Genomic DNA, 113,039 nt, shown 5'->3' with positions numbered 1-113,039 from the left:
CAAAATGTAAAATGCAAATTCAAATTTTGTGTCACTAATTTTTATTTCTACAGTAGTCCAATTCATTTTGATGTTATTGTTTGTACTTTTTTTTTGTTAACAATATATATTAATTGGTCTTACACAATTTTTTATATGTGGTTGGGGTTACTAGAGTTACTCGGTCAGGGATTACTTAATGGGCTTGGTCAGGGTTACTCACGGTCTATTCACATTTACGGAATTGAACTGATTGGAGATGAACTGAACTGAATAAAGCTAAAATGAATATTTTATGATAATAGGAAATTAGGAGTTGCACTGATTGGAGCTGAACTTAAATTAAGCTGAAGTGAACAGATCCTCAATTAGTGGTTATTTGAAGGGTTCGGTCAGAGAGTACTCAAGTGTAAGCTGACCATACAGTGTGTCCGGGGTTACTCGAGTTATTTGACCATATATTACTTGAGAGGTTCGATCAGGAGTTACTTGGTCTAGGGTTACTTGAGAGGTTTAATCAGGGGTTACTTGAGAGGTGCAATTACTCAATCAGAGGTTACTTGAAGGGTTCAGTCAAAGATTACTCGAGGGGTTATTTGAAGGGTCCAATCAGGGGTTACTCGGGCAGGGTTTACTTGAGAGATTACTCGGTCAAAGAATACTCGAGTGTTAGCTAGCCACACGATATGACCAGCCACATAGAAAAAGCTACACTGTTCTTAAACCAGAGAATTCTCAACCCTTCAATGTAATATAAAATTTCTTGTGTTAATAAAATGTCACTTAGGGCCTGTTCTTATACATTTTTTTTTCAATTCAACTCAGTTCAGTTCAGTTCAGCTGAGTTCAGTCCATGAACCCTTAATGTTTGACAATAAGAACATCACTGTTCATAAATATACAAATTATTCATCAATCTTTTCCTCATATCTCAATATCAACTACCTCATGTCATCTTTATGAACCATTTATTCATTTTTTTTTCCGCTTTAAACTTATAAGTTAACTATATGGAGTAAGAGAACATGTGATAATATAAGGAGTGAAACTTTAATCAAAGAATTGTAAGGAATACTACTCATAAACAATTACACTATTAGTTCTTGCTTGTATATTATTGTTTCGGATGAAAACAATCGAATCTCGGAAGATCCTTTTATCTTGAGGGAACTTGGTCTCGGTCCGAACAACGCAGGAGCCGAGGGTTTCCTGCACAACAAATACACGTAAACTAGCCTCGGGGGGGACGCCGAGGAAGGCCCCTCCGATGCTTAAGTCAGTATATTAGAGAGAGAAAGCTGTGCAAGAGTTTAGTTGCTTGAGGCTTTATTGTCTTACCAAGAATTGACCAAATTGTTGGCTTTTATACCTTGGCTAATGAAGGAGGCGGATTGGGCCCGGAAGTCAGTTGGGCTGGGCCAAGCTGATTGGGCCGTTGACTGACCTTGACATGGCTTTGAGGATGTTGATTTTTGACTTTAGCACATTTGGAGAGTTGAACCTTAGCCTTGGGCTTTTAATTGGATCATTCAGTGACCAGGCCCAATTGGACTAAATTGGACCCAAACAACTTGCCCCCCAGACCCGATTTGGAAGGATGACGGGTCGGGTTTGATTTAATCAGAAAAGGAGGGAAGTGAATGATTTGTTAATCCAAAAATGTGAATTTAAACCGTAATTAACCCATGATTAATGAGATAACAACAGTTAATGTGGATAATTGCGGAAGTTGGACGGGTAGTGGGCGATTTAACTGCAAGGTCGTGTGTTTAACGGTTACTTAGTGGGGTGCTTGAGAGAAATTGAAACGCAGACTCCTTGAATTCCCATTTCTGGAGATATAAATAGAGGCGCGTCTTCTCTCCCCACTCATTCATCAACACAAACCCAGAATTCTCAAGAACGCTCAAGAGCCCGCATCAAAACTTCGCAAATTCCCCGAGCATTAAGCTTAGAAGCTGAGACTTGTCACTACCAATTCGTAAATCGGCGGCTTTTGCTTCAGATCAAGGTAAATTCCTTTGATTTTATTTCATCTTTCTTCGACTTTGCACTCTTTCCCCTTTTTCGACTTTTTCCTTCGAAATTCGTCAATGGTGAGGGGAGTTAGAGGTGGAGCCCGTGCTCCAAGGAGAGCAAGGCTAATCCCCGATCCCAGGGACAGGATTGGGACCTGGAATGGACGAAGGACAGAGTCTGACCCTGCTGAAGGGGTTAGGGCGACTCCCATTTCTTCGGCTCCTCCTCAGAGAACGGATGAGCCGAGTGCTTCTGGACGGGACGATGAAATTCCCGCTGTCCTTTGGGATATCCTCCCTGGGTTTTCAGAGTGGGAGAATGCCGAAGTCGCTTCGGCCATGATAAAGAACCGCCCCTACTCATGGTGGGTAGAGAACGCCGATCAATATCGATTTGCCGAGCAAATTGAGTTGCACTACGGCATTTTTGAAGCTGATGGATATTGGTGCCGAATGCCCTCAGCATCCGATAGAATCCATCGTCCACCCCCGGGGTATGTGGGGGTGTACACGAGACAGCTTCAGTATGGGCTGAGGTTCCCTTTGGACGTTTTCGTCCGAGACTTGCTGATCCATTACAACATTTCCCTGTGCCAGCTGACCCCCACCAGCATCCGAAGGGTAATGACGTACTTATGGGTCTGCAAATTCTTCAGGTACGTGCCGAACCTGCATTGCTTCAAAAGGCTCCATCGGCTAGTGCCAAACATTCAAAGTGGGCACGGATGCCATGGCTCTGGGTGGTATCGGATTGAGTCTCGGCCCCCGTTCCTAACCATGTGGCCGAACGACTCTTCAGACAAGGACTGGAGAGGTCAATGGATTTGGGTTAGGGCACCCACGGAGCCGAGCCACCCTTACGTTTTCAGCGCTCCCCGGTATCTTGCCGAGCCGGATCCTGATATGGGAAGTTTAGGTCCTCCCGAAGATAGCGGGCCAGACCCGAACCTTAATCAGCAGAACATCTTCGGCAAGCTGCCGAATCGGGGAGGCAGCGGCCGAATGCAGCATATCCCGGAGACTTGGCTCCCCGATACGCACTATGTTTTCCAAGAGAATATGCTGGCAGCTGTCGGCCTCAGCCGAAAGTTTAGGGATGGTAATCTTCTTCGGCTGGGGCCGAGGCCTTTTAATTATCTCTTTTCTTCTTTCATTTTGCTTTCTTGTGATGTGCCGAACTAACTGAATTGACTTCTCCCCTTTTCTTTTTCAGAACGGGACGAGACCAACGTCGGCATTGATTACGCTCGCCTTGGCGTCAACCGAGAACGAGTCGTAACTGATCGGGCTCCCCCTATCACTGAACCAAGGCGCCGAGAGGTTCACCTAGACTCTTCCCACTTCCAAATTGAGGCTGTTGCTCTGTATCAGAGGCAGAAGCCTTGGTGGAAGAAGAGGGATCCCTTGTTTCAGCTGCTGGAAGAAGAAGCTGAAGCTGCCCGTACAGCCGAAGAGGTTGCACGGGTTATTGAAGCTTGTGAAGGTGGAGAAGGGTCCTCCAGAGTTGCTGAAGAAGCTGCGGCTAGGGCAGCTGAAGAAGACGAGGCTTTGCTGAAGACCTCGGTGAGCCTTTAGACTTAACTTTGTCTTTCTTCTTTTTTTTTTTTACTCACACTCTTCTTCCCCCCTGTCTGTTACAGTCTGAAGAGAGTAACAGACACAGAGAAGGCAAAGCTCCTGTTCGTCCCGAAGATCAAATACAAGAGTCTTCAGACTCAGATATGGACGAGCAGCCGCTTCAGAAGAGGCGCCGAAGAATGGCCATCATCGGCCCGCATGACTTTCAGCGGAGGCCGATGACCATCGGCGTTGAAATAAGGGAACCCGAGGAAGGCAATGGATCGCCGAGGGTTCCCCGGCCACCGCCTCAATCACCCCCAAGGGCCTCTCCGCCACCCCCCGAGATGGAGGTGGATCAGAGAACTCCCAAACCTAAGGGAGAGGTTCTGGAAGAAGCTCGAGAGAGTGCCGCCGAGGACAAGGATGGAGACGCCGTGATGCCCAGTGCTGAGGGTTTCACGGCGGACATTGCCAGAGAGGTTGGGGCCTTCGTCCTCACACCTGAAGAAGAAGAGGTCACAATAATTGACTCTTCTGAGAAGGAGGAGGACGTTGAGCCACCCAAAGCTAAAGAGGCTCCATCGTCATCCTTCCCTTCCTTCCAGACGCTGCAGTCTGGAGAAATGGGTTTCTCGGCCCCCCGAATTCCAGTCCCAGACCACATCTGGGACCTCATATGGGGTCAGAACCGAGAAGGTGCTGCAGCCTACTTCGGCGATTTTGCTGGCCTGTCCGAAGTAGATAGGGCAAGGATTTGGTCGCTGAAGGCCACTGCTGGGATGGGCGAATCCAGCAGATCAGTTCCTGACCCTGCCAGGTCCAACCAACTGCTGATGATGCAGGTAATTCTCCTTGCCTTGATTTCTTTCTGAACTCAACCTTTCAGCTATTATTTTTTACTTTTTTAACTTGTGCCCCTGTTTTCAGTTCGTGCACAATCAGACTCTCACTGTAGAGCTGATTGATACCCTACAAGATAGGGTAGACGCTGCTGTGCACGAAAGGAAGGTGGCTGAAGAGGAAGTTAAGCTTGCTAAGCTGAAGCAAGCAGCAGCTGAAGAGAAGCAGCAGGAGGTTGAGGAGTACGGTAAAAAAGCTGCCGAAGCTCTGAAAACCTTCTGTGATGCTATGGAGATGGAGGTTTTTCCCCCACTGATGGAAGGGGAAAAATTCCTCCAGGAGCATATGGGAGTGGACGTCTCCAAATTCAAGGCTGCTATTGAGAGCCGAATTCAAGAAGGAACTGCTGCACAAGCTGAAGTGCAGCAGCGTCTAGAGGCTCTTGAAGCCAGCCGAATGGCTGCTGAAGAGTTGCTCTTGGCCAAAGACGTCCAACTCTCAGAGGCTGCTGCTGCTGCTGAAGCTCAAAGGGCTAAATTCCAAGAGGCTGAGGATCAACTGCTGATCCAGAAAGTTGAAGTGGCCCAAGCTCAGACAAAGGCTTTCCAAATTCAGCAAGAGCTGAATGAGCTGAAGGGGTCCTCCTCCAAAGTCGCTGAACAGCTGAAGAAATCCAAGGAAGACTTGGAGGAGACCCAGAAGAAGCTGGCTGATGCTGAGGCTTTACTCAAAGTCCGTGTTTACACCCAAGAGGAATATGAGATGGGTTTCAGAAACGGATTCCGAGTATGCCGAAGACTCTGCCTTCATGCTGAGCCGAAGCTTGACTGGTCTAAATGTGCTGAGTGGGTCCAGAATCCCGAAGACCCTCACATGAAGTATGCAACTCCAGCTGAAGCTGAAATTCTTAAGGCTGAGGAAGCCGAAGAGGAAGCTGAAAGACTGGAGTTGGAAGCTGAGCAGAGGGAAAGGGAGGCTCGGCAAAGTGCAAAGCCCGCCTCTTCTGCTGCTGGGGCTGAGGCCACCAGGGGACTCAACGCTGATCAGTCTGATCCTCCGGCTGAAGCATAGGAACTCGGGCAGTCGTCTTCAGAATCTTGCGGTTCATCATGTGCTTAACTTTAGACTTGCCGCTTTCTGAGTTTTTGCCTTTTGTTTTTTTTTTGCTTCAGCTTGCCTTATCGTACAACAGCTTATTATATTTTTATTTTGCCTGTACGTATTTCGGCAGCTGTTACTTTCCGCTTGTGGGCGGCTGCCGACTATTTTTGTAATTCAACATTTTTATTTCAAAGAAGTTCACTTTCTCAGCTTTCTCGTGTATTTTTTTCTCTTCGCTTTACCAGTCTTCGCACTTTACTGCTTTCTTTGAATGATCTTTCAAATATTTGCTAAGTGCAGAACTTCGGCTAGCGAGAATCATTTCTGCTGAGACTTCTTTTTGCCGTTTGTACTCGGATGTTTTCAACTTGTGAAAAAACTGACATAAGTATCAAACTTCGGCTGAGCTGAAGGGTATTAGATCAGTTGTGCCATTTCTCTATTTCCCTCTGCCCCCCCAGAAATCTGAAGATGAGGTCTTCTGAATTCTGGAATGGCTGATAATCTTTCTCGGCTAAGCCGAGGATCTTTGAACACTTTGCTTTATTTTCTACATCTGTTTTTAAAGTACTGATTTCCCACCTGAGAGTTTTCACTCTAGAGATGGTACTCTTGTGACACTTTCTTCAATTCATCCAAGGGAACAACTATCCGAAACACCATGCCGGGGCAGCAGTTTATCTGAAGTACGAGGCATCATCATGCAATACTTCAGAGTTGCAACTACCACCCGGAACTGATTCATCCGAAGTACAAGGCATCACTATGCAATACTTCGGGGCTTTATCAGTTCCTATTTTTTAGGCTATGTTTCGGATAAGTCTATGGCCTTTTTGCCCAAAGGAACAGATTCTCCGAAGTACAAGGCATCACTATGCAATACTTCGGGCTTGTATCTTTTTTTGGCAGGTTTTACGGCTTGCCGAGGTACAAGGCATCATTATGCAATACCCCGGACAGCGCCGAATGAAACCTTGAATTTTTGAAAAACCGTAGAAAGCATAAAGACTTAAAGAATACACGCAATCTGAATGAATACTGGCCCGATGGCCTTTTTATAAACAAAATCAGTGTACTTACATAGATTGTACTATCCGAAGGATTTACACATAGTATTTTTTGAGCACATCGGCATTCCAATGGTTTTTCAGCTCGGTGCCATCCATTTGTTTGAGTCTGAAGGTACCGGGCTGAAGCTCTTGATAAATTTCATAAGGTCCCTCCCAAGATGCTGAGAGTTTGCCATGAATGCGACTTTTTTGAACAGCTGCAGCATTCCTCAAAACTAAATCCCCAACTCTGAGAGGTCGTTGATAGACTCTTCGGTTGTAGGACTTGCTCATTCTGAGCTTGTGTGCAGCCATCCTTTCTCGGGCTAGATCTCTAATCTCGTCAAGGAAGTCGAGGGACTCTTTCATGAGCTGCTCATTTTCCTCGGCTGAGAAGAGATTCACTCGTAGGCTTTCTGAGCCCACTTCCACTGGAAGCACTGCTTCGGATCCATACACCAGCTGAAAAGGTGAATGCCCCGTTGCCTCCTTCTCGGTTGTCCGGAGTGACCAGAGGGTTCCCGGAAGTTCCTCTACCCACTTGGACTTTTGATCCTCTACTCTTTTTCTGAGAGCGTTAAGGATCTGTTTATTCGCGGCTTCGGCTTGGCCATTACTCTGAGGGTGGCAAACCGCGGAGTAAGCCAATTTTATCCCGAATTGATCAGTGTATCGGCGCAAGGGCAGGTTGTCAAACTGTCTGCCGTGGTCGAACACAAAAACTTTTGGGATGCCGAACCGAGTTATTATGTTCTGCCAGATGAACTGTCTGACAGTTTGCTCAGATATGCTTGAAGCAGCTTCCGCTTCAATCCATTTGCTGAAATAGTCGATTCCGACTATCAGCCACTTTCTTTTGTATGGGGCCTCGGGAAAGGGTCCCAGAATATCCAACCCCCATTGTGCAAATGGAAGAGGATTAAGAATTGGCTGGAGGTCTAGGCATGGCCGATGGATTACCGGTGCAAATTTTTGGCATTTCTCGCATTTTCTGACCATGTTCTTTGCATCCGAGATCATTGTAGGCCAAAAATACCCTGCCCTGAGAGCTTTGTGGGCTAAGGTTCTCCCTCCTATGTGGTTTCCGCAGATGCCGAGGTGAATCTCTCGGAGAATATAGTCGGCATCCGTTGGACCCACGCATTTCAATAATGGAGCGGAGAAGGATTTTCTGAGGAGTTGGCCGCCGAAGACGAGGAATCGTGAACTGATCCGCTTTATCTTGGAGGCCGAATTCCTATCCTCGGGGAGCTCGTCCCTGAGTTTATAAGCCAGGATGTCATCCATCCAGCTCGGCTCGAGTGCAGCGCAGCAGATTGATATTGCTTCGGCTACACTCTTTTCTCGGCGCACCTCCACATAGACAGAACGGCTTAACTCAGTCAGAGTTGAGCTTGCAAGTTTGGAGAGTGCGTCCGCTTGAGCATTTTGACCCCTTGGGATCAGCTCTACTTCGAAAGATCTCAGCTTCGCAATTGTCGATTTGATCCTTGTGAGGTAAGCTGCCATTGAAGGCTCTTTAGCCTCATACTCCCCCCGGATCTGATTGGCGACCAGCTGAGAATCTGTCTTGAGGTAGACATGCTCGGCTTCCAACGATATGCACAGGTCCAAGCCAGCAATGGCTGCTTCATATTCGGCCTCGTTGTTAGAGGCTTTGAATGAAAATTTTAGTGCATACTCGAAGGTTTTGCCTTCGGGAGAGGTAATGACGACCCCTGCCCCCGAACCGTTCACGGTGGAGGACCCATCCGTGAAGACGGTCCAGATTTTCCTCCTTGCATCCAGAGTCTCCTGATAGGAGCACTCGGCCAAGAAGTCTGCCAAGGCTTGCGCCTTGATGGCTGTTCTCGGCTGATAACCGATACTGAACTCGGTGAGCTCGAAAGCCCACTTTGCTAGTCTACCGGATTTTTCAACCTTGCCGAGGACTTTCTCTAACGGCTGATCAGTTAGAACCGCTATTTGATGAGAATCAAAATAGGGTCGCAACTTCCGAGCAGCCACCACCACTGCATAAGCCACTTTTTCTAACAATGGGTAGCGCGTCTCGGCATCCGTCAGGGTGTGGCTGACGAAATAGATCGGCTGTTGAACTTTTTCTTCTTCCCTTAGCAGCACCGCGCTTACCGTGGCTGGACTGACCGCCACGTATAAGTATAGGATGTCTCCTACGACTGGCCTTGCCAGTGTTGGGAGTTGAGCCAGGTGTTCACGGAGCTGCTGAAAGGCTGACTTTTGTTCGTCTCCCCATTCAATGCCTTTTGAATTTTGGAGCTTCAGCGCCTTGAAGAAAGGGAGCCCTTTGTCTGAGGCTCGTGAGATGAACCTGGACAAGGCAGCCATTCTCCCGGCTAGACGCTGAATATCCCTTTTTGTCTTCGGCTCGGGGAGGTCTAAAGCAGCTTGTACTTTGGCGGGGTTTGCATCAATCCCCCTCTTGCTGACCATGAAGCCGAGGAACTTGCCTGACTTCACGCCGAAGACACATTTCTTCGGATTCAGCTTCATTTTGTATTTTCTGAGGGTGGCGAAGGTTTCGGCTAGGTCCGTGACATGATCTTTTTCTTTTATGCTTTTGACGATTGAGTCGTCAACATAAACCTCCATGTTTCGGCCTTTTTGCTCGGCGAAAACCTGATCAACCAACCTCTGATATGTTGCCCCCGCATTTTTCAATCCGAAGGGCATCATTCTGTAATTGTACAACCCGGAACTTGTTATGAACGCTGTTTTAGCTCGGTCCTCGGGGTGCATGAAGATCTGATGGTATCCCGAGAATGCGTCCATGAAACTGAGCAGAGCATGCCCGCTTGTCGAGTCGACCAGTTGGTCGATCCTCGGCAGCGGATAGGAGTCCTTGGGACATGCCCTATTCAGGTCCGTGAAGTCAACGCACATCCTCCAGTTACCATTTGCCTTCTGAACCATTACAACATTGGCCAGCCACTCCGGATACTGACAGGGTTCAATGAACCCAGCATCTAGGAGCTTATCGACCTCAGCTGCGATGTTCTGGTTCTTTTCGGCGGAGTAGTTCCGCTTTTTCTGCTTAATGGGTCGACTGGAGGGGTCGACATTAAGCCTATGGGAGACGAAGTCCGGATCAATCCCGGGCATTTCTGCGGCTGAGAAGGCGAACACGTCTCCACTGGCCCGTAGGAGTTGGACGAGTGCCGCACGGGTGTTTGGCTCCAGTGACGACCCGATGCTAACACATCTGTTCGGATCTCCTACGGTCAGTTCTATTGACTCGGTCAGGTCATCCGTCTCCATGCTCTTAGAGTTGGATTCCTCGAATTCCGGCCTGCTGTCAATATTAGCAGACTTTCCTGACCGCGGCTGGCCATCAGAGTCGTTCGGCTCTGAGGCGGAGTCAGCCTTTTGGCCCCCATCAGATTTCTCGTTGTCTGGGGCTTCATTAGCCGAAACGTCTGAGCCTCTCGGCTTTTTGGCGTTTCGGTCCCGGTGCTTTTCCTCCCCATCGCCACGGTCGCCTCGGCGAGACGTGGATGGCTTGAGGTGATTGCATCGGCGGGCTTCTTTTTGACTGCCCTTTATTTTCTCGGAGCGTCCCTCGTCTGAAACGTATATCATGATTTGATGATACGTGGAGACGACTCCTTGAATGCCGTGAATGAGGGGTCTCCCCATGATCACGTTGTATGCAGATGGAGCATCTACGACCAAAAATTCGGCCATGATATTCCTAGCTGCTCGGCCTTCGCCGATGGTGACAGGAAGTGTAATCTTCCCGTCAGGATACGATGAAGAGCCGTTGAATCCAGACACCGGGTAGGGTGCGGGGGCCAGGTGCTCGGCTCCCATCCTCAGCTGGTCGAACGCTCCTCGGAAGAGGATGTTCGCCCCGCTACCGCCGTCGACGAGGGTCCGCCAGACGTTGCGGTTGGCGATGCCCAGAATGATTACTAGTGGGTCATCGTGGGGGTATACCACCCCCTCACAGTCTTCGGCTGTGAACAGGATGTTCGGCGCCGGTGACTGGGACTGCCGAAGCTCAGCCTGATGAATCTGATGGGTTAGACCCCTCAGTTGGCGTTTGGCTGTGCCTCGCGAGATTCCCCCGGAAATAACTAGGATGTCGAGGGACTCCTTGCCCTGAGGTCCCTTATCCTTCTTCCGAGCGAAGTTGAGGTCCTGCCGAGAATCTTTTTCAGCTTTTTTCTCCTCGCGCCTGTCCGCGAGGTATTGGCTCAGGTACCCCTTGCGGACCAGATCCTCAATCTGGTCCTTCAGCTGGACGCAGTCCTCGGTGCGATGTCCGGGTGAGTCATGGAACTCGCACCACTGGTCCTTTCCCCTCGTCTGATGCCAGGGAGGCAACGGACGAGGTTTTTTGAATCTCCCCTCGTCCTTCGTCGTGCTGAAAATCTTAGCACGGGGAAGGGAGAGTGGAGTGTATGAATCGTACCTTCCCGTGTAGGGAAAGTGTCTTTCCTTCTTCGGCTCGGCAGCAGAGGACGGTTCTGAGGCCTTAGCCTTCCCTTTCCTCTGCGCCGAGACTTCGGGCTGCTGCCCTTTCGGCTTCTCAATTCTCGGACGAGACTGAGACCTGGATCTGTTCCACTCCTCGGCTCGGATGAACCTATCCGATGCTTCCAAGGCTTCCTCCAGGGTCTGCGGGGGATGCATGACCATGAAGTCCAGGAACTTTCCAGCTTGGAGGCCGTTCCGTAGCGCGAACACGGCCAGGCCTTGATCCAGGCTTGTGATTCCGGATGACTCGTTGCTGAAGCGAGTCAGATAGTCGCGGAGGCTCTCGTCCTCCGCCTGCTGCAGACTCATTAGCTCTGCAGTGGTCTTCTCTCGGCGGTTGGCCGTAGAGAATTTGCTCTTGAACTTGTTGGAGAGGTCGTTCCAACCGGTTATGGAGCCTTCCTTGAGCCCTTTGGTGATCCAGGATTGGGCAACACCTTTGAGGGTCGTAGGAAAGTATTTACACCAGGTAGCCTCAGACCTCGGGTTCAGATACATGTGCCCCTCGTAAGAGGCAATGTGATCCTTAGGATCTGAGGTACCATCGTAAGTAATATGTGCCGGGATTTTGACCGTTGGCACATGCTCTTCCAGAATCCACTTCTGGAAGGGCGAGTTCGATGGAACCATGACCGCCTTCCCCTTGTACCCAGCCTCAGGGACCTCGCTCCCTCCTCTCTCAGAGGTGGAAGTGGTTTTCGTCCCCGGCTGAGACAAGGTTGGGTGGGGTCCGGTATCCTCTGGGAAGGTGAGGCGGCTATGCACACTCACCTCCCTCGAACCCAAGCGTTCGTGAACGCTTTGGCGGGCGAATTCCGGGTCCTTGGAGGGCCCCATGGAATTCTGAGCTTCGGAGTGGTCAGAGGGTTGAGGGTTCCTCCTCCTCTCCTTACTGGAGTTTCGGGTGTCCCCTCGCCACCTCTGGCCGAGCTCTCTATGTGGTGGAACTTGTCCACCATCATCCTGACCGATCCTCCTTTTCAGGCTTCTCGGCTGGTGATCATCAGGCATCTGGATTGGAGCCCCTTGAGCTTTAAGGAACTCCATGCAGATGGCCACTGCTCTGGCCACTTCCTCGGTGGAGGGTCCGGAGGGAGGAGTCTCCCGCGGATGTGACCTGGATTGCACGCTATGGCGCGGCGGGGAGTTCCTCGCACCTGAGCCACTCGGTCTCGGGGATGGCCCCGGCTGCCGAGTGTGGTGCGAGGTGTTCTCCTCCTGGAGGCTAGGACCTCTTGAGGCTTCCCTTTCCGGAGAAATGGGGGCCTCCGATTCGGAAGAGGCTTGCTCCGGGGAGGGATAGACCGGCTGGCGTTCCCTCACCGTAATCCGGCCTCCTCCCTTCTTAGCCTTCTTGGAACTCTTTCCACTCTTAGTCATGGCGACTGCCGGAGTGTTTGATGACTGACGCGAAATTTAGTAGCGTTCCCCACAGACGGCGCCAAATTGTTTCGGATGAAAACAATCGAATCTCGGAAGATCCTTTTATCTTGAGGGAACTTGGTCTCGGTCCGAACAACGCAGGAGCCGAGGGTTTCCTGCACAACAAATACACGTAAACTAGCCTCGGGGGGGACGCCGAGGAAGGCCCCTCCGATGCTTAAGTCAGTATATTAGAGAGAGAAAGCTGTGCAAGAGTTTAGTTGCTTGAGGCTTTATTGTCTTACCAAGAATTGACCAAATTGTTGGCTTTTATACCTTGGCTAATGAAGGAGGCGGATTGGGCCCGGAAGTCAGTTGGGCTGGGCCAAGCTGATTGGGCCGTTGACTGACCTTGACATGGCTTTGAGGATGTTGATTTTTGACTTTAGCACATTTGGAGAGTTGAACCTTAACCTTGGGCTTTTAATTGGATCATTCAGTGACCAGGCCCAATTGGACTAAATTGGACCCAAACAATTATTATACCTTTATTGTGCCATTACTACAAAATTAAATACGAAGTATCACTTTAAAAGGATTTAGGGACTATAAATCAATAATTTTACTCCATGTTTTTCTGTTTTATTAAAGGGATTATTCCATAGTATGAAGGGAGTAAATTGAAGCAACGATCATGGGAGGCTATTAGAGTCATTTTGTATAATTGGGTCCATTAAAATTCCAAAATTGAAGAAAATGTGTTGACGTTTTGGTTCGACTGATGCATTTATGGTTCGGTAATGCCGAAGCTGATAAACGTCTAGTTTCCCGCTCTTCTTCAGCTTGTGTCAGAGATTACTTAATCCAGTCTTTAGAGAGAGAATTTTTAGAGTGAGAAAGTTTCTGAAGAATTTTGGGAATATATATATATACATCAACACTTCCTGAAATCTCCTCACTCTTTCTTTCTCTGTTAATTTTAGCTTCTGGGTATAATATTAGCTTCTGGGTATTCTATGAAATGGCAAAGTAAGCGAAATTAACTTCAACCCAGATATAAAAATTAAATCTTTCAATTTTTTTTTTTCTTTTGAAGTTGTTTCTGTGAATATCTGTTCAAAACTTTTCATGGGGTATGTTGAAATTTGGGGTTTTTGTAAGGAAATTCTGGGGTTTTTCTTTGAGGGGTTGATTTTGATTGTAAGTTTTCATATTTTCGCTCAATTTCTATGTTTTTCTACTGTTTCTAGGGTTTAGACTAGAGGTTTAATCAATTTTTTGATATTTCGTTTATTGGGTTTTTACCCCTTAAGATTACATTTTCTGGGATTATATTTGCTGGGTTATTCATGTTATCGAATAATTTTATATGACATTGCAAAATTATTTTAGTTATAAATATTGGGTGTTACCTGTTTTGATAATGTGGGAGCATGTTTAAAAGTTTTCTATCGAATTCTTTGGTAATGAATTTGATTAAACATTTTAACATATTTGATTTTGGGTTTTACATTTCTTAGCATTTTTGGTATTGGAGTTGCTCTACTTAGCAGATTTGAGGACAGATGAAAAATCTTAAAATCCCCTATTCTAGGAGCTTGCTACATTTTAATTCCAATAACAGATATGGAGTTTGTGCACAGGAAGTTTAATCAGACCAAAGAAGATTTTCATGAACATGGAATTGATTGTTGCAATGTAGACTTTTTGCAAAAACTTTAAAAAAGGCAGTCTATCTGTCTTGTTGATGTGATAGTCTTTCAACTAACTGAATCAAATGTCATAAGCTGTGAATATGCCATGAACAATTTATTAACATGATTAGAAATTATTGTTCATGTCCTGCATTTTAGCTGAGAGTTACATTCTTGTTTGTTATAAAAGTTTACTGTGCAATGCTGTTTCACTGCTGCATTGTGTTGTGTTGATGGTTTGCTATGTATTTGTAAATTTCGTGTTTGTCGGGTTGAGTCATTCTCTGATGTTTATTTCTGTGTGAAATTTGGTGTTGCAGAAGTTGGATTGTTGATAGTAAAGGGATTGCTAAGAAAGTAAGGCATGCATCCTTACCTTCAGGTGTGCAGATTAAAGACTGTGGAGCAAAGCGCGAATGTCCAAAATGCCATCATTGGATTGACAATAGCGATGTAAGATTGCTATTATGATGTACTTCTTCCGTTCTTTTTAAATTGCAATGTTGGGAGTTTCTTAGAAATTTGATTTCAGTATGAAGAGTCAAGACCATTAATTATCAAGTGCATCATTCATCTTCATCTATGCCTCATTTTCGACATAGATCATGTCCTCTAGCATTTAATAAATAATTGTCGAGTGTAACTTGAATGTGAATTGTGTACAGTGTAATCTAAAGTCTTTATGTTATTTATCTCCTGCTCAGGTGTCATATGAATGGCCTGGTCTGCCTGCTGGTGTAAAATTTGATCCTTCGGATTCACAGCTTCTTGAACATCTTGCAGCAAAAAGTGGTGCAAGAGAAGTAAAACCCCATGCATTCATCGATGAATTCATTCCAACACTTGAGATGGATAAAGGGATTTGCTACACTCATCCGCAAGATCTTCCAGGTTAGGAAGCTTTCATCAGATATAATTTGACTTAGTACCAGGATTTGGCACTTATAAATAGACAAGATAAAAATGGCTATTAACTGAATGATGATCAAAGTGTACTTAATTGCCTTAAATTGTTCTGCAGGAGCTACTAAAGATGGAAATAGTATTCATTTCTTTCACAAAACTTCAAATGCATATGCTTCTGGCCAGCGAAAGAGGCGCAAGATTCACAATGAGCAAAATCAGGAGAACGTCCGCTGGCACAAGACTGGAAAGACTAAACCTGTGTATGACAATGGAGTTCAGAAAGGCTGCAAAAAGATTATGGTTCTTTACAAAAGCTCGGAAAAGGGATCCAAGCCTGTCAAGTCAAACTGGGTGATGCATCAGTACCATTTAGGCTCTGAAGATGATGAGAAGGATGATGCATTCGTAGTTTCAAAAATATTCTACCAACAATCAAAGCAAACTGAAACAGAAGACAATGGTGTAGCTGCTACGGATGATTCTAATGCTGTGCTCAATCCATATTGTCCGAAGACTCCTAAGATTGTTACACCCAATCCTCCTAGAGGAAGCTCTGCCCACTGTGATGATGCTTTGGATGATAATGTGCTTGCTGCTGCTGAGGTTAGTTTCAACTGCTAGTGGTTTTGAACATTTCGAATGCCTAATTTATATTTTATATAATGTGCTTTGACTATCTTGAATTATACAGAGAACATAGCCGATAAATGTGTTCATACCAAATTTGATCTATAAATTGAGTTTTATATACAAAGTACATGACATATTGACATTAGCTTTTATGGATTTATTTCGAGTTGCTTGCAGCTAAGGGTTTTGACTTCCTTGTGATATGATGCACCATATCGTCAACTTGTGTTTATGCAGGGATTCTCCTATGAAATTATGGCATAAAAACTTATGAAATGTTAATGGTGCATCAGGAATTTGTTTCCTGCTAAATTTACCGTATTTTCTTTTTTCTTCAGGCTTATGCTATTTTCCATTAATCACGTCTGTCCCTTGTTGCTTATTGACACTAATGCAGGTAATTTTATTTCGTATCAGGATACAACATGTGCAAAGGTAGAATCTTGTATAACTCCATCCACTTCATATATGGGAAATGTCGACCCTCCTGAATTGGCAGGGGAGTCTCAGGTTCAAGACCCTGGCTTGAATGACTTTGGCTTGAATGACTTTGGCTTGAATGACTTTGATGAATCGTTGCTCTGCAAAGAAATTTTTAGTTCTTGTGCTCCTCTCGACGACACCATGAGCTTAAATGACTTGGATGACTATTGCCAATCTTATGGCATCAGCAATTTTGATAACATACACCTAGACAGTGAGCTTCAGTTTGCAGTAAGTTTCCTTATTCATCTTATTGCTGTATATGCCTAATTTTCATCCTGATAATAATATATGATCCTCCGGTTACTTACTGCAGGATTTACTGCTTGGTTCTCAAGACAGCGTTCTTAATTGGGTGGACAAGCCATGATAGAATCAGCTGGTGGATTCCCAATTTTGTAAGGACACACCCCATGGCAAATATCTTCGCCGTTGCTTTCTTTCAGGGTTACACTAAGGGATTTCCGTCCAATGTTAGCATTCCCATCATCAATTTTTCTTTGCCGTGACACACAAATACGTATTCTTTTGACGACTGGACGACTGTTGAAGCAAAGAGAGCCTTTCTAATCTTGTGTTATATTCCTCAGAAATGTTTAGCAAAGGAAAATATTGACTTTTTTTTTTTTTCTTCTTTTTTCAGTTACTTGTATGATTCTGTATCCTAACTTGTGACAAGGTTGTTTAGTTGTTTGTGCTGTTTAATGCAATCTATATGTATATACTTTGTGTATATTATGTCTTCGTGACTAAGTACTTGTGATAACCTACAATATCATGCTTTGATGATTATGGACTATGATTAGCAATTTATAGATAGTTTGATACTGGTGCATTTATAGCTCATACCACAATTCAGGTTAGCATAATAATGAGTAATGACATGTTAAGTTATGAGCGAGCTCGCATTCGAAGGTAAGGATTTGATAGCTTGATCAATGCATTCTTGTCCAGTTAAATTTGGATTTTGGACATATTTTGGCCTTAGAATATATCATTGTTTTTAGATCTTATAAAAATGGAAACTACCCTACGGCACAGTCATGGCCACAAGGGCCAACTACTGGTACAAATGTACAATACATTCATTTGTAGCTTTGTATGAATTTTGCTGAAGCTTCTTTTGTTTTGTATTGGTTGTTTGAGACAATCATACCCCATTTATTAGGATATGTTGTGATACTTCCTCCCTGCAAATTCTTTTCTCTGTTTCTTTACAAATATTTTAAGAACATAAAAAATATTAAGATTGTGTGTATGTTACAGCTAAATCTATTTATTTGTTTCTACGTGTTTGTGCCTACTGAGTTTATGAGAAAATTTGTTGTTAGCTTATTGTGAATATTCATAGGATATAATATGTAGAGTACATGACAATATCCTTGGTCATTAAGTTATACAGAGTAAATTAAATTAAATATAGATAAACTATAACAATAAAATTTTTCTTAATAAAAAATAAAAGAAAAAAACCTTATAATAAACTCGGTATATACTAACCAATTGATATTGATCAACTACTTGTATCAAATATTATATGCAGTGGCGGATCTTGATAAAAAATATTAGAGGGGCCGGGGTTTAAAAAGTTTACCTCTTGCTCAAAACTATCTTTGTAGTTTGTACCCCAATATTTTATAAGTAAATATAAGTTATTTAAGTTTATTGACTAATTAATTACAATAATTTACGGGGGGCTGGCCCCGAATGGCCCCGGTGGAAGGTCCCCCTTTGATTATATGTCATCCTATCTAATTACTACTACAAAGTATAATTCTTAAGTATACTAGAATTTTGATAACTATGACACTTACCATTAATTTATTAGGCATTTCTATTCAAAAAAATAAAAAATTATTAGGCATTTTCCCATAAAAAAATCCTAAGCATCCTAATAATATACTCAAATAAATATTCTTAACAATCAATTAGTTGTTAGTGTAGTCGTGATTAGGGTTGTACTTGGTAGAGAGGACCGCGTGTTTGATCCTATGCAACAACAATAAAAAGATGACTGAAATCTAACCACTCAAAATTGAAGCCTCGAATCCGAATCAACCCGAAACACCGGGAAAAAAAAAATCTTTAACAGATTCACACCAATAAGATAAGAAAGTTCATATCTTTATCTCGCCTATATATTTACCTTGAGTCCATGACTCCATGACCAAGTAAAATTAATCTTTTGAGAGCGACCAAGTAAATTAATCTTTGAAGAAAACAATTTAATTATTTTTTAAAATTTAAATAAACCCACATAAAAAAAAATCTTGGTTTCTAAAAAGCAATCACACAATACTAGTTAAACTCAACTTCCAGGTCTTCCCTGTACGCTATCCATCTCTTCTCTCTCTGTGTTTGCAGAAATTACCAACAAACACCTTTTCCTCCTTTTTCTCTCTCCTCCTTTTCAGCATGCTATCTTCTTCTTCTTTCTTTTACCACGATAAATTTCATTCTTTTTCTATTAAATTTCCCAACTAAATAAAAGAGGGGGAAATCAATCCTAAATCAATCAAATTTAAACCCAAAAAAATTAAAAAAATCAAAGTACCCAGTTCAGTTGTACGAAAAATCCAGTGAAGAGAATAATAATTTCTGTGTTTTTAAACAAATGGGGTTTTTGATTGATCACTGATCTCAAAAGGGTAATCGGATAATAAAATACCCAGAAAAAAAAAAGGATGGATTTTGATGCAGGAACTTCAAGGTGTCGTATTGTTGGGGATTATATAATCGGGCCTAAAATTGGGTCGGGTTCATTCGCAGTGGTTTGGAAGTCAAAACATCGTCATCTGGGTACTGAATTTGCAATCAAAGAGATTGATAAGAAGCATTTTAATGATAATTTGAGGAAGGAGATTTCTATTCTTAGAAACATTACTCATCCTAATATAATTCGCCTTTTTGAAGCCATTGAGGTATTTTATTCGATTAATTATTATTATTGTGGTTTTTTTATAAATTAAAGGTTTTTTTTTTTTTTTTTTTTTTCTGATGATTTTTTTTTTCATGGGTTTTTATAGACAGAGGAAAGGATATACTTGGTATTGGAGTATTGCGATGGTGGTGACCTTGGAGCTTACATTCATAGGCATGGTAGAGTTACTGAAGATTCTGCTAGGCACTTCATCAAACAGCTGGGTAACTTTTTATTTTTTAAAAAATGAATTGATTTAGTGATTAATTTCTTATTTATCTGTAATAATTAATTATTGTATACTAAGTATTCTGCTATTGTAGTCATTATTGTTTGGTATACTAATTTTGGGATGTGGGTCAGTTTCTACAAGAACTTAAATTTGGCTAGAATTTTAATTGCTTATACTCATATATGGAGTAAAATAGTAAATGTATAATGTATGATTTATATAGTCAGTGTTGAAATTGCTAATCAACTTAATTTAGTTATGTGAATTATGATGCTTTTTGGCCTGGGCTTTGGATTCGGATGAGTAGTTACTAGAAAAGAACAGGTATTAATTGAAATTGATGTGCAGCAGATTGGGAGAAGGCAAATGCTTTTATAAGACAGGTTATAACATGATTCAAATCGCCGTATATCTTATGGAAAATTAACTTTTATTGGCTTTATACAATCAAAATCACCTGGTTTCTGTAAAGATTACCTGTATAAGCTACCCATTTCCCTTATAGTGATCTTGATCTTATGGAACACGTGTTTTATTCAAGATCAGTATGTGGTATTGCTACTTGCCTGCGATCTTGTTTACAATGAAATAAAATAACCGGGTGCATTGTTTTTTCTTAATTTTTTATTTTTACCCTCATTATGAAACCTTGGTTGCTTATTCAGCTGCAGGATTGCAAGTGCTTCGTGAGAACAATCTTATTCATAGAGACCTAAAACCCCAGGTACTATGTTCTTAGAATCTTTATCCAACAATGTCAATTATATCCTTGTCAAAAAATAATACAGTGTACTACTATCCAACCATCCATGCTCTAAAAATAATTTGCAATGGCAAAATTTGGGGAAGTTAAAATTTTATGTACAGCACTATGAAACATTCATATTGCCTGTTGATGTTGTGGCTCCGATATTTTCTGATAATATACGCCTTTGCTCGTTTATAAGTCCTAAGTGGTCTGATACTGAGATTAGAATTATTTTGAACTTGCAGAACTTATTGTTATCTGGTAGGGAGGCAAATCCGTTGCTGAAGATAGGTGACTTTGGCTTTGCTAGGTAGGATGTTTGCTGTCACATCTCCTCCTCTTCTTCTTCTTCTTCTTCTATTCTATTATTCTGTGCTTTTTTTTATTTGGTAACTATGCACTTAAAACTGGCTTCATCCCACTTTAGTCCTATTCCTTGTAATTATATGATGGTTATCTACTTCGGCAACTTAGAAGTTCTCAATGAATGCTCATGTATCATTCTAAGTTCTAACGGCTTCTTTCTGACCTTATCTGTATTGTACTCCTTCCAACCTTTTGTGTTTTATCCATCAGTGTCATTTCATTTTAAAAACAACTTTTCTTATGCTTGGGCTCAGCCTTACTCGTTACTACTATCTTGCTACACTAACTGAAAAATTTGCTAATAATCATCGATATTATTCCATCCATTCCTTAAGTTTGTCATGTATTTGATTTTGGGATGTTCTAAAGTTTTTGCAAAGTTCTTTTCTTCTCTTTTTCGGATACTCCCCAAGTTCTGTCCATTCCTGTGATGTCTGACTTTCTGAGTAGGCAGATTGAATGTGTTTAAGTGTTATTTCAAGTGGTAGTTCGTGGAATCTAATGGCTTAGGTTCCTATAGTTATCTGCCTTGTTTGGCACATTATTTCTAGATACACTAATTTTAAGAAACTGTTTATCTTGTAGATATTTGACTCAACAAGGCTTGGCTGATACACTTTGTGGTTCACCATTGTATATGGCGCCTGAGATCATTCAGAATCAGAAATATGATGCTAAAGTATGCAAGTGAATCTAATGCTCTTAAGTTAGGGAATCGTTTGGCGTATTAATACTCACGTAATGGTCTTGTTTTCCAGGCTGACTTATGGAGTGTTGGAGCAATTTGTTATCAGCTGGTGATTGGAAAACCACCATTTGATGGAAATAGTCAGCTGCAGGTCTTTCTGCTTTACTTTTATGCATATTCTGTAATGTTAACTATTGACTGGGGTGTATAAGTTATGACTTTGAACTTTTCTGTTGTGTACAGCTTTTCCAAAATATTTTGAGATCGACTGAACTGCGATTTCCAGAGGGTGCCCTGCAGGTACTGCATCCTGACTATGTGGAGTTCTGCAGAAGCCTTTTGCGTAAAAATCCAGGTACCTTTGTGCGCAACTAACCTTATTGGTAAAGCTATATCTGATGTGGCATCCATTTTGATTCCATAAATAGCGTTTTGTTCCTAAAAGTAACTGGGATAAACACCGAAATTTTTTTGACTAAAGGTAGGAGTTGTTGTATTAGCACAAAGCAATTGGCATGTCGGCTTTGCCGACCAGAAGTGAAAATCTTCTTTATGGATGCTATATGAACTTGTCATTTAAAAGTATATCTGTAGGACTTGTGAAGAAGAGAGATGAATATATGGCTTCCACATACCTGTAGGGAATTTACATCTTACTGGTCCTTGGTGTGTGTCCTCTCTGCTTTGTTGTTGGTATTGTTTGGATATGGACACTGCAGAAGCAAGAGCACTTCATTTAGGTTCCATGATGAAAGGTTAGGGGTTATGGAGTGTATGCAAGATTAGGGAGACTACTTTTGTGTTGAAGTGCTGTCTGGGTGACAAAGAAGTTGGTTATAAGGCATTTTATGAGGCTGAAAAATCACTGGATAGCTACAGTGCCCTCTCATTATCTAAAGTTGTTTTCTTGATGCAGTTTCCTCTGTGGAGGTGGGATTCTATTGGGTTGCAGTGTTGTCTTCCAAATTTTAACGATAATGGTATTTGAAGAAATATATCTTATTGCTACCCGAAAACTATTGATTTACTATTTAGCTTATGTGTTGGTCAGCTTGAGTTTTGATCGAATAGGTTACCTCTTTGTTGGATTTCCTGGAAATCATAGGCTTATTGGTGTGACAATTCATGACATTAGGGTACTCAAATATTTGGAGAAGTTCAGATACATTATTTATAAATTGAGGAATATGACAGATTGCTATCTGTAATAGTATATCTGGACTATACGGCTGACCTACACCATTAAGAAGATATAAGATGTTATCTTAAAATCTGGAATTAGATCATTCTATTGGAAGAAATGGATATCAGACACTCTATTAATTGACCAGTTTCGTATTTGATACCTCCATTGCTAATGTCTACTTGTGTTTGCTTATGGATGTGATCTTTTGGAGTAATTAGCTTGACATTAATCTATAACATATTGTGTGCTCTCATTTATTTTAAGCTGGCAAAGGTCTTTGAATTGTAAATGTAACCCTATTCTTGGATACTTTTTCTTATGTTACTTTGGTACTTAAGAGTATGGGTACAAAAATGTTCAAGGCAATTGAATTGTCGGGTACATAGATACTTAGTGTTCAAGGCTTGAATTATTGGACACAAGGACATGCTTTTCATGAAACATATTCCTGATTATAGAAGACATTTTGCATGTGCCTTTTCACTTCACTAATATGCACACTCACACTCACTCACATTTAGCTCTTGTAAATTCTAATATTAGGCCCATTTATAGCATTATGCTGCATGCTTTTCCCTTCCTGACCTTTCTTTTAACAAATTCTATAAATTTGTGGTTTAAGATAATTGATGTATCGGTAAACTTTTCATATTCTTGTCATATTAAGTCATGTTTGACGAACTGAAGAGTGAGTGACACACTCTTTAACCTTTATTTGAGTTGCATGCCAAACCACAACATGGGATAAGCAATAAAAGCAGATAGTTTTCCTGTTTTGATAAATGGTTTGAAATGCTATTAGTGGGCTTGGCATGCATGTTCCTAGCTCCTCTCTAGATTTTAAACTTAATTTTTTTTTTAATTAGCAGCAGGCTAAACCATTATCTAATCCCAATTGGGATGATTCCCAATTGGAAGAAAAGGCTCTTTGTATTTGTATACCATTTAATTTAATTATTATATTGAGGCTTCATTAGTGAGAAATACTCTCTTTATTGGTAAGGAGGCTAAGGACTAAAAAATATTTATCTGTTGGAAATGTCTCCATATATTTAATATGTTGTAGTGTTGTACCCTTGAAGAAAGTATGGTGTAAATAAAAATGTATTCATCTTCTTTTTAATTTATTTATTTATTATTATTTTTTTATATCCATATTATTTGGAAAGTTGGATTTTGTTTAGGGAAACAGGGGGAGTTGAGGAAGAAATATTACTCATAATAGTTAGTTTTGTTGGTTTGTGCTTGCAGTTGAACGCCTAACATTTGAGGAGTTCTTTAATCACAAATTCTTGATGGGCCCCAGGTAGTTTCTAATGTGAATCTTTAATCCCTTTATAATATTATCAAATAAGTACATCTCAGAACTAGGTTCTGGGGAAATTCACATGTATGCAGCCTTATTCCTACTAGTAAAAAAACATTCGAGAAGCTATCTAATTTTTATTGATCTATTTCATTTACAATTGGCTGCATAAGATGCTAATGTCTGTTCATTGGATAATTAGTTGTGTAATTGTCTTATCATATGCAGGATCGAAGTCAATGCAGAATTGTCTTCTCAGATCTCTCAAATTGAATCTCTGAATATAGCTGATGATCAGGGTCCTCAATTGCATCATGAAGATGAAAAGCTGTCTGAGGAGAAAATAAATCAGAGTTCTGTATACAGTGAGAAAAGAGAATTAGAGAAAGGTCATTTTGGTACATCTCGTGTCAGAAGTGTCTATGGGGTTGTGCCTGATATTACTACTGACAAAAGTAGGCACTCTGATGAGTATGGCTCTCAGTCACTAAGTCAGACTCGAGGTCAGTTTATAAAGATTGCTCAGTTTACTTTCCTTGTTTTTCAGTTAGTTGACTATCTTGCTTCTGTGCCCAGTTGCTTATTCATTGGATTCTATCGAAGGAGAGTATGTTCTAGTTCATTCTAATTTTGCTTCAATGGAAATCCTCACTTCTTCTCTGGGAACTTCCCTGAAAAAAGGTTCAGCTACTAAAGCTTGCAACTTAGCACCAACATATAATGACAAGCAATTGCCTACCATGCCAGAGATGAACGAACTGACTCCCAAACTTGTTGGTGGCTCTGATAATACTTTACAGAGTGAAAGGAATTCATTAACTGCAAGTGGTCCGCCTTCCATATTACGGGAAGCACAGGACCTACCCATACTACATCCTTCAACGAGGTTGCAACTTATACACCAGTATGTGTGTGTTCTATCAGATCTTGCACGAGAGAAGGTAAGCTTCAGGCTGTTCACTCATCAATCATGTCTTGTAGCTTGATTAAATATGCTTATCTTTTTGGCATTTACTTTGGACTCAAGTGACAGTAAGTGGATGTTGACGGGGCATCACTGTGGACATTTTTATTCTGATTATAGGGACTCAAATTATATATTCTGCTTTAACCATAAAAAGAGAAAATGTTTGTAAAGGAATACTTTTGTGATTCTTGAATGTCTGATTTTTTTAGCCGCTTATTGCAGTTAAATGCAGGCGTCTTTTTGGAATCATTTTCAGTTGAATTGGTTGTTTTGGCTCTATGGAATAAAGCATTACGAAATTGTAACTCTTGGCTGCTGCAAAGTGATCTTTCCCAGAGCTCTTCTGCAAATGAATCTGGCAAGGGAGCAGGTTCTTCCTCAAAAGCAAAAGACACTATAGACTTCACGAATCCTTCATCAGTGACTGTCTGGGCTGAGCAAGGCTTTATTGGTGCATATGATGGAACAGAGAAGCTATCAAAGTATTTACAGGATGTAGATGGTAAGATGGCCTAGATTTTGTAATGCAATTTTCTATTCACAAATTAAGTGTTTCTATATCAACTCCAAGGGTACATCAGCATTATTAATTCTCCCCCTTCTTTTTCTGGTGTGTATGTGTGTTTCAGGCGCTGCTGAGATGCCTGATGCTATGGAGGTTATATATCAGACTGCTATTGCTGCTGGGAAAGATGGAGCTGTAAGCACACATATCTTATAAATGTTTAATTTTCAACCCTTTGTTTCCTTTCTTGTTATTTAAGATGAGATGATGCACTGATGCTTGTTTCTTGTATTATTTATTACAGGCAGATGAATTTGTCGGGAATCGAGATAGCGCTGCAGTGTTGTACTCCAGAGCTCTGCTTTTGTTTTCATTCATTGTCACGGAAGCTCCATCGTTGCCACTGAGTCCTCCATTTTCCTTAGCTCCGGACTGTAAGCAGCGGATCCTTAAATATATTAAGAGCTTGGAGTATCATCTGAGTCACTTCCAGATATCCCAGCCTTCTGTGAAGCAGCTGCCAGGCTTCGGTCATAAGTAAATACAAGAAACTGTACAGAATTTCGTAGAATAACATTTGATGGTGGCTGACTGCTAACATTATTCCCAAAAGCCATGACAAGGCCGGCTGTGGAGTAAAAAAAAATTGGCAATACCTTACACAAGAGATGACAAATTTTTGCTATGTGCTTGATTAAGATTAAAATACAGACTTCTTTGTAATTAGAGTAAATCCTAGGAGAGCATGTACATATGACTGTATTCTTTATCTGGATTGTAAATATCAGCACTTCAGCAGTGTTGCGTGTACAGAATATTTCCATGAAAGTATGGATGTTTTTGAATTTGCTGTTGACTTGCCTTGGTGGTATGACGCGTCTGTGTAGTGTGTACTACCTGCATAATGATCAAGTAGTGAGAAAATCCCTCTGAAACTATCATATGTTGTTTTTAACTATATGGCATAATTTAGAACTATGCTTCATATAAATAAGCATAGACTGCCCAAACTGAAACTTGTTAATCACTGGTATCAACAAGATACTTCCGCTACTTCGTAATATATTGGCATATTGCAGATGGTATTGCCAGGAATGTTGGGACTGCGCAGTTTTTGTCAATGTCACTTACCATTACATCATAATACTGGGCCACTGAAGCAACAGAATGTATGATAACATGAAGAGCAGCAGAACAGGTTTGTTTTTAATTTGAGATCCAGAGTTTATGAGAATAATGATTTTAAGTCTATTCATGGAGATTGCAAGCATCCGAGGAAGTCTGAGAAATGAAATAGAGCAATGTAGTCTATTATAGTACAAACACGAAAGGTCTCGTGAACTTTTTAGGACTGAAATAAAGAAACTGATAACTGGGGGGGACTTGTAGTGAGCAAGGTTTCCCTTACACATCAAGTTGAAGCCTCCCCATCAAGGCGCAATCTCTTTGAACATTTTTCTTGCTCCGGAGCGCTGGAGTTCATCACCCTGCTGCTCTCTCTGGCCTCCACAGAACACCTCTTGTATGGCTTAAAACCTGTTCTGTTTGTCTTCAGCTTCCCTTGTTCATGACTATATGTCAGCAGCCCATCTTTGCAATTGTCCTCTTCTCGTAATTTGATTTTTTCTACGCCTTGATTGCTGGAGCAAGATTCCCATGCATTGCTGTTGAGGTCCAATTGTGATGCATTATTGCTTTCCTCAGCAGTTTGCCTAAACTCTTCAACAAACCCATTCATTTCTTGGCTCTTGCCAGTAAAATTTAGTGGTGGTGAAAAGCTCTGGGGCAAAACCTCTCTAGAAAAAAGTGCTTGAAATGCCAGCCGCCCCTGATATTTAAATTACACAACATAAGTTAACAAATAAACAAATTCTATCATTCGGTTAGGTAATCATGAGAGAGAGAGAGAGAGAGAGAGAGAGAGATGCAATTACCCCCTCGGAAACCTCCTTCCAGGAATCATATAAGTTGCCAATGATTCGATTGCGGCGACTACTAGGTTCACTGGTAGGACGACTTACATCAGGCTCGTTGGCTTCTTCTTTTTCTTTATCAACTTTTTCCAAAGCATCAGTTTCAATGTCGCTGCCTGAAGGTGTGTTAGAACCACAAGATGAGCGATCCACCTGTTTCTTGCTCTTCCCCTTGCTTGTGTCATTTTGCTCACTTAAGTCAGGGACATCCTTCTCGTTATTGTCGGCTGCCACTCCAATATCCATTTTTTCACTAATAATGTTACCGGAATCAGACGAAGATGTCGCTGAGGATTTGGATGCTGAATGTTGTGGCTTTAAAGCTACAGACAATTCCTGGTTAGGTTGCTGAACTTGTGATCCAGGAATTTGGAAATTGTTCTCTTCCTTTTCTTCATTAGCAGGTGGAGTTTGGCCAAAATTAGCTAATGGAGCAGTTGCTGAAGCAGGAGGAAAAGAATAGCCACCATGTAATGGAGCACACAATGGCAGCAGTCCATGTGCTGCCCACCAAGCAGTAGCAGCTGCTACTGTAGCAGCAGCAATTGCTGCTACACTAGGAGCCGAGTTCATTGGACGAGGAGGGAAACCTCCATTGGAGCCTGCAGGAGAATTGGCTGAATTTCCTACATTTGGACAGGGCCAAAATGAAGCTGCAAAACTTGCTGCAGCATGTGCAGCTGGATTCTGAACAAGAGCAGAAACAATCATGCTTGAAAAAGTTGAGGACATCTGCAGAAACGAATAATTTTCCTGGCTGTTAGGAAACGGACTAAATGGAGGATGGGAATTTGGAAACATTTGGTGATTATTGGATTTTGAAGTGCTAGTTTGGCTTTCTACAGCAGCTGAAACAGTAGGATTGCTAAAAAATGCAGGCTGGCCCGGGGTCCCCATTGGATGAAATGCAGGTTCTTGATATGATACATCTGAAGAAAAACCCTGACTGCATGACGCCAGGTTTCCATCAAGAATCTGAACAGGAGCATGTCTGGGAAATGTTTTAGCTGCATTTGTTTCATTTTCTGGCATAGACCAACACTATCAGATTCTTATTTAAGCATCAGCAATGATCCTTATGTTGGTTGAGTTGAAATTGAAATCTCACCTGAGTCATTCTGAATCATCTCCACAACATCAGATTTATCGGGCTCATGACTTGTGTTATGTCCATCAGCAACATTAAGATCTCTTGTTTCATTGTCGGCTAGTGGTTTCCTTATCGGCACAAACTCCTTGAAGTTGGATAACTTTCTAGTTGTTCCCATGGCTCTGGCAGATAATTCATTAGAAGATGCTCCCAAGGCAGATGGTGCTTTTCGGAAAATTGTAAATGCTTCAGTGCACTTGTCACCACCACTGATCTCTTTAGGGCTTGATTCTCCATCATCACCACCAGGTTCCTGAAGATAATTAATTACTTAGTGTATTAAAAAGACAGCTAGTGTATCAGGACTGGAAAGTGTAGGATAAACCATACCTCAGGGAATTGCTCTTTTTCTAAATCTATAGCTTCTTCTGTATTGTGTATAGAGCCTGGTATTTGCTTCCCATCCTTTGCTCTTACCTGTGTGTTAGGGGAACTTATAGCACCAGTCTTGCGAGGATAAGGGTTGCTTGGTTTCCTTTTAGGGCGTGGAGGAGGAATTTCTATATCAATTGCTTGCCCTATCGGAACACCTTTAACAAGAGCCTCCTTTTCCAACTGAAAGCATTAAAACACAACATATCAGATAAAGAACAAATCTAATCATCAATTGAACTTTAAAAGGCAATGTAGAACATTCTGACTCCAGAGTATCCCTCTAAGCAAAAGTATCATAAATATCATATATGTTTCATGATTTTCCAAATTTGCCATTTTTTCAGATACAGATATTTCACAAAATTCAAAACATTTTCAAAACGAAGGCATTCATCTAAATAAAAGGCAATGTGGAAGATTCACAGTCCAAAGTACCCACTCATGAATAGTAAATGTCTAAAATCTTTTCCAAGTTGACCCAAAAGTATATGCCTATTTCAAATTTTTATAAAACAGAGACATTATTTTGGGACTGAAAATCAGAATTGAAATATGATCTATCGCAGGAACTTACACCTTGATGAATTAAAGGATGCAAGTTTTTAAGAAGTCCCTTTCATAAAAGCTTTAAGGGAAACCAAAAAAGAATTAATTAATATAGAAAATGAAAGCCATAGTTGCCTTTGTACCAAACAAATGTTGCATTCAGATATATTCCAGATATGCAGTTATGTTAAACAATCTACTGAAGTTTGAGACAAAGTTGACTTGAATGAGTTAAATCACAGTAAGGTCATATCTGATATTGGCAAAGATAATGCAATACAGATACTAGTATGGACTATGGAATTAAACTGCTTTCAATACGAAATTTGGAATCCCTTATCAGTGGCCCTGGCCATAGAATATTTTTCAGACACTCAAGACTCAAAGGCTCTGACGGACAAATCATGTCAAATTGCCAAACAATATGACGATGCCAATTGCCTAGTACAGAACTCACAGACATCACCGAACTACAACAGACCGGTTGTGGGTGAGATGCATGTTGCATTCTTGCATTTTATTATACCTACCAACTCAATAGATGATACAAGTTTTTCATCCACCTCAGGCATTTCTGAGTATGATCTGGCTGACTTAAGGACATTCTGCAATTTACCTTTATCCTTTTCCTTTTTCTCTGCAGGCCTAATTCAACAAGTAAATTCTTCATGATCTTCTAAACTATGACTATTAACTCACAGCTTAGGAGCTATAATGCAATCTAATTCAAATAGGGTTCTATATCTGCTTATCAATAATCTTCATACTGATTGTCAGTTTTGTAACAAGAGAAACAAATTTCTCCTAAGATCCTTAATTCCTACTTTCATTCCAGTGTGGTATCTAATGCAATATCAGGGATGAGCATCAAAAAAGTAATGTTAATTTTCCGTAGGAATTTTGTGGGGAAAAGAAGGTGAGCACCACTATGAGAAAGGTAATCATGAAGCTTGTCTTCTTTGTTTGAGCTATACCATAATGAATAAAGGGGACTGGTTTGCCCAAGCAATAAGAGCTCGGCCAAACCAGCCCCTTAATGACTTGTAGTGGGAAACTGCTATCTATATGTAGAAGACCTTTTTGCTAAATACCAACACATATAAGCCTATGTTACATGGACTCGGGAATGGGTATCGGACACAAACACATGTCCAAGTGTGTGATCCGGAAAATTACAAAATTTTAGGACACGGGGAATCAGTCCATATTTGGATACGATTACGGATTTACGGGGACACATCAATACGTCACTTAAATTTATATAAATAAATTGAATATACAAAAGCTTTAATTTGTAATTACGTCTACTCCTATTTTTTTTATAAAAAAAAAAAAATTCCTCGGCAAATTCTCCTAATAAATGACAATCTTCTTCTCTCCATCTTCTCTATATCAATGGTAGACTTCGAACAAGATATGTTTTTCTGTCAAGTTTCTCCTCTTTTTTTACTCTCCACACTTATTGGAAGTGTTCGAGTGCACAGAGAAGGGTCGGACACACCAGTGTCCGTGTCCGTGTCATGTCATGTCGACAAGGCACTTTGCGATTTTCTCCAATTAACATAGATATAAACCATATCAACCTTGTTATGATTAAAAACAACACAAATAGTCCCCTAGTTTAAACTTATAACCTTCAACCTAAACAAAATAAGGCATAAGCAAAGCATATGTGAATTCACCATAACTGTATCTTATCTACAGCCAAAAAATCAGTTTCACACCAATCTGGACAGAGCTTCATCATTCCTTATACATGAACAAATTTCATATTTATCAACAGGCTAATTGAAGCCACTCTCCATAATAAATACAAAGGAGGAAAGAATGAAAACAGAAACAAAATATTGTTGATTAACGCCTATTTTCAAAGCAATATAGGAAGACACTACAAGCGCGCGAGCACACACACACACACACTGCTATAGACTCAATACTCAGAGAACACAGTCACCCAATAACACACAGAAAATAGAGGAAAACTTAGATATTTTGATTGAAAATGGCAAATTACGACTACAATTGAAAGATGGCTAAAGCTACATCCTTGAGGGACTACTACACTACACTACACTACTACTACTACACTGCTACTACACTACTTTCACCAATAACAACCTGCCTTCTTCTTACTCTTCCCTCTCTATTTTATACTAGGGTCTATTAACCTAGCAAACTAATATTACTAAAATACCCATATTACCCCCCCCCCCTCTTAGGTTAGTCCACACACACATACACACAAAAAAAAAAACAAAAACAAAAAACATACATCCTTATTTTTCTGGCAAGACTACAGACTATCTGGAAAACATTGCTTAAAGCAATATAAATTGAAACTTGGCTTCATAAGGTTCCTAAAGAGGACAAAAATCTATAATGACATCAGTGCCCCATTGGCCCAACCCCTTTCCTCAAAGTCTCTAGCTTCTAAAATGTCAATAACCTGTGTCCAAGTCTTTGAGAATCAATTTCAAGACCACAATATTCTAGCAATAGTTACCATCAATGCCAGTAGGCTAGCATAGGGATTATGTGTGAGATAAAAAGGGGGAAAAAAGGGAGATTTGCACTTCTGTTTCTATATAAGATATTGTATCTTTTGTATATACCCTTGTGAATCATATGTAAACCAGTAATGAAGGACACTCTGCCTTACCTTATTTAGAATTGTTTGCCATTTAATAGCAGATCAAAGATATTCTACATCATACAACATTCTGCAGAAAATATGTACTTCTAGATCTTCAAGCAGATCAATGTATTAAAACCAGCCAAATGATCGCTGAAATCAAAACATGGCTTCTAACTTGAGATTCACAGCTATGGTCCTCAGAGATGACATATTCACAAAATAGTGCCATGCCAGGCTACTGACATGTCCCACAAAACTAGACACATAGGGGACGGTGTTCCTAATATCCTTAACCAAACAGTTTGTCTTGGTAAATTATTTGGAAGTTTTTAAGGTCGAATCCATGAGAAATAAGATCAAACAATTGATTATTCTCACAAACAAATATATTTCTAACACCTCAGTTACTTATGAGAATCAAGTGAGGAAATTTGCAGATCATTCCAACGAAAAAGATATTAGATCCACGCACCTTAATTGAATTTTTTAATGTACTAGGAAAGCTCATATTTTAGTTCTAGATCATTGGGCCATTGGCAAAGAAGCCAAGAAATAAATCATCATCCTAGTTCACTTAGACTAAGAATCAAAGTAATTATACCCTTTTTCAGCATATAAATCCATCATCCCAATTCACATAGCTCATATCCCTTATGGTTTCCAGTCTTTCCACAAATACCACAATTTTACTAGTAATCCATTTATTTCCCTTTTAGATAATCCTTTATACACAGTCACATAGATAAATGCATGTACTCGCCTGTGCGCACATAAAGGATTGCAAGATATGGGAAGACTAAGATATGTGACATGTTGACAAACAACATAAAACATAATAAGTTCTATTCTAGAACCACCATCAAACCTCCATAAAAAATAAAAAAATTAAAATAAAAAAAATAAAAAAAATAAAAAAATAAAAAAAGGAATCATGAATAATCTCAAGTTCGTGAAAGAAACCCCAAAAATGAAAATGAGAAAGAAGCAAATGTAGATCTAGAATTTCGAAAAAAAAAAAGCATCTTACACAGGGAGAATATCCTTCAACTCATAATTGGAAGAAAAGGAATCATGATTTTGGCCCTGTTTTCTCTTTCTTTTTTTTTTTTTTTTTTCTGGGAAAAATATAAATACTTTTCAAGAACACAGTATTCTACACATTAGTTATATTGGCTACTTGAGTTTGGAAAAAAAAAGGGGGTTGTCCCTCTTCCATTATTTTGTTACAGGTCCCCCTCATCACCAGCCTAAGTTGAATGCACTTGTTACCTTGTTACTGAGTGGAGTACTAGTACTCTATAACAGGTTAGATGGTGCCTACACACTTTATTCTAGCAGCAACCCTCAATCCAGACCATAGAGTGAACTGTAGTAAGGGAATATTAAGGAGGTAATAGGTCGTAACATCTGGGTCTTTTTGAGGACCAACCATCTGCAACTCTGTCCCTACTTGAGAAAACACCCTAATAGTGGTCTACTACGTGGTGGTCGAAGCTGTTATGCCCACCACATAGCTAAAAGATCAGAGAGTATATTATCCAATCTCCACGTTTTGTTCTCATAAAAAGGTATCTCAGAATATTCTTGAAACTATTATTCCCTCAATTCATAGTGATTGTCCTATAATAAGAATAGCTATATGGTGAGATGCATAAATGCTTCATGATATAATACAGTCAATAAAATATACCAAAATGGATGGTAGGACAATCACTGGGAAATGTGGTGTTGAAACCTTCCAGTAGATTATATAAATCTATGTTGCTGAAACAAAGGGATCACACATAGGTGGATACCCCAAATGCCAGCTTTAGGTTTCAACATTACAAGATATGCACTTAAGGAGAATGATACCAGTCACAAAAAACATCATAAAACTTAAGATAAGCCTATGACACTCACATAAATACATAATAACAATTTTCTTAAAAAAAGAATCCAATGGAGCCAAAAGACTTCTTCTTTGGCTTTAATTTAAATGCCTTGATCTAAGTTTATACCAAATTTGATCCTTTCAATTACAACTCATACCAAAAAAAAAAAAAAAAAGTACACAGAATGATTTGGTTATAGAGCTTGGTGTTTGACTACCTATGATGATCAAGAGAGTGAGAAATTGTTTTTTTGGGCGCAAAGAGAGTTTGCTTATACACCCTTTGTTTTTTGATCTTCTGATTTGGTTTTTGCGTATTCTGATTTCATCTCTAAAATTATTCTGTATACTGATCATAGATTCAAAATTCTCTTGCCAATATATGATGGAAATAATAGTTTTTATGGAAGTCCACCTCCCTCCCACAAACAATACCTAGAGTGATTTCAGGCTCCTTAATCTCTAGCATGCTCAACATGACAAGGTAATTGACATTATCAGGCACAACATTGGAAGAATGATTTTTCCCAGATACTAGCAAAAGAAGTTAAAACTTTAACCAAAGTATGAGACGAAAGATACCGATGGACCTTTGAAAAGAACTTCTGTGCATGACTTCTTATCTGGACAGCGGTCTTTGTCCCAATATGTTCTGCACACCACCAAACAGAAAAAAGGAAAAGAGAAGAGAAGGAGCAGCTCTTCAAGTAAGATATAATATATAAAAAAGATTGCACTACAAGCCCGTTTGGTGAGACAAAGAACAGAACTGAATGGATATGGGGGCAAATTAGTCACATTTCCACTGTTTGGCCAACACTAAATCAGAATTTAATACAATTTATAAAACGTTTTAATGGCGCAACTAAATCAAAGGCATTAGTTTGTGTAGAGCATGTGTCTTCAATGGTTGCAACGCTCACATACATCTTGTATCTTCCTGTTGTGCGACAGCGGAAGCAAAGGTCGAAAACAAACAAGAAAACAATAAAGAAATTCAATGCAAACAATAAGAACAACACCAAGAATTTACGTGGTTCACTATCGATGTGATAGCTACGTCCACGGGCACCGAGATCGAATGATTTCACTATAAACTGCAAAGATTACAAAGATGATTCTTGTATTTCTCAAGAACGGCTCTCACTCTGTCTCTCTTAACCCTAATACTGATATTAGGGAGGTTTTATATTAATCCCTAAAATAAAAGATACTTGGGCAAAAAGATAACATAAAAGATAACTTTAAATCGTAAAATCCGCGTCTCCGCATTTTTCCTTCTCCGCCCGGTCAGACCGGGCAAGGTCTGCCCGATCGGGCGCGAGAAGAAAACTCCATACGAATGCTTCAACGTATCCAACCCCCACCGCCCGGTCAGACCGGGCAAGGTCTGCCCGATCGGGCGAAGGCTCGCCCGGTCGGGCGCGAGAGCAGCTTCTTCAACGAATTTGCCAGGCACCTCTTCTTCTTCCGCCCGGTCAGACCGGGCAATGTCCGCCCGATCGGGCGGACAAAGCTACGAAGTACGAGTCACCTAATATACTTATCAACAATCTCCACCTTGACGAGAACTCGTAGTCAGCAAACGACCCCATCAAGACATAGTGAAAAAACATCTCAAGCCAAACCCGATGCAGGACTCATGCATAAGCCATACATCCCGATAAGTCTTCAACCAAGACCCATCACATACTCGTCTCCAAGTATAACAACTCATAATGCTCCACCTGCATCACAAGCCCCGGGCAAGCTCCACCTTAATGCCAACACACCTACACCAGGAGCTCCCCAACTTCGCCCCTCAGGGCCTACTACATCACGTAGTAATCAATATTTAGCAAGTCTAAGCAATGTTTAAACTTGCTAAACGGAACAGGCTTAGTGAAGAAATCAGCCGGGTTGTCAGCAGTCCCAATCTTCTTCACCTTAATCCTCTTGTCAGTACGTAAGAAATGATACCTGACATCAATGTGCTTCGTCCGATCATGGTGTACTTGATCTTTAGCTAAGCAAATCGCACTTAGACTATCACAATACACTGTAGCAAAATCCTGTGCAATACCCAGTTCACCTACTAGGCCTTTGAGCCAAATAGACTCCTTAGCTGCAGAAGTTAGAGCCATATACTCAGCTTCAGTAGTTGACAACGTAACTGATGACTGCAATGTAGACTTCCAACTAACCACAGAACCACCCAAAGTGAACACATAACCAGTCACAGACCTCCTGGTATCCACATCAGCTGCATAATCAGAATCACTGTACCCAGTGACCAAGCATTCCTTATCATTCCCGTACACAAGACCAATATCAGCTGTCCCTCTCAGGTAGCGAAAAATCCTTTTCACCCCTTGCCAGTGTTCCCTCCCAGGTCGAGCCATAAACCTGCTTACAACACTAACAGCATGCGCAATATCCGGCCTAGTACAGACCATAGCATACATCAAACAACCAACCGCGTTTGCATATGGAACTCTAGACATATAAGACAACTCCTCCTCTGATTGAGGTGACATAGACAAAGACAACTTACAACTAACAGTAGTTGGCGTACTTATAGGCTTCGATTTTTCCATCCCAAAACGAGACAGAATCTTTTCAATGTAGCTTTTCTGAGTCAAGAAAAGCTTACCTCTAGCCCGATCCCTGTAGATCTCCATACCCAAAATCTTCCTAGCTGCACCCAAGTCTTTCATGTCAAACTCCGAGTTAAGCATCTCCTTTAATCTAGCAATATCAGATTTATTCTTTGTGGCAACCAACATGTCATCAACATATAACAAAAGATAAATCATGGAACCATTATCCAGCTTACTATGATACACACAGCAATCATATGAATTCCTGTCAAAACCTTGTGAAACCATAAAAGAATCAAACCTTTTGTACCACTGTCGGGGGGATTGCTTAAGTCCATACAATGACTTTAGCAATCTGCAGGCATAGTGTTCCTTTCCAGGAGCTTCGAATCCTTCGGGCTGCTTCATCAGAATCTCCTCCTCCAAATCGCCATGAAGGAAAGCCGTTTTAACATCCAACTGCTCCAGCTCAAGATCAAAATGTGCTACAATTGACAATAACACACGGATAGAAGTATGTCGAACCACAGGTGAGAATATCTCAACAAAATCAACCCCTTCTACCTGACTGAACCCCTTAGCAACTAGCCTAGCCTTAAAACGTATTTGCTCAGTTTCCGACAACCCTTCTTTCTTCTTGTAAATCCATTTACAACCCACAAGCTTCCTCCCTTCCGGTACCTTTACCAGTTCCCACACTCTGTTCTTGTAAAGAGACTGCATCTCTTCACCCATTGCGGCAAGCCATTGCGCAGACTCACTACAACTAATTGCTTGTTTATATGTGGCAGGTTCAAATGACTCTACATCATCAGCTACACTCAATGCATAACCTGTCATCGCATCAACACAGCAATTTCTTCCCTCCATCTCTTCAATCAATCTAACAGGCTTCTTGATAACTCGTTTAGGCATCTCAAGAATGGTGTCAGGTTGACTAGATGACCCCTGATTAGATTGCTCCACCTCATCCCCAGAGTTAGAATGAGTAGGAGTAATCTCAGGTTCAGGAGTACCCGGCACTGGAACATCAGCATCATCATCAATATATTGTACCCGAGGTAAATCAGCAATGGTAGACTGATGTACCTCAAGTACCCCATCTGTCTGTAATAAATTGTCTCCTTCCCTTCTCAAATCTGAAATCTCTGCATTTTTAATTGAATACATGGTGTTTTCATCGAAAGTAACATCCCTACTAAGAATGACCCGACCCTCCGAAGGTGAAAAAATTCTAAACCCCTTCACACCATCCCCGTACCCAACAAAACACCCCTTCTTGGCTCGTGGATCCAGCTTACCCTCAATAACATGATAATAAGCAACACAACCAAAAATCTTCAAATTCGAAAAATTAGGCAACTTACCACTCCAGATCTCAAACGGAATTTTGGAATCAATTCCAGAATGAGGACCCCTATTAATGACATAACAAGCTGTTAACACAGCTTCACTCCAGTACCTCCTCCCAAGCCCTGCATTAGAGAGCATGCATCGGACTCTCTCTAGCAGTGTCTGATTAACCCGTTCTGCTACACCGTTCTGCTGTGGTGTCTTCCTGACAGTATGATGCCGACCTATACCCTCATCTGCACAGAACTGATTAAACTCGTCTTTGCAAAACTCTAGCCCATTGTCCGTTCGTAGCTTCTTGATCTTCCTTCCTTGTCGATTTTCCACCAAAGCTTTCCATTGCTTGAAAACTTTGAAGGCCTCATCCTTTGACTTAAGCAACCTAAGCCATGTGTATCGGGACTTGTCATCAATAAATGACACAAAATAGTGGTAACCTCCCATACCTTCAACTCTAGATGGACCCCAGCAATCTGAATGGATGTAATCGAGCACTGCATCAGTAATGTGAGCACCCTTGCTGAACTTTGACCTGTGTTTCTTACCAAACACACAATGCTCACAAAATTCAAGGTTGGCAACCTTGACCCCGGATAGAAGACCCCTCTTGGACAATAGCTGCATCCCCTTCTCCCCCATATGACCAAGCCTCATGTGCCAAATCTTAGTCATCTCCTGGTGAGATACAGATGCGCAAACCGCAGAACTAGGCAGTGTAACACCCTCAAAAACATAGAGGGTGTTCCTTTTGATACCCTTAAGTACCAACTCAGAACCTCTGAAAATACACAACTCCCCATCTGAAAACACACCATTGTACCCCAATTCATCCAGGGTACCCAATGAAATCAGATTCTTTTCTAAAGCAGGAACATGCCGTACATTAGTCAAAGTTAACCTCCGCCCATCAACAGTCCTCAACCTCATGGAACCAATACCTGTGACCTTACATGGAGCATTGTTACCGACTATAACCATACCCCCATTGCGAGGTTCATATGTATCAAACCAATCTCGACGTGGACACATATGGAACGAACACCCCGAATCTAGAACCCAGTTATCAGATAAATCATCAGACCTAGCAGAACTGACTAATGCTAAATCTTCCTCTGAATTATAGCTCTCATTCGGTTTCTCTTCAACTACAGCAGCCTGGGACTTGTTTTTCCTCACCGGACAATTATTCCTAAAGTGACCCGGTTCTTTACAGTAATAACATGTTTTAGTAGTAGTTTTACTAGATCCATCCTTGCCGTTTCCAGCACCCGACCCAGCATTGTTCCCCTTGTTAAACCCCTTATTCTTTTTAGACTTTCCGGACTTAACAAATAACCCACTACCATTATCCCCATTATCACTCGTAGCTTTCATTCTGAGTTCCCTAGTATGAAGTGTTGCCTTCACTTCTTCTAAGGTTATAGAATCCTTACCAACAACAAAAGACTCTACAAAATTCTCAAAGCTAGACGGTAGAGATACAAGTAAAATCAACGCAGCATCCTCATCATCAATTTTAACATCTAAATTACGTAAATCAAGCAAAATAGAGTTAAGTTTTTCTAGATGTTCCCGTAAGGAAGTACCTGACTGCATCCGGAGGCTAAACAACCGCTGTTTCAGTAATAATTTGTTGGTCAACGACTTAGTCATATACAATGACTCCAGCTTCAGCCACAATCCAGCCGCCGTTTCCTGATCAGCAACCTCCGTGATGATTTGATCATCAAGACTAAGTAATATGGTAGAGTGTGCCTTCTCTTCCATAACTTCTAACTGCGAGTCAGTCGGTCCGTCTCCTGACTCCGAAGTAGTACTCTTTGGAGCCAACGGACGCCATATCTGCTGTTGTTTTAACAGAGCCTTCATCTTAATTTGCCATAGCCCGAAACTATTTTTCCCGGTAAACTTCTCAATTCTTATTGTTGAATCTCCTGCCATTGTTATCTTCAAGAAACTCTCCAAGGATTGAACCTGAGCTCTGATACCAATTGTTGTGCGACAGCGGAAGCAAAGGTCGAAAACAAACAAGAAAACAATAAAGAAATTCAATGCAAACAATAAGAACAACACCAAGAATTTACGTGGTTCACTATCGATGTGATAGCTACGTCCACGGGCACCGAGATCGAATGATTTCACTATAAACTGCAAAGATTACAAAGATGATTCTTGTATTTCTCAAGAACGGCTCTCACTCTGTCTCTCTTAACCCTAATACTGATATTAGGGAGGTTTTATATTAATCCCTAAAATAAAAGATACTTGGGCAAAAAGATAACATAAAAGATAACTTTAAATCGTAAAATCCGCGTCTCCGCATTTTTCCTTCTCCGCCCGGTCAGACCGGGCAAGGTCTGCCCGATCGGGCGCGAGAAGAAAACTCCATACGAATGCTTCAACGTATCCAACCCCCACCGCCCGGTCAGACCGGGCAAGGTCTGCCCGATCGGGCGAAGGCTCGCCCGGTCGGGCGCGAGAGCAGCTTCTTCAACGAATTTGCCAGGCACCTCTTCTTCTTCCGCCCGGTCAGACCGGGCAATGTCCGCCCGATCGGGCGGACAAAGCTACGAAGTACGAGTCACCTAATATACTTATCAACACTAAATCAGAATTTAATACAATTTATAAAACGTTTTAATGGCGCAACTAAATCAAAGGCATTAGTTTGTGTAGAGCATGTGTCTTCAATGGTTGCAACGCTCACATACATCTTGTATCTTCCCTTATTCTACACCAATCAATATCTTGAATATTGAAGGATCAGAAGAAGGAACAGAATACTGCCCGTTTCAGATTTAGCAGAATGGTAAACAAAAATTTTTTGGTGCGAGCCAAACAATAAAATTGACAAAATCATTCCAATTCAATTCTATTCAAATACTATACTCAAAATCCTCATTTGTGAGCATGCCAAGCGGACTGATATGCTCTTTGGTAACAATAAACAATTAATTGATTGAACTTAGATATCATACTCTGCCCCCACCTCACCCTCAATTTGATTTTATATCGAATATTACTCATTTACTATTAGTAAGTAACATTATCATCCACTTGGTATTTCAGTAGATGTCCTACTGAAAGACTAATCTCATAGACATAGATATGGAAACTCGACAACAATTTTTAAAAGAAAAAGTTAAAAGCAAAATAAAAACCTTCAATCCGCTGCCAAGCTCGACCATAGAGTTTCAAGGCCTCCAGAAACCTATTGTGCTCCTCTTCTGTCCATCGCTCTCGTTGCTTGGTGATCGTGTAAGGCTTTCGAGTCTTCAAAATAGAAATAAAAATAAATATATTAATTAGCAAGGTATAAGATTCTTCCCACTCCAGACCACAAAACACTCCTTCTGGTCCAAATTATAAGTCAATATTCTGAATTTCATTTGAATCAAAGCACAAATAAATCAAGACAATTCCTTTAAATCTAATATGTAATTCAATTCACCCAAATTTTTGATCCAAAATATAAGTCCATTTTACCAATTACTATTATCCAATCATCAAAGAATTTAGGCAAACTTTATTTATTCATTATACAAGTAATTTTTTTTCATCTGGTCGAACAGTCGATTAACACAAAATAATTTATCCAAATTATAAGTCAATTTAGCTAAGAAAACTTATTCATACAAAGCCAAACAAATCAAGCCAATTAAGCCAACCTCGTTTGATCCAAAACAATAAGTCCTTTCTATAAAACTCAATACAATACAATCACTACTCCAATACAGTCTAGACAATAATAAAGCTCTTAAAAAAAGTGTAAAAAACCTTGAACTAGTAAAATAAGTAAAAGTAAGGAAATAAAGAAGCACAAGGGGCAAAACAAAAGCACCTTAACGATCGGTTCTTCGCCGGAAGAATAATTGTTCATTAAACGGACACGAAGAGCAGCAAGCTGCTTCAGATCCTCTCAAAAAACAAGCAAATGATAATAAATAGCTTCTTCTCCTTCTCATCTAGTCATCTTTCCCCAAAACCCATAATCGTAGTAGTAATAGTAGTAGCAGTAGTATTACTATAGCTCAATTCTACTGCACAAACACAAACAATTTCCAAACATATTCAAAGATAATCCGCCTTTTAGCATTTCCCAAACCAAATTCAACACAGCATCATCATATCATATCATATCATATATTACTTGTAGTATATAATTTATAACTAATTCTCACTAATTAACAAATAAATAAATAAATAAAATTATAATAAAAAACCAGACTTCCCTCCTTTTCCCCCATTTTCTCTTTTTATTAGTTTTTATTTTCCTTACAATCACAAATTCACAAAATCCTCACCGAAACAATCGTGTCCTCGCAAATCTGCACAATCCAAAAATTTCAAAAAAAAATTAAAAAAAATTCAATACAATTTTCCAGATTCAAAATCATAATTCAACCAAAAAAAAGAAAACTAAAATTAAAAGTTACCTTAATAAGACACAATAACAGATGTTATCTGGTCATGATGAAGAACAAAGTTCACCCCATTGATTTTCAGTAAAAAAAACAATAACAAAACCGATCAAAATTTCAAGTGGAGGAAATTTCTAGAAACCAAAGTAGAGCTAGAAAAAATGGCGGAAATAGAAAGAATTGAGCTAAGTTAGGTAGGAGAGAGAAAGTAAGAGTCGAAGAAGTTTTAGTGAGTGAAACAAAAAATCAGAGGAAATGAAGAAGAAGAAGATGATGATGAGCAAAGGAAGCTGAATTTATTTTTTGTTTTTCCTTTATTTTTGGGGGTTTTTTTGTATTTATTAATTAATTAAATTTCCAAGTTGGAGAGAGAAAAGGATGCCAAATTGAAGGAAGAGAAACCAGGAGTTTGTGAGAGGAAATATGAGCCACGAAAAACACTTGTGGATTTGAATGAATTTTCATTTTTTAAAAAGAAAATAAAATGGAAATAGGTGATGAAGGGCGTAGGATGGTGACAAGTGGCAGTGAGTTAGTGGATGATGTAGAGACCTACCGGTGCACTTTTTGGTGTATTTTAATGTTAATTTAGAAAAAGAAAAAGTGGGAAAAAAATAAAGAGGGATAAAATGAGCGCCACAAACTCGGAGAAGAGCGAGTTGAGGTGAGTCAGAGTAAGATGGAAAAAGCGAGTTGACACGAAGGCAGTGGGGCCTACTTATGGTGGCTGCTGTGGCGCATGTGGTAAGAAATAGTTGATGGAAAAAGCACACCCTTGGATTCGCCCAACGTGGCAAAAGTGTTTGCTACGTGGCGTATGTATATCAGATCTTGCCATTTGAGGAATTTTTCTACACTCGGAGAAAGGGGTCGACGTTTTACCTACATGCCTTCTTCCTCGAATTTACTTCACTCCTTCGCACCTTCTCTCCCCTTCCATTTTACTCCGTACTTCATAGTCTCTTTGTTTTGTATTAAGGGTGTGTTTTATCCACCTAATTTTTACTTATCTAAACTAAATTTATTTTAGTTATATATTAACTTAGACAATCTTTATTAGAACTTATTTTTCTAATCTAAACTTATATGAAATTAATCAAATTATATAAGTGAAAATAGAGCGAACAGAACAATCATCGATACAAAGGGCATGTTCTCTTCAGCTTAATTTCAGTTCAGTTTAGTTTAACTCCAATCAGTTCAGTTCAACTCAGCTTTAAATTTCCTTCTCTCATAGAAAATTCAATTCAGCTCCATTTAGTTCAACTCTTAATTTCCTTCTCTCATAAAATATTCATTTCAGCTCCGTTCAGTTCAGCTCTTAATTTCCTTCTTTCATAAAATATTCATTTCAGCTCATTTCAGTTCAGCTTAGCTCAAATCAATTCAGTTCAGTTTAATTCATTTTAACTCAATTCCGTAAATGTGAATAAGCCCAAAGTATGATTAAATGTTTAACTGGTATTAACAAAAAATTAATGTTCAATTTTTTTTTGTACTAATGTCTAATTATACTCTTTGTTTAACAAGATCATATAATTTTATAAATACAATTGTAAAAATTATAAATAAAAAAAAATATATAATCAATAATGCAAAAGTTTTTAACTGTCAATTGCATATTTTCATGGAACATACATTATGAGTATTATTTTGAAATTGGGAATGGTGGGCCATGCCGTAAAAAAAAAAAAAAAAAAAAAAAAAAAAAAAAATTGGGCCAAACCATAATAATAAAAATAAGGAAAAATAATTTTAAAAACAATAAAAATAAGTATTATAAAATTAAAAATAATAAAAATGAACCATCATAATAAAAAAGAACTATAAATAATATAAATAAAATAATAAGAATAATGGTTGGCATGCGGCCCGACACGACTTGGCCCACTAGGCACATGGGTCGTGTCGTGGCCTGGGGTATGTCATTTGACGGTCCGCCATCACCCAGGCCTGACACAATACGACACAACTCATCTCCTAGCACAATGAGGCACGACTCGCGGCGACACAATACCCAGCTCTAACTACAACTAATTTTTGAAATTGATACTTCGTATGTTATTGTACCTATTTATATGTCCGTTATAGTTCCAAACCAATTCAGTTTAGTTTATGGCCCTCTTAAAGCACCCCGACCTCATCTAATATAGTTTTGGAATTATTACTCAAAACTAAACGAAATCATGTACACTCTATCGAAGTATTATTTTTAATAAATTTTCAACTTCTTATAAACATCGAAGAAGCACTTTTTCAAATACATCATGACACGGCGAATAACCATTTAGGTGGTTTGAGCCATCCACTTTGCATCTCAACTATCAACTTGTGAAGCCAATTACAACTCACAAATTAATCACACCTCACCATGGACTTGTATACAAATAGTGTGACTGACTAATGAGTGTATGTGGTTTTAATTTACCCTCGGGATAAAATACTTTAAACGTTTTTTTTTTTGTCAAGAAAGTTCTCACTTTTTATAGTACTTTAAATTTGGTTGGTTTTGTTGGGTATCATCATAGGATAATTATTGTACTCGTAATATTTTAAAGGGAAAAAAATTATGGCAAAATTGAAAAACTTTCATGCAATAAGGTTATTTTCTTTAGAATATTTTTTAAGGTAGAGAGAATTCCCTTACAAGTTGGGGAAAAATTCAGAAATTAGGAATCCTACATGCTTAAGGTGAGAATCGAACCCCTCTCATCTATGGAAGATCGAAAGGAGAGCCTTCAACTAGTTAGACTAACCTTGATTCTCAAAATATAATTCTTTATAAACTAATTAGACAACCCAAATACTTTTCAATACATTGTCTGTTTTATGACATCACTTGTGCTTTAGCTTTAACATTTTCGATTGAGTTTATAATATGTACATCACTCATTATCTAGGATTCTAGGTTATACCGTGCCAATATTTTTTGCTAACCACTCAAAAATGTTTCACACTAATAAGGTAACTTCAACATAGTTGTTCTAGAAATTTGTAAATTTAATCCTTATTTATACCGACCAAGCTAGCTAAACTAGTGGATGTCACCCATCTATAAAACTAGTAGTCCAATATAAGTGGGTAGTCCAAAAAAAAAAAAAAAAAAAAAGAAAGAAAAAAAAAAAAAAGAAGAAAAACTAGTGGATGACAGAAAATCTAGAGTTTCCAAAGTTTCTTTTTGACAACTTTCTACAATGTTAGCTTTTGAAAAAGGTTTCATGCAAGCATTTAATTAGGCCATTAAGTCATACATCCATAAACAATATGCAGTTGAAGTCCAAGTCCAAGACAATTGACTTTAAAGCCCAACAATATATTTCCAAACTTTCACTTCAGTTGAACCAAATGATATCATAGTGAAACAATATGTAAGAGACCAATAAGTGCTCATTTGGTTAAGGGAAATACTCCAAATTTTAATTTGAAAAAAAATGTAAAGCTATATTTGATTTCATTTTAGTGGTATAAAACGAAATTTGTCTTTCAAGCTAATTCAATTTCTAAGAAATGATCCTAAGTACGTATAACTATATCTACTACGTAATATATTTATGTGGGTAGTACAATAAGTGGGTAGTTCAATGAGCGCATCTTTCGCCGGAGTGAATATATATAAACTTTAGACCAAATAAAGAGAAGTAGGGCAAATAATAAGTTGCACATGAAGCTAAGACTTCCTGAATGTGTTGCATCATCTCCACCTAACAATGATATGTTATACAATAAGTCAATAATGTACATAAGAAGAATATTTTTGTGACGATAATTTTTGGATATAGTCTTATCAGAGAACATGAGTAAGTTATGATTATACGATTTTATGATAAATTTGGCGTTTATACTCATGTACTACCACAACCTACTATTTAGTTTACTTTATTTTGAGTACGTGCAGTGTTATCTAGCATATGTTTTTAGTAACCAAGTTACTCTGTAGTACTTAGCATTGTATGCAGTCTAAATATGGCAAAATTTAGTTAACAATAATAGATATATACTAGGTACATGAATTATTTTAAATTTTACAGAGTAATAACTTGTACGTACATGAATTATTGAATTTATGTTTTCGAACTTACAATAGTTGTACACATTTAATTATTTTGACAAACGGTGTAACAATAATTGACGAATCGCATCACCAAAAAAATCTCCAATAGAAAGTGCGAGTATAAGAAAGCGCATTTGATCCTTGTTGATTGTTATATATCAATTTCATCCACTATACTACGTAAGTTATAAGACCCACTAACAGAGTTAGCAAATCTCTGCACAAAAAAGATGGGTGACAATAATTGGGCTACTTCTATGGCTAAAGATGAAGAAAATGAAGACCAAGATAACTTTGGATACGCATTGCAGATTGTTGATTCAATTGCATTTCCTATGGTAATATACTTGTACTTATATACTATAAGATTATATTCGACTTCTTTTTAGTCACGGAAGAACAAATAGAGACACAGAGAGTAATATTGTACGTATACACATAATTTATTTATGTGGTCATTCTATTATTATTGTTACCAGGTAATGAATGAATGCAATCATTGAGCTAGATGTTCTAGGAATAATTGCAAGGGCAGGTCCCGGCAGGCAGCTAATGTCATCAGAAATCGCGGTGAGCCTGCCGGGAGTTAAAGACCCTAAGACAACTGCATCGATGTTGGAGAGGATGTTGTGGCTGTTGGCAACCTACAATGTTGTAAGTTGCACGGTGGTTGAGGATAAAGATGGTGGTGTAAAGAAGAGATTTGGGTTAGCAGCAGTGGCTAAGTACTTTGTTCCGGACAATGATGGTGTTTCATTGGCTCCTCTAATGAGGTTGAGTCAGGATAAGGTCTTTGTTGATTCCTGGTGAGTTCTGTCTTCATTCATCCAGATTTTTCCTTTGGAAATTATTCAAAGTGTTTTTTGTTTTGCTTTTTTTTTTCTTTCTTTTTTGAAAAATTTACTGTAGCTCAATCATACCATCACGGGCTATTGGGCTGTCATACTACGACGTACGGAATATGGTTTGCTTCAAATAATTTTACGCCTTGTGTCCCGTTCAATAAAATTAATTTCACTTCAATAAAATTAATTTCAATTCACTAAAAATAATTTGGTTCAGCAAAAATAATTTCGGTTCAGTAAATATAATTTAAGTTCAGCAAAAATTAGTAAACTTAAAGAAAAAATATAATTAAAAAATAAGTAAAAATAATTTCAGTTCAATAAAATTGATTTTAGGGCAGTAAAAATAATTTCAATTCAGCAAAAATAAGATGAAGTGAACGGGTCTCAATTCAGTCCATTAAATGTGAACAGACCCTAAATATACAGCCTTTGTTTCTTATTATATGTAACAAAAGGGTATTATTTGTGAGACATAAAAAATCCGTTTGTTGCGCATACTAAGAAACGGAGATAGAAATATATATGTATAAAAAAAAAAAAAATCCACTCCAATTCAATGTTAATACAAGTAAAACTAAATACTTTAATGACTAGACACTAGACAACTACAATGGATAAACATGGCATGGTATTGTGCTAAACCAAAGTGTCAAAAGGAGTAATATACAAGTTCGTTGCTTTGGGTCCGACCCATAATGATAAAAACCTAGCCCACATTATAATTGCATTTTCAAGGCCCAACAAGTCAAGGCTCTTAACGATCCTTATAAATCCAGATGTTACTTTGAAACCTCCAAAATTTCTCAAAAAACGTGGATATTAGCCTTTAATTTTAGAATTTTTTTTCTTTTTTTCACCTGAAAATAAAAATTGTCGAAATGTTTACCATGGTCCCTAATACCCTCCGGGAGTCCGATCGACTGGGTGGAACCATCCAATTTGCCTTTAAACGACCAATTTACCGGTTTAAAACTAGCAATGATTTCATTAATTCAAGCTTACTACGAACATTTATGACAACATATAATGAACATATATGGATCCAAACGGCATTATGTGACCCCGAAATATATCCCGTATAATTTCAAGACTTTTCAACACCAGGTCCCAAAACCTCCAAAATTTCTCAAAAAGTGTGGATATTACCTACAATTTTGGAATTTTTTAAGTTTTTTTTTGCTCGGAAATAAAAATTGCCGAAAAGTTTACCATGGTCCCTATTAACCTCAGGAAGTCCAATTGGTTGGGTGAAACTATCCAATTTGTCTTTAAACGCCCAATTTACCGATTTACAACTTGCAACAATTTCATTAATTCAAGCCTACCATGAACATTTATGACAACATATAATGATCATATATGGTTTCAAACGGCATTATATGACTCCGAGATGCATCCCCTAAAATCTCAAACCTTTTCGACACCGAGCCCCGAAACCTCCAAAATTTCTCAAAAATCGTAGATATTAGCCTTTAATTTTGGAATTTTTTGAATTTTTTTAGCCTGTAAATAAAATTTATCGAAATGTTTACCATGGTCCCTAATACCCCCTTGGGGTCCAATTGGGTGGGTGGAACCATCTAATTTGCCTTTAAACGGTCAATTTACCGATTTACAACTTGCACCGATTTCATTAATTCAAGCATACCACGAACATTTATGACAACATACAATGATCATATATGGTTCTAAATGGCATTTGTATGACCCCGAGATGTATCTCCTAAAATCTCAAGCCTTTTCGACACCCGACCCCGAAACCTCAAAAAAAAATTCAAAAAACGTGGATATTAGCCTTCAATTTTAATTAGATTTTTTTGACTTTTTTTCGCCCGGAAATAAAAATTGTCAAAATGTTAACTAGGTCCCTAATACCCTCCGATATTCCAATTGGGTGGGTGGAACCATCCAATTTGCCTTTAACGACCAATTTACCGGTTTACAACTTGCACCGATTTCATTAAGTCAAGCCTACCACGAACATTAATGACAACATATAATGATCATTTATGGTTCTAAACGACATTAAATGACCCCGAGATGTATCTCCTAAAATATCATTTCTTTCCGACATTGGGCCCCGAAACCTTCGACATTTCTAAAAAAAGCATGGATATTAGTCTTCAATTTTGGAATTTTTTTACTATTTTTCGCCCGGAAATAAAATTTGTCGAAATGTTTGCCTTGGTCCCTATTACCCTCCGGGAGTCCAATTGGGTGGGTGGAACCATCCAATTTGCCTTTAAACGACCAAATTACCGGTTTACAACTTGTACCGATTTCGTTAATTTAAGCCTACCACGAACATTTATGACAACAAATAATGATCATATATGATTCCAAACGGCATTATATGACCCCGAGATGTATCCCTTAGAATTTCAAGACTTTTCGACACCGGGCTCTGAAACCTCCAAAATTTCTCAAAAAACGTGGATATTAGCTTTCAATTTTGGAAGATTTTGACTTTTTTTGCTCAGAAATAAAAATTGCCAAAATGTTTACCATGGTCCATAATAACCTCCGGGAGTCCAATTGGGTGTGGGAACCATTCAATTTTCTTTTAAACGGTCAATTTACCGGTTTACAACTTGCACCGATTTCATTAATTCAAGCCTACCACAAACATTTATGACAACATACAATGATCATATATGGTTCTAAATGGGATTATATGACCCCAAGATGTATCTCCTAAAATCTCAAGCCTTTTCGACACCTGACCCCCGACCTCAAAAATTTCTCAAAAAGCGTAGATATTATAGCCTTCAATTTTAGAATTTTTTGAATTTTTTTCGCCCGAAAATAAAATTTCCAAATTTTTACCATGGTCCCTAATACCTTCAAATAGTCCAATTGGGTGGGTGGAACCATCCAATTTGCCTTTAAACGACCAATTTACCGATTTACAACTTGCACCGATTTCATTAACTCAAGTCTACCACAAACATTAATGATAACATATAATGATCATTTATGGTTCTAAACGGTATTAAATGACCATGAGATTTATCTCCTAATATCTCATTTCTTTTCGACACCGGGCCCCGAAACCTTCGACATTTCTAAAAAAAGCATGGATATTAGCCTTCAAGTATGGAATTTTTAGACTTTTTTTCGCACGGAAATAAATTTTGCCGAAATGTTTACCATGGTCCCTAATAACCTCCGGGAGTCCAGTTGGATGGATGGAACCATCCAATTTTTCCTTTAAACGACCAATTTACCAGTTTACAACTTGCACCGATTTCATTAACTCAAGCCTACCAGTCTACCACGAACATTTATGACGACAAATAATGATCATATATGATTTCAAACGGCATTATATGACCCCGATATGTATCCCTTAGAATTTCAAGACTTTTCGACACCGGGCTCTGAAATCTCCAAAATTTCTCAAAAAGCGTGGATATTAGGCTTCAATTGTGGAAGATTTTGACTTTTTTTTCGCTCGGAAATAAAAATTGCCGAAATTCTTACCATGGTCCCTAATAACCTCCGGGAGTCCAATTGGGTGTGTGGAACCATTCAATTTGCTTTTAAACGGTCAATTTACCGGTTTACAACTTGCACCGATTTCATTAATTCAAGTCTACCACGAAAATTTATGACAACATATAATGATCATGTATGGTTTCAAACGGCATTATATGACTACGAGATGCATCCCTTAAAATCTCAAACCTTTTCGACACCGAGCCCCGAAACCTCCAAAATTTCTTAAAAAGCGTAGATATTAGCCTTTAATTTTGGAATTTTTTGACTTTTTTTCGCCCGAAAATAAATTTTTTCGAAATGTTTACCATGGTCCCTATTACCCTCTGGGAGTCCAATTGGGTGGGTGGAACCATCTAATTTGCCTTTAAACGACCAAATTACCAGTTTACAACTTGTACCGATTTCGTTAATTCAAGCCTACCACGAACATTTATGACAACAAATAATGATCATATATGGTTCCAAACGGCATTATATGACCCCGATATGTATCCCTTTGAATTTTAAGACTTTTCGACACCGGGCTCTGAAACCTCCAAAATTTCTCAAAAAGCGTGGATATTAGCCGCCTTCAATTTTGGAAGATTTTGACTTTTTTTTGCTCGGAAATAAAAATTTACGAAATGTTTACCATGGTCCATAATAACCTCCGGGAGTCCAATTGGGTGTGTGGAACCATTCAATTTGCTTTTAAACGGCCAATTTACCGGTTTACAACTTGCATCGATTTCATTAATTCAAGCCTACCACGAATATTTATGACAACATATAATGATCATATATGGTTTCATACGGTATTATATGACTCTGAGATGCATCCCCTTAAATCTCAAACCTTTTCGACACCGAGCCCCGAAACCTCCAAAATTTCTCAAAAAGCGTGGATATTAGCCTTTAATTTTGGAATTTTTTGACTTTTTTTTCGCCCGTACAAAAAATTTGTCGAAATGTTTAACATGGTCCCTAAAACCGAATATGACCTGACTTGGAAATGACCCGACCTAATTATAACTTGCAAATTATTGACTTGAACATAACTCGACTTGAATCCGAGAATGACCTAATTTGGAAATGACCTGACCTGATTATAATCCGCAAATTATTGACTTGAACCGAACCCGGAAATGAACCGACCTTATTCTAACTCGCAAATTATTGACTTGACTTGAATCTAACCCGACTCAAACCCGAGAATTACCCTAACCCGTTTTAACCCGTGAAATCCCGAATTAAACCCGACCTATAGTTCACCCGACCTGAATGTAACCCGACCTGTTATTAACCCGACCTAAACCCAACCCAAATCCGATAAGAAATATGACCCGACGTGACCCGACTCAAGCATGACCCAACCCAAACCCGACCTGCATAGGTTATGGAATTAATCTTAATTGACCCGATCCGAGTTGACTCGACCCACCCTTACCCGACCCAAACCCGATCTGTTTACCCGAATTGACAACTCTAGATGTTAGCATCGTGTTGAATTTTTTGTTTTATCATTAAATGGAAACCAATGTTACTTACATACGAATACGACAGTACGAGTATATGGACTGTACTTTTTTTTTTTTTGGACAGGTGGGCTCTATGTAGTTAATGGAGCATTTATGTAAAAATAAATCAATTAAAAATAATTAATTTGATTTATAAACATATAGAAAATACAAATAACCCTTAATTCAATAATTCATCAAGCAAAAAAAGTCTATAGCCTAAACGATTCAAAGTCTGCAAACTTTAACCTAGAGGATAGTTGACTAGAATATTTCCAAAACTCCTAATCAATCACCTAATTGGCTAATTGCTTGGCCAAGTTTGAATTGCTTTGCTCTTCTTTGCAAGATTAACATAATCTAGATATGCACATCCTTTATTCATGCATATAGAAACTCATAATAGAGGATCATAATTAATTTAGAAAAATTACATACCGTGATGAATATAACAATCCTACTTTAAGTGAATATATAAACTGAAATAATTGGAAGGGGTGCTACAAGACATAGATACCCCAAATATGCAATTGTTCCAGAAGGGGGGAAAAATCGATTAAAAAGTTGTCAAAGTTCAACACTTTCTTTAGACTCCTAATAGAAAACGTCGCCCACGTTTTAATTGGCTCAAATTAAAGCCACCTAATAGTACCACCATATAAAAGTCGGTAATGTCAATGTGACAATGTGTACTGTCTAAGTAGTTACTCATGTTGGTTGGTGTCCTTGGTGATTTGGTGTATAATTGTAGTTGGTCAAACTTCTCTTATAAACATTGTGAGACTTGTCACTTAACAAGGAACACGTACACTAGTTTAGTTTCTAACTTATTCGTATAACTTCAACTCCCATATACCCGGTACCATGTTGTTCTTGCCTCCGTTAAATGTTATGTATAACTTTGAAATATTTAATATCTCACAAATAATACCCCAAAGTTGTACCTAACATTTAACGGAGTAATTAATGTCTTTACTATAACTCATTTTTAGGACTGACATATCTATAAGTAAACTTTATATGATTTTAAATCAACTTTTATGACTCAAGTGACATATCCAACATCCATCTCACATTTATATACAGATTTTAAAATTGACCTAAAATCATATATAGTAATCTTCACTTTTTCAGACTTGAAAATGATATATGACCAAGTCCTAAAATATTTGAAAGTGGTCTAGCTAGTTTCACGTTTAAGCTTCAATTTAGCTTATTGTGAACATTTTTAGGCTCGAAAATGTTAGGCATTGAGATGCTTTCCATAATTTCCAAGGAACCCTAGAAGACCTATTTGGTGGCCAGAATTAACCATCTAATCCACCTTGACCCAGACTTTGCATCCTACCTTGGCCTTGCCATGCATGTCTCCCAACCCTAGACTCAAGGTCATGTATTGCCTAGCAAAAATGTTCTCAAGATACTTTATACTTTATACAGTATATGAGTTTTTTTTTTTAAATGATGAGGTGTTATTGCCCATGCCTTGTGCTCGATCTAAAGGAGTAATTAAAAAAGATCATAGAATCATAGTACTTGTTCTGTTGTACATGATTATTATTTTTAATTATCTCATAGTTGATTTGAGCTTTTAATACTGTAATATATAGTGTACACTACGTTTGGTCCTTTAATAATTCAAAGTGGCCGGCCCCGTTAGCTCACCAACCCCATCCAAATACTCATTGTCATTGGACTTAAACTAATCTTAACTCAATTATTAAATCCTTTAACACAAGAGTGTCAAAAATTAATAAAAATAAAAATTAGCATCATTAGAATATAATTCTAAACGCCTAATTTCTTTGAACGTATACCAATTATTTTTAGATACTCAATTCATTCAAGCTAGGTAGATACCAATCTTTAACTAGCATCGTGCTACTTAGTTATAAAGATAGAACAAACAACAAACTAATTGATCAATGCGTATGTCTATTAGCAAATAATGAAATAAGTTATCGGTCTTACAATTTTATTATCGGTAGGTCTTACAATTTTAATAAAAATTGTAAGAGTTATATATATGGTAATGCCAAATACATGACACATTGACACAAACACTATTATTAGTGCTCAAAATAGACCAAACTTATTAATTAGAGAAGAGTTATATATGGTAATGCCAAATTCAAAGCATCTCAAGAAAAAGAGGAAATAACATGGGAGGTTCGTTCATAAGATTAGGACCAAAAGAGGGTGTGCAGTGTGGCCTTAATAATGGTTGGTTGGCGCAAAGGGGTTGGTGGAAAAGGAGATTGATGCATTTCTGTACTAACACTTACACTACTAGTCATCAATTCATCATATCATAGTTATTAAAATAGTCATCAATTATTAAAATAGTCATCAATATTTGACCTTTTTTTTTGACAACGAAAAGAATACAAGAAAAAATACGGTAGTAGGTAAAACTTACTTTTCTTATTTTCATATTGTTAAGATCATATGATATCATATATTCATGCTATCCATAAAACACAATTATATGGTGTGTGGTCATGTGTGTCACGTATTTGCACTTGCAACTAATCTTATTGGACTTAGTCAGTTAGTCGGTTTTGATTTTATCAACTTTTGATTACTAACTCTTAATTAATAATACTTATTACGGACTATTTTATTTGTAGTATGTGATATTCCAACTCTTATATAAGCAAAACCAACCTTTTCTACCTTTGTTACATACATGATCAAACTACTACGTAAAACATATATAGAAATCCTACAATACTACTAAACACAATAATTTGTAACAAGAAAAAACATGGCCCCTTCAAAAGCCACCGAACTCGATATCCAAATCCAAAAGCCATTGAGTTTAGATGAAGAAGAGGAAGCTAATTATTCATATGGAATTCAAATTTCTAATGCTTGTGCCCTTCCTATGGTCCTCAATGCGGCCATTGAGATCGGGGTGCTTCAAATCATTAATGATAAAGCAGGTCTCAACGGGCTAATGCCCGTTGAGATAGCTGCTCAGGTTCATGCTAGGAACCCTGAGGCACCCGCCATGTTGGATAGGATGCTTAGGCTATTGTCCACGTATTCTTTAGTTAGTTGTACCACAGTCACCACCGCCGATGGTGGTGTTGAAAGGCGTTACAAGCCTACGTCTATGACTAAGGTCTATGTTCCTGATGAAGATGGTGTTTCATTGGCTCCTAACTTGAAGTTATTTACCGATAAGGTCTTTCTTGAAAGCTGGTTAGTTGTCATTTTCCTTTTTTATATCTTCTTATTATTCTTATTTACTAATGAGAAAACATTATTAGGATAAGTGTTTAATTTAGATAAATTTTGAAAAAAGAAAATATGTGGTTCGAATATTATTTTTTTTCGTGTTTTTCCCTTGCATAAATCCTTGCATATATGCCGCATTATTAGTATGAGGGTCTAGTTATCTTTATAAGGAGCCAAAAAGTACAGATATTCTTAAAAAAAAAAAAGATTAAAATAACACTTATGAGTTATTATGACCTATTATTAAAATATATAGATCATATTAATCTATAATAACTTCCAAATTTAACCATGTCCAATTTAGCAAATATATTTTCTTCTTTCTTTCTATTTGAATATTTTGTTAGATTAATTAAATAGTTGAAGTATATCATAATATTATGTGTACTTCAGTTATAAAAGCATTTTGAACTTTGACATTTAAATATTGTACGGAGTATTATAGATTTATAGACCTTTATTCATTGTTAAAGTACCATTATGGACACAATATAATAATAATAATAATAATAATAATAATAATAATAATAATATCGACTTATCAAGTTCACCTAACTAATTAATTATGCCTCTTTAAAAATAATCACTCAAAACTTGAGGGAATCATGACCTACCCATGACCCTTAATTTCCTCTTCCTTAGCTTAAATGTCTTACCAATTTACCATTTGTTTGTCTTCTTGTAAGATAATTATAAACTTGCCTGTCCAAAAAAAAAAAAAAAAAAAAAAAAGAAGAAGAAGAAGAAGAAGAAGAATTATAAACATGAATATTTTTTATACACAACAATCTCGACATAAAAAATTGATTTTACAAACAAATACTCCTTACTTCATATATAATTACAAAAGGCAACGCCATTATTCATTTTATTCCTATAGCTTTACCTTCATTAAGACCTAATCTTTGTAATGAAATTTCCTTAGCTTATAGATATATATCACGTTAATAAAAATATAATACAATAAGTCAATAAGTATTTGAAGATGAGATTAAGGAAGACCTACAATTAATGAATTAAATTGGCCACTATTTTTATTTCATTTTTTCCACTTTAATAATTTCTATTCTCCGACAATTCAAACGTCAAAGAGAAAAGTTTTACGCAACGTGATTGCTCAAGATCAACCACTCAATATAAATTAGTTTGGCCCATACATCATATTCATATATATCCCTATTACGTTTGTCTTTTACGCATTATACTCCGTATAAATGTAAATCTTTTTGTTTAACCTTTTTTTTTTATTTTTTCTATTTTTATTTTTAAGATGATGCAAAGAAAATTACACACTACATGTCTACATTAATTAGGTGGCTTCGGTTAGTTGTTCACCAGCCTAATCCGTATTCTGTATTATTAATTCACAATTATGAACCTTGACAATTGAAACTTTGAAAGAGATGAGTCGCATACATTATACACATTGGAATTTTGTTACATCATGGGACAATTAAAGCCGATATAATTAGTATCGTACATTTGTAAGTAATATCTAAAAGATGACATGTGTGTATGCAGAGTCTTGTACTACTTTTAGCGGATTCTGATTTATAATATTCCTACAACATGCCTAACGTTTTTTTTAAAAAAAAAATAGGGGCAAGCTTAAAGATTCAGTATTAGAAGGAGGAATAGCATTCAACATGGTGCATGGGATGCATGCATTTGAGTACCCAGGTGTGGATGCAAGGTTCAATGAAGTGTTCAACAAGGCTATGGCTCAATCAATTATGTTTGTGAAGAAGATTTTCAAGAATTACAAAGGTTTGGAGAACTCCAATGTCCACAAACTCGTTGACGTTGGTGGAGGTCTTGGCCACTCTGTTGCTTTCATTACATCTCAATACCCTTCCATCAAAGGCATCAACTTCGATTTGCCTCATGTCATCAAAGATGCCCCTCCATACCCTGGTATATCACCATACATTGCTATGCATCAAGTATACTATTTTCTTAATATTTTTGTACCTCGACTTTCAAGAACATAACTTATTTATATGGTAATAATATGTACGTACTTTTTAATTTGTAGGTGTGGAGCATATTGGTGGAGATATGTTTGAAAGTGTGCCTGAAGGAGATGCAATCTTTCTTAAGGTAAGACTATCACAATCATATTCATATACTTTTAAGTGTAAATTGAGTTATGAAATCTTAGATTTTCGAGGTGGTACTTAAATTAGACTTCGAATCACATCCATCCACATCACTATTATTTATCCCTTTTCTTTATGGGTTAGTAAAAAATAATATTCTACGTACATTTTTATAATACCGGTGAATTGAAATAATCAATCTCGATCATTAACAATGTGTATCTTAATAAGATATGAATGAAGAAACTGATCGACATTAATATAATGTATAATTTTTGTACGTGTAGTGGATCCTTCATGATTGGAGCGATGAACGTTGCTTGATATTGTTGAAGAATTGCTACAAGGCCTTGCCAAAGGACGGGAAGGTGATCGTGGCGGAGGCAATTATCACGGATGACCCAGAGAAGACAACTTTTGCACGAGCCATAAGCCAAGTAGACTTGTTGATGATGACACAAAATCCAGGAGGGAAAGAGAGGAGCAAGAGGGAATTCGAAGCCCTAGCCAAAGGAGCTGGATTTACATGCTTCAACTTCCAATATACTACGCAGGGTTTTTGGATTATGGAATTCTACAAGTGATTTTGTGAATTTGCTACGCGAACATTATTCTAAGGGATTGGGTATTATTAATATGTAACATTCGTTGTGATATTAATTAGTCTCATTTCATCAACTAGTTGAAATGTCAAAATAATTATTACGTGCATTTGTATTTATTTATTACCTAAGAAATCTTTGTATACTTTTGTGTTGAAAAACCTTTTACAAGAGTTAATTTGTATCTCGATCTTGACATAAGTATAACTTTCATCATAATTTATTCAGTTACTTATTATATACTTGAAATGTCATTTCAATTTAACAACATATGTATAATAAAGTGGTAAAGTAATTCCTTTCAATTTTTTCAAAAAACGTAAATCCTTTCAAAAAAAAAAAAAAAAGAAAAAGAAAAATGGTAAATAATTAAATCAAGGATACATGCAGACCTCTTCTTTCATTAAATTAAGGTTACCATGAGGTTTTATGTAACAGACTAGTGAGCGACTGAGAGTGTATGATCCAAATGACATTATATGACCCAATATGCATTCCCTATCATATCATCTCTTGTATTTTAGACATTGGGTCATGAAATCTACGGAAATTGTTTGATTATGTGTACAACCATATGAAAGTCAAGACGCTATTCTTAACTGTCAAAAATAATAGGTGTATTTTTTGAAGGATGAGATGTTTAATTTTTATGCCTTCCACGTGGACCTGTCAATATTTGGCCCAACTAGCAACCCCGGCCTGTTTTTGTGGGTCTTGAACAAATTTTTTTTTACTAATAACCTGATTGCATTTAACTCGTAGATTTACGAGTAAAACCCAACCCGCTGACACAATTTTTTTTTTCTTTTTTTTATTTATTTTTATTTTTTATAAATACGAAGTAACATTTATTAGAAAGTTAATGTCTAGTTTATTGATTAAATTTGATCGCTTGTCTAACTTTGACGACATGCATTTCTCTTCCTCAAGTATCTATGATGTATCTCATATATCTCTTGCTTAGATTCTTACCAATCACCTCCTAATCAATCATCGACCTATACGACCATATACCGATTGCACCCGCATAAGTGCATAACCCACATCATTTGTCATGCCACTAATTGATAGATCTACTGATATTATTTCAAGAGATACTATACTCCACATATATAATATTGTTGACCTTTTTCTTAAATTTTGTGATGTTTAAAAGTTTAATAATTAATTTTGTTATCAATTTTTACTAGCTAGGAATTCTACTGAAATTGTGACGATTTAAATTAAATAGCAGACATGTAATGGATAAAAATAATATTGATGAGAATAATGTTTGATTGAAAATTAAGATTAACCAAAAACAAAATAGGCTTTAAAAATTAGAAATTTCTTAATTAGCTAAAAAAGGTTGTTATAAACCCGTTGCATTTACCCGAATCCAAAACTTTGAGTTAAGGTTGAACATTTCTTAAGCTCGTAACCCGAAATAATATGAGCTGAATAACCAATGACCCAAAATGACCCGACCCGAATGACCGGCGATGCCAAGTGGTCCGAACCAAACCACCCGATTGACAATTCTACTCTAACGTATATCAAAAAGGTAAAAGGGAAATTTCCTTGGACGATCAACCTTTACTTACCAACCCACTACCATGTCAAATGCGGAGTACTGCACTAACATCAAGTGGTGACAATAAGTGACAACTAACATTAAGTAGAACAACTAACATGTCTGCCTTAATAATTGGCTAGACTACTTTATAAACTCTTATTGATCGACCAATTGGAGTAGCACTATAAATACTCCATAATTCCTCCTAATATTCCTTACACCAATATTCAATTCCACAAAACAAACATATACACTTACTTACAAGTGGATTTTCCAATACAAAATAAATGGCTAACGAACTCAACGGGCAAACCAAAAATATGTACACTACTCTTACCAACGGGTCACTAAACGGCGACCACTCGAACCACGGATCGAAAGCGAAAGAGGAGGACGAAGAGTCCTACGCTTACGCCGCTCAAATTCTAAACTCATGTGTCCTTCCCATGGTCTTGAATGCCACCATTGACTTGGGGGTGCTCCAGATCATCCAGGATGAGGCGTGCTCTAGCAGGCTATCACCCGCCGAGTTGGCATCCAAGATCAAGGCCACAAATCCTGAAGCTCCAACCATGTTAGATCGGATGTTGAAGGTCCTAGCCACTTACTCTGTAGTTAGTTGCACGGCCGTGCCCACCGCTGATGGTGGAGTCCAAAGGCGGTATGGTCCCGCGCCTGTGACTAAGTTCTTTGTGCCTGATCAAGATGGGGTGTCATTGGCACCTATGTTGAACTTAGTTATTGACAAGGTCTTCCTTCAAAGCTGGTTAGTTCTATTGCATACTCTTAATATGGACCACTTACATTATATGCATGCCATTCATTTTGCATGATTTGCGTGACTTTATTTTAATTCAATTTTCTTAGCACAAACTATATCAAACTAAGATTAGACAATTTTCATCATGAGATAGCTGTTGTGATTATGCTTCTATTAGATTCAAACGTTTTGTTGATTCTAATTTGTTTTTAATTGAAATATTTTGAGTTTTGAAACTATTTCACAATTTTCTTTAATAGTCTTTTGTATTATATCTTCAAAATATATTTTTTTTAACAATAAATTTTACATGATAATTAGAAATACCCCATACATAGACATACTTGAATAAATAAATGTATGTGTCATTTAACGAATAATTGAAATACTCCATAACACACTAAAAAAAAATGATGATTAGGTGGACTCTTTTAAGCAAAAAGATCCAGAGATAGTGGAGTAAGCAGGAAAGTAGAAAGTAATTAATTATCAGATAAGTTGGTCATCAATCCACAACACGCGTAGTAATTAACCAATAATACAATTAAGTCAGTCAGCCTTCTTAATCATCTCACAAACATTCAAATAAATCCACTAATAATGAGTAATTTAGTACTAGTAGTAGTACTGTAGTAGGACTAAGAATAGTATTACACACTTCCAATTAATGGCCTAATTGTCCACATGACTGCCAAAGATAAGTCCTTGTCGTCTAACATAACCACTTCATTTTCTTCCATATGTCTTTTCCAATTTCCCCTCTAATAATTGTGGATACCAATTAGAAAATTATACCACTAATGTATTTTTTTTTCCATTCAAAGAGACGTACCAAACACGCTGCCATCATAAATTTTTTTTTTTTTTTTTTTTTTTTGTAAAAAAAAATATAAAGTACATAGTTGTTAAGCCTGTATGTTGTCAGATTAACATTGTTATCGTTTAATCAAAAACATGCTACTAGTAAATAACAATTTTTGCTTAATGTTTTTGAATGCTTAATAAACATTTTTGCTTTTCGCTTTTTAATACATAGTCAATCCTTAGGATCACGTTATTTAACATTAATTTAAACCTTTTTTTGGTAATTTTTGTAGGAGTAAATTGAAAGAGACGGTGTTAGAAGGAGGGATCCCATTCAACAAGGTACATGGAATGCATGCATTTGAATACCCAAGTGTGGATCCAAGGTTTAATGACATTTTCAACAAAGCAATGTATGATCAAACAACATATACCATCAAGCTAATACTTGACAAGTACAAGGGCTTTGAAAACATCCGACAACTTGTTGATGTTGGTGGAGGTCTTGGCCATAGTATTCATGCCATTACATCTAAATATCCCTCTACTAAGGGTATCAACTTCGATTTACCTCATGTTATCGAACATGCCCCTTCGTTGCCTGGTATGGAAATTAAATATAAACTAGTGTAAAATCTTAAATTATTTACCTTGTATATGTTTAGATTAGTCCAGTTCTTTAATGTTTCATAAATAATACCCCTTTGTTGCAACTAAAAAAAAAATTGAGGTACTATGTTCGATTAAATTAAATAAGGCGGGGTGGTAGGGAAAGTTTTCAAGGGACATTTTAAATAAAATTTCAATGATATCATTAATCTATTTTTAGGGTATACGATTGAAACATTGACTTGATATATAATTATCTTTAATTTTCAGGTATAGACCATGTTGGTGGAGATATGTTTGAAAGTGTTCCTAAGGGAGATGCAATCTTCATGAAGGTAAATTATAAATTTGTGGTCACATTCATTTGTTACATACATTAGGTTTATGTATTATTTCCAATGGATGAATAAAATTGTAATCTATGTTACAGTGGATCTTGCATGACTGGAGTGATGACCGTTGCCTAACGTTGTTGAAGAACTGCCACAAGGCCTTGCCGGAGAATGGTAAGGTCATCGTCGTGGAGACAAACATCACGGATGAGCCAGAGACGACGGCCCTAGCAAGAGCCATTAGCCAGTTGGATGTAAGCATGATGACACAGAATCCAGGAGGAAAAGAGAGGACTAGGAGAGAGTTTGAGGCCCTTGCTAAGGCAACTGGTTTTGCTGGTGTCAAGTTTGTTTGTTATGTCTCGAACTTTTGGGTTATGGAATTTTACAAATGATTTCAGAAATTTGTTGGAATTTGACAAAAAAAAAAAGATAATAATATCAAGTATGTAAGCATTTCTTATTAATGCAATGAGATAATGGAAGTGTAAGTGTTAGAGGATCATAGAATCTATTTATGGGCCATTTGGTTCGCGCGGGGGAATCGGAATGGAATGAACAAAGGGAATGTAGGAGAATGGAATGAAACCCTTTCCAAGTACTGTGTTGTTTGGTTTTCAATAAACAAAGGGAATCACCATCACCACCACACATCCCCTTTCTTCACTTTTCCAGCCACCAGGAGCCACCCCATCGCCCAGCCACAACGTCGACGGAAATCGGCAGCCCTGGGCGCACCTCCCCCACCCCTCGCAGCCCCTAACCTCCCCGGAAAAAACTTCCACCACCACGCAAAAACCCTAGAAAACACCATCCCTCCCCTTAAAAACGCCGGCCAACCTTCCCCCGCCCTCGAAACCCTAGCCGCTAGGGTTTCGAGGGTGGGGGGAAGGTCGGCCGGCGTTTTTAAGGGGAGGGATGGTGTTTTCTAGGGTTTTTGCTTGGTGGTGGAAGTTTTTCCGGGGAGGGGAGGTGTTTTCGAGGGGAGAGGTGGGGGAGGTGCGCGGGCTCCGGCGAGTTGTGGGGGAAGTGCGGCGAGTCCGGCGGTGGGGACTAGGTCCGTGGCGAGGTGGTTGGGCTAGTTCCGGCAAGTACAATGGTGGTGGGTATGGTGGCTAGGGAAAGGGAATGGGAAAGTCTGGGGGGTGGGGAATCAATGTAGACTAAAAATGGGTGAACTCAAAAATAAAAATGGGTAAAGGGAATCAAAAAAGTGTCAAACAAACAACAACAAAGGGAATGATATCAGTTCATTCCGATTCCCTTTGATTATTAACCCCAACCAAACGGCCCCTTAATTTAAGAGCATTTGTGTTTTTTAGTGATTCTCTAATTCAAGTTTTTTGTAATTGTATCATGGGTTGGTATAAGTGTATAACTTATCTAGCTCCGCCACTGCTCGAGTGCTCATTCTAGGTTGTATTTGTGTTCCCATGATACATATCAATAAAATGGTAAAAGGCATGAAGTTGGCGAAATAAACTTTGTAAAATCATGATCCATTCATTACTCAAGAAAATAGCATGGAATATTATTGGTATTATGTGATGCTCAAAGCAAAGGGTTTTAGAAGAATATAGGTACAAGAGTGCGTGTGTCTTATGATCCAAGGGAGAGAGGGTAAATTACAAGAGTTTACTTAATGTTAGAGAAATATGAGTACAAAAGAGTAGTAGGATTTTCCATTTCAAATGCAAAAAAAAAATTGCAGAATCTCTGTTCAACTCTCTTGGGCATACATCCCCAAATTTCCTGCTAACTTTTCTTCTTGTTGATATTCTTTTAGCTACTTCCAATTATTTCCTTGTATGCGTTCTTGATTTTTTGTAGCAAAGCTTCCCTGTAACATAGCGTAAATGATTGAATACGATATCATAATTGGTACAAGATTGAAGGAGTGCTAATATAATTTGATCTAAACAGAAATTTACCGGTCAGGCTTGAACACTAAATTCCGGTATGCAAACCACTGCATAATTATACAAAAAATAAAATGCTCAATTTAGAATTAACATGATTTTAGTATAATAATAACATTGTAATCATATGAAAGTAATTAGTTGATGAATTTTGAGAGTACCCCCGTGTAACCAATGCCTACGAGCTCAAAAATGCCAGGGAACAAAGGAAGTCTGTCAATTGCCTGCAAAATAGCAAGTTATTTACCCATCTGTTAGTACGGAGTATGTTTTATAGTACTATTATTCCGTATTGACTAAGAATGTAGTCAGTCATTACACTTATTTCATGCATTCATACAAAAAATGACTTCAAACATAGTTTCAGACCTTTCACTCTTTCAGTAATAAAAAGGCTTCACAACGTATGGGTCATTCTAATACTCTGCCATCCTGTTTTTTTAATACCCTAGTTAGCCATGGGTGCACCTAGTAGGCTAGTATCATCCAGTTCGATTCTAAGTTATAAATGTTCATTGTAACATAATAAGCCGTATCTCAACATATATTAGCTAGTCACCTCTCAATTATATAACAAGTCACTGAAGATTAGTTGGTCCTTGGTCGCACCACCAAAATACTTCATTTACAATATACAGGTTCAAGCCGTGCAACAAATCACTCTTTCGATAAATGAATAGAGATAGAAATGACTCACAGAGATCATGCCAGCAGAACCCCAGAGAGCAACACCACCAGCTACAGCTAGTGAGCTCACTGCATACTTGTCTTCGACTTTGTCCCACTGTAACAATTCATGCACCCATAAAATGTATTGCAAATGTTACTGCTTGTAAAATCATATTAATTATAATTGAATAGAATAAAAGAGAATTAAAAATCATACAGCATTTTGGATAGTTTTCAAAAGCTCTGTTGTGTCAACTGCTGCAGGAACTTCTTCTTCAGCAGTCGATGTTGTTGGGGTTACTGCTGCGGGTGCTACTGCTGCTGCTGGCGCGTCCCCAGTTGCCATGGCAACAACATTCCTAGCAATCTTTCGGCCTATATTTACAATAATATATTTCATTGATATTCGTTGTATAATCTAAGGCATCAAATGTATGTAAAAGTAAATCAAAAAAGGTCAAATGCCTAATTTCTAGCCAGGAAAAGAAGTGTACAACTTGTTAATACTGTGTTAAATAAGTGATCATTCTTATTCTCAAACATAAGTCACTTAATCTGTTAGAAGACCAACTCAACCAAAAACTTAAGCTGATGGTCCGATATATCCTATCTCTAACATAATCATATAGGTTGGGTCAGATACCTTAAGTCCAAATAATGAATAGTACTCATGATCAACCATGTGTCTTGTACTTGCGTGCTTTCACTAAGTAGTTAGGTAAGGCGATTGGTTTCCATGTTTTAATCGGCTATCATTTGCTTGAATGATAGCCGACCCCAAATCATTTTAGGATTAAGGCTTTGTTAATGTTGTTGTACCAATTGTTTGAATGCGTTTGAAAATTTTAACAATTATAGCAAACTATTTAGGGAGTATGCAGGACACAAATAAAACAACTGGCAATTATAATCTAGTGATATGCTACTACTGTAGTTTGTACAATTGTTAATGTTACCGTGCCACTAGACACTAATGAAGTATGTACATATATAATGATATAAGAAAATGTTCAAAGTAGTAAAATTGATTTAAAAAAGGAAGGAGGGACATACAGTAAGAAGTAGTCTTGGAGATGCGGTTTTGGGAGTGGACAGGCAGCGGAGGGAGGGTAGGAAGGGATACACATTGCGGCGAGGCGGAAGCCGATTGGCGATGAGTGGCCTTAGCGTCAACAAGGGCGGAGGAAGAAGAAAGTGAGACTGCATTGGTTGTGGAGGTTGCCATTTTTAACTAATTATACACTCCTACACCTTGTAACTTACTAATAGAAATAAATTTTTAAAAATCTTATGTAATGTTAGGCCACACAAAGTAGTGTTAATAAGTGGGAAAATGTGGAAGGAAGAAAACAAATGAATATTAATAGTGTTGATTAAATTTCCATCAAAAATCTAAAGTGTCTGGTGTTAAAAATTAGTGTTTGATGATTTTTAGAGTGAAAGGTGGAGATGCATTTTGTTTACAATACAAAGAATGGTAGAGAGCCACTCAAATGGCAAAGTAGTAATCTGGATAATGCTGACATGGATTTTTGGATAGGAGATTTATGGTGCATAATCTGGTAAATAGTTTACAGATGGACACTTTTAATTGGCTGAATACACCTTTGAAGATTTTGTGCTACACTTAATGAATTAATGTCACCATCTATTTAAGGTTTATGCTAATTTTTTTTGGTGGATTTTAGTGCTAAGATGTTAGAAGTCATTTAGGGTCTGTTCTCTTACGTTGAAATTCAGTTCAGTTCAGTTCAATTCAGCTCAGTTCAGCTCCTAATTTCCTTCGCTTATAAAATATTCATTTCAGTTCCGTTCAACTCAGCTCAGTTCAGCTCAGTTCAGCTCAGTTCGGTCAATGAGAACAGACCCTTAATTTGCCATAATTGAAATTTTTTAATGAAATACTATCTCAATAGCTAGTTTGTGTCGATCATCTTTATTAAGCCTGAGTTTGGTTTGTAAGTATGGTTTATCATGATGGTTGAAGCTTGTGACGTAAGATTGGATTTTATATTCTATTACTTCTATACTAAATAATAGCTAGCTTGTATTCTCACATCTAACATATCTAATTATCTACTCACATATCTACCATGACACACTAGTGGAAAAATAGCTATCCGTAACGGGCAAAAAAGGCCTATCCGTAACGGGCAACGGGCGTTACGTATGTCACCGTTACGGATAGCTAGTGTTATTTGTAATGGGCAGTGTCCGTTACGAATAACGGGTTATTCGTAACGGACATTTCAAGTGCCCGTTACGAATAATGGGTTATTCGTAACGGGCAGTTTGACTGCCCGTTACAAATAACCCGCTATTCGAAACGGACAGTTTGACTGCCCGTTACAAATAACTCGTTATTCGTAACGGATTGTTTGACTGCCCATTACAAATGACCCGTTATTTGTAACGGACTGTTTGACTGCCCGTTACAAATACAATTGAAGCCAAATTAAAAAAAAAAAAAAATGCAGCAGGTGATACTGCCAACATGCTATGATGCCAAATCTTTAATTACTATTATCAATATTTAATTGATTTCAAAAAACAAATTATCAATATTTAATTATAAAATCAATAATACAACTTTCACAAATGTCCAAATTGACTTTACAACAACTCGCTAACATGAGTCAAAAGTCTACTGCATAAATAATACTCCGTAATACAACATGAAAATTTAAATAAGCTTATATTCCTTAGTAGACTAAGAACTTGAAAGATAGAATTTTATGCTGTCTTGATGAAGCTTGCTTAACAAATTTTGTACAGCCATATCTTCCATCCTTTTTAGCAACGATTCATGATTTCTGTCCAAACTGACTTGAAAAAAAAAGGTTAAACTATTAGAATGGATGAAGTATATCAAATGAAAATGCGAGTTAAACAGGAAATATGGCACAAAGTGTACTGATTTGCTTATAACAACTAGCCTGTAGTACAATATTCAAGGCAAGTGAAGAGATAGATAAAGGAAAATCAAGTTAGTTATCACTTTACAACCAAGGGAAAATCAAGTAAGGGTTACACAGTTACCACAAAATCACTTATCATGCAAATTACTAATTCAGTTTGTCTACTTGTAGTTTACCAACCAATTGTCCAACTTTTTTCACGTGCTTTCATATAAAAAAAATCATTAAATGAACTTAAGCTATGTGTTTAGAGACGCATGATCGTCTAAACTAATATTGATACACAACAGTGATCTGAAATGTGAGCTAAGCCAAGTCCTACAAAAAGATCATTCTCACCAATACAGAAATATGAAACTAAATTAAGCATAACAGGTTAATTAGGAGTACAACATGTAGAAAACTAATTAAGACTATACAAGAGACTTGAAGGGGAGGGGGGAATAAAAATCAAATCAACCCAATTGAAAAACTATTTTATTCAAACCAATATATACTTCAAGTCTGCCTGAAATAAACATTGAAATTTGCAGTAATCAATAAGCCATTATTAATAATGAGCTTAGGATATTGGATTAAAACCAATAGAACCTTACAATACTAAAAATATTGACAAAAACTAATTAAAATCCATACATATTTCTACTTTACCATCACTATTTCGTGAAATTGAATATATAAACAACTAATAAAAAATATCTACATTGAAACTTAATAACCTGGAAATTTGAAGATCATCCTACACTATAAAAAATTAAAGAATAATAGTAGAAAGATTTATTAGAAAATCCAATGATAAAGTTGTTCATTTCATACCATATTGCACTATCAAAGGCCTAGGATTCAGAGTCAATTGGCTGTATAAGCTTTGGTATTATAGTAAATTTGTCATATTAAATAAATAAATAAAGAGAGTAAATTTACCATATAATCTTATACTCGTAGCATTAATACATGGCTCATGAAGCAATTACTTAAGAATTATGACGTTACATGAAACCAATCCAATAAGAAATAATGCAGCCTAGCACCTTGATCTATCCCTACTCCCTAGTTCCCTACTAATTCAAGCTAGAATACATACAATAAAATACTACAGTTTTCAAACAATGACATTTCAACATTGAATTCAGCATGTCAAAAACTGTACAGCTAGTCAGTTGCCCACACATACATCAACGAGCATACACAGCTAACTATAGAGCATTCATCAAAACAGACAGCTTATTGACTAAAGCCCAAGTAGCAACATTCAGGACAACAATTCATCAACAGTGGTTACGGGTAGAGTGAAATTACTTGTTGGATGAACCCTTGGCGGCATTGATGAGTTCATCACCAAGGCCCTCGAAAATGGTCTTGATGTTCATGAAAGCACTCTCACGAGCTCCAATAGTAAGAAGATAGATTTCCAGATTAACACGCCTTAGTGGAGAGATATCAACAGCTTGACGCCTAACAACACCAGGAGAACCAATTCTGGTTGCATCTTCTCTGGGTCCACTACATAAGACAACATAGTTTAAGTTCAACCATGAATTTCACTCCCTAGCACAACATCAACAGCAACAACAATAAACAATAATCAATTAATAATTCAACGGAAACATTGAGTCCAAGCTGTTAATCCATTTTGCTAATTCATTGCTAAATCATCATGTTCTTTTTGTACAATTTAATGATGATCGTTGGGTCCAAGGCTGGCTTGAATGATATCCACGTTGAACTCATTGTGAGATTATGTTAGTTGCCTCTTTTAATTACTTTTCTAAGTTGAAACATGGGTGGGTATTAGGTAAGCCTCATTATGTTGCACCAAGTTTTCGAAGTTAGTGGACTACCAGGAACTAATGTTAAATTGTTGATACAAGTTTTGTACATGGTCAATGGGTGGTCAGAATTACAGCAAACTACGATATGATCTCTTAAAACAAGGGCTAATGCTTGATTAGCAAATCCATGAAGACTCAAAACGCTATAGACAATAAGGTTTTTTTTTTTTGGAAACAATATAGACAATAAGTTTACATAAATTGAATCAATTAATCACATGAAAACGCTGAACAAGGACTACACCATAAAACATTGTCGAAACTAAAAACCATAACCTGAAAATTTCCTTCATCAAATTTGAAAGCTAAAATCAATCAAATTGCATAGAATCAACCACAATTTGAATAAACAAAGTCAAAATACAGTCAAACTAAAATCAATACACAAGTAAAGATCAGATTTGATTGCAAATCAAAACAATAATAAGCTAATAAAATTGTAAGAGAGGAAAAGAGTAGAGAGAAAATGCAAACCTGAGAAAGATTGAAAAAACCCCAAAACCATTAATGAAACCATCATTTCTACGACCTTCAATTCTTCATTATCAATATTAACCAATCCAGTCCTTAGAATAACCTTCCACTAGTGACTGAGATCCCTTAAAAAAAAAAAAAAGGCATCATATCAAATTAGATCCCAAATATAAGCTATAAATATCAAAATTCAAAAAAATAAATTAATATGGGTAACGAGATTCGTACAAAATCCCACACATATCAGCGATTTCTTCACCTGAATCATCATCATGACATCATCGCCATGTCCATTTCTAGGTAACGAGACTTGAACATCCGACATTCCAAATTGGGTCCATCGCCTGCCATTGATGCAATTCGGAGGAGAGAGAAAGAGGGGAAATTTGGGAATTGGGGTTTTTAGTGGGAGAGTTAGAGAAGAAGAAGATTTTGAGAAGGGTGGTGAATTACTGCTTCAGTTTGAGTGACGAGAAGAAAGAGAGAATGAATGAGGAGGAGAGAGGAGAAGAGAGACAGGATGAGTGGAAGGGGGTTTGACGGCTAAGGGGAGTGAAAGTTTGAAACCCTAATGGGCTTTCCTTATCAGCTTGACCAAGTATTCGTAACGGGCACATGGTGTCCGTTATAAATAACTAAGTATTCGTAAAGGGCACATGATGTCGGTTACAAATAACTAAGTATTCGTAACGGGCAATATTTTGCCCGATACGAATATTATATATTTGTAACGGACAGTTATTTTGACCGTTACGGATATATTTTATGTAACGGGCATAGCTTTGCCCATTACAAATAGCCTGTTACGAATGACAATTTTTTCATTAGTGACAACTAGGTGAATCAGCTAATATAACAACTAATTTTTCTGAACATGTCCTAAGTATGCATAAACGGAGGCCAAGGGGCTAAAGATTTCACTTTCAGTTGTGTTAAAATGCTTCCCTATTTTGGACTGAAAACATAATGATGATATGAATATATATGATCACCTATGAAAGGTTTTAAAGCCCACTTCCAAATTTCTTAGGCCAAAGTTGGGCCCTTTTGATCCAGGCCCTATATTTATTTCTGTGCTAATACTTTAACATTTTAAGATTGATATGTTTGGGCTTTACGAGTTTACTGGCTTGACTACTTTTGGTGTTTAGAGAGCCACAAGGGCGGGGGTGAGAATCGATCCCAGGATCTCCTGAAACCGGGAGGAAAACTCTAACCACTTGAGCTATCCCTCACTCTCATACTGGCTTGACTACTTCGTATAGGATGAGAAATGTTATGATAGTCTTAGTTTTTCGTTAACTTCTAAGAAGAAATCCTAACAAGTGGGTGAACTCGACTTGATGGAAATCCAAGTACTCATATCTAGTATTCTTGAGAGTGAGCTAGTAAAGGATTAAAGTTTTCTTCTGGATTCTAAGTAATTTTAGGATTGTTTTTTATCACTCGCCCTTAAAAAAAAAAAAAACATGTAACCCGTACTGATGTATGTCATTTGGTGGTATGGAGAAGCTATGATAGGAAAATGGGACAAAATCAAAGTAAATGATTACGAAACAAATGAGAAGGACCTCACAATGCCTAAGGTAAAAAAAGGTGATAGATTGACTGCTCTATGGAAAACTCTAATTTTGTTAATTTCAATTATGTAAAAGATACTTTAGATAAAAGAAGAGGGGTCGCAGAATTCTAGATTTGTAAAAGGTAAAAATGGTCCTAGGCTGTTGAGTTGTAGACATAGACATTGAACAAGTAATTAACAAATTTCGAGGTGAAATATTTGGGACTAGTTTTTTTTTTTTTTTTTTTGGGCAATAATTTGGGACTACTTTTATTTTAAAGGTGATAAAAAATCGGGCCGGACTAAGCCTTAACACAAATCTTGTGCCCAAACCCGTAAAAAGGTAGCGGGCTTGTCGGGTCAAATCGGGCTTTTTCAGGCCAAGTTCGGGTTTTTTTTAACTAAAAATGTGTTTTTATGCTTGTCCAAACCCCTCCTATTTTCGGGTTGGGCTAGCGGGTCGGGTTAATGTTGATCACCTCGATTTTATTTACAGTAAAAATTACTAACAATGAATTTTTTATATTTATTTATTTATTTTAATTGTTTTGCAAGATAAGTAATTGGGCCTTATGTTGGATCCCAAAGTCCAACGTTAATCTCACCCAAAGAAAAAATAAAACATCTATTGTGATAGTGGCGATAATTCAAATCCACATTCTTACTTGACTAAAAATATCATAACTTTGTGTTTCCCAAAAAAAAAATCATAAATTTAGATTCAATATTGAATATTCTGCCCTCAAATAATATGAGGTTGGGTTTGGACTTTGAAGTAAGTTAACCCTAGTTTTATTTTAATAATAATAATAAAGGCTAACCCTAATTTTTCCTATAATCAATATAACTCCATAACCATCTCATTCTTCATCCTATCACCTATTTTATGGTCACAACTAGTTGTGTATTTCCACATTATAGAACAACTTTTACCCTCTCTATATTTTAATAAGTGTTGCACTTCCTTTCATGGTCATTATTAGTTTGTATTTCCGTATCATAGAGTAACTTTTACAAGTAACTCAAGACTAGTTCAAACGTTCATCATCAATAAATATTTGAATTTTATCAACTTATACTCCTTGTAATAATGTTACAGTTATTCTTCAAAGTCAAGCTTTCAATTATTGATACATACATGAAAGAGAATAAATAATTGAGATATCTCAATTATTTGTGAATACAAGTACAAAACTTTTAATGCTAATATCAGGACTCTGAGAAGAAAGTTCATGAAAAAAAAAAGTCAAAGGAGACATACACTCCTCATAATTATCAATTTATTACTTATCAGTTATGTCAAATTAAACTCATTTTGAATATTATCAAGTTACTCCATATTATAGACTAGAAGACACTTTACAACACTGGACATGATATGAATAATTAGATTTCTAGATCAGCTAATTGATCGCTATAAATAATTACTTTTGTTTGCTAGTTAAATTAATTTTTTCTAACTAATTCTCTATACCGTAAGATTAATTGATTAAAATATTAAGCGATATTATTATTTCCACCACAATTCCAAGTGTAAAATGTAATACTGTAAAAACAAAAAAATTAAAAATTAAATTTTTTTTTTTAAAAAAAAAAAAAAAAAAAAAGGGGGATGGCAATACAAGTATATTGATTGATTTATTTTTATTTTTTTTGAAAGAATTTTGAGTTGTTTGACCTGTAGCTTTTATTCAATCTGAGAACTGGTATAGACAGTGCAGAAGATATGATTTTGAGCAACAAAGTCAACAGTGGCACGCTTCCATGAACACATGTATCAAGCGTGCGTTCAATGTCCTAGGAAATTTTCTAGTATACTGAATATACCATGCTACTTTGTACATTCGCTCCATTAATGGCTTATTATTAAATACTTTCTCTGTTCTTTTTAGTTGACACGTTTCTTTAGTCACGTTTGTCAATGCACTTATTCAATCATTAATATCTTTAATTATCGATAAGCAAAAATTATGAAAAGTTAATATCATAAAAGTATATAACGTGACGAATCAATCAAGATTCTACATGACTATAATTTTCATTACGTATAAAGCACAAAACACGGTCAAAGAGAGATGTGTGCATAGTGCTGAAGTCAAAACGTGTCAACTAAAAAAAACGAAGATAGTACGAACGAAGTGCTATGGAGTATTTATCACTTGTAAGAGAATTCACCAAGCTACTTTATATACTCCGTAGTTATATAGTGTGTGAATAATAGACTGTTCAATAAAAATAATTCTCGTTGTCACTATTAATCATATTTAGAGTTGTCAATTCGGGTAAACGGGTTGGATCGGGTTGGGTCAATTCAGATTAGTTCCATAACCTATGCGGGTCGGGTTTGGGTTGGGTCATGCTTGAGTCGGGTCACGTCGGGTCATACTTCTTATCGACTTTATTGGGTCGGGTTAATAACAGGTCGGGTTACATTCGGGTCCGGTGAACAATAGGTCGAGTTTAATTTGGGATTTCACGGGTTAAAACGGATTAGGGTAATTCTCGGATTCGAGTCGGGTTCGGTTCAAGTCAATAATTTGCGGGTTAGTATCAGGTCTGGAAATCTTGGGTTTGAGTCGGGTTCGGTTCAAGTCAATAATTTGCAAATTATAATTGGGTTGAGTCATTTTCAAGTCGGATCATTCTCGGGTCAAGTCGGGTTTGGTTCAAGTCAATAATTTGCGGGTTATAATCAGGTTAGGTCATTTTCAAGTCGGGTCATTCTCGAATTCAAGTCGGGTTATGTTCAAGTCAGTAATTTGCAGGTTACAATCAGGTCGGGTCATTTCCAAGTCAGGTCATAGACGGGTTCAACTAACTATAAATAAATAATTATCATTTTTATCAAGCTAGTTATTTCCTTCCCACTATAATATATATGGCAATATAATAGGGAACTATAGTCTATAATTTAAGAAGATAATTATCTCCTTTGACCATACAACAAATATATACTATATTTAACTCTTAAATTTGAGGATGATGCTCCTTTCTTTTGCTGGCCTGGACCGACTTGGTCTCCCAAGACAAAATGCTTTGATCAACAATAATAAGGTGGTCTAAATTTCATTTAAGGTGATTTGAAATCGGGTCAGGAACAATTTGGGTTGAATATAGGTCGGGTTAATAACAAGTCGTATTAATTTTGAGTCGGGTTAGTAACAGACCGGGTTTAATTTTTAGGTTGGGTAAGTAATAGGTATGGTAAAATTGGGGTTGGTTTAATAACAAGTCGGGTTGAATTTGGGTCAGATCAATAACAAGTGTGGTTGATTTCGGGTCGGGTTTGTAATAGGCTGGGTTAGGTTCGGTTCGGGTTAGGAATAGGTCGGGTTGAATTCAGGTTAGGTTCGTAACAAGTTGGGTTAAATTCGGGTTTTGACCGGTTAAAATAGGTTTCGGTCAATTTCGGTTCAAGTCGGGTTCGGTGCAAGTTAATTAAATTGGTCGTTGTAAACCGGTAAATCGGTGCAAGTTGTAAACCGGTAAATTGGCCGTTTAAAATAAATTGAATGGTTCCACTCACCCAATTGAACTCCCGGAGGATATTAGGGACCATGGTAAACATTTCGACAATTTTTATTTCCGGGCGAAAAAAGTAAAAAAATTCCAAAATTGAAGGCTAATATCCACGCTTTTTGAGAAATTTTGGAGGTTTCGGAGCCCGGTATCGAAAAGTCTTGAAATTCTAAGGGATACATATCGGGGTCATATAATGTCGTTTGAAACCATATATGATAATTATTTGTTGTCATAAATGTTCGTGGTAAGATTAAATTAATGAAATCGGTGCAAAGTTGTAAACCGATAATTTGGTCGTTTAAAGGCAATTTGGATAGTTCCAACCACCCAATTGGACTCGCGGAGGTATTAGGGACCGTGGTAAACATTTTGAGAAATTTTTATTACTGGACAAAAAAAAAATCAAAAAATTTCAAAATTGAAGATTTTAATATCCACGTTTTTTGAGAAATTTTGGAGGTTTCGGGGCACGGTGTAGAAAAGTATTAATATTTTAGGGGATACATCTCGGGGTCATATAATGCCGTTTAGAACCATATATATATGATCATTATATGTTGTCATAAATCTTCGTAGTAGGCTTGAGTTATCGAAATACGTGCAAGTTGCAAACCAGTAATTAAATTGGTCGTTTAAAAGCAAATTGGATGGTTCCACCAACCCAATTGGATCCCCGAAGGGTATTAGGGACCATGAAAAACATTTTGTCAATTTTGATTTCCTAGCGAAAAAAAAAGTCAAAAAATTCCAAAATTGAAGACTAATATCCATGCTTTTTGAGAAATTTTAGAGGTTTCGGGGCCCGGTGTCGAAAAGACTTGAAATTTTAGGGAATACATCTCGGGGTCATATAATACTGTTTGGAACCATAAATGATCATTATTTGTTGCCATAAATTTTCATAGTAGGCTTGAGTTAATGAAATCGATGCAAGTTGTAAACCGGTAAATTGGTTGTTTAAAGGTGAATTGGATGGTTCTACCCAACCAATTGGACTCCAAGAGGGTATTAGGAACCATGGTAAAAATTTCGGCAATTTTTATTTCCGAGCAAAAAAAAGTCAAAAAATTCCAAAATTGAAGATATCCACGCTTTTTGAGAAATTTTTGAGGTTTCGAGCCGGATGTCGAAAAGTTTTGAAATTTTACAGGATACATCTTGGGGTCATATAATGCTGTTTGGAACCATATATGATAATTATTTGTTGTCATAAATGTTCTTGGTAGGCTTGAGTTAATGAAATCGATGCAAGTTGTAAACTGGTAAATTGGTCCTTTAAAGGAATATTGGATGGTTCCACCCACCCAATGGGGCTCCCGGACGGTAATAGGGACCATGGAAAATATTTCGGCAATTTTTATTTCCGTGTGAAAAAAAGGCAAAATTTTCAAAATTGAAGGCTAATATCCACGCTTTTTGAGAAATTTTGGAAGATTCGGGGCCCGGTTTCGTAAAGTCTTGAAATTCTAGAAGATACATCTCGGGGTCATTTAATGTCGTTTGGAACTATACATGATCTTTATTTGTTGTCATAAATGTTCATGGTAGACTTGAGTTAATAAAATCGGTGCAAGTTATAAACCGGTAAATAGGCCCTTTATAGGCAAATTAAATGATTCCACTTACCCGATTGGACTCCCGAAAGATATTAGGTTCCATGGTAAATTTTTCGGCAATTATTATTTCCTGGCGAAGAAAGTCTAAAAATTCCAAAATTAAAGGCTATAATATCCACGCTTTTTGAGAAATTTTGTAGGTTTCGGGGCCCGATGTCGCAAAGTTTTGAGAATTTAGGGAATACATTTGGGGGTCATATAATGCCGTTTGGAACCATATATGATCATTATATGTTGTCATAGATGTTAGAGGTAGGCTTGAGTTAACGAAATCGGAGCAAGTTGTAAACCGGTAAATTGGCCGTTTAAAGGCAAATTGGATGGTTCCACCCGCCCAACTGGACTCCCGGAGGGTGTTAGGGACCATGGTAAACATTTCGGAAATTTTTATTTTCGAGCGAAAAAATGCCAAATAATTCCAAAATTAAGGCTAAGATCCACGCTTTTTGAGAAATTTTAGAGGTTTCAGGCCCGGTGTCGAAAAGTCTTGAAATTTTAGGGGATACATCTCGGAGTCATATAATATTGTTTGGAACCATATATGATCATTATTTGTAGTCATAAATGTTCGTGGTAGGTTTGATTTAATGAAATCGGTGCAAGTTGTAAACTAGTAAATTGGTTGTCTAATGGCAAAGTGGATAGATACATCCACCCAATTGGACTCCCGCAGGATATTAGGGACTGTGGTAAAACTTTCGGCAATTTTTATTTTCGGGCGAAAAAAAGTAAAAAAATTCCAAAATTGAAGGCTTATATCCACACTTATTGAGAAATTTTTGAGGTTATATACGGTGTCAAAAAATCTTGACATTTTAGGGGATACATCTCGGGTCTTATAATGTGGTTTGGAACCATATGTGATCATTATTTGTTGACATAATTGTTCGTTGTAGGCTTGATTTAATATAATCGGTGCAAGTTGTAAAACGATAAATTGGTCGTTTAAAGACAAATTGGATGGTTTCACAACTTCCACCCACCCAAATGGACTCCCGGACCGTATTAGTGACTATGGTAAACATTTTGGCAATTTTAATTTTCGGGCGAAAATAAGTCAAAAAAATCCAAAATTGAAGTCCAATATCCACGCTTTTAGAGAAATTTTGGAGGTTTCGGGTTCCGGTGTCGAAAAGTTTTGAAATTTTAGGGAATACATTTCGAGGTCATATAATGTCGTTTGGAACCATATATGATCATTATTTGTTGTCATGTATGTGGTAGGCTTGAGTAAATGAAACCGGTGCAATTTGTAAACCGGTAAATCGACTATTAAAGGCAAATTGAATGGTTCCACCCATCCAGGTGTACTCCCAAAAGGTATTAAGGAACATTGTAAAAATTACGGTAATTTTTATTACCGGGAGAATAGAAGACAAAAAATTCCAAAATTGAAGTCTAATATCGACACATTTTGAGAAATTTTGTAGGTTTTGGGGCCGGGTGGCGAAAAGCCTTGAGATTTTAAAGGATACATCCTGTGGTCATATAATGCCATTTGGAACCATAGATGATCATTATATGTTGTCATCAATGTTCGTGGTAGGCTTGAGTTAATGAAACCAATGCAAATTTTAAACCGGTAAATTGGCCATTTAAAGGCAAATTGGATGGTTCCACCCATCCAATCGAACTTATGTAGGGTATTAGGGATCATAGTAAACATTTTGGCAATATTTATTTACGGGCGAAAAAAGTTAAAAAATTCCAAAATTAAAAGCTAATATCCACGTTTTTTGAGAAATTTTGGAAGTTTCGGGATCAAGTGTCGAAAAGACTATAGATTTTAGTGCTTATTTCTCGGGGTCATATAATGTTGTTTGGAACCATTTATGATCATTATTTGTTGTCATAAATGTTTGAGGTAGGCTTGAGTTAATGAAAGTTTAAACCGGTAGATTAGTCGTTTAGAAGCAAAATTGGTGGTTCCACCGACCCAATTGGACTACCGGAGGGTATTTGGGACCATAGTAAACATTTCTGCAATTTTTATTTTCGGGCGAAAAAAAGTTAAAATATTCCAAAATTGAAGGCTAATATCCATGCGTTTTGATAAATTTATTAGGTATCGGGACCCGGTGTCGAAAAGTTTTGAAATTTTAAGAGATACATCTCGGGGTCATATAATACTGTTTTAAACCATAAATGATAATTATATGTTGTCATAAATGTTCTTAGTAGGATTCAGTTAATGAAATCGGAGCGAGTTGTAAACCGGTAAATTCGTCATTTAAAGGCAAATTGGATAGTTCGACCCACATAATTGGACTCATGGATTGTATTAGGGACCATGGTAAACATTTCAGCAATTTTTATTTACCGGCGGAAAAAAAAGTCAAAAAAATTCCAAAAATGAAGGCTAATATCCACTTTTTTGAGAAATTGTGGAGGTTTTGGGGTCCGGTGTTGAAAAGCCATTAGATTTTAGGGGATACATCTCAGGGTTATATAATGCCGTTTGGAACCATATATGATCATTATATATTGTCATAAATGTTCGTGGTAGGTTTGAGTTAATGAAACCGGTGTAAGCTGTAAACCGGTAAATTGGTCGTTTTAAAAGCAAATTGGATGGTTACACCTAGCTAGTTGGACACCCGGAGGAAATTAGGGATCATGGTAAATGTTTTGGAAATTTTTATTTCTGAGCGATAAAAGTCAAAATATTCCAAAATTTTGCGAAATTTTGAAGGTTTCGTGACTCGGTGTCGAAAAGTCTTAAAATTGAAGGGAATACATCTTGGTGTCATATAATTCCGTTTGGAACCATATATGATTATTATATGTTGTCATAAATGTTCGTGGAATGTTTGAGTTAATGAAATCGGTGCAAGTTGTAAATCGGTAAATTTGTCATTTAAAGGCAAACTGGATGGTTCCACCCACCTAATGGGACTCTTGGAGGGTAATAGGGACCATAGTAAATATTTCGTCAATTTTTATTTCCGGGCGAAAAAAAGTAAAATTTTCCAAAATTGAAGCCTAATATCCACGCTTTTTTAGAAAATTTTGAGGTTTCGGGGTCAGGTGTCAAAAAGGCTTGAGAATTTAGGAGATACATCTCGGGGTCGTATAATTCCGTTTATAACCATATATGATAATTATATGTTGTCATAAATATTCGTGGTAGGCATGCGGAAAATGGATCAAATTATTTTCTGGGAAATTGGATCAAATTATTTTATGGAAATTGGAACAAGTTGTTTCTTACAACTTTGCCTCTTTAACTTTGTCTCTCACTAAGTAATGGGCTTCTCACGTTGAAGTGTTGAACACATAACTTTTTCATTTTTTTTAGAAATAAAATACAGTATGTTAATTGGAGTGTTTAATAATGTAATGATAAAGTTTCATAACCAATGGTGCCAAGTAAGTTTAGAATGAGCGCTTAAGTAAAATTATTTTTGAATGTGTGTTTGTATATATCATTAACAATTAATAGTTTTTTATTCATAAAGAAGTTTATTAGGCCCAAGTAGCTTGCCATTATAGTGCTTCAAAATGAATCAGGCTCATTTAGTGTTTATTAATGCTATAGCTATGATGTCTCAAATTCCCAAAATATAAGCTAATGTGTTATGCACATTATATATTGTGGCATTTACATTTTACTACTTGACTGCAGTGCGAGGGTTAGACATGTGAGACACCCATAATGGGGGTGAAGACTTTGGCGAGCGGGTGGCGACAGTCATATTATAGTGTGTCAGATAGGCGAGCGGCAGTGTAAGGTCCGCACCACAAGTTCGGTTCCCCGTGAACGGCTGCCAAAGCCAACGACAAGGGACTGAGGGTTAGACATGTAAGACACCCTCTCGGGACTGAGGGACTGAGGCTAGTTGATCACAAGGGATCCTCGAGCACCTATCCTCGACATTTGCCCAATCCGAGTCTTCGTCATTCAACGAGTACCCGCACACCCGAAAGGATTCATCGACCAAAATGACTTAATTAAAGGGTTCAGCAAGTCCTGTTGTCCAACGTTAGCCCTCAAACGCCCTTACGGGGACATCGGGCTCGCTCGAACCCCCCTCCCTACTCCCCCGAGAGGCCCAACGAGAAACATCGTACCACGAGTTGTGTCCGTCCTCGTCATCAGACGCATGACGCACAATGGAAGATATTAAAGAGTTGAGAAAGAAAAAAATTATCAATTGGGTCACAACTGGCTATTCCACTTAGGATTTTCCCATCAGTATGGAATCACCTTGTTAGAGACAAGGTAATAACCCGGGTTATTACCTTAATCGGTCAGGAATTTGCAGACACATTGGAGGAAAATTGAGTTTGATCTTATAGCTGGGATCACCATCTAAAGTGAAAAATTCAGGAAGGTTTCGAGGAAGAGTACCTAAGCTGAAGTTCCAAACTCTGTCAGATTGTCTACCCAGTAGCATTTGAAAGAAGAATAAGATTTCCAATATCTAAAAGCTGAGCTACCATGCACATCAACGTGCATTAATGGCAACAATGAGTGTGAAGGATGTTCCAAACTCTGCTAGATTGTCTCCCCAATAGCATTTGAAAGCAGAATATCTAAAAGCTGCGTGAAGGATGTTCCAAACTCTGCTAGATTGTCTCCCCAATAGCATTTGAAAACATAATATCTAAAAGCTGAGCTACTGAATTATTTGCCTGATCATTAGATATATTAGATGACCAAAAGATATTATTCTGTTCATCTAGGGCATAAAGATTACTATCCTCGGAAACTTTGAGCACCCCAAAAGAAGTATTGCGTAGGATCCCTCTATGAGCGTTGGGTTTCCTTAGGCGTGGGGTCCCTCTATAAGCATGGGATTTCCTTAGGCGTTGGCCCCGTCCCTATATAAGCTTGGTGTCCCTCGGGCATGGGGTCCTCCCTAAGGCGTGGGGCTTATTAGTTGGGTGTGGGTTCGGTTGGTATGACGTGGGTTGGTTTGTTGGCGTGGGGTTGGTCCTAGGGCGTGGGTTGGTTCGTTTAGGGTTTCTCCTTAGGCGTGTGGTTCTTCCTTGGGCGTGGGGTTTCAAGATGGGCGTGGGGTTTCTTCCTTGGGAGTAGGGTTCTTCCTTGGTCGTGGGGTCCCTCTTTAAGCGTGGGTTTTGAGGTTAGGCGTGGGGTTTCAGGACGAGCGTTGTAGGGAATAATTTCAAGCCTTTAAAATCCCACTAGCTCGAACCCCACTGTGATCATACACTAAAGTACGGTGGCGTCCAAAAGGGAAGAAGATAGAGAAAAAGAGTCGCCAACAAGTTTTTAAGGAACTTGTAAACCGTTCACGAGGTGAAGGTTACACCCCTTAACGATCCAAGAGATCGTCAACTCCATAAGGTCATGAACCAAATAAGGGTTCGGGGATGATGGTACAAATCCAACCTAAAAGATATTGAACCTGCCCTAATAATAGGACTCTACTTTATTCAGCTCGTATTCATGTGCGCTTTCTGATTAACATACAATCAATAGGATTAACCCTAAACCTGTTTAATCTATGTTGGTTGAATATTAATGCACAAACAAATCTATTATTGGCGATAACTTGAATTATAATCACAATTAACCCTAAACAAGATTATTAATTATCTTATTAAGCATGATTGCAAGTACAAATTCCCTTTAAACATGCATGAAAGGTGTGATCAAGCAATAACAATAATAAGCATCAAGCAACATAATAATAATCATGATAATAATAATAATAATCATCATAAAATTATAATCATAATCAAAATAATAATAATCATAAATAAAATAATCATTATCAAAACAATAATAATAATATTCATAATCATGTTCATGTTAACATCAAAGCATAATAATAGCAAGATCCTAGGCATGATACTAACAAGATTAATAACAAACCATAGCATGTCACTAAGCAATAAAAATCAAATCTTTAACCCTAACATGATACTAACAATCATAAATATTAGGAAGAGAATAAAAGGTATCATAGCAATCATATTTAATATTAAAAAATATCCTAGACATGATACTAGGAATATCATAATAACAATCTAAGCATGATTTCTACATCATAAAATCAATAAATCAATAAAGTACTTACTTGGATGCTTCGTACCTCTTTCTAATAACAAAATACACACGTTAGTAACTTCAAGGAAAGTAATAAACAAACAATTAAATTAAATAATTTAAATAGAGATTTGGGACCAAACCCTCAGAAATTAAAACCTTTCACGTCTAGGGCGAAGGAAAATTCGAATATGGCTAGGTGTTTCTAGATCTTGCGAATGCGGAATTTTGTATTTAAAAACAAGGTTTTGAAAAGGAAAGAGAGAGAGAATAATCAAGAAAATCTTGATGAGAGTTGGTGAATGATTAAGAGAGAATTAGAGAATTAATGATTGCGAAAGAAAACTGATTGTTGATGAATCAAAACGGAGTTTTTAATACGATATTTATAGAGAAAATCAGCCAAAAAGATAAAATTAACAAAACAGAGTCTGAAGACCACAAAACAACCTTGGCGCCAACCCTGGCTCATTGGCGCCAGGACCAGTGGCTAGCGCCAGGCGCCAATCCTGATTCCAGGCGCCAAGGCCTGGGGTTGGACGCCAAACTAACTTTTAACACGTTTTCGAAATTCTGATAAATTTCCCGTACTGGAAGATAAAATAATATAATTCCCATCGAAAATGCTATTTGATCTAATTAAAACTCTGAAGAGTCCTAATTGAATAAGGAATGAAAAGAACCTTCTAGAATGTTCTAGAAGACTAAAACCATTCCTAATTGCATTAGGAATGATAAATTATATTAGGCCCTCCTCTAGATCATTAGGCCGTACTTAAAACTCAAACCGGGCTCAGTTTAGTAAATTGGCCATAAATTCCTCAATATTCATCGGAATTGGGCTTATAATATATCGTTGGAAAGGTCTTTGCAAACCCCATCCAACTATACCATTATTGGACCCATATCATGGACCAACCAAACTGGATTGGCTGTTTTCTCAAAATAAAGTTTTCAAAACAGAGAGAAGAGAAAAGAAATAAAACTTTCCGCAACACTAGACCTTACCACACTTTTGTTTCATTCGATTATGATTCGACGTGAAAGGTACTCATCACTGGGTTTGGTTTTGGGGAGACACTAATGGGTGTCTACAAGCGTAGGGTTGATACATTAGGTGTGGGGTATCAGGATGGGCGTGGGGTTATTCCTTGGGCATGGGGTTTGAGTTTAGGTGTGGGGTCCCTCTTAGGCATGTGGTTCTTTCTTGGGCATGGGGTCCTCTCTTTAGGCTTGGGGTTTGAGTAACGACGTGGGGTTTCTTCCTAGGGCATGGGGTATGAGATTAGGCGTGGGGTTCGAGTTTGGGAGTGGGGTTCATTTTGGGCGTGGGGTTTCATCTTGGGCGTGGGGTTTGAGCTTGGGCGTGGAGTTTGAGCTTGGGCGTGGAGTTTGACCTTGGGCGTGGAGTTTCTTCATTGGTGTGGGGTTTATTTCTAGGGCGTGGGTTTCTTCATTGGGCGCGGGGTTGATACAGTTGGCGTGGGGTTTGAGTTTTGGGCGTAGGGTTGATACAGTAGGCGTAGGGTTTCTCCTAGGGCGTGGGGTTTCATGATGGGCGTGGGGTTCTTCCTTGGGCGTGGGGTTTGAGCTTCGGCGTAGGGTTTCTTCCTATGGCGTGGGGTGAGCTTTAGTGTAGGGGTTTGAGTTTTGGGCGTAGGTTTGATACATTAGGCGTGTGATTTCTCCTAGGGCGAGGGGTTTCATGATGGGCGTGGGGTTCTTCCTTGGGTGTGGGGTTTAAGCTTCGGCGTGGGGTTTCTCTTAGGGCGTGGGGTTTCATCTTAGGCGTGGGGTTTCATCTTGGGCGTGGAGTTTCTTTATTGGGCGTGGGGTTTATTTCTAGGGCGTGGGGTTCTTCATTGGGCGTGGGGTTGATACAGTAGGCGTGGGGTTTGAGTTTTGGGCGTAGGGTTGATACGGTAGGCGTGGGGTTTCTCCTAGGGCATGGGGTTTCATGATGGGCGTGGGGTTTTTCCTTGGGCGTGGGGTTTGAGCTTCGGCGTGGGGTTTCTCCTTGGGCGTGGGTTTCTTCCTTGGGCGTGGGGTTTGAGCTTCAGCGTGGGGTTTCTCCTAGGGCGTGGGGTTTCTTCCTTGGGCGTGGGCAAGGGTTCGTGTGGCGCATGCGTCGCCTGGTTGAAAAGCCAGTGGCGCGAAACTACCGTGTGCTGGATTATGACTGAACGCCTCTAAGTCAAAATCCGAGCCAGAAGCGACGCATGCGCCCACCGCCCGATGCCGTCCTATAGTAGGGGTTTTCGGCACGTGTCGTAGGCTAAGCTCGCGCGGTGGATACTGAGATTCAGCCCTATGTCACTTCAATTCGTCCCTCCCCCACCCTATTCCGTAAAAACACCTATATTTTAGAAAACGAGGTTAGTGATGCATCTCGTATGCTAAAAAAGGCTAAGTACGGGATTAAGAGGTGTCACAAAGCGTAAGTGTTGGGATGTTGGATGGTACAAGTGGGAAAGGGGCCGTGTGGCATGTGCATAAGACATGTGCACTCAAGGACAAGGCATACCGGTTTCCAAGCACTATTTACGACTCCCAAGACCCTTAAGACATGAAGTTTAAGGATGAATTAGATGGTTCCGGACACTGTTTATGACTACCAAGGGCCTTTGGGAACCCAAGGAAGCACTTAGATGCATAATCTCGTCGGGTGAAAAAATGATATACGGAAGCCAAATATGAAGGCTATAAAACACGAAATCGGAACAATTTAGGATGTGTCGGGACCTGGTGTGGGAATTTCACGGAAAATTACGGGATGCTGATAACTTGCTATTTGATATGATTTTAGGGTGTTTTGAACCTAGTTTACTTGATAAAATTTGCGTTTTGGTTCATTTTTACTCTACTATTATGCAATTTTTGTGTATCCTATGCTTCACGGGTTGTTGGTGTTTTTGTTGAGATTCTAGGTTCAAGAGAATGACCAAATGGAGCCCATGGATACAAAGCCGAGGTTAGAAGCAAGAAGATGGTTGAAAGAAGCCAAGGAAAGGAGCAATATAGAAGAAAAGATGGAAAAAAGGGGTTAAAAGACCCTGCACGGCCGTGCCAGACCTTGCACGTCCGTGCAGGAGGTTCCAAAAAGTTTCAACAAGCTGCCAAGGCCTGCAAGACCGTGCTTAATTTGGCACGTCCGTGCAGAAGAGGTTGCACGGCCGTGCCAGACCTTGCACGTCCGTGCAGGAGCGCTCCAGAAACTTAGAACATTCTGCCAAGGCCTGCACGGACGTGCCAAATTAAGCACGTCCGTGCAGATGTAGCTACACATCCGTGCCAATATCTGCACGTCCGTGCGGGGCTGCTCGATTCTTAGCAGTACGTTCTGCCTCAATTCTGCCCCCTCTGCACGTCCGTGCCGAATCTGGCACGACCGTGCTTATGCTTGCACGTCCGTGCCGAATCTGGCACGTCCGTGCGGACCTGCAGTCAAGCCCGATTCTTGTTTTCTCCGTCCTTTTTATTTGGGGGTCTTATAAATACCCCCTTTGAGCTCATTTGTACGGGGGGATGCAGTTTTTTAGAGCTTTCCTCTTAGTTTGTAGTCTTAGAACATTAAATTCTCAAATCATTAGTTAGTTCTCAATTATTAGCTTGGAAACATTCAAATTCAATCATTGTAGAAGACAAATCCACCATTGTTGCTCACTTTGAAGCTTCATAGTAACCATTTCTTACTCATCTTTTCTACTTCTCTTCACTTTGTTGTTAATTATTTGCTAGTTCTTGCATGTTTAGATTGTTAATTAGCTTAATCCTTAGTTTGAACTTGTTCATGAATTGCTTGAAATCTTTAATTGCTTTAACCTCCATGGATTGTGAGTAGTCTAAATTCTAGGTTTTGGGTAAACCCTCAATGTAGTCACTAATTACTTGTTGCATGTGTTAATTTGGTTGTTGTGGGATGTTAATTAGTTGAGCTTAAGTGGTTTAAATGCTTAGTTCTTGTATATGGCCATTGCTAGAACTATTTATCCAAGCTTTCTCAACGAAGGATCGAGAGATGAACTTGAGTTAGCTCCCTTATGTTTGATTGACCCGAAACTCCATGAGAATAGGGATTACCGGTCAAGGGAATGTTTATGTCATCGTGATTATGCTTTAACACTTGTTTTATGCTGTGTAACCACGAGAGTAGGTTGTATTCATGATTCAAGTAATCCCTCTAGCTTGAGAGAGTAGTTGGGTGTTTTATATGATTTCCCCTAATTTATCCCATCATTTTACCTTGATTGTTGCATGCTAATTGTGATTTGTGATGAAGTTGAGTGGTATAACCCAAGCCCTAGATTCCTCTTAATATTGTTAATCTCCTCTTAGCTTTAGTTGAATTGAATTAGAAGAAGTTACTCAAAACCAATCCAATTTAGAATTCATTTAGCTTATTTAAACGGTAGTACTCGGTGGTTGATTCAACGCCTCTCTTGGGTTTGACCCTTTCTTACCCTTACTATTGTTAGTGAGACCAAGATAGGAATTATTATCTTTGGTAGGCTCGACGACGGCCTATCAAATTTTGGCGCCGTTGCCGGGGAGACAAAGTCACATTGAATGTATTATTGTTGAATGAGACTAGATGTGTGTATATGTATAGTAGTTTTCTTACCTTAATTTTTGTTTATGTGTGTTTAACTTGCGATAGTCATTGCTAACGTTTTTCTTAGCTTTGTTTGACTTTGCATGACACGAAAGAGTAAGCAATAACCGCTTATTCCCGTTGATCCAGAGCTAAATAGGACTTTGAGAAACGTGAGGAGACTCTTGCAAGGCACACCCGAGTTTTCCATTGTATATTCGGATTCCGATCCGGAAGAGGTTTTTGGAGCTAATGAAGAAGATAACATGGGAGAGAATCCTCCTCAACCATTGTTAAGAGACTATGACCACCCCAACGCATTCTAACTTCGGAGTGGCATACGTCTTCCCACCACAAATGCAAACAACTTTGAGCTTTCACCACAACTCATCCGTATGATTCAAAGCGATCAATTCGGAGGTAGTCCTCATGAGTGTCCTTTTGCTCATTTGGATAACTTTCTTGAGTTGTGTACAACCATCAAGCAAAACAACATTTCGGAAGAGTTCATCCGTATGCACATGTTTCAATTCTCCCTCCGTGATAAAGCAAAACATTGGTTGAGAACGGTTGAAGAGGGATCATTGAGTACATGGGACGAAGTCACTAGAGCCTTTCTTGGAAAGTATTGTCCTCCAGAAAAGACCGCCGAATTAAGAAGAAAGATCACCAATTTCAATCAAGACATTGATGAAACATTGAGTGAAGCTTGGGAGCGTTTCAAAGATTACAAAAGGAAATGCCCCCAACATGGTTTTACATCATGGATCATTGTACAAAGCTTCTATGACGGTCTTACTCCTATTTCAAGGGCCAACCTTGATTCCGGGGCCGGTGGTAGCCTCAAAAAGCTATCGGTGGATGATGCATATAAGATGATTGAAGAAGTGGCCAAGCATTATGCATATGGAGGAGATCGAAGGCAACCACAAACAAAGAACGGCGGAATTCATGATCTTAGTGCAATAGATCTTATTGCATCAAAGTTTGATATGCTTGCTCACAAGTTAGATCAAGCCACCCTCACACCCTCAAGCTCTTCCTCACAAGTCATGTCTTGTGAGACTTGTGGAGGAAATGATCACTTGTCCTCTTATTGCAACTCAACGAATCAAGAGCAAGCGGCGGCAATTGGGCAAAGGAATGAACAATACTCCCAATCCCACAATCAAAGTTGGAAGCCCCAACAAAACACGGGATGGAAGCAATACAACCAAGGCCCCCCACAAAATAACTACAACCAAAATCAAACCCAACCTCAAAACCACTACAACCAACCTCATTCTCAAATCCAATAAGCTCCATACCGCCATCCCAACCAAAGGGATCAAAACCACCAAAGATCACAATATAACCAACCCACTCCCCCTCCTCCACCTCCTCAAAAGACTAGCCTTGAGTCCGTTCTTGAAAATTTCATGACTCAACAAATAAGGAACAATGCGGATATGAATGCAAACATCCAACAACTCCAAGCACATAATAAGATAATGGAGAGACAATTGGCTCAAATTGCACAACAAGTTGGAAGTTCATCCTCCAATTCTAGTGGTCACTTTCCAAGCTCAACGGTAGTGAACCCAAAGGAGCAAGCTAAGGCTATCACTTTGAGATCGGGAAGGGGTTATGAGGGCCCGATTATGAGTGAAGAGGAGCTACAAAAGAGAGATGAGGGAGTTGTGGTGAGAAGCGAGGATGATTTTGAAAATGAAGTAGTTGAAGTTGAGAGAAAAGAGCAAAAGAGTGATGAGGGAGCCACAAAGAAAGATGAGGGAGATGAAGAAAGAATAGAAAAGCCCCCTATGAGAGTATATAAGCCCCCCATTCCGTTTCCTCATAGAATTGTAGAGAAGAAGTTGAATGAGAAGTTTTCAAAATTTCTTGAAGTCATGAGAGGACTTCAAGTGAACATCCCCTTTCTTCATGCTATGTCACAAATGCCTACCTATGCAAAATTTTTGAAGGATCTTCTATCCAACAAGAGTAGGATTGAAGAGAGTGCAACCATCTCTCTTCCTAAGGAGGTGAGTGCAATCATTCAAAACAAGCTTCCCCAAAAGCTTGGTGACCCCGGTAGCTATGCAATACCGGTGAAGATTGGAGATTTGGAAGCTATGGATGCTTTATGTGATCTTGGGGCAAGTGTGAGCTTGATGCCCTATTCTATTGCAAAGAGCTTGAAAGTTGGAGACTTGAAACCAACAAGAATGTCCTTACAACTAGCCGACCGCACGGTTAGGCTACCTTTGGGGATTCTTGAAGATGTGCCGGTTCAAGTTGTAAGAGTATTTGTGCCATGTGATTTTTTAGTAATGGAGATGGAAGAAGATTCAAGAGTACCCCTCATTTTGGGGAGACCATTTTTTAACACCGCGGGAGTGGTGATTGATATGAAAGAAGGAAGATTGACTTTGAATGTGGGAGATGAGAAAATTTCATTTTCATTCTCACAAACTTTGAAAAAGCCATTGATTGATGAAGTTCATAGAATTGACACATTGGAGAGGGACTTAGAAGAGTTCCGAGAAAGACTGTATGAAAGAGATCCTTTACAAGCTACCTTAACGGGAAGCTTAGTTGAGGAGGGTGAAGAAGCAAAGGGGTATGATCTCTTACTCAACCAACCTTTGGTCCACGATATGATGAAATTTGAAGTGCTTAACGTGGAGGCAAAAGAGGAGAGGACTACGCCTCCTCCTAAGGTTGAACTTAAACCCCTTCCCCCTCTACTTAAATATGCTTTTCTTGATGATAGTGAGAATTATCCCGTTATTGTCAGTGCTAAGCTCGATGACACCTCTCTTGAGAAACTCCTAGTTGTTTTAAGGGAGTATAGAGATGTCATTGGGTACAAAATTGATGACATTAAGGGGATAAGTCCCACCATATGCATGCATAAAATTCTACTTGATGATGATCATGCTTCCTCGATTGAGCACCAAAGAAGGCTCAATCCCAATATGAAGGAAGTGGTAAAAAAAGAAGTTTTAAAACTTCTTGAGGCGGGCATAATCTACCCTATCTCCGATAGTAAGTGGGTTAGCCCGGTTCAAGTTGTGCCTAAAAAGGGAGGCATGACCATCATTAAAAATGATAAGGGTGAGACCATTTCTACGAGGTTGGTCACCGGGTGGAGGATGTGCATTGATTATCGAAAATTGAATAAATCCACCCGGAAAGACCACTTCCCACTCCCCTTCATTGATCAAATATTGGAAAGACTAGCATCACATAGTCATTATTGCTTCTTGGATGGATACTCGGGATTCTTTCAAATTCCAATCCAACCCGAGGACCAAGAAAAGACTACATTCACATGTCCTTTTGGCACCTTCGCATATCGAAGAATGCCATTTGGGCTTTGTAATGCACCTTCCACATTTCAAAGGTGTATGATGTCTATTTTTTCCGACATGCTTGAATCATCAATTGAGGTATTCATGGATGACTTTTCTGTTTTTGGTTCATCTTTTGACACTTGTCTTTCAAATTTGATTAAAGTGTTAAAAAGATGTCAAGAGGTGAACTTAGTTTTGAATTGGGAGAAATGTCATTTCATGGTAGAGGAGGGAATTGTTCTCGGTCATGTGATTTCTAGTAGGGGCATTGAGGTAGATCGTGCCAAGATTGAAGTAATTGAGCGCCTCCAACCCCCTACAAATGTGAAGGGGATAAGGAGCTTTCTAGGACATGCGGGTTTTTACCGCCGGTTCATAAAGGATTTTTCAAAAATCGCAAAGCCGCTCACTCAATTGTTGGTAAAAGATGCCCCTTTTGTGTTTACTAATGATTGTTTGCTAGCATTTGATAGGTTGAAGTAGGCCTTGATTTCGGCTCCTATAATTCAACCCCCTAATTGGGAGCTTCCTTTCGAGCTTATGTGTGATGCTTCGGATTTCGCCGTTGGGTCTATTCTTGGACAAAGGAAGGACAAGAAGCTCCATGATATCTATTATGCTAGCAAAACATTGGATGAGGCACAAAGGAATTACACAACCACGGAAAAGGAGTTTCTAGCCATTGTTCATGCAATTGAGAAGTTTAGGTCCTACTTGTTGGGCTCTAAGGTCATAGTCTTCACCGACCATGCGGCCTTGAAGTACCTCTTGTACAAGAAAGAACCTAAGCCAAGATTGATATGGTGGGTCTTGCTCTTGCAAGATTATGATATTGAGATTAGAGACAAGAAGGGTGCCGAAAATGTTGTGGCCGATCATCTTTCACGGTTGCCTATCTTTGTAGGTGATCTTGATAACTTGCCAATTGATGATTCATTTCCGGATGATCGACTATTTGCTATCCTTCAAGCACCGGCACCATGGTTTGCGGACATTGCAAACTACTTGTCTTGCTCTATTCTTCCTCCCGACCTCACCTATCAACAAAAAAGGAAGTTTCTTCATGATGTTCGCCAATACTTTTGGGACGACCCCTTTCTCTTTAAACAAGGTGTTGATGGCCTTTTTAGAAGGTGTGTCCCAGATGATGAGATTGAAAGTATTATCACAATGTGTCACTCCTCACCTTGTGGAGGACATATGAGTGCTAACAAAACCTTGGCAAAGATCTTACAATGTGGTTTCTATTGGTCTTCAATGTTCAAAGATGTGTGGGGTGTAGTGAAAGTTTGTGACCGGTGTCAAAGAACCGGCAATATTTCAAGAAGAAGTGAAATGTCGTTGAACAACATTCTTGAGTTGGAGATTTTCGATGTATGGGGCATAGATTTTATGAGGCCTTTCCCGACCTCTTTTGGGAATAAATTCATTCTTGTGGCCGTCGATTACGTGTCAAAGTGGGTAGAAGCGGTTGCATCTCCTACTAATGATGCTAAGGTGGTGGTCAAACTCTTCAAGAAGGTCATTTTTCCGAGGTTTGGGGTGCCACGTGCCGTCATTAGTGATGGAGGTTTGCATTTTACAAAGCGGTCCTTCCAAGCTCTTCTTGAGAAGTACGGTGTGAGGCACAAGGTGTCATTGGCTTACCACCCTCAAACAAGTGGTCAAGCCGAAATTTCAAACCGGGAGATAAAGGTGATCTTAGAGAAGACGGTGGATAGGTCTAGAAAGGATTGGTCTACGAAGCTAGATGATGCCCTATGGGCCTACCGCACCGCATTCAAGACTCCCATTGGCACCACCCCTTACAAGCTAGTATATGGGAAATCATGCCATTTACCGGTAGAACTTGAGCATCGTGCTCATTGGGCTATTAAAACGTTGAACTTTGACCTTCAAAGTGCCGGTGAAAAGAGGTTACTTGACCTCCATGCCTTGGAAGAGCTAAGATTGGATGCATATGAGAATGCACGGATCTACAAGGAAAAAACCAAGGCTTGGCATGACAAGCATATCAACAAAAGGGAGTTCAAGGAAGGTGACAAGGTCCTACTATTCAATTCCCGGTTGAAGTTGTTTCCGGGTAAGCTAAAATCAAGATGGAGTGGACCTTTTACCGTCAAGAAGGTGTTCCCATATGGTGCAATCGAAATTTCCAAAGAGAATGGTGAACCGTTCAAAGTAAATGACCAAAGGCTAAAAGCGTACTTTGACGGTTTTGTGAATGAAGAGGAAAAAGTTGTTCACCTTGATGAGTTCGATATTCCTCACTAACATTTGATCCCGCAATGTCGTCAAGCTAGTGACGTTAAAGAAGCGCTTCCGGGAGGCAACCCGAGTATTTATTGAAAAGAGAAGTAATAATAATAATAATAATAAAAAAAAGGGGAAGAAATCGTGCACCATCAGGTATGCACGGACGTGCAGAACATCGCACGTCCGTGCAGATGTAGGCAGAACCATACAGAAAATGGATAGCTGAAATCTGAAGCTTCGCACGTCCGTGCCAAAAATCATCACGACCGTGCCAAGTTGCACGTCCGTGCCAACCTCTGCATGTCCGTGCAATCGAAGACAGAAGAGGCTGTTATTTTGCCAGAAACCTGCACGTCCGTGCAGACCTTAGCACGTCCGTGCAGGTTCAACTTGCACAGCAATATGGCGATTTCTACTAAAAAAAAATTAAAAAATAAAAAAAAAAATAAAATAATAGCAAAGACCCCCCCCCCATACTCACAATTCTCACTCCTCTTTCACACTCAAACACTCCCTCCTCCTCCATACTCCATACTTCATACTACTCCTATTTCTCACCCTTCAAACTCCATTTTTCACTCAAATCCCAACTCTAAACTACAAATTTCACTCCTCTTTCAAAACTCTTCACAAATTACTACCCCTTTTCACCACCAAAACCCCAAAATACCAAAATTTCATCAAACCCTAACTTTCAACATTGATTTGGGGGTTTCTTGAATTTTGATTTTTAAGCAAATTGGGTGAACAAGGGCCTTCAATTAACAACAAGGAGTACTAGAAAGGTTCATTTGCGGGTTCTACACCCACGACATTCTTGGTATAATCTTTCTAATCTCAAGCTCTTCCTATATAGTTTAAATGCTTGTTGGTTGATATTATGAGTAGTAATAGTTCAAATTGTTGACATTTTGTTAAGAAATTGTGATTATTGTTAGTTTAGTAGTATAAAAGAAAAAAAAATTGGGTGAATTGTGAGCATTGAAATTTTGGTTGGTGATAGGTTTGTGTGAGTATGGATGCTTTTGGTGTTGGATTGTTGAATTGTTGTTGGTAAATTGTGAGCATTGACAATTTTGTGTTGGATTGTTTGAATTGATAAGATCATTGTTGGTAAATTTTCGAGCTTGTTCTTGTTGTGTGTTGGTTAGGTGGAAGACTTAGAGCCTTGTGTGTTTCAAGTACTTGTTCATTAGGTGTTGTGCTTGCTTGAAGTGGTTTTTAAAAAAAATTTGATCATGTCAAGAAGAAACCAACCAAGAAACACCTCATCCGCTAGGCTTAGAAATCCTCCACCTCCATCAACTATCGAACCACCGCAAGTGGACACCTTAGGTATTGTCTTTAATAATTCAGATTTCATGAACAACTACCTAAGAATTAGTAGGAGAAGAATTCGGCCAACGAAATTTTACAACCGTGAGGTAGCCGAAGCCTTAGGTGTAGAGAATGATGTTAGACAACTATTTTTTCAAACCGGTGTCCCAAATTGGTTGGAAATGCATGCTAACACCTATAAAAGGCTTACCTTAGAATTCCTCTCCTCACTATATGTCCACCGAGATAACCGCAACAACCCCCGTTACCTGACCTTCCAATTGATGAACACCCATCACAAGATGACCATAGAACAAGTGAACCAAGCATTTGTGTGGCCAACGGATGGCGAATTCGGACCTAAGGATAAGCCTTCCCGAAAGCATAACCCGGGATCTTTTTGGAGAAAAATCACCGGCCTATTTACTAGAGATCCTAGGACCGACAAGGCCACGGCCATAGTACACCCCGCCTTTAGACTATCCCAGCGCCTAATAGCTAATACTATTTTTGCTAGGGGAGATAGTTCGGGTGTAGTTTCTAACCGTGAGTTGCTTTTTCTTTGGCACTTGTGTGAGGGTGACGAAAGGTTGAATTTAGGGGCTTGGCTTGTAGACCACCTAGATGACGTATCCTCGGGGAGTGGAGTGATAACAATTGGAGGGATGATCACTATTATTGCTGCTTTTCTTGATCTTAATTTTGCAGATTTGGAGATCATTCCTGGACCAACGACACTTGACATCTGCTCCCTCAAGGCTATGCATTGGTTGGAGGAAGATGAAGAGGGTAGGACCTACACGTGGATGGTAAGTAGGCGCCCCTATGCAACTTTGCCAAATTCGGAAGCCACGGTTATTTATGACCCCGAGAATTGGGTCTTTGAGCCGGACTTTGAGTGGATTCCGGGTGGAGAAGATGACCAAGCCCAAGGCGGTGAGGAACAATTCCAACAACAACAACAACAGCAACAACATCATTAACAATTTCAACAACATCAACATCATCAACAATTTCAGCAACAACAATTTCATCAACAACACGAGTTCCAACAAAGGGACCAAGAGGGTTACCAAGATCAAGGTGTGGGTGAAAACAACCCATACCTCTCTTTTGAGCATCAAGTAGCCAACATGAATGCAAATTTTGCCTGCATGACCACCGAATTTGAGACCTTAAGGAAATCAAACGAAGACATGAGGACTTCTTTTGACAATATGAGAACAAGTTTCGAAAGTCTCAGATCGGAGTTGGGTGATTTCCGCACTGTGTACCGGCATCTCTACCCAGGGGGCTCAAGCTCCCAAGGGGGCCCAAACCAATGAGTTAGTTTCTTCCTCCCCTTCTCTTTGTGCTTGCATTGCTTTAACATTGGGGACAATGTTTATGATAGCTTGGGGGGGGGGAAGTGTTCTTCATGTGTCATTGGTTCGTGTTGTGTTTTCATGTTTCCATGATTGAGTTCGCATGTTGTTTATTCCCATTCCCTTCTCCCCTAACATCCAAATCCTTTAAATCCAAATTTGCTCCCTTTGAAATCCAATACCCTAAATCCAAATTTCTTATCTTGTGAATACCTCTCTTATCTTTTTATTTAGATGTATAGTTTTTTTTTTATTTATTTTTATGCTTAGTTTAGCTAGCCTAATGCTGTAATCTTTCATTTCTTACACAAAAAAAAAGAAAAATTATTAAAAAACAAAAAAAATATTGAAAATGAAAATTGCCCAAGGATGAAACTCAAATGACGACGCTAATATGTCTTGCTTGCTTGACTCTTGAGTGATGAGTAAAAGTTCTTTTAGAAGGGTGTATGCAAGAGTTGGGGTCATTTAGAGGTCTATTAATCCTGGTTGCATTAGTGTATATGAAATGAAAGCCGATGAATGCTCAATTGCACGTCTAGCATATGATATTGTCAAATTTACCCAAAGTAGGATATGTTTGTGTCAAATTGCGGTCCCTTGTGCCCTTAATGTGCCTCCTCTCCTCCCCGAAATGAAACTCTATTAAGGAATTAGCTCTACTTGTATTATGTGTAATAAGTGGCATGATAAGCCACACGTTTCGAATAAAGAAAGAGCCGCTCACAGTTAAAAGAGGCGAGGGCAATAATGTAAAAAAAAAAAAAATAGAAAAGAAGGGAGAACAAAAACTCCTCCAAAATTCTCAAAATTTTGATTTTCTTTTCTTTAGAGGTCAACTTGTGGATGCCTCCCACACATTGTCAAATTTGTTGTTTATTGATTCCTGTGAAATTCCCGAGTTAGAGTGTAATTAAGGGGCCTTGGGTGTGCATTTTGGGAGGTGGACTAGCATTTTGAGATTTTATAACCGAAAGAGGGCTTGTTACAACTTTGGAATATCTATATGTGCTCTAATGAACTAGTAAAAGGTCTAAAGAAGTATCCTAATGCAACCTTGCTTAATTTCCCTCTTTACCCCCAACTCAAGTGTACATTTATATGATTGGTAAACCTTGAAAGTTGCTCACTTGACTTGCTTGCGATTTATATCCCAATGAGTTGACTTGGGTGATAAAAATATCGGGATTTGTGTAGTTGATAGTTTGTCATGGTCTGTGTGAGTTGTGGGTTAAACTCATTGGAAACCCTCACGAGATAAAAACTCGTCCTCTAAGGCGACTTAGAGGTTTAAATTTCTTCTCACTTGTGCTAAAAGTGATGATGGTTGTCACCATGCGGATTTGTTTATTTATGCTTCCCCTTGTCGTCTCTCCTTGGATTGATGATTAGCAAATTGTTTTCCTTCTTTGGTTTGACATGTTTGTTTTGCTCGAAGACGAGCAAAAGCTTAGCTTGGGGGGATTTGATAACTTGCTATTTGATATGATTTTAGGGTGTTTTGAACCTAGTTTACTTGATAAAATTTGCGTTTTGGTTCATTTTTACTCTACTATTATGCAATTTTTGTGTATCCTATGCTTCACGGGTTGTTGGTGTTTTTGTTGAGATTCTAGGTTCAAGAGAACGACCAAATGGAGCCCATGGATACAAAGCTAAGGTTAGAAGCAAGAAGATGGTTGAAAGAAGCCAAGGAAAGGAGCAATATAGAAGAAAAGATGGAAAAAGGGGTTAAAAGACCCTGCACGGCCGTGCCAGACCTTGCACGTCCGTGCAGGAGGTTCCAAAAAGTTTCAACAAGCTGCCAAGGCCTGCAAGACCGTGCTTAATTTGGCACGTCCGTGCAGAAGAGGTTGCACGGCCGTGCCAGACCTTGCACGTCCGTGCAGGAGCGCTCCAGAAACTTAGAACATTCTGCCAAGGCCTGCACGGACGTGCCAAATTAAGCACGTCCGTGCAGATGTAGCTACACATCCGTGCCAATATCTGCACGTCCGTGCGGGGCTGCTCGATTCTTAGCAGTACGTTCTGCCTCAATTCTGCCCCCTCTGCACGTCCGTGCCGAATCTGGCACGACCGTGCTTATGCTTGCACGTCCGTGCCGAATCTGGCACGTCCGTGCGGACCTGCAGTCAAGCCCGATTCTTGTTTTCTCCGTCCTTTTTATTTGGGGGTCTTATAAATACCCCCTTTGAGCTCATTTGTACGGGGGGATGCAGTTTTTTTAGAGCTTTCCTCTTAGTTTGTAGTCTTAGAACATTACATTCTCAAATCATTAGTTAGTTCTCAATTATTAGCTTGGAAACATTCAAATTCAATCATTGTAGAAGACAAATCCACCATTGTTGCTCACTTTGAAGCTTCATAGTAACCATTTCTTACTCATCTTTTCTACTTCTCTTCACTTTGTTGTTAATTATTTGCTAGTTCTTGCATGTTTAGATTGTTAATTAGCTTAATCCTTAGTTTGAACTTGTTCATGAATTGCTTGAAATCTTTAATTGCTTTAACCTCCATGGATTGTGAGTAGTCTAAATTCTAGGTTTTGGGTAAACCCTCAATGTAGTCACTAATTACTTGTTGCATGTGTTAATTTGGTTGTTGTGGGATGTTAATTAGTTGAGCTTAAGTGGTTTAAATGCTTAGTTCTTGTATATGGCCATTGCTAGAACTATTTATCCAAGCTTTCTCAACGAAGGATCGAGAGATGAACTTGAGTTAGCTCCCTTATGTTTGATTGACCCGAAATTCCATGAGAATAGGGATTACCGGTCAAGGGAATGATTATGTCATCGTGATTATGCTTTAACACTTGTTTTATGCTGTGTAACCACGAGAGTAGGTTGTATTCATGATTCAAGTAATCCCTCTAGCTTGAGAGAGTAGTTGGGTGTTTTAGATGATTTCCCCTAATTTATCCCATCATTTTACCTTGATTGTTGCATGCTAATTGTGATTTGTGATGAAGTTGAGTGGTATAACCCAAGCCCTAGATTCCTCTTAATATTGTTAATCTCCTCTTAGCTTTAGTTGAATTGAATTAGAAGAAGTTACTCAAAACCAATCCAATTTAGAATTCATTTAGCTTATTTAAACGGTAGTACTCGGTGGTTGATTCAACGCCTCTCTTGGGTTCGACCCTTTCTTACCCTTACTATTGTTAGTGAGACCAAGATAGGAATTATTATTTTTGGTAGGCTCGACGACGGCCTATCAAATTTTGGCGCCGTTGCCGGGGAGGCAAAGTCACATTGAATGTATTATTGTTGAATGAGACTAGATGTGTGTATATGTATAGTAGTTTTCTTACCTTAATTTTTGTTTATGTGTGTTTAACTTGCGATAGTCATTTCTAACGTTTTTCTTAGCTTTGTTTGACTTTGCATGACACGAAAGAGTAAGCAATCACCTCTTATTCCCGTTGATCCAGAGCTAAATAGGACTTTGAGAAACGTGAGGAGACTCTTGCAAGGCACACCCGAGTTTTCCATTGTATATTCGGATTCCGATCCGGAAGAGGTTTTTGGAGCTAATGAAGAAGATAACATGGGAGAGAATCCTCCTCAACCATTGTTAAGAGACTATGACCACCCCAACGCATTCCAACTTCGGAGTGGCATACGTCTTCCCACCACAAATGCAAACAACTTTGAGCTTTCACCACAACTCATCCGTATGATTCAAAGCGATCAATTTGGAGGTAGTCCTCATGAGTGTCCTTTTGCTCATTTGGACAACTTTCTTGAGTTGTGTACAACCATCAAGCAAAACAACATTTCGGAAGAGTTCATCCGTATGCACATGTTAAGAGGAATTTTTGAGGTTAAGGGGCCCGGTGGCGAAAAGTGTTAAGACCCTAGGGGATACATCGTAGGGTCATATAATGCCGTTTGGAACTATATATGACCATTATATGATGTCTTAAATGTCCGTGGTAGCCTTGAGTTAACAAAATCGGTGAGAGTTGCGAATTGGTAAATTGATCGTTTTAAGGGAAATTGGATGGTTCCACCCACCCAATTGGACTCCCGGAGGGTATTAGGGACCATGTTAAACATCTCGGCAATTTTTATTTTCCGGTGAAAAAAAAGTCAAAAATTTCCAAAATTGAAGGCTATTATACACGCTTTTTGAGGAATTTTTGAGGTTAAGGGGCCCGGTGGCGAAAAGTGTTAAGATCCTAGGGGATACATCTTAGGGTCATATAATGCCGTTTGGAACCATATATGACCACTATATGATGTCTTAAATGTCTGTGGTAGGCTTGAGTTCACAAAATCGGTGAGAGTTGCGAATTGGTAAATTGATCATTTTAAGGAAAATTGGATGGTTCCACCCACTCGATTGGACTCCCGGAGGATATTAGGGACCATAGTAAACATCTCGGAAATTTTTATTTCCAGGCGAAAAAAGGTCGAAAAATTTCAAAATTGAAGGCTATCATCCACGCTTTTTGAGGAATTTTTGAGGTTATTGGGGCCGGTGGCGAAAAATGTTGAGACCCTAGGGGATACATCTTAAGGTCATATAATGCCGTTTGGAACCATATATGATCATTAAATGATGTCATAAATGTTATTGGTAGGCTTGAGTTCACAAAATCGGTGCAAGTTGCGAATTTGTAAATAGACTGTTTTAAGGCAAATTGGATGGTTCCACCCACCTATTTGGACTCCCGGAGGGTTTTAGGGACCATGGTAAACATCTCAGCAATTTTTGATTCTGGGTGAAAAAAGTCAAAAAATTCCAAAATTGAAGACTATTATCCACGTTTTTAAGGGATTTTTGACGTTACGGGCCGGTGGCGAAAAGTTTTGAAACCCCATGGAATGCATCATTGGGTCATGTAATGCCGTTTGGAACCATATATGACCATTAATTGATGTCATAAATGTTCATGGTAGGCTTGAGTTCACAAAATCGGTGTAAGTTGCGGATTCGTAAATTAATGGTTTTAAGTTAAATTGGATGGTTCCACCCACCCAATTGGACTTCCGGAGGGTATTGGGGACAATGTTAAACATCTCGGAAATATTTATTTTCCGGTGAAAAAAAGTCAAAAAGTCCAAAATTGAAAGCTATTATCCACGCTTTTTGAGGAAATTTTGAGGTTAAGAGGCCCGGTGGCGAAAAGTGTTAAGACCCTAGGGGATAAATCGTAGGGTCATATAATTCCATTTGGAACTATATATGACCATTATATGATGTCTTAAATGTCCGTGGTAACCTTGAGTTCACAAAATCGGTGAGAGTTGCGAATTGGTAAATTGATCGTTTTAAGGGAAATTGGATGGTTCCACCCACTCGATTGGACACCCGGAGGATATTAGGGACCATAGTAAACATCTCGGCAATTTTTATTTTCGGGCGAAAAAAATTCAAAAAATTTCAAAATTAAAGGCTATTATCCGCGCTTTTTGAGGAATTTTGTAGGTTATTAGGGCCGGTGGCGAAAACTGTTGAGACGCTAGATGATACATCTTAGGGTCATATAATGTCGTTTGGAACGATATATGACCATTAAATGATTTCATAACTGTCCGTAATCTGCTTGAGTTCACAAAATCGGTGACAGTTGCGAATTGGTAAATTGATCGTTTTAAGGCAAATTGGATGGTTCCACCTACCTAATTGGACTCTCAGAGGGTATTAGGGACCATAGTAAACATATCGGCAATTTTTATTTCCGGGCAAAAAAAAAGGTCATAAATTTCCAAAATTTAAGGCTATTTTCCGCGCTTTTTGAGGAATTTTAGGTTACGCGGCCCGATGGAGAAAAGTGTTGAGACTCTAGGGAATAGATCTTAAGGGCCCGGTGGCGAAAAGTTTTGAGACCTTATTGGATACATCATTGGGTCATGTAATGCCGTTTGTAACCATATATGACCATTAATTGATGTCATAAATGTCTGTGGTAGGCTTGATTTCACAAAATCGATGCAAGTTGCGAATTAATAAATTGGTCGTTTTAAGGCAAATAGGATGGTTCCACCCACCCAATTGGACTCCCGGAGGGTATTGGGGACCATGTTAAACATCTCGACAATTTTTATTTTCCGGTGAAAAAAAAGTCAAAAAATTCCAAAATTGAAGGCTATTATCAACGCTTTTTGAGGAATTTTTGAGGTAAAGAACCCCGGTGGAGAAAAGTGTTAAGACCCTAAGGGATACATCTTAGGTTCATATAATGTCGTTTTGAACCATATATGAACATTATATGATGTTATAAATGTCAGTGATAGACTTGAGCTCACAAATCGGTGCAAGTTACGAATTGGTAAATTGACCGTTTTAAGGAAAATTGGATGTTCCAACCACCTAATTGGACTCTCGGAGAGTATTAGGAATCATGGTAAACATCCCGGCAATTTTTATTTCAGGGCAAAAAAAAGGTCAAAAAATTCCAAAATCGAAGGTTATTATTATCCACGTTTTTTGTGGAATTTTTGACGTTAAGGGCCCGGTGGCGAAAAGTTTTGAGATCCTATGGGATACATCATTGGGCCATGTAATGCCGTTTGTAACCATATATGACTATTAATTGATGTCATAAATTTCTGTGGTAGGCTTGAGTTCAGAAAATCGATGCAAGTTGCAAATTAATAAATTGATCGTTTTAAGGCAAATAGGATGGTTTCACCCACCCAATTGGACTCCCGGAGGGTATTGGGGACCATGTTAAACATCTCGGCAATTTTTATTTTCCGGTGAAAAAAAAGTCAAAAAATTCCAAAATTGAAGGCTATATTTATCCACGCTTTTTGAGGAATTTTTTAGGTTAAGGGTCCCGGTGGAGAAAAGTTTTAATACCCTAGGGGATACATCTTAGGTTCATATAATGCCGTTTGGAACCATATATGACTATTATATGATGTCTTAAATGTCCGTGGTAGGCTTGAGTTCACAAAATCGGTGAGAGTGGCGAATTGGTAAATTGATCATTTTAAGGCAAATTGGATGGTTCCACCTACCTAATTGGACTCTAGGAGGGTATTAGGGACCAGGGTAAACATCTCGGTAATTTTTATTTCCGGGCGAAAAAAAGTCAAAAAATTCCAAAATTGAAGTCTATTATCCACGCTTTTTGAGAAATTTTTGAGGTTAAGGGGCCTGGTGGCGAAAAGTGTCAAGACCCTAGGGGATATATCTTAGGGTCATATAATGCCGTTTGGAACCATATATGACCATTAAATGATGTCCTAAATGTCCGTGGTAGGCTTGAGTTCACAAAATCGGTGCAAGTTGCGAATTGGTTAATTGACTGTTTTAAGGCAAATTGGATGGTTCCACCCACCTAATTGGATTCCCGGAGGGTATTAGGGATCATGGTAAAAATCTCGGCAATTTTTATTTCAGGGCAAAAAAAAGGTCAAAAAATTCCAAAATTGAAGGCTATTATCCACCTTTTTTGTGGAATTTTTGACGTTAAGGGCCAGTAGACACCTAAAAATGTCTCCTCAAAACCAAACCCGATGATGAACAACCTTTAACCGCCACTATTGGTCGGTTTCGGTATTTAATACCAAGAGTGCTTAAAAAATCGTATTTGATTAAATTCATATTTTTGAACAGTCCATGGATTAGTCTTGATGTTTGGTAAAAGCATAGTTTTAATTTCAGCCCAAATTTATTATTTAATTTTAGCCTAAACCTTTTTTTATTTATTGTTTTATTATTTATTTTTGGCCCAAACCTTTTATTTATTTTATTATTTTCTTATTTTAGCCCAAATAATAATAAATTAGAAAAAGGCCCGAAGTTATCAATCGGCACTTAAAATGCTGAATGAAATTAGGGTTAAAAATGTATTTAGACGGAAAAACGGGCTAGGAATTCCCGCGCCATGGCAGGTACCCACCGTGTCACGGGAATCATTCCCGTCTGACGGTGGGATTTCCCGTGACACGGGAAATCTGCCGTGACACGGGAATTTCCGTGTCTTTTCCACGTAAACCATTAACGCGTTTTCTTCCCCGTTATCATTTTAGGGTTCCGTGTGCTCCCTCAGCACATTTTCTCTATAAATACCCCTCATTTCTGATGTACGGGGTATCAATTAATTCTCTAGTGGATTTTTCTCTCTTCTATGCTCTAGCCTAAACACTAGCCTACCCTTTTTCTTTCAAAATTCCTTCTTCAAGTACTCCAAGGAGTCCATACTTTACTCGTGGTTCTGTCCTTATGCCAAGGCGTGAAAGGTAGAGCTGTTTGAGGGTTTGGCCCCAAATCAACTCTACTTTATTTATTTTAATTATTGTTCTATTATTATTTCCTTGAAGTTACTAACTCGTTTATTATTTTGTAGTTGCAAACAAACAGAATCAAAGTAAGAATTATGTTCCTTTTATTTCTATTATTTTTCTAACAATTTTATATTGTTGGAATAATGGCTAAATTGCTTCCAATATTAATGTTTATTCTATTGTTATTATGATCACCATATTGCATGTTTAAAGGGAATATGTAATTGAAAATCACGCCTAATAAGATAATTTGGACAACCGGTTTAGGTTCCTTTTTAATCTTATTGTTTAATCAAGTGATCACAATATTTTAGAATTATGTGTTGCATTAATATTAAACCAATTTAGCTTAATAATAGTTTGGAGCAAATTGAATATTTTGTTTGTATGCCTTTGAGATCGCAGGAATCACTTTTCACTATAAGAATCGAGTAGAGGCCAATACGGGCGAATGTGATTCCACGACTCACTTCGTACCATAATCTCCGATCCTCCTTTCGTGGTTCCAAACCATATGGAGTTAGTAATCTCATGGATTATGAATGGGGTGTAACCTTCACGGGTCAATCGTTGTTGCCTTCGTTTTCCCTTTATCGTGGTTGCCTTTTTATGATCCGTGAACGGTTTACAAGTTCCTTAAAAACTTGTTCGAGGCTCCCTACTTTATTTGTCCCTAATCGTGTTATGTCAATTCCCACTTCCTACGAGTGCCAAACATATTCACAACATGTTTAAGGTAGGCGCAATTCGAGTGACGTCTACAAGGCCCGGTGGCGAAAAGTTTTGAGACCCAATGGGATACATCATTGGGTCATGTAATGCCATTTGTAACCATATATGACCATTAATTGATGGCATAAATGTCTGTGGTAGGCTTAAGTTCACAAAATCGGTGCAAGTTGCGAATTAATAAATTGATCGTTTTAAGGCAAATAGGATGGTTCCACCCACCCAATTGGAATCCAGGAGGGTATTGGGGACCATGTTAAACATCTCGGCAATTTTTATTTTCCAGTGAAAAAAAAGTCAAAAAATTCCAAAATTGAAGGCTATTATCCACGCTTTTTGAGGAATTTTTGAGGTTAAGGGGCCCGGTGGCGAAAAGTGTTAAGACCCTAGGGGATACATCGTAGGGTCATATAATTCCGTTTGGAACTATATATGACCATTATATGATGTCTTAAATGTCCGTGGTAGGCTTGAGTTTATAAAATCGGTGAGAGTTGCGAATGGGTAAATTGATCGTTTTAAGGCAAATAGGATGGTTTCACCTACCCAATTGGACTCTCTGAGTGTATTAGGGACCATTTTATACATCTCAGCAGTTTTTATTTTCCGGTGAAAAAAAGTCAAAAAATTCAAAAATTGAAGGCTATCCACGCTTTTTGAGGAATTTTTGAGGTTAAGGGGTCCGTTGGAGAAAAGTGTTAAGACCCTAGGTGATACATCTTAGGGTCACATAATGCCGTTTGGAACCATATATGACCATTATATGATGTCTTAAATGTCCGTGGTAGGCTTGAGTTCACAAAATCGGTGAGAGTTGCGAATTGGTAAATTGATCGTTTTAAGGCAAATTGGATGGTTCCACCCACTCAATTGGACTCCCAGAGGATATTAGGGACCATAGTAAAAATCTCGGCAATTTTTATTTCCAGACGAAAAAAGGTCAAAATTTTCAAAATTGAAGGCTATTATTATCCACGCTTTTTGAGGAATTTTTGAGGTTATTGGGTCCGGCGGCGAAAAGTGTTGAGACCCAAGGGGATACGTCTTAGGGTCATATAATTCCGTTTGGAACCATATATGACCATTAAATGATGTCATAAGTGTCAATGGTAGGCTTGAGTTCACAAAATCGGTGAGAGTTGTGAATTGGTAAAGTGACTGTTTTAAGGCAAATTGGATGGTTCCACCCACCTAATTGGACACCCGGAGGGTATTAGGGACCATGGTAACATCTCGTCAATTTTTATTTCCGGGCAAAAATAGGTAAAAAAATTCAAAAATTGAAGACTATTATCCACTATTTTTGAGAAATTTTTTGAGGTTACGGGGCTTGGTGGCGAAAAGTGTTGAGACTCTAGGGAATACATCTTAGGGTCATATAATTCCGTTTGGAACCATATATGACTATTAAATGATGTCATTAATGTCCGTGGTAGGCTTGAGTTCACAAAATCGGTGCAAGTTGCGAATTGGTTGATTGACTGTTTTAAGGCAAATTGGATGGTTCCACCCACATAATTGGACTCCCGGAGGGTATTAAAGACCATGGTAAAAATCTCAGCAATTTTTTATTCCAGGCGAAAAAAGTAAAAAAAAAAAAATTCCAAAATTGAAGGCTATTATCCACGTTTTTATGGAATTTTTGACGTAACGGGCCTGGTGGCAAAAAGTTTTGAGACCCTATGAGATTCATTATTGGGTCATATAAACATATAATGCCATTTGGAAACATATATGACCATTAATTGATATCATATATTTCCGTGGTGAACTTGAGTTCCCAAAATCGGTGCAAGTTGCGGATTCGTAAATTGATTGTTTTAAGGCAAATTGGATGGTTCCACCCACCTAATTGGACTCCCGGAGGGTATTAGGGACCAGGGTAAACATCTCGGCAATTTTTATTTCCGGGCGAAAAAAAGTTGATAAATTCCAAAATTGAAAGCTATTATCTATGCTTTTTCAGAAATTTTTGAGGTTAAGGGTCCTGATGGAGAAAAGTGTTAAGACCCTAGGGAAAACATTTTATGGTAATATAATGCAGTTTGGAACCATATATGTTCATTATATGATGTCTTAAATGTCCGTGGTAGGCTTGAGTTTACAAAATCGGTGAGAGTTGCGAATTGGTAAATTGATCTTTTTGAGGCAAATAGGATGGTTCCACCCACCCAATTGGACTCCCGGAGGGTATTAGGGACCATGTTAAATATCTCGGCAATTTTTATTTTCCGGTGAAAAAAAAGTCAAAAAATTCCAAAATTAAAGGCTATTATCCACGCTTTTATAGGATTTTTGAGGTTAAGGGGCCTGGTAGCTGTAGGGAATAGTTTCAAGCCTTTAAAATCCCACTAGCTTTAACCCCACTGTGATCATACACTAAAGTACGGTGGCGTCCAAAAGGGAAGAAGATAGAGCAAAAGAGTCGCCAACAAGTTTTTAAGGAACTTGTAAACCGTTCACGAGGTGAAGGTTAAACCCCTTAACGATCCAAGAGATTGTCAACTCCATAAGGTCATGAACCAAATAAGGGTCCGGGGATGAAGGTAAAAATCCAACCTAAAAGAGATTGAACCTGCCCTAATAATAGGCCTCTACTTTATTCTGCTCGTATTCATGTGCGCTTTTTAATTAACATGCAATCAATAGGATTAACCCTAAACCTGTTTAATCTATGTTGGTTGAATATTAATGCACACATAAACTATTATTGGCGATCACTTGAATTATAATCATAATTAACCCTAACAAGATTATTAATTATCTTATTAAGCGTGATTACAAGTACCAATTCACATTAAACATGCATAAAAGGTGTGATCAAGTAATAAATAATAAGCATCTAGCAACATAATAAACAATCAACATCATGAATAATAATATATCAATCATAATTAATGATAATCATAATCATGTTAAAGCATAAAAGCAAGATCCTAGGCATGATACTAACAAGATTAATAACAAACCCTAGCATGTCACTAAGCGATAAAAATCAAAGCTTTAGCCCTAACATGATACTAACAATCATAAATATTAGGAAGAATAGGAAGCATCACACAAATCATATTTGATATTAAAATTAACCTAGATATGATACTAGGAATATAACAATATAAACATGATATCTACATCATAACATTAAAGTACTTACTTGGATGATCTCGCGAATGCGGAATTTTGTATTAAAAAGCAAGAAAGAATTGAATGCTAAAGAATTAATGTTTATTGAGAATTGATGAAGAATGAATGAGAACTTGTGAATGAAGAGAATTGATTAAAACTAATCGTTGATGAGAATTCGTGAATGATGATTGTAGATGAATGAAAACGGAGTTTTTAATACGATATTTATAGAGAAAATCAGCCAAAAAAGATAATTTAACAAAACAGAGTCTGAAGATCACAAAACAGGATTGGCGCCAAACCTGGCTAACTGGCGCCAGGCGCCAATGGCTAGCGTCTGGCGCCAAGCCTGGTTCCATGCGCCAAGGCCTGGGGTTGGACGCCAGTCTTAATTCCAACGCGTTTTCGAAAATCTGATAAATTTACCGTACTGGAAGATAAAATAATATAATTTCTTCGAAAATGCTATTTGATCTTGATTAAAACTCTGAAAAGTCCTAATTGAATTAGGAATGAAAAGAACTTTCTAGAAGATTCTAGAAGACTAAAACCATTCCTAATTGCATTAGGAATGATAAATCATATTAGGCCCTCCCCTAGATCATTGGGCTGTACATAAAGCTCAAACCGGGCCCAGTTTAGTGAATTGGCCATAACTTCCTCAATATTCATCGGAATTGGGCTTATAATATATCGTTGGAAAGGTCTTTGCAAGCCCCATCCAACTACACCATTATTGGACCCATATCATGGACCAACCAAACTGGATTGGCTGTTTTCTTAAAATAAAGTTTTCAAAATCAGAGAGAAGAGAAAAGAAATAAAACTTTCCGCAACACTAGACCTTTCCACACTTCCGTTTCATTCGATTATGATTCGACGTGAAAGGTACTCATCACCGGGTTTGGTTTTGGGGAGACACATATGGGTGTCTACAGAAGCCCCCACTTTGACTGAGTTTGGAGAAACGCAAGTTTCGAAAACAAAAGTCAAAGTATCGATAGGGACGGAGAATGATTCAGAACGTTCTGCGATCCTAAATCAATCTTATAACGCCGATACCTGCAAACTAGCGTTAGTTAAACAGATAAAAAAGAGTTAAGAAACGCGTATCTTACACCGTCGAGCACACGTCTCTGAAAGTAATCGATTGTTTTTGCTTCACTGTTGTTTTGATGACCTCCTGCAAGCTAGAGAATGCCATCCCGCTTGAAAACCGCTACGCCCGTAACCGCTTCCAAATTAGAAGATTGCTTCGCCTGAAACTATCCTCCCCGTAATGATAATATTCCACGTCCAAGGGAACATCATCGAAGATTATTTCTCTCGAAACAATCCTTATCCGCATTGATAATATTCCGCGTCCAAGGGAATACTATCGAAGATTGCTTCTCTTGAAACAATCTTCAGTTGTTTGTGACAACTCTCCATAATCCAGGGAACGCCACCTTGCTGTTTCGATGTTCACTCGTCTCTGAACAAAGAGCTTCCTTTTGATATGTTCACGCGCCTCTGAACAAAAGAGCTTGAAAATAGGATGCCCACGTGTCTCTGAGCAAAAGAGCTTGTAGGAAATGTCCACGCGTCTCTGAACAAAAGAGCTTGAAAATAGGAAATGTTCACGCGTCTTTGAATAAAAGAGCTTCTATATAGGAAATGTCCACGCGTCTCTGAACAAAAGAGCTTTAATGAAATGCCCACGCGTCTCTGGAGCAAAAGAGCTTTGATGAAATGCCCACGCGTCTCTGAACAAAAGAGCTTGAATGATATGCCCACGCGTCTCTGGAGCAAAGAGCTTTGATGGAAATGTTCACGCGTCTCTGAACAAAGAGCTTCGGTGCTTGAATGTTTGTTGCGATAATGTCTTAAAGAAAAAATTTCCGAAGACCAACGTTTTTCGATCTCTAAAGCTCGCCTGAACTTTATTCCGCTAAAACCAGTATGTCGGTGTTTCCGTAATAAGCCATATCTTAGGCACTTTAAGCTAAGCGAGACGATCTTTCATCAGGTCGACCACTTATTGTGATTGTAATCAAACTGACTACTTAATCATGTCAAATTGCTTATAGGGGCTAACTGGCGCACCAAGGAACCCAAAATTGTTGTATGAAGTCGAAATCACCTTTCTGAGAGGCTTCGAGCTCTGTTGTTGTTGAGATATTTCTGGCGCCAAGAATTAATTCTGTCGCCGAACGCTGTGATAGGGTCTTCCCTGTTCTGGTACACCTGTATTTATTTTTTACTATAGAACTTTGGCAATTTCTTTAATTATCTTAGGGTTGACCTAAGGCTTAATGTAGCTTGACTCATCGACTTGACACGACTCAAGGTATAAACTTGACTCGATATGTTTGACTGACTCGAGATTGACTCGACTCGATGTGACTTGTGTGTGTGTAGTGTTAATTCATGAAACTCGATATGTATATGACTCGAAATGCAGAAAAACAAAAAAATTCCGTCATTTTTATGGAGGGTACCGACTTTCTCCTGAAAAAGAAAGACGTGAAAAAAGAATCGAAGTGTTTGAAGGTGCATGTTGAATGAGCTTAGTCAAATGTTGTTTGATACTATCTCTCAAGGTGCAAGGATTAATCCATCCTAGGCTATCTCAACTGTTGACTCCATGATGAAAGCATTTAGGTAACTTAGGCACGGAGGCTAAGCACTTCATACTTCGTGATGCAATGACAATTATGAGTGATTTTGACGAAGCATGCTTCAGCGTTAAGATTTCATGACAAAGGGTTCCTAAGGGAAATATATTTGGTCATGTATGTGTGATGTGTGTGATAGTGACACTAAAGTTAGGCCGCAAGAGCTAAGTGTGTGAAAAAATATATTATTGAAAAGAGTCAAATGGTGGTGACTCTTAGGCTAGGAAAGCTAATGATATAAGGATCAAGCCCCCAAGTCTAGCTCTAAGTAAATAGGGAAGAGCGTAGGATATCCTTTGATATGATCATGGTGTAAGTGTGTGAATGTGAATATGAATGCATTTTTATTACGGCCGCACCTCGATGTGAGGTTGCCTACGTATCCATTAGGAATCAGGCCGAACGTAGCTCTAGCCAAACCTCGCACAAGTGTGTATACCTCAAAAAGGTCTTTTTAAGGGTTGTAACATGGTTAGTCTAAAGGTTTAAAGAAGAAGGGGATAAAGGCTCAAGACCCTAGATAAGCCCCTAAGGTGTGCAACCTTGCTTTTGAATATTTGTATTTTTATGCTTGAGGTTTTCTACTCTTTTTTTAGCTCTTTCTTTTGTTTTAGCATTTATTTTATTTTTATAAGTGTGGACAATCCCGATCATGTGGTCTATCACTCACTTGGCATTCATGTTTCCCAGGCACGGTACCGAGCTCTCGATAAGAGACGCAATCTGAGACGTGTTCTTATCGAAGATATTTTCATATCAAAGACATTGGAACACTTGCCCTTTTGTACACTTTTATTTATTTTTGCTTGCTTATTTTTGCTATTTATTTTGATCTTTTGAAATCACTCAATCTTTTTAGAATTGCATAAGTTACACACAATCCCATCCCAAGGTTAAGTAGATGTAGGTTGAAAAAAGAAAGGTATATCGTTAGACGAGGCTCAAAGTGGTTTATGATGAAAGGATTTGTAAATTTGAAAGGCGGAAGGAGATATGATGTGGCTACAAGGGGTGCCTCAAATCATTAGTATACCTTGTGTTTAGCTCGACATGGATTTTTTTTTTTAATGCAATGTAATGAAATGATCATATGCAAGGAAATAAATGCTCATTTTATTAAAAAGGGAAAAAGGAAAGAAAAACTACAAGAATAATCTAAAGGAAAAGAAAAGGTGCCTATGCTAGACTTATTGGGGAAAGGAAAAAATGAAAAAGAAATAGAAAAAGAGGTCATGAAATCTTGTCGTTGAAGCTCGCCTCTTGTCTTGTGTTGTTTCCTTTATCATCACTCGTTCTTCTTGTTAACTGGAGGTATGGGAAGCTTGTTGTTATCAATCAAATGCTGGATGGCCTCCTTTAGCTTCCAACAGCTCTCAGTAGTACTTGCAGTGTTCGTCTGGATTCCAACTAGGCAATCTTTTCTTAAGTGGGGGATCTTTAATAGGTCCTATGGGAGTAATGATTCCCTTGGCATGGAATCGATCGAAAGCATCATCGTAACTAGTTCCAATAGGGGTAAATTCCCTTTTCGGTTGCTTTCGATTACTCATGGCTAGGATCTCACTAAGGTCGAAAGTACCAACACTATTACTGGAGTAGGTGTTTTTGGAAGAATAAGGATAGTCGTTCTTCTTCCCTTTACAGCCACTGATACTATTGTTACTAATCTTCGCCTTCTTGTCGCGTGGAGGAACATGAAGGAGATTTGAATCAATGAGATCTTGAACACGATCTTTGAGGGCGAGACATACTTAGGTGGTGTGACCACGACCTCTATGGTATCGACAATAAGAATTTGGATCCCAATTGGGAAACCGTTTTTCAGGTGGAGGGTCTTGACTGGGACCAATGGGGTGGATAAGACCTTGATCGTGAAGGTAATCGAAAGCTTCATTGTAAGTCATTCTTATTGGTGTGTATTCTTCAACGGTCTGTTTTTCTTGTGGCTTAGGAGCATTGAGTTCTTCATTAAACTATTGGCGAGAATTTTGTTCAATGGCCATCACCCGATTTGCTAATCCTTCTACCACATTCAAGACCATGGCAATGACATCTTGCAGTTTTCGAATTTCCTCTTTTAGACTTGACGAGTCTTCCTTGGTATTATCTAAGAAAAGACTTTCATCCTCCTCAATTATGGCCACTTCATCGAGAGAGGTCATATAAGCTGTCTCGATCATAGGCTCTCCTACAGGTGTGATAAGAAGTGATGGATCAAAGGATGCTTGGTCATCTTCGATGGCTAGAATCTCGGAAGTTTCATTGTCATCGATCAGATCTTGAATAGCTTCTTTGAGTTTCCAACACTCCTCGGTGTCGTGACCCTTTCCTTGGTGATATTTGCAATTCTTATTAGGATCCCACTTAGGTGGTCTGGCTTCTGGAACCGGATCTTTGATGGGCCCTATGGGCATGACTAGTCCTTTGTGATGTAGCTTCTCAAAAGCCGTTTCATAACTTATACCAAGTGGAGTGAACACCCTTTTTGATCTTTGGATTCGTGGTTTAAAGGTGTTTGTAGCATGTACCTCATTAATGGGAGAGGAAGGAGAAGGATGGTCGCTCTTCTTTCCTCTCGCACTATTATCCTTCAGAAGGTCATCTTCAATGTCAATGCCTATATTATAGACAACTTTGAAAGTATTCAAGTTGTGTTGGTACTTTAAGTGCTTTGAATACTTCCCTTGGAGATTCTTGATAAACATCCTCACAGATTCTTTTTCGGTAGGAGCCTTGACCATATTAGCAGAATTTTCCCTCCATTTAGTGAAGAAAGAAGTGAACCCTTCGTTTTCCTTTTGTTGTAACATCTCAAGTTGTCTGTAGTCTGTTTTTTCTTGGATGTTGCACTTATATCTATCTATGAAAGCGTTTGTGATCGACTCCCAAGAAGAGGTTTTTTCTTTCTCGAGAGAAAAGAACCATTGTTAACAAACGGTCTCGAGAGATAGTGGGAACGGAGAGGGGAAAACCTTCTTATCGATACCCTTAATGCTCATTATAGTTTCAAAAGCTCTTAGATGAAAGTAAGGATTATTCGTTGCCTTGA

The 113,039-nt window shown here is 38.4% G+C and overlaps 8 protein-coding genes and 1 long non-coding RNA gene across 12 annotated transcripts; 6 read left to right on the top strand and 3 right to left on the bottom strand.

Annotated features, from left to right (window-relative positions):
* Positions 1 to 13,112: 13,112 nt before the first annotated feature.
* LOC110714590 (SUPPRESSOR OF GAMMA RESPONSE 1-like) lies at positions 13,113 to 16,997 on the top strand. Its single transcript, XM_021893132.1, has 6 exons — positions 13,113 to 13,435; positions 14,421 to 14,553; positions 14,805 to 14,991; positions 15,122 to 15,609; positions 16,054 to 16,350; positions 16,436 to 16,997. The coding sequence occupies exons 1-6, from the start codon at positions 13,428 to 13,430 to the stop codon at positions 16,487 to 16,489; spliced, it is 1,167 nt and encodes a 388-aa protein (XP_021748824.1). The 5' UTR covers positions 13,113 to 13,427; the 3' UTR covers positions 16,490 to 16,997.
* Positions 16,998 to 18,332: 1,335 nt separating this feature from the next.
* Positions 18,333 to 25,933, top strand: LOC110714588 (serine/threonine-protein kinase ATG1a-like). Its single transcript, XM_021893131.1, has 13 exons — positions 18,333 to 19,040; positions 19,146 to 19,263; positions 19,937 to 19,995; positions 20,265 to 20,329; positions 20,971 to 21,064; positions 21,144 to 21,224; positions 21,317 to 21,428; positions 23,511 to 23,565; positions 23,794 to 24,068; positions 24,142 to 24,506; positions 24,755 to 25,034; positions 25,162 to 25,232; positions 25,342 to 25,933. The coding sequence occupies exons 1-13, from the start codon at positions 18,804 to 18,806 to the stop codon at positions 25,576 to 25,578; spliced, it is 2,049 nt and encodes a 682-aa protein (XP_021748823.1). The 5' UTR covers positions 18,333 to 18,803; the 3' UTR covers positions 25,579 to 25,933.
* Positions 25,934 to 26,192: 259 nt separating this feature from the next.
* Positions 26,193 to 42,379, bottom strand: LOC110714587 (protein LHY-like). Of its 3 annotated transcripts, none has more exons than XM_021893128.1 (9): positions 41,958 to 42,379; positions 41,826 to 41,849; positions 41,363 to 41,561; positions 40,683 to 40,794; positions 34,180 to 34,241; positions 28,491 to 28,715; positions 28,119 to 28,413; positions 26,972 to 28,035; positions 26,193 to 26,865 (listed from the first exon to the last, which is right to left on the bottom strand). In XM_021893128.1, the coding sequence occupies exons 3-9, from the start codon at positions 41,399 to 41,401 to the stop codon at positions 26,449 to 26,451; spliced, it is 2,214 nt and encodes a 737-aa protein (XP_021748820.1). In that variant the 5' UTR covers positions 41,402 to 41,561; positions 41,826 to 41,849; positions 41,958 to 42,379; the 3' UTR covers positions 26,193 to 26,448. The 3 variants fall into 3 exon arrangements, with proteins under 3 accessions (XP_021748820.1, XP_021748821.1, XP_021748822.1); XM_021893129.1 differs by having other exon boundaries at positions 41,363 to 41,558; XM_021893130.1 differs by lacking the exon at positions 34,180 to 34,241.
* A 4,093-nt stretch (positions 42,380 to 46,472) lies between these two features.
* On the top strand, positions 46,473 to 47,051 carry LOC110713994 (caffeic acid 3-O-methyltransferase-like). The gene has a single exon (XM_021892448.1). It carries the CDS (start codon positions 46,480 to 46,482, stop codon positions 46,801 to 46,803), a length of 324 nt encoding a protein of 107 aa, XP_021748140.1. The 5' UTR covers positions 46,473 to 46,479; the 3' UTR covers positions 46,804 to 47,051.
* Positions 47,052 to 54,469: 7,418 nt separating this feature from the next.
* On the top strand, positions 54,470 to 58,024 carry LOC110713992 (caffeic acid 3-O-methyltransferase-like). The gene is made up of 4 exons (XM_021892446.1): positions 54,470 to 55,045; positions 56,682 to 56,995; positions 57,117 to 57,181; positions 57,468 to 58,024. The coding sequence occupies exons 1-4, from the start codon at positions 54,606 to 54,608 to the stop codon at positions 57,762 to 57,764; spliced, it is 1,116 nt and encodes a 371-aa protein (XP_021748138.1). The 5' UTR covers positions 54,470 to 54,605; the 3' UTR covers positions 57,765 to 58,024.
* Positions 58,025 to 59,510: 1,486 nt separating this feature from the next.
* On the top strand, positions 59,511 to 62,347 carry LOC110713990 (caffeic acid 3-O-methyltransferase-like). The gene is made up of 4 exons (XM_021892445.1): positions 59,511 to 60,103; positions 61,195 to 61,505; positions 61,781 to 61,845; positions 61,941 to 62,347. The coding sequence occupies exons 1-4, from the start codon at positions 59,625 to 59,627 to the stop codon at positions 62,235 to 62,237; spliced, it is 1,152 nt and encodes a 383-aa protein (XP_021748137.1). The 5' UTR covers positions 59,511 to 59,624; the 3' UTR covers positions 62,238 to 62,347.
* A 1,001-nt stretch (positions 62,348 to 63,348) lies between these two features.
* LOC110713993 (protein CURVATURE THYLAKOID 1B, chloroplastic-like) lies at positions 63,349 to 65,881 on the bottom strand. Its single transcript, XM_021892447.1, has 6 exons — positions 65,484 to 65,881; positions 64,648 to 64,805; positions 64,459 to 64,545; positions 63,923 to 63,985; positions 63,774 to 63,811; positions 63,349 to 63,682 (listed from the first exon to the last, which is right to left on the bottom strand). Exons 1-6 carry the CDS (start codon positions 65,653 to 65,655, stop codon positions 63,625 to 63,627), a joined length of 576 nt encoding a protein of 191 aa, XP_021748139.1. The 5' UTR covers positions 65,656 to 65,881; the 3' UTR covers positions 63,349 to 63,624.
* A 1,086-nt stretch (positions 65,882 to 66,967) lies between these two features.
* Positions 66,968 to 70,312, bottom strand: LOC110714467. 2 transcript variants are annotated; one of them, XR_002510118.1, is made up of 4 exons: positions 69,883 to 70,312; positions 69,655 to 69,779; positions 68,648 to 68,851; positions 66,968 to 67,256 (listed from the first exon to the last, which is right to left on the bottom strand). It is a non-coding gene; the product is annotated as an uncharacterized LOC110714467 (long non-coding RNA). The 2 variants fall into 2 exon arrangements; XR_002510117.1 differs by having other exon boundaries at positions 66,968 to 67,252; positions 69,883 to 70,311.
* Positions 70,313 to 87,355: 17,043 nt separating this feature from the next.
* LOC110714395 lies at positions 87,356 to 88,258 on the top strand. The gene has a single exon (XM_021892902.1). It carries the CDS (start codon positions 87,356 to 87,358, stop codon positions 88,256 to 88,258), a length of 903 nt encoding a protein of 300 aa, XP_021748594.1.
* The last annotated feature ends 24,781 nt before the right edge of the window (positions 88,259 to 113,039 follow it).

This window comes from Chenopodium quinoa, unplaced genomic scaffold, assembly GCF_001683475.1.
Source record: "Chenopodium quinoa cultivar QQ74 unplaced genomic scaffold, ASM168347v1, whole genome shotgun sequence".
Classification (NCBI taxonomy): domain Eukaryota; kingdom Viridiplantae; phylum Streptophyta; class Magnoliopsida; order Caryophyllales; family Amaranthaceae; genus Chenopodium; species Chenopodium quinoa.
Note: the sequence above shows the minus strand (reverse complement) of the source record. Positions and strands in the feature narration are given on the sequence as shown.

What these genes read in the sequence shown, in the direction of transcription:
- LOC110714395 (XM_021892902.1), top strand. Translation starts at nt 87,356, where the DNA reads ATGATTCAAAGCGATCAATTCGGAGGTAGTCCTCATGAGTGTCCTTTT.
- LOC110713993 (XM_021892447.1), bottom strand. Translation starts at nt 65,655, where the DNA reads ATGGCAACCTCCACAACCAATGCAGTCTCACTTTCTTCTTCCTCCGCC. An exon ending in TAGGCATTGGTTACACGGGG is followed by an intron (nt 63,812 to 63,922) that starts GTACTCTCAAAA and finishes ATAATTATGCAG; the next exon opens with TGGTTTGCATACCGGAATTT. An exon ending in TTAGTGTTCAAGCCTGACCG is followed by an intron (nt 63,683 to 63,773) that starts GTAAATTTCTGT and finishes GCTATGTTACAG; the next exon opens with GGAAGCTTTGCTACAAAAAA.
- LOC110713994 (XM_021892448.1), top strand. Translation starts at nt 46,480, where the DNA reads ATGAATGCAATCATTGAGCTAGATGTTCTAGGAATAATTGCAAGGGCA.
- LOC110714590 (XM_021893132.1), top strand. An exon ending in TCATCCGCAAGATCTTCCAG is followed by an intron (nt 14,992 to 15,121) that starts GTTAGGAAGCTT and finishes ATTGTTCTGCAG; the next exon opens with GAGCTACTAAAGATGGAAAT. An exon ending in ATGTGCTTGCTGCTGCTGAG is followed by an intron (nt 15,610 to 16,053) that starts GTTAGTTTCAAC and finishes ATTTCGTATCAG; the next exon opens with GATACAACATGTGCAAAGGT.
- LOC110713992 (XM_021892446.1), top strand. Translation starts at nt 54,606, where the DNA reads ATGGCCCCTTCAAAAGCCACCGAACTCGATATCCAAATCCAAAAGCCA. An exon ending in AAGGTCTTTCTTGAAAGCTG is followed by an intron (nt 55,046 to 56,681) that starts GTTAGTTGTCAT and finishes AAAAAAAAATAG; the next exon opens with GGGCAAGCTTAAAGATTCAG. An exon ending in GAGATGCAATCTTTCTTAAG is followed by an intron (nt 57,182 to 57,467) that starts GTAAGACTATCA and finishes TTGTACGTGTAG; the next exon opens with TGGATCCTTCATGATTGGAG.
- LOC110713990 (XM_021892445.1), top strand. Translation starts at nt 59,625, where the DNA reads ATGGCTAACGAACTCAACGGGCAAACCAAAAATATGTACACTACTCTT. An exon ending in AAGGTCTTCCTTCAAAGCTG is followed by an intron (nt 60,104 to 61,194) that starts GTTAGTTCTATT and finishes TAATTTTTGTAG; the next exon opens with GAGTAAATTGAAAGAGACGG. An exon ending in ACATGCCCCTTCGTTGCCTG is followed by an intron (nt 61,506 to 61,780) that starts GTATGGAAATTA and finishes TTTAATTTTCAG; the next exon opens with GTATAGACCATGTTGGTGGA.
- LOC110714587 (XM_021893128.1), bottom strand. Translation starts at nt 41,401, where the DNA reads ATGAACAATTATTCTTCCGGCGAAGAACCGATCGTTAAG. An exon ending in GCGAAGAACCGATCGTTAAG is followed by an intron (nt 40,795 to 41,362) that starts GTGCTTTTGTTT and finishes TCTATTTTGAAG; the next exon opens with ACTCGAAAGCCTTACACGAT. An exon ending in GATGATTCAGAATGACTCAG is followed by an intron (nt 28,036 to 28,118) that starts GTGAGATTTCAA and finishes GGTCTATGCCAG; the next exon opens with AAAATGAAACAAATGCAGCT.
- LOC110714588 (XM_021893131.1), top strand. Translation starts at nt 18,804, where the DNA reads ATGGATTTTGATGCAGGAACTTCAAGGTGTCGTATTGTTGGGGATTAT. An exon ending in GCACTTCATCAAACAGCTGG is followed by an intron (nt 19,264 to 19,936) that starts GTAACTTTTTAT and finishes TTGCTTATTCAG; the next exon opens with CTGCAGGATTGCAAGTGCTT. An exon ending in GTATTTACAGGATGTAGATG is followed by an intron (nt 25,035 to 25,161) that starts GTAAGATGGCCT and finishes TGTGTGTTTCAG; the next exon opens with GCGCTGCTGAGATGCCTGAT.